Genomic DNA, 143043 nt, shown 5'->3' on the forward strand with positions numbered 1-143043 from the left:
GCTATAAGGGAGTCTTCTTTGTTTCCAACTAACACAATTTAGAATTTCAAAGCATCATTTAAGGCCAATTTGTTTGTTTAGGAGATGGTATGGAAGAAAACTCTCACAATTGATCACCTTATGAGGAGAGGATGATCTTTAGTAAATTGTTGTTGTCTTTGCAAGCAACAAGCTAAATCAGCATACAACATTTTAACCCATTGTGAGTGGGCTTGTAGCTTTTGATCTTGGTTTTCTCACTATATGGGATGGCTTGGGTGTTGTTATTGTCAGTCAAGGGGTTTGCAAACAGCTTTTGTTGCATATAGTTTGGAAATTAATCTCTTTTTATTTGTTTTGGAACACATGGAAGGAACAAAATCTTAGATTCTTTGTAGAATCTGAGAAGTTGATTATGATAGAAAAAAACAGGCTTTCATTAAAGCCTTGTTACTCTAGTCTAATGGAGAAGTAGGAAATGAAAAGCTCTCTTTTCTTCTTTAATTTTATTTATTTTATTTTGTAGATAGATTGGGAGTGGGTTAGCTTCTTTGGTGTGCTTTCTTCCTTTGGTGCATTTCTTGTATACATTGTATGTACTTGGTTTGGGCTTTTGGTTGGCACTTCTAATTTTATACTTCTTTTGTTTTGCCTGTCAAAAAGAATATTTCCAAAAGCTACAGAATAATCTCTAATGGAACGTTTTTCAGACATGAGTTTAGCAATTTCAGGTGGTGCTACAAACTAGTGATAAACAGGTACAGATAAAAGATTCAGAAAATTGATAAAGAGCCCCACCAAGTGAAAATGAAAATAAAATAAATAAGTAAAATGGGAAACACCATTTAGATGGTTCAAACATGTCTAAAGAGAAACAAGAAAGCTCATTGCAAAATGCCGGAAAGTCTAAGTTGATAGTATAGATGGTAAATAAAACCTGAAATCTGTTGGGTATTGTTAAAGACCTTAGTTAGACTGTTATTATAGTTAGAAATGGTCAACAAGTGTCATCCTGTGATTAGTCTACTTGAGTTTTCTGTTAGAAAGTCAGTCGGTCACCAATTATATAGACCTCTTGTAAGAACTGTTTATTCAGAACACCGTTGCAGAATTCATATCCGAATCCACTTTCTTTACTTCTTTAACATGGTATCAGAACCAAACTTACTGTCAATGGTGAGTCCTTCGATCTCTGCTATAATCAGGACTTCATCTTCTTTGTCAAGATCCGCTCCAATTTCATTTACTCACTCAATCTCCATAAAACTTAACCGAACAATTTTCAACAAGTGATTGCAGAGATCAAGGGTTACAAGTTGATGAAATCCTGTTTTTCTTTTTTTTTTGATAAGTAAGTTGATGAAATTCTTTCAATGTGTTGAAGTTGTTCCCTAGAGATTTCTTTCAACCACTAATGAAGCTACTGGTAAGATCAATCCAGATTCTCTTGATTAGGAACAACAAGATCAATTGTTAGTGTCTTGGTTATCATCATCCATGTCTGAAAGTACCTGTACTCTGATGGTTGGTTGTGAAACATCTTTTCAAATTTGGGCAAAATTAAAATTGTATTTCATGTCTAAAATAAAGCAATTCAAAACACAACTTCAAAATACCAAGAAGGGTTCATCAACTATCAATGAATATATTTTGAAGATTAAGAATCTTGTTGATAGTCTTGCTTCTGTTGCATGTCATTTCAATTTCTGATCATTGATGGTCTATCTTTGGAGTATGACACCTTTATCACTTCAGTTACTTCAAGGACTGATCCTTACATGGTAGATGGAATTGAATCTTTACTTCTTGCGCAAGAGGCACGAATCGAGAAAAACAATCAGTTCTTGGACTGTTACCCTAGTGCTAATTTTGCTGCATAAAATCCAAACAATAAGGATAAAAAGACATTTGCTTCTTTTAGCAATAGGCAATCAAATTTTCAGCAGATGCTTAGTCCAGGAACATTCAGGGGTTCTTCCAATTTTCATGCTAATCAAGGTGGTTTTAGAGGTCGTAGCTTTGGTGGTTCAGGTAGAGGTCGGGGAGAATAGTAAGTTTTTTTGAATGGTTGGGCACTTGTTGAGGTTTTCCCTTTGTTTTCTCCTGTTTGAGCCTTGGTGGTGAAGGGAGGTTAGTTTCTTGTATACCTTGGGTCGCTCTTTTGGCAACTCTTTTAATTTAATGTCGGTCTTTATTTATCAAAAAAATAAAGGTAGAGGTCAGGGAGGATGGCAATCTTGGAACTTTAATGAGCCCCAATGTCAATTATGTGGCAGAGTTGGACATGTTGTAATGCAGTGCTATTATAGGTTTTATCCATCATTTTAGGGTCAACTTTCTTTTCAAGGACCTAACACTGGTTTTTCATCCAACTGCACCAATAGCAGCTATGCTTGCCACTCCAGAATCTGTCTATGATTCAAATAGGTATCCTGACTCTAGGTAACAAATCATGTAACTCCAGATGTGAACAACTTGATGACAAAGTCTGAATTCACTGGACAAAATAGACTCTTCATGGACAATGGAACAGGTTTGCATATTCAATACATTGGACATTCTTCCTTTCTATCACAATTCCCAAATTTCTTTCTGTGAAAATTTTGCTGCATGTTCCTTCAATAACCCAAAATTTCTTAAGCATTTCTAAATTTGCCAAGGACAACAATGTATTCTTTGAATTCTATCCTAATTTATGTTTTGTTAACATTCAGGTCTCCAAGCAGGTTCTAATGGAAGGGAGGACTTAAGCTTGGTTTGTAAGCGTTTGATGATTCCCATGTCAAGATTCCTTCAAAGCAATCACAACCTCATTCCTCCGGAAGTCCTTTCAATTGTAAACAATGTTCAAGTAGCCAACTCATGTTCAGATTCCTGTAATTCTCTCACTTCCAGCCCTAATCCTTCTAATGTTGATCTTTGGCATAGCATATTAGGTCATCTATCTACTCAAGTTGTAAAATCTGTACTTTCATCTTGTAATATTCTTATTTCTAATTAAATGAACCCAAGCTTTTGTTCTGCTTGTTGTCTTGGCAAGATACATAAATTTCCATTTGACCTGTCTGAAACTCAATACACAGCACCCCTTCAGTTGATACACTCACACTTGTGGGGTCCTGCATCTACAGAGTCTTCTAGTGGATATCACAATTAGATCCATTTTATTGATGCCTTTTCTAGGTTCACCTGGGGTTTATCTTTTTTGAAACAAGTCAAACGCTTTTAAAACCTTGGTAAATTTCAAAACACAGGTTGAATTGCAACTCGGATTTAAGATAAAAGCTATTCAAACAAACCAGGGTGGAGCATATGGAGCCTTTTCTGAATTTCTTTAATCTCATGGTATTATTTAGAGAACTTCTTTCCCTCACACTCATGAACAAAATGAGGTACCAGAGAGAAAGCATAGACATATTGTTAAGAATGAACTTACCTTGTTCACGAAAGCTTCCATACCTTTCAATCATTGGAATGAGACTTTTTCCAACACTTGTGTTGGATAACAAGTCTCCCTTAGAGGTCATGTTTAAAACCCCTCCAGATTATTCTTTCCTTAGAATTTTTTGTTGTTCCTGCTTTCCTAATATTCGACCTTATAACAAGAATAAACTTCAGTTTTGTACAATTGAATGTACTTTCCTTGGCTATAGTTTTAACCACAAAGGTTATGAGTGTCTTGATCCAAATGGTAGAATTTTTATTTTTAAAAATGTTATTTTGATGAAATATCTTTTCCGTTTGCAAAAAGAATTCTGCTGCGTTGCTCTTGTTCTAAAACGAATACTTCAGTTGGGCCTTTAGCCACTCCACCTATTCTTTCCATTTCTCCAAATCGTTCAACCATGCAATCTTCTCCAAATCAAACAGCTTTAGGTCATTTTATCAATCTGTCTGGTTCCTCATTTTCAGATAAATCTAGTGCTTTATCAGTTCCTACTAATGTCCAAATTGTTGATATATTGCAAAATACCTTAGTTCCAAGTAGCCATTCTGAAAATTCAACTTTTGATGCAGTTACTACTGATATTTCTGTAGCTACTCAGTCTTTGCAGATCATCTCAGGAACACTCATGCTATGATTACAAGATCAAAAAGTGGAGTTTTTAAACCAAAGGTGTTAATGACTGCTGTGTAACCAAACAGTGTAGAAGAAGCTTTAGGTAATGACCATTGGAAAGCTGCTATGACTGAAGAGTATTTGACTTTTATGCGCAATAAACTTGGTCTTTAGTGTCACTACCAGCAGGAAGAAAGGCCATATGGAGTAAATGGATGTTTAAAGTGAAAGAAAAACTTGATGGTACATTTCAGAAGTATAAGGCCAAATTAGTTGCAAAGGGGTTTCACCAGGTGGTTGGCTTTCTTTCAAATGAAACATTTAGTCCAGTAATTAAGCCTATAACAATCAGAATTGCACTCAATATTGCTTTGAAAAAAGAATGGCTGGTTCACCAATTAGATGTTAATAATGCATTTTCAAATGGTGTTCTATAGGAAGAGGTTCTTATGGAACAACTAGTTTGCAATTTGCATAAGGTTCTATATGGCTCTAAAACAACCCCCATGTACTTGGTTTGACTGGTTGAATGATGCTCTATACTCTTTTGGCTTTCTATCTACTAAATCAAACTCGTCATTGTTTACTAGTCACACCCAAGCATTCTCATACATTCTTGTATATGTGGATGACATTCTGATTACAAGAAGTGATACTAAAGTTATTGCAAGCCTCAACCTATTTAAACAAGTTTACTTTGAAAGACTTAGGGATAGCCAACTATTTCTTGGGAACCCAAGCTTAGCTTACAAGTGAAGGCATTCATCTCTCATAGACCAAGTACACTAATTTGCTATGTAAAGCTAAAATGCAATATGACAAGCCTCTCTCAACCCTAATAACAAGTGGCTTGAGGCTCTGTGGCTTTGAGAGTAATCCAGTGGAAGACACTCGTCTCTATACATCCATTGTAGGAACTCTACAATATGTGGCCATCACTTGACCAAAGATTACTTATAGTGTCAATTGACTTTGTCAGTTCATGCAAAATCCTTTGCAGTCACATTAGAAATCAATAAAAATAATACTAAGATATTTGAGAGGAACACTCCACTTTGGCTTGCAATAAAAAGAAAGTCTACTCTTGACTTGATTGACTTTTGTGATGCTAACAGGACTTCGACTCTAGATGATAGAAGATTTACTTGAGGATATTGTGTGTACTTTGGCTCAAATTTGTTTGCTTGGTATTCAAAGAAACAACATTCTAGGTCTAGTACAAAAGCAAAATATAGAAGTTTGGAACATCTAGCTGCTAAGATCACTTGGATACAATCTCTACTTTCAGAACTCAAAATTGCTATTTCTAGGGCTCCAATGATTTGGTGTGACAATCTCAGCACAGTAATGCTTGCAGCAAATCGTGTCCTCCATGCTAGAACAAAGCACATCAAATTAGTTCTATATTTTGTTCAAGAAAAGGTCTTAAAGAAGCTCGTTGAAGTTTGTCATGTTCCTTCAATTGGCCAAACTGCTGATGTTCTTACAAAGCTATCTCTAGTACTCAATTCTTAACTTTGAGAAGCAAACTCTAAGAAGAAAATCTTTCTACCCTGAGTTTAGGGGAGAATGTCAAAGACCTTAGTTAGGCTATTATTATGGTTTGTCATTGTAGTTAGAAGTGCTTAACAAGTGTCATTTTGAGATTAGCTGACTTAAGTTTTTTATTAGAAAGTAAGTAGGTGTTTGGTAAACCAACTTAATAACTTAAAGTGATTTAATAACTTAATTTAAGACATTAAGTAAATTAAGCATATTTAATAAAATAACTTAATGATACGACTTAAAGTTAAAAACTGCTTTAAGTAATAAATAAAAATATGTAAGTCAACATCTTCGTTTTACCTTTTTATCCTCATTTGTCATAATTACTTTCACGATTTCTTTTGCTACTCCACAACCCTCATTGTTACTCAACCTCATTTGCCCTAGTTATAATTTATGAGGGTAAATATGTTAGTTTGTTGATTTAGAATAAATTTTAAATTAATTTTATTGAACAACCTTAATACTTAAAATAAGAATTAAGTAATAAATTTTAAGTCAAAAATTTAATAATATTTTTACTTAAAGTCAACTTAACTCGTTAAGTGATAAGTATTAAGTTTTACCAAACACTCCTTAAGTTAGTCATTGGTTTTGTATACCTCTTGTAAGAAACTGTTTATTCAGAATGCCATTGCAGAATTCAGATATGAATTCTCTTTCTCTACTTCTTTAACAGGTATAATTACGAACAAGCTTTGAATTTTCAATTTTTATCCAAATTTGAACTATAACAGGTTATGGAAATATTGAGTAAGATTATGTGAAACCGAAGTAAAAAATTAACAGCAGAAGCAATGATAATGACGATGTTGTTTCCACCTTGGGGGAAAGGAAACGAAGTACCTTTTGCAGAACTCAGATGCATTGCGTGCGCCGTTGTAGCAAACAAACCACATCAACAAAATCACCAAAATGTCTACCATGCATAAGAAATCCAAACAGCTGAATCTCCAAAACTTTCCCTCGATCATAAAAAATAAAAAAATAAAAAATGCAAATCTAGATCTTATGGTTCCAGAAAACCCTAGTTGGAACAAGCTCAAAATCCTTGAGCAATAATAGAAGAGAAGGATACTGAAGAGACAACGCTCCCACCAATCTAACATGTAAAGTCCAAAAGTGACATTGTAGAGATAGATCTTGCGCTGAACCCAATTCATTGACTCCGACCTGAGATTAGATTTGAAGAAAATGTAAAACCGAATAACTGATCGATTCAAAGACTGCAGATAAACTATAGAATGCTTTCACCTTTTAATTTCTGATTAAACAAAACTCCAACCGAGATTCTCGATTCCCTTCGATTTTCGGATCCGCTGACTGGTCGTTGATGAACTGCTTACTGTTGAATTGCGAAGTGTTTATATTTACTGGGCGTCTAGAAAAAGGAACAAAAAAACAGAAGTGGCTCTATATACATATACAGTTGTCGGGTCGAAATATTGCCACGTGTCCTGTTTGATCGTCACGTTTAAAGTGTGTCATACACGCGCTAGGACAACTCTTATAGGAAAGAAAGAAACGAGAAGTGCTGCTTCGTGGATGTTGTAACCCAAGTTCCACCGTGTCTCACGGCGCAGCATAAAAACGCAGGCGAGATGTGCTTCAACGGTGAAAGCTATCTTTGGCTCCTACAACTGACCTTCAAATCTTATCATCGTTGCATGTGGTTTAGAATTAGAAAGTACAAACAATTATCTTTTATCGTGGAAGTGGGAAAAACACTTTGGGTAGATAAAAATACACTTCCCATCAAAAAAAACTTTTTTATATTGTAAGATTATGTTACTTTGCGATAATAAGATAAGATATGTATATAGTATGATATCATATTTTATTAGATATAAAATAAATATTATTTTTAATATGATATGATATCTTTTGATATATCCTATCAACATGATCATTATATATTAAGGTAGCATATGCAATCAAATATGTTATGTTATATTATATTTATATTTAATTTATAAAATTAATTAAAAATAATAATATGAAATATATATTATTTTAAATATTTGAAATATAAATTATATCCTCTTCTAATATTTTATATTTTTAAAAAATAAATTTTTTATTATATTTAACAATATTCATGATTAAATATTTAAACTTTTTAAATAACATTTTTTTTATAATATTGTAGACCCATTTTGGGGCATGATTCATTTTTGTTTCCTGCAGATATTTTAGCCAATGTCACTACCCAGCGAGCCACGTGTCGCCTCCTTAGTGGCTACAAGAGAATCAGCCTTGCTTTTTGGGAGACAAATCAGATGATGACCGGTGTCAAGAAGATTCTGGAAAAAGCTGATTTCTGTTATGAGGAGCTGATGAGAGAGAGGATGTGGTAAAAAGTAGGGGCTACGGGATAGTTTAGTTTTGGGGTGATAGCAGGCTGCTTTTGGGCTGTGAGGGAGGAGGTCTAGGGAGAGAAGATATTTTGGGAGGATGTTGCTCTTAGTTTGAGGGAAAGCTGCTAGGGGGTGGGATCTTTCTGCTTGAGGGGAGCCAGAGGAGAAGACTACTGAGGAGCTTTCTTTGGGCAGGGGAAGGGCATTTCCTGGAGATCCACAGAAGAAGCAAGAAACAAAGGAGAGAGGCTGCAGCTTGCTGAGAACCAAATGACTTTTGATCGAAAGGATCGCTCAGGTTTAGCTATTTTTACACCTTAAGTTCTCCATTATTTCAGTCATTCGATGTTTCTTTCTATCATTTGGATGTTTATTTTGGCTGTCTAATGTGTTAAACCTGTTTCTCAGTTCCCGTTGGCTTAGTCTCTGCTTTCCCCTGTATGTGTTACATTATGATTATGCTATTTGTTTGTGTGTTAAAATCAGTCAAGAACCTCCCACCGGTTCTTAACTCTCAGTGTTTTTCATGGAAGAAAGCTATATTTAATAGTATTATTTCTTCTTGCACGTGCTCTGTTTCCTTCATTGTGTCTTTCGTCTCTGATATGTTTAGCATGAGTATCATGTTTGGGGTGGGTTGCCTGCATTGGGATGTCTTTGAAAGAGCTCAGTAGCAAAACCTCTGGGATTCATGTGACTTATTGCCCATTCCTTGGGTTGGAGTTCATCTAGCCAGCGAAGTGCCATGGCCATCACTCTACAGAAGTTTCCATGGCATCCTGTTTGAGAGCTTAGTTCAGTGTTTGAACTGAGGCTCTAACGTATTGGTTGAAATCGTGTTTGGGGGCTATTCGGGCAAAATCTCGAGTTCAATCGATTGGTGATTGCAGTCATGCGTTGCTTCATGCGTTACTCACCGGGAAATTTTGTGACAGTCCCAATACTTTCAGAACTTTGCACTTTCTGTGTGAGAGGTGCTATTAAATTGTCACCTGGTAGTGATAATCATGATTTGACAGATGAAAAAGATCCTAAGATTGTTTACCATGGGTACAACTCATCTATAGTGAGAAAAGCTTCGCTTTTCTCTCTCGTCTTCTGCTACTTCTCAACACCTCCAGGACCTGCTATTACTTTCATGACATTTCCAGAAGTGAATGAGATCCTCAAGGGTGCGGTTGTATATTCTGTATTATTCCTCAGGGCTTCCATCACTGCTGCTCTTCACTGGTTCGTAAGCCCGTACGCACACAAACTCTGATGGCAGCCAGGTTCAGACACATTTAGGGTGGAAATGATGTCATGGCTGGTAACATACCTTCTAAGTAGTACCCATTGAAGCAGCGTCCAACATTTGCTGATAAACTACAGAACCAAGCTAAGAGGTCCAGCATAACGGACAGTGGTCAGATGTGAGTAACCAAGTGGAACCCTCTGCATGGGAGTCATTACAAGCCATCAGGCCTTTGCAAGTTCCTCATTTAACAAATTGAATGAGTGCTCCATTACTTTTTATGCTTTAAAGTGGGTTGGTTGAGGAATTGAAAAATAAAAAATAAAGCAAGCAAAGCTGTCCTCAAACGACGCCGGCGGCGAAATGCCTCCGCCATCACTGGAACGCCAAGCAACCATTGAAGCTCCTTCACTTTCCCTCTCCTCTGATGGCCGACGAAAAACTTACTGATGCACCCACTCACAGTTGGTGGCCTCTGCAAAACCAAGATGTTGAGTCTCCTTCTCGTCTTTTTGCAGCGATATCATCACTCCTTGTCCATCTTGTGCTTGTGCTTGCCAGAATGATAACAACTGTGTCATAAGTGGTTCATCCGTTTACAAGTAAGGCAAATAACTGACAGAAAAATAATACTTCCCGGTTCTTTTAATCCTCTATACGCCAGTCACCTTAAGCTCTTGAATGTTACCACCAGCATTTGTGGTCATGATGGGTATCCATGCTTTGAATTGTCAACTGTCAATGCAGTGTTTTCGTCATTGGTGCAAACCGGACTGTGAGGCTTATCCATCCCAAAATACCATGCATGGGGATAACTAACCTGGTGAATCCCTAAAGGTCATTAGGCTAGATGGTCTTGGTCACTCGACTGTGAAGATTAGCAAGATCCAAGAAATAAGAAGCTCTGAATTTGCTTGGATCAGACAAATTAGTGGTCTCATCAGATAAACAGCAGATGAAGGCTCTTTCTAGATTACTCGACTTCATAATTGATACTGCATCAGGTGATCATCCATTTGATCCATTACTTGTCTTTGTTAAGGACTGTCGGAGTCCTAATTCTGGCGAGGTTCCCAAGAGGAGTTCCTTGGGCGCGGTATCATGGAATCTATAAATATCTGCATGTCAGTATCATCTGGCACATGAAAAGCTCCCAAGTCAGATTCCGTTGAAGGGGATTGTGAAGATATGCAGAATTGTAAGCAAAACAGAGGAGAAAACAGAGGAGCACTCAAACGTGTATTGAAGTTGAAATTCTCCTTACATTCAGATGAAATAAAAATGTACAGGTGAGGTCTATTTATACACTTGAAATGGATCAATAAAGTTGTTAAGTATTGACAACTGGCATAACTAATTTAACTGACATTAGTTAGATGAATTCTGTTTGGCTATTTGTGATTTTAACTCTAATTCATCTATCAGATTTTGGATATTCCAACACCCCCCCTCAAGATGAGAATGAATGTTTATCATTCCCATCTTGCTGATAAGATGATGAAAATTGAGACATCCGAGAGGTTTGGTCAATATATCCACCAGTTGATGCTTGGAAGGAATGTGGATTATTTTGATCAAACCCTCTTGCAATTTCTCTCTAACTAGATGGCAATCGAGCTGTATATGTTTTGTTCGTTCGTGGTGTACTGGGTTGGAAGCTATTTCTGAAGCAGGTTTGCTGTCAGTATACAGCAGTGCTGGTTGAGGATGCTTAACATTCAAATCAGCCAACAAATAAACCAACCATTGAAGCTCACAAGTTGTAGTGGCTAAAGCTCTGTATTCAGCTTCTGCCGAGGACCTACTTACAGTAGGTTGCTTCTTTGATTTCCAAGATATGAGAGAGTCTCCTATGAAAACTGTGAAACCAGTAACACTTCGCCTAGTGTCAATGCAGCCACCCCAATCACTATCAGAATATGCCTTTAAATGTAGATCAGATGAAGCCTTTAGGAATAAACCTTGACCTGGTGTTGCCTTAATGTATCGAAGAACTCTTTCTGCAGCTTGTAAATGTGTTGAATGAGGATTAGACATAAACTGGCTAAGAGCTTGTACTGCATATGCCAAGTCAGGTCTAGTGATTGTTAAGTAAAGAAGTCTGCCAATGAGTCTTCTATATGATGCAGGATCAGACAATAAAGGACTTGAATCATTGGCAGTAAGTTTTAAACTTGATTCCATAGGAAAACCAACTGGTTTAGAGCCAGAGAAACCACTATCTTTCAATACATCCAGAGCATACTTTCGTTGAGACAACACAATACCTTTTGCTGATCTGGCTACTTCAATGCCTAAAAAATATTTCAGTTCACCCAAATCTTTTATAGTAAAAGATTCATGGAGAAACTTCTTCACAGCATCTATTTCCTTGAGATCATTTGAAGCTATTATAACATCATCAACATAGATTAATAGAGCAATGAAACTAGTTGATGTTTGTCTGATAAAAAGGCTTGAATCTGCCTTTGCTTGACTGAAACCAAACTTGAGTAAAGATGAAGACAACTTTGAGTACCACTGCCTGGAAGCTTGTCTCAAACCATATAAACTCTTTTTGAGTTTACAAACCCGAGGGTCATTTGGTGTTGAAAAACCTAGTGGCAATTGCATGTAGACCTCCTCATTTAAGTCTCCATGTAAGAAGGCATTATTTACATCAAGTTGATGTAAATACCATTGTTTAGCTGCTGCAATAGCCAGAAGCACTCTAACTGTTGTCATCTTTGCAACAGGAAAGTATGTGTCAAAAAAATCAAGCCCCTCTTGTTGAGTGTAGCCCTTGGTTACAAGCCTGGCTTTGTACCTTTCTACACTTCCATCCGCCTTAAATTTCACTCGATATACCCACTTACAACCTATAGCAGTTTTGTTTGGAGGTAAAATTGCAAGATCCCAAGTTTTATTATGCTCAAGAGCTTTTATTTCATCAGTCATGGCAGTTTGCCAATGAGGAATTGAGACAGCCTGTTTGTAAGTTTTTGGTTCAAAAGTGGATGAAATAACAGAGATGAAGGCTTTGTGTTTGGAGGATAATCTGGAATTAGATAAAAAGGAGAATATGCAATAGGGCTTACCAGATGAGGAGCAGCTTGAAGGTGCTTGAGTTGCTGAATCAATCTTAGTCATATTACCACAATAGTAATTCTGCAAGTATTTAGGTAAATGGTTAGTTCTTTCAGACGTTCTAAGACTATTAGCATCATTGTTTGCATGAATTGTATTTTCAGGAATTGAAGATTCAATAACAGAGGTTGGATCAATAGAATTTGTAGAACCAGAAGTTATAGAAACTAAGTTGTTTGGTTTGCAGGATTTGGATTCATATATTTGGGGAAAATCTGGAAAAACAAAAGGTTTGTGAATTGTGTCTGGAATCGAGGGAAATGTAGATTCATGAAAAAGTACATTCCGAGAAACAAAAGTTTTGAGAGTTGTTAAGTCAAGAACTTTGTATCCTTTAATGTTTGGTGGATAACCAAGAAAAATACATTTTGTTGCTCTTGGATGGAATTTGCCTCGATTGTTTGTGATTGTACTAGCAAAGCATAAACAACCGAAGACTTTGAAGTAATTGTAGTTAGGTGGCTTTTGAAACAATAACTGATATGGTGTTTGATTATTTAGAATGTATGATGGAGTACGATTTATCAGATGTGTGGCTGTTAATACACAATCTGTCCAATAGGATAAGGGTAATTTTGACTGAAACATGAGAGATCTAGCTACATTCAATAGGTGTTGATGTTTTCTTTCAACCCTTCCATTTTGTTCAGGTGTTTCAACACATGATAATTGATGAATAATGCCATGTTCTTGATAGAAAGTAGGCATATTAAATTCTTGACCATTATCTGATCTAAGAGTTTGAATATTAGTGTTGAAATGAGTGTGAACATAAGCTAGAAAGTTGGTAAGTATAGCTCGAGTTTCTGTTTTGGTTTTCATTAAGAATAACCAAGTGAATCTTGTGAAATCATCAACAATAGTTAGAAAGAATCTGTAACCAGAATATGAAGGAATGGAAAAAAGCCCCCAAATGTCAGTGTGAACCAATTGAAAGGCTTTATTTGATTGACTATTTGATATAGGAAATGGTAGCTTTTTCTGTTTAGCTAATGGACAGATCTCACAAACTTTGTTATGAATAGCCTTTACAGAAGAATCAGAACTATTTATGAGTTGTATTTTTGCATTTGGAATATGGCCTAAACGAAAATGCCATAGATCAGAATTAACAGTACAAGACTCAACTAAAGAACTAGAAGGTAAACCAATTGAACTAGAAAGCATTTCTTTATTTGTTTGAGCAGATAATTGTTGAAGATGGTATAAACCAGATTGAACTTCAGCAAGCCCAATCATCCTCCATTTGCTAAGGTCCTGCAAGATACATTTGGATTGAAGAAAAAATAATCCAATTGAATTATCTTTAGTTAATCTTGATGCAGAAACAAGATTGACATTGAAAGATGGAACATAAAGAGCATTGTGTAAAGTAATATCAGGTGAGAATTTTACAGATCCAGTGAAGATAATTGGAACTGTTTGTCCATTTGGTAAATGAACTTTGGAAGATGTTTTAGGTAGAACAATCGAGTCAAATAGAAGGGGAGAACATATCATATGATCTGTTGCTCCTGTATCAAGAATCCAAGTAAACTGGTTCTTTGATGAAGAAACTGTATTGCAGAAAAAGGAATTACCTGAGGTGGATGCAACATTGACAGTTGCATTAGAATTTGTGTTTGAGCTGGAAAGGCTGTTTGCTAGAGTAAGCAGATTTTGGATTTGTTCTTGAGAAAAAATCATGTTGGAATTACTTGAATTTTGCTCCAAAACATTAGTATTATTTGCAGTGGGCAATCTTTGAAAATTTTTGGCTGCAGTTGGTGTAGAGTTGAATCTTTTTCCTCTTGGTCCTTTCCATCCAGGAGGATATCCAATTAGCTGAAAACATTTATCAACTAAGTGACCTGAATAACCACAATGAGAGCAGATTGCATCAGACTTTCCTTTCTGCTTTGTGAATTGAGTATTACTTGTTGAAACGATTCTTGATGATTGTTCAACAACCATTGCTTGTGAATCAATGGAAATGCCAACTGCATTAGTTAATGATCTTTGACTCTCTTCTTGTAAAAGTAGGGAGAAAACTCTGCTCATAGATGGTAAAGGAGATTGCAGTAGCAATTGACTTCTAATTGCTGAATAAGAATCGTGAAGCCCCACAAGAAATTTCATTACATAGTCTGATTGCTGTCTATCAGTCAAGTCCTTCAAGATATTACAAGAACAACGATTCAGGTTCCCACATCTGCAACTGGGAATAGGACGATAGCTAATGTATTCATCCCATAAAGCCTTGAATTCACTAAAATATTCAGTGATAGATTTTGAATTTTGAGAAATGGAACTTAAGGATTTTTCCAAGGAGAAAACCCTTGGTCCATCACTTCTGAGATATCTGATTTTCAGCTCCTCCCAGATATCAAAAGCATTTGTGAAATAGAGAAGACTACCACGGATTTCTTTGGCAATTGAATTCATTAGCCAAGACAAGACAAGATTATTGGCTCTTAGCCAAGCAACACGAAGATGAGGATCATTAGTGATCGGTTGAACCAGAGAACCATCAACAAATGCAATTTTATTTTTCACTGTTAGAGCAATTGACATAGATCGACTCCATGCAATATAATTCTCACCAGTGAATATCTCGGAAACCAGAAGTGCACCAGGATTATCAGATGGATGTAAGTAATAGCAGCTGGATGAATCATCTGAAAGATTCTATGCAGGTCCATTTGATGAATGAGAGTTAGCCATAGAAGCATGTTCTTCCTTAGTCATTGTGAAGTAACAATCAACCAGGAAAGATGAAGAAGAATCAAGAAAGATCAAGAAAGATGAAGAAAGATCAAGAACAACGGAAAATATGAAGCTCTGATACCATGTGAAGATATGCAGAATTATAAGCAAAACAGAGGAGAAAACAGAGGAGCACTCAAACGTGTATTGAAGCTGAAATTCTCCTTACATTCAGATGAAATAAAAATGTACAGGTGAGGTCTATTTATACACTTGAAATGGATCAATAAAGTTGTTAAGTATTGACAACTGGCATAACTAATTTAACTGACATTAGTTAGATGAATTCTATTTGGCTATTTGTGATTTTAACTCTAATTCATCTATCAGATTTTGGATATTCCAATAGGGACACTGCGCTTTGAGCTGTAGTTACAATGAAGAAGGCCATTAATCAAACTATTAGGGACCTTAAGAGTTAGGAGAATGATGTTCTCAGCAGTGCTGCATAATGAAGTTGGATGGTTTGATGAAAAGGAGAACAGTGTTGATACCTTGTCCATGCGGTTGGCAAATGATGCTACGTTTGTGCGAGCTGCATTTAGCAACCGATTCCCTACATTTATACAGGCCAGAGCAGCTGTTATTGTGGCTGCCCTTATAGGGATGTTGCTGGGATGGAGATTGGCTCTTGTTGCTTTGGCAACCCTACCTATTCTTGTTGTTTCTGTTATCGCCCAGAAACTGTGGTTTGCTGGATTCTCAAGGGGGTATACAGGAAATGCACAAGAAAACATCTTTGGTTCTCGATGATGCATGGAATGAATCACTTGGAAGTGGAACCGAGATCAGATTGCGTCTCGGTGAGGAAACGAATGGAAAAATATACCCTGTACTGATTGTAAAGCATGATGTGATGGACTGGACATGTACACGAGGATGGCTGAATCTTCCAGTTGATTTGTCCATGGAACATGAGATATACAAGTCAGCTAATACATTGAGGAGCTACTACCAGATTGGGGGCGAACTCATGGACTTCATAATTGCGCTTCATGATTCCAAAGCTGTGAAGACATTTTGTAGTCGCATGCATTTTTCTCTTGGTGCTGGTTGCAGTGCTACTGAAGGACCTGTAGGAAGAGTGTTGGAAGCATATCTCCAAGCTGGAGATAGAGGTTCTGGCATGTGTTATACATACAGTTGTAGCAAAGGTGCATTTGTTGGAGTGTCATTGGAAGGGAACGTTGTTGCAACATTATAGGGTTGGATCCCATTAAACAGTTCCTATTATACATGGCTACAGGACCAGAAATTGAGAGAGATATCTGGGTTCAAAAATGCCTACCCCGTGCAGTAGGCCAGATGGAAATTCGAGTTGATCTCATGGATGCTCACTTGTACACGTTCAAGAGGGCTGTTCCGCAAGAAGTTTTAGATGAAAATGGTGCATATCAAAGTTTACAGCAAAAACATGTGATTCATTTAAAGATGAGTTGTTGACAGAGCAGATGTAGTGGCACTCCAGACTGTGTTCTTACTTGGTTTTCCCTTATCACCTTTTCATTTGTACGTCAATGCATGGCTTACCTTTGAGGCACATGTCACCTCCTATTCTCCTCTTTGAATTTTTAAATAATTGCCCCAAATCCTATTTTGTAAATATCTTTCTCAAATTCTGATTTTCAAATAACTCTGATTTTTTCCATCTTTCATCCTCAGAATTTTTAAGATCACCCAAAGTCCCATTTTTAATAAAACTTTGTTGCCATCTTTCCTTCTGGCAAACAATTTCTACGTCTCATTTGTTTTAAAAACGTTTTAAAATAATCGTGATTTAAATTCCATAATTCCGAATAATGGAATTTATGGAATTAATTCATAAAAAAAAAAAAAACGGGCTTTGGTGAGGGCCCCACATATGTGATTTATTATTGATTGATTGATTGATTGATTGATTTAATTGTCATGCATGATTGATTTTATTCTGCTCTATGACATGCTCAATATTATTCTTAATTGTGCACTAACCTCACTTTTTGATAGTGTATTGTGGCTCGTCGCCCAGGTACGTATCAATTTTCACTCTGGTTAGTCTATATGCATTTTCTGACTTCCATATGTGCATGATCGCTCTGAGTATTCATTGATTTTCTTATTGATTGCCATGTCAGCTTCATTTTATTAGTAGAGACCTGACTTTAGGGACTTAGAGGGGTGCTACGGTCTTTACCGTACCTTCCCAATAAGTAACCTGACCTCCGAACCCAATCCGATTTTTCACAGACCACCTTTTCCAAAATAAGGAGTCACACTTAGGGTTTTTCTTTCTTATTTTGTTTACCCTTTAAAAATAAAACAAAAATAAATGGCGACTCTAAGTCATTTTCTTAATCAATAAAAATCATTTTTCAAATAAAAATCGAACTTGCCATCGAGTGGGAAACGCATTGAGCCGAAATGCAGGGTCCACAAATATGCTATCCAATATATAAAAAATAATTTATATATTATATATTAATATTAGCTTATAATTTTTTTAGCTTTTTTTAACCATAAGTTTAATTTATAATAAGAAAATTTATTTTTCAAAATGAGTATATTAAAAAATAAAAATAAATAAATTTATGCATATCTCATATTTCATATCTAACAAAGCGATTAACATGTTTCATGTAAGAGAAAAAAAAAATTACGGATAATATATCTCACCAATTGTCCTATCTTATGTTTTGTTGAATATAAAATATGATAAGTGATATAATAACTTATTTCATGTCATATCTAATCAATCAAATATAACTTTAAAAAGTTTAACATATCTATAAATCTATGTACATTATAAAGTATAAATATCAAGTCATTTAGGAACAATGCAACTTGAGTTAGCAACTAAACAGTCCCAACTTGTTTGGGGTTCAGTTGGTGTTCTTAGAGACAGTCAAAGAAGTGTTATTTAGTTGGATGAGCCATTTTGTGGGGAAAAAAATGAAAAGATTTAGAATTCCATTTCGTTGTGTATTTTTTGGATAGTATAAGGAAATGAATAGATTAGCTTTTAGGGGGGGTTCTTTAGCCATACAGAAACTCAAAAAAAAATTTATATGTAATTTGTGGAGTTGGGCTAAGGTGTATATTGTAGATGAGTCATCTTCGCTTTTAGGCTTTTTGGAGTGGCTAACGGCCACTTAAGGGCTAGTGAGGTTTTATTATTGTGCTTTTTTTTTTGTTCAGGTTATTATGTATACTTCCTGTATGCTTTGTGATTTTTTACCCCTTAATATATTATGTGCTTATTTATCAAAAAACTACTGTTGGTCATTTTTTATAGTACTGTTCACTGCACTATCCTTTAATTAAACCATGGGATAATAGCTCATAATTGTTTACTAGAGTTTGTTTGGTGAAGAAATTGAGTATCCGCTCTTTTCCATGCAAAGCTTTTTCGCCAAGGATTTAGAGGCTATAATTGATCATAAGAAAATTTAAAGGGAAAATCCGAGAAAAATAAAATAGAAAGGAAAGGTGAAAAGGAGAAAAAAATGATTCAAAGTCAATAAATTATTTTTATATACTTTTCAAACTCATTTCACTTATTTTATTTCATTATATAAAAATTAAATAATTTTAAATTATATAAAATTTTAATTTTATCTAATATTTTTTCATATTTTTCATAGTAAAACTAAATATGGAAAAACTATTTTCTTTAATATTTTATTTCTTAGTATTTTACAATAATCAAACAAAGCCAAAAGAAAACCCATAAGGCTCATTCTCCCCATGGACCATTTGATTTGGGATGTGTGCATGGGTACATTATTTGATTATTTTTCTTTGGAGTCTATGGTTGTATTTCTCCAATATTGTAGCAAGTGTTTGAGCCTCGAGTGTAAAAAACTAACAACAAAAGAGGAGGTAGATATCCAACTTTGGAGTGAGACTTGTTTGTTTTGTGTGCACAAATGATGTAAATTCCTTTCAAAGCCATTGCTCTTAAGACTTAAGTGGTGTTTTTTTTTCGCTAAATAGAAAAAGCGAAAATATTTAACTTTTTCTATTAAACTAAAAGTAATTCATTGACATCAACCAACACAATTAAAGTGAACTTATCATTTTAGTTATGTTGATTAATATCAACAATGTACTTTTAACTGAATAGAAAAAACAAAATATTTTAACTTTTTCTATTCAGCAAATAAAAAAAAACACCACCTTAGTCATGAATACTAGGTTGTTTCCACTACTAATAGTAAGGTATTGAATCAAGTAACAAATTTTTTTGTGTTTTTATTATGAATCCTTTGTTTTCACGATGATTTTTTGATATTTGTGTTTTTTCATTCATAAATCATTCAAACCTCGTTTTTAAAAATTTATCAAGTTTTTTAAAATTTTTATTTTTAATTAGATCAATGATCGGGTTATGTGGGTGTTCGAATTGATAGCCAAACTAATTTTAAAGGTTAAAAATAATTATATACAAAATGTTATGCATATACGTGATTTTAACATAATGTTTACATTTGTTTAGGTTGGTAGAAAACGAACAACAAATTATGCACATGGCTTTTTGAATGCACCAACCATATATGAAATCCAATTTTATCGGTTAAGTGATGAAAAATATTATTCAATTGATTTTAATTATTTTTGTACATATGAATTCCTGCCTCTGCGTCATTTACAATGATATCAGGGTAACATAATCAACTTACAAAAGGAATAAGCCTTACTTTAAGCCCATTGTTGTATATTATACCTTTTGCGATTTTATTTATTTATTAGTACAAATTGATAATCATTTAGGCAATATGAGGTAGAGAAATCTTTTAGTATAAGGTAAATAAACAACTACATATAGTACAAGTTACTCAATTGATCTGTCAAATGGGAGTGTTGTATTTAAATATATCATGAATATGCGTGTTTTGTCCAAGTTAAATGTTAAAATTTTATATATTTATTGACTAGTTATCGTTAATAATACATGATATATATTACCAAACGGATTCTAAATATTTATTCAGAAAATATTACAAGTGTTTTTTCAACACTATAAGAATACGTTTAAAAGTGATTTTATAAAGTGTTTCTAACATTTTTAACACTCGAATGATAATTTTTTTTAAATATTATAAATATTAAAAGTGCTTCATAAAATCATTGTCAAACGAACTCAAAGTAAATTTTCAGATTTTTAAAGTGTTTCATAAATTTTACAAAACATCTATTTTTATTTTATTTTATTTTTTGTATAAACATTTTTTTAAGTAAAAAACGATTCCAATCAAATAAACTCTTATGGTATTAATTTGTTTTAACGTTGATAACATATTTTGCTAGCTATTGTTTTGTTTTCCATACCAATTAATTAAAATGGATAGATATATATATATATATATATATATATATATGTATGTATATTGTCAAATGTCAAAAAACAGGCAAAATGCTTTGAAATTTTGGTCTATTATAATTTATATGTCTGTATAAGTATATTTGAAATCAATTGTAAATAAACATGTTTACATTGTAATTTTTTTTTAAAAATTAATATTTTTTAAAAAATTGTGTATAATTTTTAAAATGGACTAAAACTCTTTTATGTTTTAACAAAGTATATATTTTTATATTTAAAAATTTTAGAAATCCATATATGGTTTATTTTGAACATCAAGTTAATTATGAGAATAGAATATTCAATTTTAAAAATAGCTCAAAAACATGTTTTTATAAAACTATTTTTATTAAATCAATCAAACATGTGTTTATTGTTTGGAGGATGAAATGTTTTCAAACTAATTTTCCCTTGAATATAACATAATCCTACTTTGAAGAATTGTTCCAAAAAACTGTTTTCTTATAAATATTTTTAGAAATTTATTGAAAAAGGCCTAATTGCATATTTGGGAATATTTTGAAAACCATTTATAAGAAAACCTTTTTTTTTTTAATTTTTTTTTAGATAAAATTATATTTAAACATTCAAGTATATATATAAAAAAAAGTTTAGGTCATGTTTGGTAATTGTTTTTTAAAATAGTTATAAAAAATAGTATTAAATTATCATATGATGTTTTGTAAAATAAAATGGAAATTTGAAATGTTTTTAATCTATTTTTAATATTTTTAAATGTATTTAAAAGATATTTTTTATGTGTGCAGTTTTATTTTTAATCATTAATGTTTGTATAATTAATATTTAAAATAATTTTCAAAAAACAAGTATAAACAACTTAAAAGATGTTATTTAAAAATATAATATTTTATATTATTTAAGAGTTGAAAACATAAAATAGTTTATGATTGTCAAATATGTTTTTCAATTTTTTTTTGTTCTAAAAAATAAAAAACTATTTTTTTAAATCGTTTTCAAACATATTCTTAATAACTTGTTGTGTAAAAATTACTACATAAAAATTTAAAAGTATTATGCATATTTTGAGTTCTTACTTAAAACATTCAAGGGAAATGGAAAAAAAAGAAAACAAAAAAATGGTTAAAATTTATTTCAAAAGTAACCATTATTTTAAAACAAATCCTTTTGTATGCTTTTTTCGGCTATTTCGGGACTATGGGACTAAAAGTGTGTTTAAAAGTGATTTTAGAAAGTGTGTTTAATATTTTTTAAATTTTGAATAATAAAAATTTGTAAGTATTATAAATATTAAAAGTGGTTCGGTAAAGAGTCACGAAGACAAAAGTGCGTGACCTATAACCTATGTGGCTATATATTATCTTCCGATTTCAGAAATTCTAATTTCCAGTTCTTTCAGGTTCTCCGCTTCAACCCTCCCATACCTGTGTCACTCTCTAACCAAACAGACTCGCCGGCCGGAAAGACGTCAAGCATGGACCTAGACGACCTAGATGGTCCGAACCGGGCTCCTGTGAGGCGGCCCTCCCGTTTCGCACCCAAATCCTCCAAACCTAAGCTCATCCCAAAACCAGAACCATCATCTCAACCTGAACCATCCAAGCTCGATGATGTAACTCTTATCAATAAGAAGGAAGAAGACTCTCAACCTCCGCTGGTCAAGAAAGCTGACGAGCCCTTCGCTTCATCTACTCAAAACGGCGTTATCGAGATGGAGGTGGAAGCCAAAGCGGAAGTGGAGGACGCCATGGAGGAAGACGACCGCGATGAAGATCCAGTGGTCCGTGAAATTGATGTCTTCTTCACTCCGCCTCCCACTGATGACAACACTAAGGTGTGTGTTCTTTAATTGCATTTTTCCTTTGAGCTCTGTTTGGTTGCTGAGAAAGTGTTGCAACATCAGGGCTGCAGGAAAATAAATTCCGCTCTTAGATGTGGAACTAGGAGTATCATGAGTATAATTACTATGCTTTCTCTGGACCCAAATGAAGGGTTATGTGTTTTATTTTTATTATTATTTTTGTCTTAAAACCGTTTATGCTTTTCCAGATATATGTTCTGCAGTATCCTCTAAGACCGTACTGGCGTCCGTACGAATTGGGCGAAAGATGTGATGAGGTGTGCACTGCACATTTATTACAGAGTTGTTCTTCTTCGTGAAGAGAAACAAACCTGTTTAAATCTATTCTTTTCGTTTTGCAGGTTAGGGTGAAACCTGCTAGCGCAGAAGTAGAAGTGGATTTGTCTATTGATGTCGATTCCAAAAATTATGATCCTGATGCTCCTAATGCGCAGAGGATGAAGAAGCAGGTTATTTTTTTTTTTATAAGATTTGAGATTTTCCATTTCAGTATATGATCAATTTATCTAAATTAATACACGTCTCTCATGGTTAATCCCAATCTACTGTTGAGAACAGTTATGCAGTAGAGAAGAATGGACTTTCTACAAAAGTTTTCACATTGACATGAGTTGAAAAATATTAAGAAAACATTGAAAATGCCATATAAATTTGTAAAAAAATTAAAGCAACAAGAATGTATACATGAATACTCGACAAATCCTTATTGTTGTGGTTGTGTGCCATTTGCAGAATTGGCCTTGGACACAGTTGGATTGCCTGCTGCTTGTGATGAATTAGATCTTGATAAGTTTGTTGGGAATTAATAGGTTGCATCATTTGGACGCTGGTAGGTTACAGCATGGTTTGGGAGGGTCTATTTCACAAAGTAAACAAGATACTCACTGATCAAACCAGCTATGGTTTCTTTTATGGAGTAGGATTTGAGACAACATTAGATGAGGTTGAGGTTTTGGGAAAATTGTAAGATTTATAGATTGGGCTCAAGTTAGTTGGGGAGCAACCAAGGGCCCTAGGTTAGGGCAAGTCTTGTTTCACCAAGTAAACAAGTTATAATTTCATAAATAGAATAAGATTTGAGGTAACCTGCCAAGGTGGCCCAAATGCTCAGGACGAATACTGGGAAGTGTGGTCCCAATAAGTGGCACATGGTCCTGAGTTTGAATCTTGCCACTGATGATACGCTGAATTTACTTGGTATTAGTTGTTGTGGGGCGGTCAACGCCTCAAGGTTTGAGTCCCCATGGAGAGTCCTAAGAGCTTGACCATGAAAGTTTTATCGGTTATAAAAAAAAAAAAGGAAAAAAGAAAAGAAAAAAAAAAAGAACAGGATTTGAGGTAATCTTACTCAGGTTGAGATTTTGGGAAAATGGAATGATTTAGAGGATGAGAACAAGTGAGATGTGGGCAGCTCCTTGGGATAGAGCATGTTCGATCCCACTAAGCTTTGTATTCACTAGATAAAATTGGGAAGGATCAGGTACTTTCAGCTCCATGTATCAGCTATACTTTCAATCATGTCCTTTACTATGGCTTTGAACCATTCTTGTGCCTCTTGTAGCTGTTAAATGTGAGCAAGCTTTGGCTTTATTGGCTGTATTAGATCAAGTGACCAGATCTCTAGTATAGGGTGTAGTCTACCCTCTTTATAGTATAACTAGCACTTGAAGTGACAATTTTTCTCTAGTGTGTTATGTGTTCGAAGAGTAGTGAATCAAGTGACCATCTTTTTCTTCACTATCCCATTGCACTACAATTGTCGCATAGATTGTTTAGCCCAACCAATCTCAAGTGGATTCCTCCTAGAGCCATAGCAGAGATGTTGTGAATCTCCTTTAAAATCTTTGGCAGCCAGCCTAGAGCGAAGATTCTTTGGCAGGTGGTTGTTTTATCCTTTATATGATTCATTTGGTTATAGAGGAATGCTAGGATATCTGAGGATAGATGGAGATATGTGGATGTTGTATGGGATCAATTTTATTTTTCTCTTCCTTGTGGATCATTGAGCCTTTTGCATATATTCCTTTACATATCTCATTGCTGGAGTAGAAGACGTGCTTGTTGCTCCAACGGGTTGGAGAGGAAAGGAATGAGGGATTGGTTACCCATTCTAGTGGGTTTAGTTAGGTTAACTGATTGTAATTCCTTGTTGTCCAAAATACAAATCCTAAATTACATAGCAACTTTGACCAAGAAAAACAAAAAAAAGAGTCACTATGGCTTTTGTAGTATTCTGGGTATCGTCCTCAAAGATTGACTTATAAAAGTTGTCAAACTAGGTCTAAATGATTTTTTTTCCCCTAATTTCTTAAACTGAGAATGTGTAAAATTGATTTGAATAAAATTGGATTTACTAAAATAAACCTAATTAAATTGCAAGAGAATTATTTATTTCTAATTCAAATGATTCAAGATTGAGGGTTCCGCAATCCAACTTTGGGTATAGGGCTTACAGCAAAATAAGGGTATCAATTTTAGTTAGGCTTAGGGTATTCAGAATATGAGGTCAAATGAGATCAACCCGAGTTCCAAAACTTAGGATTGCATCCATATCCTAACTTTTAATATTTTATTCCATTACTGAAATACTAAATAGATGAATGGATAGGAAATCTGGGTTAAGGTCTAGGATTTAGGCTTTTACCATTTTGTGTAGATTTGTTTTAAGGTAGATAACAATAGTAAAACCTCATATAATTAAGGATCAAGAATTACCAAGAATCCCTAGTATCAAGGAATGAGCTATTGTACTATCCCCTAATTCAAACTAACATTAGAAGATATCTCTGTTTTCATTTATTATGCCTCAACTTTTTATTCATTCATTCATTTTAAATTCAATTTTACCCATTGTTTTCCCTTGGCTTTAACCCTAGGTTTTCATGTTTCACACCCTAAAAGGGCTTTTTAGCGTCTCAGATTTAATTCACACAATTCATAAAAGAAGAATAAAAAACCATTGTTGAATAAAAGAAATTGGAAATAATTGATTAAATTAATAAAATAGAAAAAACAAACCAATAGTCTTCAATATATTCTTCTCTCCCCACAAAACCCAAGAAGCTTTCAAAATACCTAAATATTGAGTTTTTATAGTTTCCATAAAAAACCTAACACATGACATACCTCTATTGGCCACTTATTTCCCAAAATAATTACTTAAAAATAAAAAAAAAAATAAAAAAATCTTGATTTCTAGTCATTTGGAGCCCATTTAGGGTGGATGGAGTGCCCAAGACACAATTCCTGAGGTGGAGGAGGTGAAACCCTAAAGTGGTAGTGTGTGATTTTGAAATTGGGGTAATTTCGAAATCATAAGTTGAATTTTCAAAATAATTTTGAAATGGTTCATCAACTTTGCCCAATTGTCTTCAAATGGCCATAATTTTTTTGTTTCAACTTCGATTTGTGTGCACCGTTTGAAGTGTTGGACTTTTGACTTCCTAAGCTTCAAAATGATATATAGCTTGCCCAAAATTGATTTAGGAAGTGCTCTAGATTTAACCTCAAAGTCAGAGTATGTGCTATTGCCAGGTTTTGAGTTCCAAATTTCTATGTGAACTTGATTGCATTTGCTTCAACCCTCCTCCATTCTGGTTGCTTGCGCTCTATCTCAATCTATAATATCTGTTGCTAGTATTTCATGCCTATGGCTTGCTCATTACGCCCTTGTTTGGACTCTTCATAGTTCACAAGTCCCAAGTCTCTCAATTATGCATGTTTAACCCTTTCTACTTCCTTAATTGATAATGACTTTTGCACTTATCATTTTTTTTATCCCTTAAACCTATAGTTAGGTTCAAAATAGAAGTTATATCCATAGCTAGAGTCTTAGCATGAATGTAAGTTAAGCTGGATGGTTTGAGCTTTTGATGTTGCGTGAATTATATTATGTATGTGCCATCGGAGCATATATTTTGGCTCCGATCATTAACCTTTGACAGTTGTTCCTTAGGTAATCTTAGATAGTTGGGGTACAGGAGGAGCTACTATAGATCATTCATGTACAGTGTTGAGAGCTTACTCAAAGCATGTAAAAGCGAGATTGGTTATTGAGGTAGAGATATTAACATTATTGGAGGGTTGCAGCATGCCAAGGCTTTAGGTTTATCCAATCAATTAGTGGTGTGAGACTTCACTACTGTACTATCCTAGCTGTTGAAAAGGGAAAGAGGGTCATGGAAGCTTGACAATTGGGTGTGCAAAATTATTGACATTGCGTGTGGTTGGGGATGCTCCTTTTCTTGAATTCCTCGTTCATCTAATCAAGTAGCTAACTGGTTAGCCAAACCAGAAGCAACACACTTGACCTTTTTTGTTGGAGATTTTCTTCCCCTTGAGTGTATAATGTCTTTCTATTTGCATTACAGGGGTATTACCCCTTGAGAGGAGGGGCTATTTTTGTTGTGGTGTTGGATGCTTGGTTACTTTTTAGCTAACTTTTGTACATCTTTGAAGGCTTGCTTATCCTTTTTGTATTCATCATTTATTGAATGAAGATGTTTTTGTTCCTACCTTTAAAAAAAAAAAGGTGATAGTGTTCTCTCCTATGCTGCTCTAAAGATCAGTTTGTTCTTTCGTACAGCTCCTTTTTTGTTCTTGTTTTTATGCTTTGTACTTGTTTTTCCTTAGGTTTGTATTTCCTTACAGAAACTTATATTTGTAAATGTTGGATGTCTTTGTGGTCCTGTTTGCCATTATTAGCTCATATTGGCCAATGATTATGTGGTGATGATGCATGACATCGTTTTTCTTGGTTTCTATGTAGACTTTGTCGACTTCATGGAAACCACCTCAAACAACTGGCTATGTCGTAGGAGTTTTGATGGGGAATAAGGTATGCTCCTTGTTTACATATATCTTAGATCTGTTTTTTTAAGGCTTAATCTACTATTGTTTTGATCTTGAATATGGTTGAGATTGGTTGAATTGTTCCTAAGGCATGAGATCTGTTAAAGGCAGTAAAAATTTTGAGTTGGTTGAAATTATTAGAATTGTTAAAGGTGGTTTTTTATGCTTTGAGGCCAGTCAGAAAGATAATTGTCTCCAATTATGATTTGACTTTATTGTTAAGGTGCTTTTAGGGCAATTGATGTGCCTGGATAAGAACTTGCCAGTTCTTTTGTACCCTTGGGTCTGTTAAAACTATATAAACTTTTATTGGGGCCAAATTTTATGCAAGGCATCATTTTAGTAAGACGAGCTAATAAGATTTCTGACTGGATGATGGATTAATCTTCCAGCTCCTTAGTTGATGGGATGATATAGATATATAGTTGCAAACGTGCTGGCAGTGTGTTTTGAAAAAGGAAGTACATGGGCCATGGGAATGCAAGCAAGTCTCCACAAAAGTTGGTTTTGTGGTTTAAAATATGAATAGTGGGATTGATTAAGAGTTAGCATGATCAATTTAAGTAAACTAGATTGATGACTACAAATTCATGTCCTACAAAATTACATGGGCAGTATTTATTTTATTTTTGGTCAGAATACATGGCCAGTACTTTGATTAACTGCAAAACTATCCTTTTAATATTTTGCCATCTCCTTTGTAATTTGGAAGCTTAGTGCTGTCAAAAAAAATGCTTTATCATGACATTCTGGTTTTGTTATGCAAAATTGTCATTATCAGTTTGGTCTCCTTGTTTTCAAAACGCAATTACGGATTCCATGAGAAAGCAAGGGTTGACAAAAGTTTGTTATTCTGTTTAAAGTATGAATAGGAGTGTTAAGAGTTAGCATGATCACTTTGAGGAGACTAGATTGATTACCACAAATTAGCGTCCTAAGAAATTCCTATCCATTTTCTTAGCATTGTAACTTTTGTTGCAATCTTATTGATATAGAAATTGACTTTCTCGAACGATTTATGTTTTCACTAACTTCAGTGCTCTTGTCTCCTGTTGCCGTAGATTTAAGTGCTTGGTCTTTATTCTCCTTAGGTTTATTCTCAATAATTTTTTTTTCTTGGCCTTGTCTAGTTCCTGAAATCCAATTTTGTTCCTTTTAGCCAAATTTGTTTGGAAATCAAAAGCCCCTTCAAAGGTCAAGGCCTTTGCTTGGTTAGTGGTGCACGAGAAGGCAAACACCAATGATAGGCTACAGTTGAGAAGACCCCACAAATCTCTTAATTCTCATTGGTGCATTTTATGCAAGGGAAGTGAAGAATCGATTGACTATCTTTTTCTTCATTGCCCATTAACATTAGGGCTTTGGCATGAGCTCTTTAGTCTAGCCAAGATGGATTGGGTTCTGCCCATGAGTATTGGTGGTATGATGATAATCTCATAGGATTGGGGACTTCCATTAAAGGCGAGACTCTTTAGTAAATTGTTTGTCTCACTATACTTTGGATTGTGTAGAAATCAAGAAATGCTAGGATTTTAGAGGAAAAGTGGAGAACGGAAGGAATGTTGTGAGATCTACTTCACTTCTATTCTTCCCTGTGGACCTCTTCTATTATTGCTTTTAGAGGAGTTCCACTTCATGTTATTCAATATAGTTGACTTTTGGTTTGTAATTCAAAAAGGGTGAATAACATTGAGTGGAGTTGATTCCGGTTTTTGAGATATTTTGTGTATACCTATGTGTATAGTTCTCCTTGTAGAGTGGAGGTGTCTAGTCTTACTTTGATAAGATTTTGTATTTTGTGGGAAGAACCTCTCATCCTTGTCTTGAACTTTTATTATCATCAATATATCTTTTGTTTCTGATAAATTTTTTTTTCCCCACCCTCTTCCTAATTTAGAAGCTTAGTGTTGTTAGGTCAAGAAACTTTGTTATGTCATTATTTTTATATTTTTTTTAAATTAAAAAAATATATTGTTTTCTTCCCTAGCTTTTCAAAGTAGACTTACGTGTCATGTGCTCAACTCCCCTGTGGTCCAATACCTGGACTTCATGTAGGACTTCTATTAAAGGGAAATATATGGGATGTGGTGCATTTAACTTGTGCTTCATGTTGGCATCATTTTCCTCTGGCTTGTCACCAGTTCTCTGGCCAGAGTTTTGAAATCAACAATATGAATCAAACATGAAGGCTATGCATGTTTTTGACTTTACTTGACACCATAGGGCACTTGTTTGAGATATCTTCGACAGGGATAAGCCGAGCTTTGAACCTTGGGGCTGAAATCCAGTTCTTGCGACCAGCAATGTTTTTGATTTGCCTAATTATGATTATTGTGTGCAGGCATCTCTATTTTGGTGAATGGTAGTTAATGCCTTTGATGTTGTCTAGCTTACTTTAAATCAAGGTTTAAAATGTTGTGATCAATCGAGGATATATTGCCGAAATATCGTGTATCAGAGGCAACTGACACGATAACCTCCTTCGAAATCTCGAGTGTCCAATATTTCCTTATTTTCACCTTTTTTTCGCCGATTTTTCGGCCTTATATAAATATTTTGCTGATTATCACCGATTTTTGGGCAATTTTTATGCCACGTCACTAATGTGTATATATGTATATATAATATGTATGTATGCATGTATATATAGAATTTTGCATGGCATGTGTGTCAATTCATCATCTATAACCTGGATTACTTGATCTGATCATAGAACCAAGATTACTAGTTGCTAAATGCAAGACACAAGAGTTTGTTGATTTTGTAAGTGTATTATGACAACTTTTGTATTATACTGTTGCTTTATAAAATTTTAGTTTGTTTGATGTTTAGGGTTAGGAAGTCCTTTTGGTGTCCTTTGTACCCTTGTGTACATTGGTGTGCCCCTTTTGTTTAGGTTCTTTTAATGAGGTACTTGTTTGCCTATCATTAGAAGAAAAAAGGATATCTAAAGTTATGAAGCTTTATTTTTATTTTTATTTTTTTTCTTTTCCCCCCACCTCTTGCAGCTACACCTGAATCCTATTCATGCAGTGGTGCAGCTCCGGCCATCAATGGAATATCTGAGTTCTGGTGGTGCAAAAAGAAAGAACAATGTTACAGGCGACACAAACAGTGCAGTTAAGCTAGAGGTTTCTAACGAAGAAGAATCTGTTGGGTCATTGAAGAAACAGGTAAATTGTTTTATGAATCTATGATCTATCATGCTACTAGACTCAGCAATTTATTGTGCAGAAGTCTGGAGTATATGGGCTGACTATGTGCATTGATGGGGCACCAACATATCCAGGTTTAGAACAATTTGTTATCTGACATTGTGATCTGATAATTCTGAATTGGCTTCATCTAATTTTCAATTTTTTCTTAAAATCAATAAACAAGTATATTGGGGCAAAGAATAGAATAAGTGCAAAGAAGGTCTAGGAGTCCTTTCTGGAACACCCATAGACAAAAGGATTAGAGATAAACAAGGGAAAGGCTACAGACTACAAAAAGAATAAGACCTATCTCAAGTAGGGTAGAATTTCTAACTTAGCCCATCAAGGTGTCCAATTGGTTAAAGCAAATGCCAGGATGTGTGGTGCCCTGCTAGGACTCCTTGAAGTTTAACTAGATTTTATATTAGTCCACTTTATCTCTCCCTTTATGTTTTTGTAATGTGTATTTACTTTGAAATAGAGTTAAAACTCTATATACCAATCCTTCCTGTGCAGAACAAGATAATGGGAATTTTGGATGAGCAAAACACAGATGCTGCAGAGGTATGGCATTTCATTATGCAATGATGCCATTGATATTCAATGAATTGCCTATTTTTCCAGAATGAGGGCTATCTTGTCACTAATGGTTAATTGTTGATGCATTTGAAGGCATTCTAAATTAGATGTATAATCTAAGAAAAAGTAACTGAAGATGGTTGCCTTTTCAGTTAGCCAAAGTTAAATGTGGTTCTTAACTTCTTATGATCATCATCATTGTTATCAGCATAAAATTCTTAGTATTACTATTGTTTGTTATTGGTTTGTTGTTCTTATTATTATGTATTATTTTTTTCCCTTTTTAATTAGAAACAAAAGATGTATTAATTAAAGTGAAAAAAACATGAGAAGGATGAGAAATCCTCCCCATGATATACAAACCTGATCAAAGGACCCAATGAAACCTCCGCTTTACAAGGAGGACTATACAAAAGGAACCAAAAACCTATATAAGTATAACATCTCTTGCAGCTCATCTAGGGACCTCACCATGTAGGCCCAACCCTAGGGTGTACATACCGAAACCTATGCAATTATTATGTGGTATTTTGTCCATAGAGCGCTATTGAAGCTAACATGTGAGAGTTTTGTGAAGGGAGCAATTCTTTATATTAAAAGGATGAAGTACAAAGATTATACATCGACAAACCTAGAAATCTTCTAAGCAAGATAACACTAAACTACACCTTATATGTATTATATGTAATCAATACATGTCTCTAACATCTTGCACTTGCATGTTTAGGAGTATATGCTATTTTTTCATCAATTTTGAAATCCATCTAGGTTGGGATCATCAACAGTAGCTAAAGGAGGCCTATAGGACCCATGGAAGTCGAAAATAGTCTATTATGATATTCCAAGATGGCACATTGTTGGAATTTCTGAAGAATATTTTGAGAGGATTAGTAGGAAAGGGGCTCATGGTGAGGTATAGGGGAAAAAGAGGTCTTAAAGAAGAACTTTTAACTGTTGTCCAGCAGGGGAGAGGAGCATCCCTCAGATTGTCTCTTCAATAAGTTGATGGCTTTCAGTAGCTTTGTGGGGATGGCAATGGTGGGATTTGAAAAGAAGATTATTTCCCTTTCAGTAGCCCTTTTTGTCAAAGAATCTAAGACCCGAAGGTTAGCAGTAATTGAGTTCAATAAGCGGGCTTCATTGGAAGAAACTATGTGGAGGCAAAAGCCAAGAGAAATAAACACCAAATTCTTCCATAATATGACCAAAGTGCAGAGAAGAATAAACTTTTTGTCCAAAGTTAGAGTGAATGGGGATTTTTGAGGATGCAAATGTAAAAGAATGAGTTTCTAAGGGCTTCCAAAATCTTTGATCAGAAGTGGGTGATTAGAAACCCAACATTAGTGGGATGACTTTTGAAGCGTTGGGAAGTGAGGATGCTAGAGTCTTGGAGTTTCCTTTGTACAGGGAGGAAGTATTAGCCACCTTGTCTGGTTTGTGCGAGGACAAAGCTCCAAGGTTAGATGGTTTCACTATGGTAGTTTAACAAATGAGTTTGGATTTTGCAGAATCATAGGTGATAGGTTTCTTTAAGGAACAATTCAATTATGATTTTTTTGAGAGAAGCTTAAGTGCCATTTTCTTGGTTTTAGTCTTAAAGAAAGGAAGAGTGGAGGATGTGAAAGATTTTTGACCTTATTAACTTAGTTGGGGGGCTGTACAAGCTCTTGGCTAAGGTTCGAGCTAATAAGCTAAAAAAGGTGGTGGGGTAAGTGGTTTTTGTTTACTAACATGCATTTGTGGAGGGTGGGCAAATTTTAGACATAGTTCTTATTGCAAATGAAGCCTTAGATTTGAGGCTGAAGAACACTAATAGCGGGGTTATTTGCTAGCTAGACAATGAAAAGGTTATGATCATGTAAATTTGGAATTCTTGTTAATAGTGTTAGATAAAATAGGCTTTGGTGATAAGTGGGTCAAATGGATCAAATGGTGCATATTTATGGTGAAATTCTCTATCCTTGTCAATGGGGTACTGTTTAACTTTCCCTAGAGCTCTAGGGGATTGAGGTACCTCTCTTTTTCCCTATCTCTTCATTTTAGAAATGAAGGTTGAGTCAGATTTTGAAGAAGACTAGAGAGGGGGGCTTCATTTTAGGCTTCAAAGTGGGAAGAAGAGGCGGTGAAGGAATGAAAGTGTCTGATTTGTTGTTTGCTAATGGCATCCTAATTTTATGTAATGCTAATCAAGAGCATTTGAGGCAATTTTTGGCCTTGAAATATATACGGATAAGAGTGAACTAATTCTAGTAAGGGGAGTTGCAAATGTGGAAGGTCTAGCACTGGTGTTAGGTTGCAAATGTGGAACTAATAGTTACATTTTTTATGTCAAATCTTTCCACACTTTCTTAGCTCAAGGAAGAAGTCAAACTTTCTTGAAATATGTAGTTTGGACGTATGAGTGCCAATGAAAGTGGGTTTTTTGCTTTGGAAGCTATTTGGGGAAAGATCGACTTAGGAGGGGATGGATTATTCCAAATAGATTATGTGGGCTGCTTTTGTATACTCCCTGTATACCTAAAGGGCACTAGTTTGGTGTCTCCTCTTTCTGTTTAATATATTTCTCTTTGCTTATAAAAAAAAAAATTATTCCAAACATGTGTAAAAGTGAGAAAGAGTCAGATGATCACTTGGTACTTCACCATTTTAAAGTGAGAATCTTAGGACAACTGATTTTTTCTCTATTCGAAGTGTCCTAGGTGATGCATTCCTCTATAAGAGGAGCTCTTTTGAGTTGGCATGGCTCTTAGTGGGGAGGAAGTAGAAGAAAGCCTAGAGGGCTACTCCTTTGTGTTTGTTTTAGACTTTATGAAAGGAAATGAATAAGAGATCATTTGAAGATGCAAAATCATTGGTTCAAGCAATTAAGGCCTTGTTTGGTAACTGTTTTTTAAAATAGTTCTGAAAAATAGTTTTTAAGAAGAGTTTTTGAAAACTGTTTTCTGATGTTTTATAGAACAAAAGTTTGTTTGGGAATTTAAAATGTTTTTAACCCGTTTTTAATATTTTTAAATATGTTTTAAAAATAATTTTTATGTCCACAACTTTATTTTTAATCATTATATATGTTTGTATAATTATTTTTTAAAACAACTCTTAAAAAACAAGTGAAAACAACTAAAAGATTTTCTATGAAAACACCTTATTTTCTGTTTTCTGAGAACAAAAAACAAAAAACAGTTTCTGGTTGCCAAGAGTGTTTTCTGGTTTTTTTTTGTTCTAGAAAACAGAAAACTGTTCTTGAAAACAGTTCTCAAACAGGGCTTAAATCTTGTTGTGTATCTCTTTGGATTGAGTTAGAGTGTACATAGATGATTTTCCGATGAGTATTCTAGGCTTTGTAGAGTGGTTGAGTACTAATTAGTGAAAGAAAGGTTTTTTGTTGTCTGCCTTCCTTTTTGCTTTCCTAATGCTATCTGTATGCAGTGTTTTAAAAATTGGATAGGACTGGTCTAATTGTCAATTGACGGTCTTTTTGATCTAGTTGATTGCACTGAACCATCTTAGTATTGGACTGACCATGAACTGTGTGAACCGATAGTTAGACCTCTAGACTGGATGAGCTGGCATCGACCATGTACTGTTTTTGCCCAAAATTACATTGGGCTTCAACCTACTTGGCCCAATTTCATTAGCCATCCTTCAACCCAACTTAGTTGCTAGTCATTATTATTATTTTTTTTATCAAACTTAGTTGCTAGTCATTATGGTCACATGGTATTTCTATACCACAATTATTTCATCACCTACCGACGTGGGATTGATTAAAGAAGAAAAGTAATATGCAATATGTGCTGTTGGTGGGATTTGAGCCTTGGATGTCCATTATGCAAAAAGGTCCCTTGACCACTAGGCTATACAATACTTCTATAATTATGTTATACAACAAAATATATAAAAATATGTTTTGTTTTCAAATTTTTATCATATAAAACCATTAAATAAATACAAATATTTACATTTATATTTATTTTTATAATAATTATTAAATGATAAATACGAGATAGACATAAATAAAATTAAATAGTATAATTTTTTTTTCATCTTTAAATATATCTTTAAAATTAAATATTATATTCGTTCTATTTAATAAAATTTAAAATATTAAGATATTTATATTTATTTTTATGATTTAATTTGATACATCATGTATATATATATATATAAAACATTATTAAAAATTTTGAACTATATGTTTTTAATTTTTTACAATTATTTTTAATTTTATACAATATATAAATTATTTATTTATGACATCACCGGTTTGACTACGATTGAACCATCGGTCCGACCATTGAATTGTGAATCAATAACTTTTTCAGTTCAACGACCCGTCCAGTTCTAAAAACATTGTCTATATGCATTATGTGTACTCTAGCGCGGTTGCCTATTTCAAGCGCTTTTAATATATTCTCATGGTTTGCTAGTCAAAAAAAGAAATTGTAGGAGACTTCCATCAAATCCCTCTAGAAGTTGTGTATGGTCCTATTGGAGATGGTTCAGTGCTCCTTGTTAGATTTCATAGATGGTCTAATTAAATGGTAGGTTATTTTTATATAATTTTCTTATTTCATTCTCCTGGTGGTTCCTTTGTCATGCTTCTTGTGTACATTGGGTATGCCCCCCATTTTTTGGTTGGTGCTGTTTTACACATCTTTATATGCCTATCCAACAGAAGAAGAGGGGGAGTAAAAAGTTGAAGAGAATTATGGTACAGAATGGTTGTTGCAGTGTTGATTGTGAGGTCATGCCATATACAAGATAGGATTAAGGACAGCTGTTATTTTTAGACATTGATAACATAACAATATAACATAGTTCCTGACATGGATTTCATTTTTCCAGTCCCTTTTTATGTTGCATAATTGCATTGTTCATAGATGATGCCTAATATGTGCTTAAATAACTTTCATTTTCTATATTGCTATTTAACAAAAATGATCCTTAGATATTCATAGAATAGGAGAAGCAGGTGATCTTCTGGATGTTTATCATCGGTGACTGATATGTTGCATTCTTTTTGTGGAATCTTCCCTCCCTCTATCTAGTATGCTTTCTTTCTTCATTGGCATGTTATGGTCTGTCACTGTGGGATATTGTTGCAACTTCCCACCTTGTCCTTTGGTGCTTTTAGATTTTGTGTTACATTGCTTGCAAACTATGGATTCATTGAGATGTTTTCCTTTTTTTTTTTTCTTCCCCCTTCTTTCCCCCCACTCTATCTCACAGAGTTGGGTTCCACTCAAGTACCATAGCTCGGAGAGTGATTTCTCAGCAAGATATCTACAAAAAATGGTGGCAGAAGACAACTCTCCTATCCAGTTTTTAATGAGCCCGTATGCCTTTTACTTATTTATCAATGCATTTTTTTTTTGTTCTTGTGTTGTTTTCAATCAAAGGGGTTAAATGTTGTCTGAATATGTTAATTATTTAATATTTTTAATAATTATAATTATTATTATCTTTTTGTTTTTAATGTGAAGGTATGAATATGTCAACTCCTTGTGTCCCCCCGGAGTGTCTAATGATGATAACAGATCAAAAGGTCTTTCAAGAAGGTATTCTTATCCTGTTGCTTCTGGTTGCATGAATCTGTGATAATTTATGAACCTTACATTTATAGTGGGGGGTTAGCAATGCCTTGAGCTTTGTTAAAATTATATTTAAAAAAATTTGGTTCTAATTCTATGTGCACTCTGTTGTTCTTCATTCCTGTTTTTATTCTCTGTACTTGCAAATATGCTTGACATTCTTTTTTTTTTTTATAGATAATCACAAATATATTAAAGGGCAAAGGCCACAAAGCATATAGGGAGTATACAAATCAGCCTAAAACAAGAACACAAAAAACAAGCACCCTTACCCACCCTTAAGTGGCCGCTAGCAACTCTAAAAAGCCTAAGAGCGAAGAGGACTCCTCTTCAATATACACCCTAGCCCAACTCCACAAGGTACATACAAAAGAATTTTTGAGTTTCTGTATATCTAACACACCTCCCCTAAAAGCTAATCTATTCCTCTTCTTTCATACCGTCCAAAAAATACACAACGGGATGGAATTCCAAATCTTTTTCCTCTTTTTCCCCACAAAAGAGCCCCTCCAACTGAATAACGCCTCTTTAACTAACTCTGGGAACACCCACTGAACCCCAACAAGGGCAAGGACGATCTCCCATAGGGCCCTTACCACTATACAATGTAAAAGAATGTGATTTACATTTTCCTCTTCACAACCACACAAAAAACAGCGGTTAGGGAGCTGCCATCCCCTTTTTTGAAGCCTATCCAAGATGAGAATCTTCCCCCACGCGGCTTCCCAAGCAAAAAAGGCCGCTTTGGTTGGGACCTTGTCCACCCAAACACATTTAGTCCGAAAGGCGCATGCATTGGTAACAGCCAGCACATTGTAGGCAACCTTAACCCCATATTTGCCATGACCCCCACCTTTCCATAGCACAACGTCCTCCTCTGAAGATATCCTGAAGTCCTTGAGCATATTAAGCAATCCTCTAATCAAGTCCAACTCCCAATCATTAAAATCTCTATGAAATCTAAGATTCCAACCTCCTTGACCAATGCTTGGGTCCCACATCTCATTAACCGTTGCATTCCTGTGAACCGCCAACTCAAAAAGCTAAGGGAAAGATTGGGATAGCGCCGCGTTGCCACACCACTGGTCAGTCCAGAATTTAACTCTAGCCCCCTTCCCCACCTTAAACTTTATATTATCCCAGCACCACTTTGCTTCCTTCAAAATCTCCTTCCAAACCCCCACTCCATAAGTTCCACGGGCTTCTTTAGTTCTCCACCCAAAATCTTCCTGACCATATTTCACCCCAATCACCATCTTCCAGAGATTATCCTTTTTAACGGCAAATCTCCATAACCATTTACCCAACAACGCTTTGTTCAAGGGATCAATCTTCCGAATGCCAAGGCCACCCTTCTCCTTTTGAGTGCACACCACCTCCCAATTAATTAAGTGGACTTTCCTCTCCAAGCTTCCCCCTCCCCAAAGAAAGTCTCTTTGTAATTTTTCGAGTCTATTTGCAACACTCTTAGGCATTCGAAAGAGGGACATATTGTAAATAGGCAAGCTGGCCAGAGTGCTCTTGATTAAGGTGATACGCCCACCCTTCGATATATATTGTCTTTTCCACTAGGCTAATCTTCTCCTCATTCTCTCTTCCACCCCATCCCATATAGAGATAGCTTTGTGGTGGGCTCCAAGGGGCAGCCCCAAGTAAACAGTGGGCAGCAACCCCACTTTGCACCCAAGCTCCATAGCCATTTCCTCAATTTCTTCCACCTCACCAACCGGAATTAAGACGCTTTTATGTAGATTAATTCTGAGACCGGAAGACGCCTCAAACCAAGCCAAAATCCAGCTTAGAGCGGATAGTTGCTCTTTCCTAGCTTCACAAAAGATGATTGTATCATCAGCAAAAAGAAGATGTGAAACTATCATCTCCTCTTCCCCTCTCCCCCAAATTCTGCATCCTGACAAGAAGCCCCCATCAACCGCCCTTCTTATCAGATTGCTAAGCACTTCCATGCCCAACACAAAGAGATACGGGGAGAGAGGATCTCCTTGCCTTAGCCCCTTGGAATTCGAGAAGAAGCCAGCCGGCACCCCATTGATCATGACTGAAAATTTGGCGGTTGAGATGCACCACCAAATCCACTCCATCCACCGTGACCCAAAGCCCATTTGAAACAGAACTTTCATGAGAAATTTCCAATTAATGCTGTCATAGGCTTTTTCAATGTCCAATTTACAGATCAACCCTTTCTCGTTCCTTTTGTGTCAGAAATCAATCACCTCATTGGCAATAAGTGACGCATCCAAAATCTGTTTGCCCCTCACAAAGGCATTTTGATCCCCAGAAACCACCTTGTCTAACACCTTCTTCAGCCTATTCGTCAACACCTTAGCCAAAAGCTTGTACAAACTCCCTAACAAATTGATTGGCCGGAAATCTCCCAGGTCTTCAACCCCTCCTTTCTTAGGGATAAGGACTAAGAAAGTGGAATTGAGGCTTTTGGCAAAAGATCTCTAGTCATAGAATTCTCTAAATAGGTCCATAATCTCCTCCTTCACAAGCTCCCAGCTTGATTGCCAAAAAGCAACTGTGAAGCCATCTGGGCCTGGAGCTTTATCACCATTCATATCCATTAGGGCAGCGTAAATTTCCTCTTCAGTAAACGGCATCTCCAAGACTTCAGCTTCACGGGAATTGAGGCGATTAAGGTGCAGCCCCTCAATATCCGCTCTCCAGCCTGGTTCTTCTGATAGTAAATGCTGAAAAGCATTCACTATCCCCTCCCTCACCTCCTGGTCCTCAGTCATCCATACTCCATTAATTTTAATTCTATCCAGAGAATTATTTATTCGGTGAGCATTTGCCATCCTATGGAAAAAGCCAGTGTTCCTATCCCCTTCCTTAAGCCACAATTCCCTTGACAATTGTCTCCAGTGGGTCTCTTCCATTAAGACCCATTTTTTAAAGGAGTCCTTGGCTTCTTTTTTCAGCTCAGTTTCTCCTTCAGACAGGCAGACTCCTCTCACTTTCCACCCTGTCCCAAAACTCCACTTGTTGAAGGATTGAGTTCTTATTGGCTTCCAGCCTACCAAACACCTCCCTGTTCCACACTTTAATTTTTTGCTTTAGCTCCTTCATTTTAGTGGCTAACCTGACACTGGCCCTCCCTCTCACCTCAACCCCCTCCCACCAACCCCGAAGAAGGTCCGTAAAACCATCAGCTTTAAGCCACATATTTTCAAACCTAAACGGGGAAGGACCCCTCCTTAACCCACCCCCCATCAACAAGATAGGAAAATGATCCGAGGTAGGTCTGGGCAGCCTACTTTGCACGACCTCATTGAAATGATCAAGCCAACTCTAGGTCACCAGGAACCTATCCAATCTGGCCCAAGCCTGATTATTCCTCCCCCCACTCCATGTAAGCACACCCCCTTGCAATGGAAAGTCAATGAGCTCTAACTCATCAACAACCTGAGCAAACCTTCTCATTGCACTCGTTAGCCTTCCCTAATTACTTCTTTCCCTTAGGGAAAGGATGACATTGAAGTCACCCCCTAGACACCAAGGATCATCCCAAATGCCTCTAATTGCTCCTATCTCCTCCCACATCCACTCCCTTTCCTCTCTAGAGAAAGGCCCATACACACCACTAAACATCCAAACTAGCCCATCTTCCACGTTCCTCAGCCTACAAGAGATTGAGAAATTTCCCACTTCCATTTCAATCATTTCCAAGGTCCTCTTATCCCAGCGGATCAATAACCCTCCCGCAGAACCATGGGCATCCAGGGTACCCCAATCAAGAAATCTACCAAAACCTAAGCTTCTCACCAACCCCTCTGTCATTGCTTGAATTTTGGTCTCCTGGAGACAGAACAAATCCACCCTTTGACTCCTGATCATGGCCTTAATCACCTTTCTTTTTGAACTGTCGTTAGCTCCCCGAACATTCCAACTCAAGAGTCTTAGCTTTATTTAACCACCATGATCTGACACCCTCTTACTTGCATTCCACACTTCTGTTTCTTCCCCCCCTCGTAGTTAATTGAGCATTTTAGTCTTTTCAATTCCCTTTCGAACTTAGATTTTTCTAGAAGGTTTTTGTTGTGGACTCTTTCCCTTCTCTTTCGGATTTTAACCAAAAAATCCAAAATTTCTCTCTAGACCTTCTGTCGAAAACCCCAAAAACTTACTAAATTTGGCCAACTCACTCTCCTCCCATCCCTTTCCTCCTCGTGGCATAGATTGAACTAAACACAACTCCTTTCCACAGTTGTCCTTGCAGCCATTAATAACCTCCGTCAATTCCCAGCGCCTTACATTCTCCTCTTCTAGGGGTCCCGGGGTGAGAAGCATGCATAAGGGGCTTTCCCTCAGGTGAGTCACCCTGTCATCCCTAGAAAGGTCGCAATACTCCCCCAATGGAGTCCAACCAAAAAAAAAAGAAGGAGAAGGTGAGGACCTAGACGCCAACAAACCACTAGGGTTAGGAGCACACTCGTACCTCAACGCTTCCTCAATTAGGGCGTGGTCGGTCCTTGACCTCTCCACGGAATAGAGCTCCTCCTCAATTTGCTTTCGTCGACCATCTTTTTCCCAGAAAGGAAAGCTTTCAGCGTCTGGATCCCTCAGATGATTTGGACCAGCCCACACTATAGGCAGGGCCACCCTAAAGCAGCCCACCAAAGATTGGGGTGGGCCTCGGCAGTCGTCCCTCCCAGCCGGCCCAGGCGCCCCAATGGTCTCCAAGGCCTTTAGCCTCCTAGAGCCCTCTAAAGACGAAGGCCCAAAAGGATACGGCCCAGCCTTAGGAGATGAGACTGGATCAAGCCCAACGGCCCAGAGCCCAAATCGGAGCTTTGAAAAGCCCAAGTAGGGCCAAGCATAATGGGCTCCCCTTGCAGGCCTTCCTGGTCCCCCACTAACGACCCAACTGGGCCTCGAGACCAAGCCCAAAGGAGCCCCGGCCCACCTGTCTGCCCCCTCGTCCCATCAGCAGACTGCAGGTGGGTCTCGATCTTTGCGTCGTCCACCTCTTCCAGCACGCGCTTGCCCGCGCGTGCAAAGACGTCACCCTCAACCTTTCCTTATACTCTGTTGTTCTTCCCCCTCCTCTCTGCCAGCAGCACTCTCGTTGCCAGCCTTACCTCCCACCACAGGGTTAGCGAATAACACACCCCTTCGACCCCAATTTCTATCATGCCAGGGATCTCCTCGCCGGTTAGCTTCACTAGGATCCTTGCCCACTGCAGCTCCTCTAGCCTCTCCGTCTGAGAATCAATCGCTAAAAATCCCCCACACTTCTCCCCTACCTTTCTAAGGGTGTCCCGATCCCATAAAGAGATGGGTAACCCCACGATTCTCACCCAAGCCTCATTCTTCTTCTCTCCTTCCAACAGACACCCCGTCCTAGGGCTCCATTTCTCCAGTCGCAGAAATGTCTTCCCTACCAAAATTCCTCCCAGATTTAGAGCTTATTTGGCTTCAGCTACTATCTCAAACTCCAGCAGCACCTTTCTCCTTTCCAACTTAGCCAAACCTAAGTTGCCCTTCAACCCCCAAGATCGTGCCATTTGGTCCCCCCAACTTCACAGGTCATCCCCCTTCACTGGCTTTGGATCCCACGAGCCAACAAGGCAATGATCCAACCTCTTTAAGTTTCGGCTAAGGTCCTTGTGGCTTACTTCCACCCTAGCCACTGACCTGCCATTGCGATTTTGCAACTTCACCACTTCCGCAAAACTTTTCCCCAAACTAGGCACCAACGGCATCGCCTCGTCCTTCTGACTCTCCTTCCTCTCCATAGCAACACCCAAAGCCCTAAGTGTCTCCACCATAGCAACCCAGCCCCCTTTCCCTCATTTTCCTTTGGGGATAAAGATGTTGAACCTTTTCTTCTCCAGATCCTCGACACCCAGACGGATGAAGCATCCCCCCTTATTTTCATCCCGCAACAGTGAGTATCTCCCTCTTTCCCTCCAATTTCTTACCCATTTGCCTGTTCGTGTGTCCTTAATGCACAGAGCCAAACCTTCCACAAAAAGCCCTAGACTATCCGGACCCATCTTAATCCACGAAGACACCCCTCTTTTCCTTTCCACAATAATGACTTGCATTTTCCCCTTCTTCTCTTCTGCCTCGATCTCGAAGGTCTTCGACTCCACCTTGAAGTTGCTCTTCCACCGGCTGTTCCAAGGCTCCAAGCCGCCAATATTTTTTGCACCATCGCTCGCACACAGAACCGCTCGCTCTCCTCCCTCGTTCTCACTCTCTCTCTCTCTTGACATTCTTATTGATGAATACTGATCAAGGTCTAGGGATTTTTGGGTTTGAATTGTATATCACTTTTTTGGTAGGTATAAATAGAAATTATATAAAAGGACATAAAAAATAGACAATCCATGAACACACGTGGTATACAAGGTACATCCAAGCATAGTTCAAAAAACAATAGGAAGAAGAAGAATATGGATCTGCAAAACCTCCTGCTATATCTCTCTCAAATCTTGAATGAGCCCAAAGGAGGATCTTCTGCTATTTGATCTACTTCTTCTGACCAAACAGATAAACATATAAGCAAAATCTCTTTTCTTTCCAAACTGAATCTTTAATCCCCTTGGATGGCCTTCTATAAAAGCCCTCCCAGTTACACCATGCTAAGCATGAAGGAACTGTCATTATAACCCTCTTTGAAGGTTATCTCATCCTTCTTTGTACTATACATTTATGTTCTTTAAAATGAACTGTTTGTTCCCAATTAAAAAAAGCATAAAGGTTTGACTTATAGAACCTAAGCACCTATCTAGGGCCAAATAGGATATTCCAAAGCCCATAGTTTCCAGGCCATTGGACAGCATAAAAGGATGTGATCAGTTTTCTCTTATTCCTTTTACATATCACCACCATTTGGGGTGATCACCCCCACCTTGACCAACTTGTCTATGGTCAAAATCCATCTCTAAACTGATGTTGACATGAATAACATTGCCACTTTTTGGTCAGCCAAAGTGCCTCAATTTATTATTATTATTATTATTTTTTTTTTGAAAAATCATTCTTACCCCAGTATTCATATCTCTATAAAAAAGATTTAACAGAAATCTTGTTATCTGAGGACAACTTTCCATTGACTGATCATGCCTGTTTTGACTAATCTCCTTCTTATGCAACTGTTCTATGGAAGAAAGATCATCCTCTTCTTCTTTGCTTCTCCATGATGAAGTTTGTGTTCCAAAATGAGTACTTAAATCATTGTTTATTTCTGATTAAGAAAAGTATAAAGGAGCTACATGACAAACTTCCCATGCCTCCTAGAAGGAGGCCTGATTACACCAAATAGAATGAAGATCAAAGCCCATAGGTCTCTAGCCATTGAAAGACAACAAAGGATGTGAGCTGCTCCTCTTGTGCCTCTTACACATCACCATCAGTTAGGAGTCATCTCCCCCATCTTCACCAGCTGGTCTGTGATTAAAATCTTTCTTTGAACTGCTGCTGAGATGAAGAATGCTGTCACTTTTTTGGAAGGAAAAGTGCCCCAAATTCCTCTTCTGGAAAATCCTTCTCACCCCATTAGCCATATCTTGATAAAAAGGCATTTAACAGAGACCGTAGTGTCCGAGGACATCTTTCCCTTGAATTTCATCATCCCTGTTTTGACTAATTTCCTTTCTTAGACAAGGATTTGGAAACTTCACTTCCAATGATCTCTTTCCCTGCACCACTCACCTTGCAAATCGTATCAATTGTTAAGCATGTTCATTTGTCCCTGCTTCTTGTCTAATTGGATTTTGTACAAGCCTTTTCAAAAGTACTATGAATGCATGTTTTGTGTTCATAATTTAATTGATATCAACTAGGGATGAACAAACTGGCAAAATTGCTGAAATTATGACTGATATTTCAGATATCGGCATCACTGGAAAAAAAAATTGGAGGAAAGTTGGGCCAGTGGTGTATCGCCGATTTTTGGCCAAAAAATTGCTGAAATCATTGACATATTGAGAATAATCTAAAAAGGATGTATTGAAAGGAAATTTTAATTAAAATAAAGAATGATTGCAAATATGAGCAAAAGGAGTTTAAAAATAATATTATATTAGTCTTGAAATTTTAAAATTAATCATTTTTTTGGGAAAAAAGTATCTTGTGGATGTGAATTTAGGTTTCAATATTTATCTTAATCTAAAATTTGATTTTTTAAAGAATATTTGGAATAATCTAAAAAATGGATCTAGAAAAATTCATATATTTTTATTTAAAAATCCCACTTTATATTTTTATCTAAATTTAAATGATAGTTTTTATTCTTTTGAAGCAATGTCAAAAGGTATATATATGAAAATTTAAAGGTAAAAACTTGGTAACAAGAATGATTTTTACAATTTTAGTGTTAAATTTTGATTAAAAAGAATAAAAGATCTAATTATATGAAAAATAAGAATTTCACTTGAATAAAACACATTCTTTTAGAAGAACTGATCATAAAAATGATTATCTTACTTTAGGCGCTTTTTAATGCATTTCTTGCTTACCTATAAAAGAAATGATTATCTTACTTTGATTTAATTGTTTAATTTGTTCATTTTAAATATTAGTATCATATTTTATATAATCTAATTTAATTGTAATATAAGTTGATTATTAGGAATTATGAATTTATGAGTTGTACTTGTGCATATTTTTTATGTTTAATTAGTTTAATACTTCAATTTAATTATTAGTTTGTTATATAATTTAATTAGTTTATTACCTGTGTACTATCAGTTTTTTAATCATTTCTTAGTGTTTTTTTTTTCCAGCATTTCCTTGAGTTTCGATTAATTTCCCTCTCACTGAATTTTTCTTCCAAAACTTCTGTCCAATATTTTTGATATTTTTGTAAAATCGAAGCATCTGTATGCCGTGGATTTTCGATATTTTCATCCTTGATATCAATAAGATGATTTGTTTAATAGAATGAGATTTCACCCTATACAGAAAATCTTGAATGAAGTCCAAACTCTGGACCTAGAACAAGAAAATGCTTAGTTAATGCCAAATAAACTTTCATGAAAACCTTTTTACCTACCTTTTGATGTTTAATTTACTGCACTGACAGTGGAAAATATCAATTTTTTTTTTTATATTGTTTCAAATTTAAATGCATCTACTTTTTCTCAAACTACAGTAGACTTAAGTATATGGAGAAATCTATAACTAGCATGGGAATTGGAATTAGTGCTCTTGATATTAGAATCTTTATAACATAAATAATGTAATTACTGTTGCAAAATAAGTTGGTTTGGATTCTTGTGGTAATTGTTATGCTAATACATGCTTATTTTAAGGGAGCAAAGAGAATGCAGACAAATTTTATTATTTAGCCCAAATATTCTGCTTTTGAAGTTGGCCACCCTATTTTCACTCACATTTATTACTTGTCAGCACTATTATGGTAGCTTATATTATTTTGTTCAGTTGTCTAGTAAATGGCATTATTAAAATTGTATCAATTGGTCTTGGTTGTGAACAATTTCCATATCTCTGGTACACTAAATGATACTCAATTCAACATTGATGCACATATTTATGTATCTTGTGTTTGTTTGTATTGCTTGATCTGCTCATTTCTTTGTCAAGAGAATATTAACATTAGTACTCCATGTACCTGTTTGGTATTGGATTTCAAAGTAACAAGTGGATACTGTTTCAGGTTCTTACTTTCAATGCCTCTGGAAGAACGTTTTAAGACATTGCTTTGTGAGGTTTGTTGCTACTTCAGTTGACATATACACATTTTGCAATTATTCTGTATTTGCAGTTGATACTCTGGTGTGTGTGTGTTCCTCCTTTTCTTTTTCCATTTTTCTTTCAGTTTTGGGGGGAGGTATGTTGTTAAGTACTTCGAGTAGGTTAATTACATAGTTGAATGAATTGAACTGTTTTTTTTTTTTTTTTTAATTTTTAATTTTATTTATTTTATTATTACAGGACATGCAGACTCATATAAGATAATTTATACTTATTGTAACATTTCCTTTTAGCTCATTTTGCTTTAAGGTTTCTCTGTCAAGACCAATTCTTCTGTGAGTTCTTGTTGCACGGTGAAAAAATGGAGAGACAGTTTGATGGAATCAATCCAACTGATAGATAAGAAACTCATGAGAAGATACTTTGCAAACATCTCCTGGTTCTTTTTTCTCTCTTTTTTTTTTTTTTGTGTGTGTGTGTGTGTTTTTCTTTAACGTTTGTGCTAAGATTAATTATGATAGAGTAAGCATTTAACTGGGAGTTGCGCAATTGAAGTGTTGGAAGTCATCTCCTAGAGTAAGCATTTATTTGTGATTCAGTTGTGAATCCCTACAGGGGGTATCTATCGGAAAAACCATTTCTGTCATCTTTTTGAGGATGTGTGGCCCACAATCCCATGCTGATTAGAGTTGTGGGGATAGCCAATATTACCTTTATGACCTTGTTGGCTTATCTGCTCTAGTGGATAGACTGCGACTATTCAACTAAAGTATGCTTTATTTTTTTGGCACCAATTGGTTTTAGGTGAGATAATTAAATTAGGGACAATCGAGTTGTATTAGAGCCATGGCTACAAGTTTTAGTACAATGCTGTGGAGCAAGGAGAAGGGATTGTTAGGGTCAGGGATCCACAATCCAATGCTGGTGGGAATGCCTCTGTCAGCATTAAATTTGAAAACTCATAAGGCCCTAGTGAACTGACCATCACTACTCTATTAGATTTTACTTATTTCTGCCCGAAACCTATTTATGTAGTGAGATATGGGACCATCTATCTTGAATTTTAAGTTGTCTTACTTGCCTGACATCACGTTATGGTATTTTGCATTTCCCATGATTGGGTGGAATGGGATCCTTATGATATATACTGGTTTGCATAGTACACTGATGTCTATCCCTTCTCTCTGCTGGTACCATGTATAAAGTTCCACTCAGCATAGGCATGGAGTCCACATCTGGATGTATCTGAAGCCTCAGTCTATCTGAATACCTTTGAGCTAAGTCTGGTTTGTGTGTCTCTGTTTTTAACCACCTATATTCATGGTTAACCTTCTATCATTTTAGCTTTCCTCACGAATATGAAGGATGCATTTGGCTCACCATTTGTGAGGCTTAAACAAGCTTTTTGACAGTAAAATCTCTTTCATCCCGTGTTTGGTTACCCTTGAGGAGTCCTTTAGGTTAAAGATATTCGGACCTAAAAGCTCTTCAAGTAAAAATTACACTAAAAAGTATGAGGGAAACTACTATTTGTTTAATTCTTTCTCCATATAAATTTTATATTATGATGAAATTATTTATTTATTTTTTGTCTCAAAATTATCCACAATAAAAATCCTTGAATATAGTAACTAAACACTGATAAATATCTTAAGAAAGACTTTATTAGAACATATAGCTGCCCCAACTGGGGCCAAAAACGAGTCAAATTTGTATTTCTGTTCAACTATTATTGTTTGCATTTTTTCTTTTTATTTGCAGCCATAATAACATACTATATTATCCCCAAATAGGAAAACCGGGTGAGAAATATTGTTTGATATGGTCCAGGGGGCTGAGTCATACCACCCCCCAAAACCCACCACCTGCTGCCGGGTACTCCTCTTTTTAGGGTATACTGAAGTGGGGGTACATAGTACCACTTTACCAGTCCAACATCCTAGGGATGAAGGGGTGGGAAGTATATTTTGTTGTCCCCATTGCAGTGGGAACCTTAAATTGTCTTTTTTTTCCTTTCCTTTTTTTTTTTTTTTTTTTTGATTGTGCACCTCCTTTTTTGTTTCTTTAGGGGATAGTTTAAGCAATTCTCAAAAATAATTTTTATTTATTTGTAATTCCAGAAATTTTCTTTGCAGGGGCCTCCAGTTCATCGATTCAGTGCTCTTAAGCACTTCGCTCCTGATAACTCTGTTGAAGATGTTCTAGGAGTCCTTACGAAACATGCTCATTTAGTGCAAGGACTGTGGGTTCCAAAGAGTTCATTGTTATTTCCTGGAGGTCAAGGTGTTGCACCATTAGCTAGAGATTACATTCTTCTTTTATTTAGCAAGGGTCCTTTAATCAACTATTCTCAAGTAGACGTTCCAGGATCTCTTAATAAAGCTCTGAAGGGCTTTCTGAGTATATTAGCTGTCGAAAGACCTTCCTTTAGGGATTGGAAGTTTAAAGAGCCTACAGATGTGTCATTTATGAAACTGCATCCAGACATTGTTAGGGAGCAAAGACGAGTTTGGGAAAGTCTGGAAAAACAGATAACTGATATTATTCATGGAGGTGGAAGGAGAGGTCCTGTCACAAAGAATTCTGGGAAGCCTAGCATTGCAAATAAAACTGGAACATCAACAAAATCTGATGGAGCAACAAGAGCTACAAATGGAACCCCTGTCAGGAGAACAGCCATGTCAGCCGAAACTCGAGAAGCTCTACCAAAAGCTCTGGAAGAAGTTTTTAGATTGCACAAGGTTTGCAGGTGAGGTTGTTGATTCATTTCATCTTTATAGGATTTTTCGTTCGCTAATATTTTAATTCTTCAGTCTTTTGGCCATTTCATGCCATATAAGTTATACTGATGATGTTCTGTTATAGTTATGTTGAACCTTTGAATTACTGACAACTGATTATAGCAAAATTGTCCACCAGTATGTATTTTATTCTGTGCATTACATTTAAAATTGGGGTTTTGTGGTTCTGTTGATCAAGGGTTTCCTTGTTTATATTGTAGCAACGATGGTAGTGGTGGTCTTGATAGAGGTTTTAGTGTTTGTCAACACCGGTAATGCTTGTCAAGTCATCATCCCAAGAAGGGTTTGTCAGAGAATGGAAAAGATTTGGCGGAGGATATTCCTGTTGGAAGGTTGTTCTTTGGAAAGAAGCCTCACCTATTGGAATGCAGTTTGCATGGATACGAAACAAGGAGGTATGGGCATTAGAAGTCTTTCAATTCTCAACAAGGCTTTGTTGGGCTTTGGTGGGTCTATGAAGAGGGAAGGGAAGGGTATGGGAGTTGGGCTTTGGAAAACAATTAAGAAAGATGGGAAGTGTTTCAAGCTAGAACCGGCCTTGTAGGTGATGGTAGAGAGTGAGGTTTTGGCATGATTTGTGGTGCAGTGTAATTGTTCTTTGGGAATCTTTTCGAGCATTGTTTTTCATTTCAAGGTCAAAAGATACTTGGGTAGCTGGTTTTTGGTAGGCTGTAGCACATGGTAGGTTTCGGAATCCATGTTTCTCAAGGAACCTCCTTCACTGGGAGTTGGTTATTGTGGAGGCAAACTGTGGTAGCGACTAGAGGTTGCGAGGATAGGCCGGTGTTGAAAGATTCAAAGAATTGGAAATTTCTTTGTAAAATCCTTTTTTAGCTCTTTGGAATCTACTTCAAGAGTTTGTCCCAGCAAAAGAACATGGAGCTCGAGGCCCCCATAAAAGTGTGTTTTTATGCTTGGGAGGCAGTCCAGGAGAGGATCTTAATGTTGGATTAATGAATAGAAAAGGAAGGCCTTTGGCTAACTGGTGTTGTTTATGTAGAAGCAACGAGTAACCAATCAACCATATCCTCCTTCATCGTGGTATAGCAGGAAACTTATGGTCTCTGGTTTTTGCACTTTTTGGAGTCACATGGGTGCTGCCAAGGGGTGGCATAGAATTTTTGTGGTGATAAAAATGTAAAGTTTGGTGAATGTTGCCTCTTTGTTTGTTTCGATAATTTGGTACGAGTGAAACAGTAGGATCCTCGAGGGGTGTGTGAACTTTCAAAGATCCTTTTGTCCATTCTCTGTTTTCATGATCAAAGGGATGTTTGAAAGTTGATTGTTCCCCTCTTTTTCACTTTATTGGTTGTATAGGATCCCATGAACACTTTATTTTTCTTTTTAGCCTTTTGGCATCATTTGTATACTTCTAGTGTGCTAGGGGTGCACCTGCTAGCCCCCTCATCGTTTTGATTGGCGCTTCTTTATATATGTATTCTTTACTTGCCCAAAAGAAAGGTTGGGATGATGATGACGGCATTGCAATCTTGGCAACAGTGGGTGGGTGGAAGGTGATAGGTGTCTTAATGGTTTGGGTGGTATAGGTGGCAGCTGATAGTGAGGTTTCAAATGTCACAGCTCCTGGTGATGGTGGTGTCTGTTGATGGCATCAGGATCGATTTGGTTTATTGAGTCACATATTAAATTCACCATAATGCTGGTCAAATAAAGGAACCTAAATTGGAGTAGATTAAGATTAGAAAAGAACTCTGACCTGGCTTCACATTACCTGCTTATATAATGACATGGAGTACTAGCACTTCTGTTTTAGCCCTTTATCCTAATATTGCATTTTTAGACATTTGAAACATCAATATGCAGTTGACCCTTAGCAATCGATATCTCTAATATTGAATAATTTTCATGGAATCAACTCGGCTCTTGAGTGAGTAACTATATCTTGGGATGATGAATTTTTACCATAAAAAATATAGGCAAAAATGCTTATATTCTTAGGAGGTCTCATGCAGGTCCCCTTGCCTCAAACTTCTACAGGTCAGGAAGAAATTTGTGGGAGTGTGTCATTAACAAGAATTGTCACTCTCATGAAAGATATACAAAAGTGGATCCATTGTCTCTATTTGGGTCTAAATCCCATCTTTTCTAAGACCGAAAGAAGGAATTCCAGCTTACATGATCATAAGCCTTTTCTATATCCAATTTGCAAGCTAAGCCTGGATTGGAACTATGCTTCCTCGAGTCAATAGCCTCATTTGCAATCAAAGCAACATCCATAATCTATCTACCCCTAAAAAGGCATTATGACTGTTTGAAAATAAAAAGAGTGATTTGAAAATAAAAGCTTGAAGGGTATGGTTGAACCTATTTTTGTTATATGGATCTTCACATAATTGGGCACTTAATTTTGTTCTATTAAATGGTGAGTATCAGAATAAATTAAGTTTGAAAAGGAAAAAACAAGAATAAGAGTCAAGATTTTTTCAAGGAAATGCAATCTAAGTGATTTCTTTGGCAAAGTATCCTTTTATTCTTTTAAAGGAATTCAACTGTAAGGCTTGGACAGCTTATCGTGGTCCTATGTTAAATCTTCCTCTGTTTAGTTTGAAAATAATGGATAGGCCTATCACCTAAGTAGGACCTTCTCCTGTTTAGCAGAAAATAATGGATGTGTAGACCCTCACAATTCTCTAGAAGAGATCAAAAACATATTGCATGAAGTTTTATGGAGCTTGAGCATTTGGAGCTCTGGGGCCTATAAAAAGTTATTGACAATTTGTAGCTTCAATATGATAAATGGCGTTTTCATCTCTTCTTCTGTTACAGGTGGCCATGTCTAATGGAATGGAATATTTCTTTTCCTCTTTTATGGAATATGTTTGATGAGTCTTTTCAGATTGAAAAATCTTTTAGGGTGTTTTGGTATCTATTTTCCTAACAGTCTCTGCTCTTGTTGTCATTAAATTACCATCAATGACATCTGTGATTGATTTGCACCTGTGTATGATGTTGATGTTGAGAAATTCTAGTTACACACACAAGCATTCAGCTGTTGCAAATTACTGAAAGATTCTTTCACAATCAAAATTTGGTGATTGATATTAGAATTATGTCATCTCTTTTGCTAGCTTCCAACTGATTTGCCAAGCTTTGCGGGATTTAGCGGTTTCAAAGTCTACTAGCCCAAAGGTGGATCCTAGGACATTTGTGGCTGCAGCATACGGTGCTGATGCTCCTCAAGAGGAGTTGCATGCAATTATAAGTAAATATGCAACAACTGTACATGGTGTTTATGTTTGGAAGACTTCTGAACATTCAGAACACAATCCATTAAGGTTCACAATTTTTTTTTTTTTTTTCAGAAAAAGGTTGTGCTTATGTCTAAAATAGAGTTGTGTAATGTTTTCTTCTACAGGAAAGTTGTTATTGATGTTTTGAGTCTTTTGACTGTTACCCTGTCAGGAAAGTTGTCGTTGATCTTTTTTGTGGAAAAGAACCTAATGCTAAGCTTAAGAGGGCTGATATCATGGAAGCTGCCAAGATTGCGCTTAAAAAAGAGATCACCACCCATGAATATAACAAGGTCAGCAAGAAATCTGGTTCATAAATTATCTGGATTTTTTCATAACATAAGAAAGTTCAGTGTAAAGTTATGTTTGAATTTCATTTATCTGGAAGTAATTATTTTGTAGCTGACCATATTTTGATGGACTTGTGAAATACTTTGACTCATGCATACACATTTCGCAGAAAGAGATCTTGATTTTTGTGAAAGGGTCTTGGAAAATACCTGAACATCTAGCATTGTAGGTGTAGCATCCAGAAACTCCATCTTGTAACGTTCAATTGTCATTTTTTGATGTATTTTAGAATTTGTATTCTCTTTTAATAAAGATCTCTGGAAGTGAAAATGTCACTATGTAACATGGTCATGCTGTACATTGAATTAATTTTTTTATGCAAATTAATTCATGTTTCATTTAACTAGATTGATATGTAATCACATGTGTGTGAGATTATTACAAAAGTAATAAGCGATTTAACTGTTACTTATCAAAAAAAAAAAAAGCAATTTAACTGTCATCCATGCATAATATCAGTGCCAGCTGCCATCAGCATTGGATTATGAAGAAATTTTGGATAGTTGCACTATATTGGTGTTCTAGTGTACACCATATCATTTGGTATTGATTGACATCTAGCAAGATTTGGCTAGATTAGAATTTGATATTATAATGTTTGTTTTATCAGATTTATCCTTTTTTGTTATGAAATATTTTTGTTAGATTAATTCCTTCAGTGGGTATATTCAATTTAATATTTTTTTTGAACTTTTTTATATATGTCCAATCTATAATCCATCCACATCTTGGGTATTATCAAGATAAGCTGATAAATTCCTTCATATCTTCATTCAGAAGTATCGCTCTAGCCTATTTAAATATCAGTTGGTTTAGTTCCTTGAACTTAATAATTACTTTCTGGAATTCTCTCATGGAAGCATGCCTTGATAGACTCATATAGGACTTTATTATTTGACCTCCGGATCCCTCAATGTCTAGCAGAAGTTGACTTGCATGAATAGTCCCACAGTACATGTACCACGTGTATAACAAGGAACAATGGAATGTTTGTGTTCATTTTAAATAAGCAGAAAGAAATGTTTATGCCTTTTTTATTATTGTTTGTATCTGATTATCATCTGATATCAAGGAAAAATCTTGCTGTTTGATGCTTCAATTGAATGCATGCTGTTTCTCTTTGATTTTGCAGGTTGTAAGTGAATTATGTGAATCCAGGGGCTCTCTGTGGGTTTTGAAAAGCGGTGATGGAAAGCCAAAATGATTCTCTTGTGCAGTTTTCTATATTGATTACAATTATTGTTGTAAGGTATGCTAAGGAATCCAGTCTCCACAGAATATTGATTGACAAATAAAAAATTCAAGTGTCTGGTGAATACACGTTTCTTTGGTCAAACAAGCTAGCTTGAGACTACTATATTTATCCCATGAACATCTTGTTATGAATAATGATGGATGGTGATATTGCTACTTACTTTCTACCTCTACCAGGCTTTTGAAGCATGCACGCACAGGGGATGCATGCACTCCATGATTAAGACTTGGAATGATCACAACTCCATGCCGACTGGGAAAAAGTGTATAGTATGAAGAGGAATCGGAAGTTGCAGGTGAAGGTGATATTTTTCTTCAAGTCTTAAACAGAAAAAACAAAAAAGAAAACAAAAAAAAAACGTGTATGTAAAAAACATAATCATGTTATTCGTGGAGATGAAAGAAAATCCCGCAACTTTTTCGGATGTGGGGTTGTCAAAATTATGGGGGAGCAAAACTGTTGACATGGAAGTCATTTTCAAGGGTTAGGTTGAAGGAGGAATTGCGTATTGCACCTAGTCATGCTTTCATTCTTGTAGAATATTAACCATTTGATGCTCTGATATTCATTGCAGCAAGTGTTGCTGGCATCTGTGTTACTCATGATTTTGTGATTCATTTTGCAGTTCTCGGCAGCTCTTTTTCAACTGGGGCAGTTTTGTGGAGACTGGTTAGTAAAGTAGGAGATATCGCTGGTAACATTGTGTGTTTTTCTTAGCATTAGGCTTCCCTCAGAGATTGGCAATTGCGAGAATTCGCCTTGACAGTGATAACATCATTACTTATGTTGACGATGTTGTTGTTTTTTTCCGTTATTTTCCTTAATAGTCGTTACTCTTAAATCAGAAATCCAAATGCCAATAATCATTTCCTTGGCCGTCGGTGCTTTTAGCTCGGCGCTATATTTGGAACACAAAGTTCATTTATAGGTGGAGTGGGAGTCACGGCATGTTCAGTTTGTTCTAGTGACGACTTTGATTGACCCATGCTTCCAATGACTACGTAGACTCTAATGCTGAATCTTAACCTATTATATGCTTTTTGTTCCAAAAATATTACAAAATGTAATTTCTATTTTCAATTCATCCGAATGGAAGACTCTCTGCCTTCTTGCTTACGTTGAGACCTCCATTGCTTTTTTGCCAAGATGGCATCTCTTGTACCACAAAGATAGATGTTTATAACTTCGGTGACAATACTTCTAGTCCATAGTGTTTTTATTAACAACGATTTGATTAAAAATGTTTTATTAAAAGTCCGTTGGCAGTATATATTTTTTTTTAAAAAAAAATCAGATGCAAAATTTAAAAAATGTTTTTAAAAATTTAAGAAACATTTATAGTGTTTTTTTGGATAAATAAGTGATTTTTAAAAAAAAAACTATTTTATTAAAATCACTTCAAAATGAAATATTGCCCATTTCATAAAACATTTAGGTTTTGTTTGGTTTTTAAAAAAATACTAAGAAAAGAAAAAAAATTTAAAAGGAAAATAATTTTTTTATGTTTAGTTGTGGTATGAAAAAAGAAAATTAAATATAATTAAAATTTTATGTATATTTAAATTATTTAATTTTTAAATCAATGAATTAAAATAAATAAAATGGGTTTGAAGTAACAAATAAAAATAATTTATCGATTTTTTTTTCTTTCTACTTTTTTCTTTGTATTTTTTTTTTTTTACGTTTTTCGAGAATTAAAGATAGTCTCAGTGTTTGATTGGAATTTTGGATATTCCATTGACACTTCCACACGGAATTTGACCCCCTTTCTTGATATCCAATATATGTTGTTCACCCTTCTCACTTAAATGGTTAAGTGAAATTACAATAATTTTGATAGATTTTTAAAAATATTATTTGATTTAGTTTTTGAATAAAAATTAATAATTTTAATATCCAAACGAATGATTTATGCTTTCACAAAAAAGTCATTTATCTAAAAGAAATTGTTTGTTCCTACTAGCATATGATCACATTTTCTTTTGGCAATGATTTCAAGTCAGAGCATGATTGAAAATTTATCTATTTTCTCTATTTTTTTTGTAAGAAATTAATGAATTATAGAACAAATAATTATAAATGTTGCCATAAATTAGTACAATAAATAATGCATACTAATTATATGATTGTTTTTTTCCCATTTTATATATGCTTTTTATTTTTTTTAATTTAAAGTGGTGTTTTTTTTTAATCAAAGAATCTTTCATAACTAAGTTCTTAAGACTGATCCAAATTTTTGGATGTTAATTATCTCACAACAATTGACAACTAAGGTATAATTTAGAGTAAGATTTGAACCTAGAACCATTTGTTACTACTTATTAAATCGGGTATTTTATTGACCAATATTTATATATTAATTTTTGTTTTAATTTTCATTATTTTACTCGATCCTATTTTGATTCCATTATTGGCATTTTAGATTTTATTATTTTGTAATTTTATATGTGATTTTGTTATTTTATAATTATTTGTAAAATGATTTCATTTTTTATTATTTATTTTCTAATTTCACATAGCGCTTATGGTAGGTTTTTCCAATGAAAAATAAAATAATAAATAACAATTTATTTCCGACACGATCTCTCAGAACAGTAGTATATAAGAACTCCAAACCCTTCTCGAGCCCTAGACATCGCACAGCTTCTCCACTTAATCTCGTTAGGGGAGTGAAAGTGAAACCAACGATGCCGGACTACGAAGGCAGATACGAAGGTAACGGTAATGGAGAGGATCTCGACAATTATGGTTCCTCTCCTCAACCACGGGGTAGTAGCCATGGCGGTCCCGATGACTATAGCGATTCTAAATCTCAGGTTTGTTCCAATCTTCCGTTTTTTTTTTTTTTTTTTCTTTTTCGGTTTTATGTTTATGATCTTCGCAAGGAGAACACTTGATTTCGTTGAGAGAGCAGGCTTCGCCTGTGATTTTAGGGTTTCGGATGAATCGAGCGATTTTGATAAATAATTCAGTATATTTTTTGCGGTTTCTGGTTAGGGTGTGTTTTGTATGCGATTTTAGGGTTTTAGTTGAGAACATGTATGTTTTTGTTGCGTGCGGAATTATGTCTGGATTATAGTTTAGGGTTTGTGTTTGGTTTTGGTTTAGGTTTAGTTGTTTAGGTGGGTTTTTTGTGCTTTCATAGAGGGGTGGGTTCTTTTGTAAGGGAGTGAGTCGTTTTTTCTGTACTGTAACTATTTGAGTCGCTTCTTTAGCGTCTCTTTTTCAATACATATATCACTTACTGATCAAAAAAAAAAAAGGTTTAGTTGTTTAGGTATTAGTAGCTATTATCGGTTTTTTCTCTGTGAGAGAACATTAGTTATTTTTTTAATTTCTTTTGTGTTAAGTTTAGACTTATTGCAGGTGACTGAAAGTGAATCCAAAAAGCTTAGATGTTGATGGAGATCTTTGTGATTCTTTAGTTATATCTTTTTAGTATGTTGTCATAAGCCCCTCTTGGTTGTTTAGATGGGTGCCTATGATTGTTTTAATGATTTCTTCTGTCTTTCAAAGCTAGAAGGCACTATGCTTTATCTTTTAAGACTATGCATGCTGTTAAAGATTCCATTTTTCAATGCATATGAGGTTCTGTCTTTCTTTTCTGATTGTGCTATACCTCTGGGTTGCGCACAGTATCGATTTTATTGTGCTATTTGATCCTTTGAACCCATGCATATAAGTGACATTTGTGATCTAATAATATGAATTTTATTCTACTATTTGTTCCTTTGAACCCATGCATATACGTGACATTTGTGATCTAATGATAAGAAAAGGTTCTTATGCAAGTTTTAAAATCATTTTTTTTCCTGAATCCCTTGAAGATGTGATTTTGGTTAATTCATGTTGCATAAGTTAATACTTGAGAGACTAGCAGTTAAATATTGGTAAAGTTTATAATATAATAAGCGATAAGGGATCCGGGCCTTTTAGAATGAAATAATAAGAGACCCACAATGTTCTGTACACAATCAGTGGGGAGGTTTCATGCAAGTCCTTTCAATTCTCTCTCTTTTCTGAATCAATTGTATATTGTGTGAAGATGTACACTTGGTGAATGCATGTTACATGTTAAAAACATTCGAGTGTTGTAGATAGATATCTGAAAGGAGTTTTTTGGGTATATCAATTGAATGTTGTAGAAGTTTATAAAATAATGCATGATAAGTATCTATGATTATGAATGAAATTGCTTGATAAATCGTGATAGTAAACATTGAAAAATACATAACATGTGTATCTTCTATACCGAAAGTTGCTATATTGTCTATCTTATGCAGCATGGTTCTCGTGAGTATCAAAGGGAGTCTTCCAAAAGCAGGGAAAGGGAAAGAGAGAAAGGGCGTGACAAGGATCGTGAGAGAGACAGGGATAGGGAAAGGGACAAGGAGAGGGACAGGGACAGGGACAGGGACAAGGAGAGGGACAGGGACAGAAGAGACCGCTATAGGGATCGGAGTGACAGAAGGGAACGAACCAGAGATAGAGATGATGATGATTTCCACCGCAGCCGAGATTATGATAGGTACCAAAAGTAAAGCAATGTATTTATGTCTGTATATGTTTTATTTTCATTTTATTTATTCATTCATCTAGCCATATCTGGCATTTAATTTGTCAAGGAATTGACAAAACATTTTTCTTACCATCTCATTGAATTTAATTTGCTGCCAAATAGCCTCATTAGAACTGTTCATACTGTGACTGAGTGACCTTTCTAATTGATATGTTATGACTAAAGCTAATATTTGATCTGTATTACTTGGCCTGACTGCACTGCTTATTATTCATAATCTGCATTTAATCTCACCAGTCACCGAGTCTTTTTTATTTTGTTTTATTTTGGAACATTCTCGTACTTTTCCCCTTTTGAGGTGTTAACAATTTATTGATTTGATGTTAACTACAGGCGAAGGGATTTTGACAGGGATAGAGATGACAGGCATAAGCGCAGGTCTCGTTCTCGTTCCAAGGGTAGATCCGAACAGAGATCAAGGTCAAGATCTGCCTCGCTGTCAAAGAGGTAGGCTCTACAGGATGTTTGTACACTGATCTTTTGTGGGGCTTGCCTTTTTGGAAATTTGCTTTGCTTTCCATCTTGATGGAAATTAAAGTAGTTTGTTGTGATCCTGGTTATTAAATATTTGCTGGAATGTTTTTATTTATAATTCTATTTTCTGCAGTGGATTGTGTGAAGCCTTTAACAGCAATGGCTTTTTGTTTTGTATTTGGGAACTTGTATTCATCATTTGTTTCTGATAACGTCTTTTTAACTTCCACATTTTGGTTGTGTAAGACAACCAATTTCCTTAGAAATTTAAGTTTATAAGATCTTAATTCACAATGTATATCATGTACTCTAACACCCTTCGTCATAAGCTTACACATAGGCTTAATAAATTAGGAAAATAAAGTAGTCTTTTTTGGGCTTAATAAATTGAGGAAATGAACACATGGTGAGGTTAAAATGCATAGCCACGCTCTAATATCATGTTAGATAATTAATTTTCCTAAAAGTTTAAGCTTGCAGGGTTTGTGTCCATAATGTATATTATATACTCTAACAAGTTGGAATCTTAGGATCATCATTTTATTCATTTGAATTTTCTAGTAGCCTAAAATTCACAAGTACCATTAAGCTTTGTACTGATGGGTTCTTGCTTTCTTGTGATGCAATTGAGGTTTTATGCTATACCATCTATACATGGATGGAAACATTGAATAGTGAGGGTAAAAAGAAAAAAGAATTATGAGAAATGATTTTTCCCTAATTTCCCCTAGATATTTTGTTTTTCATTGCAGTCATGGAATGCCATGGCAGTCTGGCAACATCCAAATTTGGTTATATAGGAAGTACACTACATAATCATTACTCCAGTGAAAGTGGATATACAACATCAACTGTTATCTGGCAATGTGAAAATGAAAGATATTTCTGCTACCTTCATGCTTTACAGAATCTGTTAGTTTATATGCATGTGTTTTTGTGTTTACATATGCGTGCATTCTTTGTTTTTCTCGATTCTGTGAAGCAGGGTTATTTGGTTTCTGCATTGCCCAACACAATCACACACACACACACACACATGTACATTTTAGTTAATTGTGGCTCCTCTAGATGGTTTTCTGCAGTCATGCTAAGTTGGTGATATATATTTGCAGCAAAAGGGTCAGTGGTTTTGACATGGCGCCCCCTGCTTCTGCAATGTTAGCCGGTGCTGCTGCTGCTGCAGGTGCATGTCCTATCCATACATGATTAGTTTGTTATATTTTTTTAACTGCTATCTTTTTTTGTTTGATCTAGTGGAAAGTTCGTATCAAATTGCATGGTGTCTTTTTGGTAAGCTGGATCAAATTGCATGGTGTCATTATGTTTCTTTTAAATTGTTTACTTGGTGAAATAATTCTGAAACTGAGAAATGTTTTTGGTTTTGTTCTTGTGTTTGGTGTTTGTTTGTTTGTTTCTATGTCTTATCTTTTGTTGTAAGAAGGCAATGTTGGGCTACTTGCCCCACTGTGCTGACAATGGGTGTGAGCCGACTTCTGTAGCTTTTATATACAAGGAGGAATCAATGCACCAGTTTGATGGGTCTTGTTCGTCTTCAACCGGCATCTATTGCCTGTTTTGGTAGTCTTACAAATATTTCCTCCAGTACTTGAATATGTAGTATTCTTTTCATCCTTTTTGATACCTTCTATTGCAAGAACCTAGGATTTGATAATACCATTGAGTTCTCATAAAAAAAAAATTGAATAATATGTGTCTGGTACTTATTATTTGGGTAGAGTAAGAAATGATTTGTGCTTATGTTCTGAGGTGTGTAATTTGTTTAGACTTCACAGGTCAGATTCCCGGTACCACTCCAACCATTCCTGGAATGTTCCCGAACATGTTTCCATTAGCCTCTGGACAGGTACATATTCCTCCCTAAGGTTTGGAAAATTCATGCAATTACTTGTATTCGCTTTAATATTTTTTTTTTCGAATTATTTGTTGCACGTGACAGTTTGGAGCTCTTCCTGTTATGCCAGTTCAGGCTATGACTCAGCAGGTTTGCATGATCAAGCATTCCTTGCAGTTTTTCCTCTTAAGTTTACTTTCCTCTTTTTGATTATGTCATAACATCTTTCATGGTTTGTTCTGTGGTGTTAGGCTACTAGACATGCTCGGCGGGTATATGTTGGTGGACTTTCTCCCACAGCCAATGAACAGGTTTTCTCCTCCATCTAGTTTAAACGATGTTATTGTTTCTGTCTTGATGTTGGCTTTAGTTTGTTGGTATGTTTCTATTCATCATTGCTACTATGGACAATAGACTACACACTGGCCTAAATGATAATTGAATTGTTTTTTCCTTATTACAGAAGAAAGTCTCAATCACCCCATCCTTTTTGTGTATTGTAGATGCTAGTAATTGTTACATCTATATTTTCGGCCTGCAGAGTTGAGCTAGCATAACCTTAGAGTTGCCATCTTTTCATTCAACTAATTAGATCTTTGAGATGTTATTTCAGAACTGAATGTAGTTAAAGCCTTGTCTATTAATATAATTATAGATAATTACTAGTTTCTTGGTATCTCAGTAGTTTGAGGTGCATCAGTAAGCTAATGGTGACATTATAGGAGTTCATGTTATTTGAAAAATCTTAATAGATACGAATCATGGTTGGATGTTTTTATTTTTGAATTCTTGTATTTTATCTTGCATCGTTGTGCCATACAAAATTGATCTCTGGACTTGTGGTGTCTTATTATTCTAGATTTGAAATTTATTTGTCATATACTTTTGTTCTCAATTGTCATTTAATATGATCTGAGTTTTCAATGCATCTGATCTTTCATTTTCTGCTGCAGTCTGTTGCAACCTTTTTCAGCCAGGTTATGTCTGCAATTGGAGGAAACACTGCTGGACCAGGTTTGTTGAAAATATCGCTATTTGTGAATGTTTAGTAGATGACTGTGTATGACCATTTTCCTCGAATTTTGTTATGTCCAGGGGATGCTGTGGTTAATGTTTATATAAATCATGAAAAGAAGTTTGCCTTTGTGGAGATGAGATCTGTTGAGGAAGCCAGTAATGCAATGGCTTTGGATGGTATCATTTTTGAGGTATATTGTCCTTTTTTTAGGGGGTTGAAATTAGCCAGTCCATTAGAGTCTGCTTGTTCTTCTTAGAATTAATTGGTGAAAAGTTTTGTTTCTCCTCTCAAAAAGGGTTATTGATGTTCACATTCTGGTTCAAAATTCATGTTTATTTTTTTATTTTTAACTTTTATTGTTTTTATTATTTTATTATTTTTTGGTTAAGTGAGAAATGATCCTCAGACTCGGCTCTAGGATCTGGAATTCACTGACATCATACTAAATTTGTGGCATGGCACTGACATAGGTGAAGTATTCTTCTTTGTATGCAGGGTGCTCCAGTCAAGGTGAGGAGACCTAGTGATTATAACCCTTCTCTTGCTGCAACACTTGGTCCAAGTCAGCCCAATCCCAATTTAAACCTTGCTGCTGTGGGCCTAACACCAGGTTCTGCTGGGGGTCTTGAGGGTCCTGACCGCATTTTTGTTGGTGGGCTCCCCTACTACTTCACAGAAGCACAGATCAGGGAGTTGCTAGAGTCTTTTGGTCCTCTTCGGGGTTTTGATCTTGTGAAAGACAGGGAAACTGGAAACTCCAAGGGCTATGCATTTTGTGTTTACCAAGATCTTTCTGTTACTGACATAGCTTGTGCTGCATTGAATGGAATTAAAATGGGTGATAAGACTCTCACTGTTAGGCGTGCAAACCAGGGTGCTTCCCAACCTAAACCCGAGCAAGAGAATGTATTGTTGCATGCACAGCAGCAGATTGCTTTACAGGTGGAAAGAAACTTCATGTTATCATCTCTATTTATTGGGAGATGTTGCAAATTTGCTGTCAATCTTAAAATTAAAATATTATGCAGTAATATTAATTTTGCATTTTATTTCAATGGTATTCTTGTTGCATATTATGATCAATAACAGCAAGTTGTGATGCTGCAATATTTTTTCTAAATGGGCTGTACCTATCAAACTATAAAGTAGAACCTTTTTTGGTGGTTGTGATGCAAAATCAAGCCTTAGCATATATTTCTTCAGATACTGTCCGAGTTAATTATGACATGGTGTTTTTTCTTCTGCAGAGGCTAATGTTCCAGCCTGGGGCACTTGCCACCAAAGTTGTATGCTTAACTCAAGTGGTTAATGCGGATGAGCTACAAGATGATGAGGCTTACGAAGACATTGTTGAAGACATGCGCATAGAGGGAGGAAAATTTGGTAATGATTTGGGTTATCAATTGGTTGACATCCTGATTTTTCTCTTCTTTTCACGGTTTTTCCTGCCAATCTTCTTGCATGTGTATTGATTTTCTTTGTCTTCTATCTGTCTGTTTTACAGCCTTTTGTAGTCCCACATTCTGCTATAGAGAATCAGGCCTAACATACAGACAGAAGACTCCATAACCTTCTATCTATGTTCACCTGAGATTAATTTTTTGTTTACCCTGTGATTTTCTTACGGATTCCAAATTCCACTCATGATTTTGCAGGTAATTTAGTGAATGTTGCCATACCTCGCCCAAAACCAAATGGTGAACCAACACCTGGGTTAGGAAAGGTCAGAGTGAAGTTTCCTGCCTCTTTTACTTGGAACTGTTTTCAATGCTTTAAATGACCCCTTAAAAGAGTTACAAAAATTCTGAGAGTGATTTTCCTGTTACAGGTTTTCTTGGAGTATGCCGACATTGATGGTGCTACAAAAGCCCGGACTGGATTGAATGGAAGAAAATTTGATGGAAACCAAGTTGTGGCCGTCTTCTATCCAGAGAACAAGTTTTCCCAAGGGGAATATGATGGCTAGTTTGTCTGTATCTTCTGGCTTTCAACATCAGAATTCACTGGGCATGATGTTTTCCGATGTATCACTATGGTCTTTGGCCTAGATTGGGTTATAAAAGTTCATGTTCTAAATGACAGCTTACAATGGGTCTCTGGATTACCCTATTTTTAACTTTGCAGATAGTAGACAAGTAGTTCTTTTACCCCTCCCCCTTTCTTTTTTTATTTCTATTTCTATTTCTTTGTTTTGACTGGTGTTCGGAAGTATAAAATTGTTGCTGTTGAACCTGAGTAGTTGAAACGTTGTTTGGCTTGTGTTTTAGATTAGTTGTCATTATTGTCAGGGTGAGGGGCCTGAACTGAATATCGCGAGGATGGGGAGCCTGAAAGATTTTAGAGCAAATACGAAAGGAAGCTCTTAGCCCTTTCCAAAATCACTCAAAATCAGATTTTTATTTGTCATTATTTAATAATTATGTTGATTAATTTGATTTAATTCATATATGACTCCCTGATTGAGCTGTAAATATAACAATTTGAAAGATTAATCATGATGAATGAAGCAAGATCTAACTATTATTAATGGGTGTATGGGCTATTTAATAATTAAGTCGTGGTTAAGTTTATGTTTTTAATTTGATTATTATTTATATCATATTTGGATCGACTTATCTAAGTAAAATGTTTGCATTTACATGGATGCAAAGATTTGCTTTGAAAACAAACAAGCCCTTAAAATTATTTTGGAATTGAAAGTTAATATATTCTTTAGGACTTTGCACTTTCTGAAACATTAGAAGAATAAGTGGGTTTTGATAGTAATATCAGAAAAATAAAATGAAAAGAAATTAGGGCGTGTGTGAGTAACTATTAATTAACTTCCCCAGCCACCTCCAAAACCCTAATATCTTCACACCCCGCTCCTACCCTCGTTCATATATCAGTTCCCTTTACATTTATCCCTACCACCCAAACCCCAGAACCCTAAAAATGTCATGTTCTCTTGCCCGCCACCTCCGCCACGTCCGTCACCTCTCAACTGCCGCCGCCGCCGCCGCCTCCACCGCTGCTGCCTCTGCCTCTTCCTCGTCCATATCCGTTTCCAGAGCTAAATCGATACTCCGATCAGAATTTGATCCAGACAGAGCCTTAGAAATCTACTCCTCCGTTTCCAAACACTACACCTCCCCACTCGCCTCTCGCTACGCCCAAGACCTCACCGTTAAACGCCTTGCCAAGTCTCGCCGCTTCGCCGATATCGAGACCCTGATCGAGTCCCACAAGAATGATCCCAAAATCACCCAAGAACCTTACCTTTCCACCTTGATTCGATCCTATGGTATAGCCGGCATGTTCCAACATGCCCTCAGAACGTTTAATCAAATGGAAGAGCTTGGCACTCCTCGATCATCCATTTCCTTCAACGCCCTTTTGTCCGCCTGTAATCAATCCAAGTTGTTCGATCAAGTACCCAAATTCTTCGAAGAAATTCCCAGAAGGTACGGTGTTTTGCCAGATAAGATTTCTTATGGTATATTGGTGAAATCATACTGTGAATCGGGTTTGTCTGACAAAGCAATTTCGATGTTGAAAGAAATGGAAGAGAAGGGTGTTGAGATTACAGCAGTTACGTTCACGACGATATTGGATGCTTTGTACAAGCAGGGGCAGAGTGATAGAGCTGAGAAAGTTTGGCATGAAATGGCGAAAAAGGGGTGTTTGGATGTTGGGGCCTATAATGTGAAGATTATGTTTGCCCATGGCGGAGACCCCGAAAATGTGAAGGCGTTGATCGATGAGATGAGCAATGCTGGGTTGAAACCGGACACCATCAGTTACAATTATTTGATGACCAGTTATTGCAAGAGCGGGATGGTGGATGAGGCAAAGAAGGTTTATGCAGAGTTAGAGGAAACTGGGTGTCATCCCAATGCAGCCACATTTAGGACTTTGATTTATTATTTATGTCGAAGTGGAGACTTTGAAACGGGGTATAAGGTTTTTAAGCAGAGTGCTTTTAGGCGTAAGATACCAGATTTTGGTACATTGAGGCATTTGGTGGAAGGATTGGTGCAGAAAAAGAAAACCAAGGAGGCCAAAGGATTGATCAGAACGGTGAAAAAGAATTTTCCTGCAAATTTCTTGAATGTGTGGAGGAAGCTGGAGGAGGATCTTGGTTTAGCTGGCGTAGATTCTTCTCCGGCTGCTGATGATGTCCAAGAGGCTACTTCATAGATCAGTTAAAGTCCTTGTTCACCACTTCATCTGCGTTTGCAATTGATTCAATTGGTCAAATTGTGAGTAGATGTTGGTTGTGTAGGCCAAGTTTGGAGCAACGGGTGAAGCTATTTTAAACTTAATAGAGGTGTAAAAGCTTTGTTTTTAGCTTTATGCTTGGTGTAGTGTTAGTCCTCTCCTGGCCCTCCACAATTTAAAGGCTATTTTAAACTTCATGCAGTTGTTTTTATGCTCATTATCTACTATTTCTTTATGGGTTAATAATGTTGGCTTTGTGGAGGCCAAAAGGGGTTTTAAAGATTTTGACTTTAATTCAATGTGTTTACTGATGGGGTTCATTTTCTTCCCTCCTGTTCTCTTGTTCCTATTGTTTCTAGGTTTTTTTTTTGGTTTCTATCTTCTCATGTTGAGGGTGATGGGGAAATTGCAGGGAGGGTCAAGGGAAGAAGATGGGTCTTTTGAAAATCCGTTTCATATGGTCTCATTTGGATTTTTGTGCAGTTTAGGGTTAGCCAAAGGATCTTGTGTTTATTGTGGGGGTAAATTTCTGTCACGTTTTCTACAATAACATAAGACCAACCTAATGGATCTTTTTAGCAGGTCTGGAAAGACAAATACAAGTACTCCGCATCCCTTCTGCTTGATCCCAGCATGGGGAGGTGCAGCTTAATTCCCCGGAAGTGTAAATTGGGTTAGACTTGGAGCTATTTTTTTGGCGACCCAACTGCCCAAGCTATTATCTCACTCTTAGGTTCTTAAATGGTTTCCCTCTTGGCCTCCTAGTTTAGGGCCTTCAGTGCCCAATTTCCCCGTATTCTGCTCTTGACGGCCGTGATGCAGTGACAAGATTTGCAAACATGACACGAACTTAATATGCGTTTTATGATTTAAGTTGAGTATAAATGAGTTTAAATGTCGACTTGCATATCCCATTTAATAAATAGGTAATTTTTAAGTTAATATGAATAATATAAATCGAATTGATCTATCTGATAATCTCATTATTAATTTAATTATATTTTAAAATTATTTAGTTTATATTTGATTTATTTTAAATTTGGTTTTAAATAAACGAATTAATTAAGTCATGAACATATTTGGTTGAGACATTAAATATATAAACATGTATAAGTCTTAAATCTTTTTTATTATTAAAATGGATTAGATGAATTATACAAGATATTATTTATTTAATAATTAGGTAATATTTGAGTTTATATTTTTTATATAATTATTATTCGTATTAGGTTTGGATTGAGTTATATAATAGAATAATTGAACTTTTAACATGACACAAATACAACCCATCAACATAAAATGCCACCAGTGGATGCACCCGTAAAAAACAGGGTGGTGAAAATGATTCTTCTTCCACCGATATGGTATTCGATTCAATTTTAATTAAAATCCATGGTAATTTGTGGCCTGGAAATTATTGGAAATGGTTAGTTCTTGAATGGCTATCACACTCCACACCATGTTATTAAATGCCAAATAATAAAATAAACACTATTCTTTGTCAATTATATGTAGTAGGTTATATAAAAAAAAACCAGGAAAATTACAACATTTGTGTAGGGAGTTTCACACCAAATTGGTCATTTTGACAATTAAAATATAAATTTTTTATTTTTCAAAATAGTTTTTTGATTACTTTACTTTATTTAAAAAAAATTGTTTGAAATTGTATTTTAAAATTACAAATATAAAAATAATATTTTAAAATTACTGTACATATATTTTGTGGTGAAAGGACCATTTTGACCCAAAATTCGTTATTTTGAGTAATAGTTTGAAAATATGACTTGATAATATATTACGTTGGGAAGAGAGGAGGCATAAGGTAGGGCAGAGGCGAGTAGCGTAGGATTTTAGTTTTAAAGAAGGGGTAGAACAGTCGAAAGAAGAAATAGAGAGGAAAGAGAAACGATGACGACTCGAATCGCTCCGGGCGTCGGAGCCAACTTGCTAGGCCAACACTCCGCCGAGAGGAACCAGGATGCCACTGCTTACGTCGGCAATCTCGATCCTCAGGTTCTCTCGTTTCCTTGTTTCTTTTCTCCATTGCTTTCCGCTTTATCTCTTATTTATTTTTATTTTAATTTGTTTTAGTGCTTCTGCAATAAAGCTAGGGCTTCCATATTCCAACTGTCAAAATCAACCAAACTTTTTACACACTGCAAGTTCAGTTTTCAGTTTATTTGGGGGCTCTCCTCCTCCCACGCTTTTCTAGATTCATCGCCTGATGAAAATTTAGTCGGTATCCCACTCATTACTAACTCAATGTTTTCATAGAAATGGAAGTTCTTCTTTTTCAGGGTTTTCGGACACGTGACTATTGTAAACTTGACAATCTTGTTAACGAATTCTTGTCTGGTTTTATTCTTTTCAATTAATTGAAGCTTAGTGTCGATGCCCAACATCAAAATCCACTTGCAGTCTTAACTAAAATAGGTGGAGAAAAAAAAAATTAAAATTCAGATGGAATGTGTTCATCAGGATCTTGACACACCTTTAATTCATATTGCTCCTTGGAGCGCTGCTCTCACTACCCTCATTTACAAAGAAGACTGAAAAGATCCGGACCCTAATTAAAAGGTTACAAATAAAATTGTATGCAATCGATAAATGGGGGGTGTGGTCATGAACCTTTTCCTCAACAATGCTGACACTAAACTGGGAGCTCCCAAAGAAATTTAGAAATTGGGTTGAGAGTCATTCCTGCTGCTTCATGAGTCAGTATTGCAACCATTATATATAGCCTAAGGATATGTTTGGTTCCAAAAAAATTGAGGAAAAATGCAGGGAAAAGAAAAATGTGGGGGAAAAAAATGAAAAAAAATGAAAGAAAATAAAAAATAAATTTAAAATCAATAAATTATTTTTTATGCTAGTTCAAACTCATTTTACTTATTTGAATTCTTCGAAGGATTAAATAATTTGAAAATGTATGGTTGTTTAATTAATTTTCATTATATTTGATTTTCTTTCGTACTTTCATAATAAAACCTAATATGAAAAAATCATTTTTCCTTAAGGTTATGTTTGGTTCCCGGAAAATACTAAGGAAAGAAAAAAAAATACAAAGGAAAATGATTTTTTCATGTTTGGTTGTCCTATGAAAAATGTAAAAGAAAATCAAATATAATTAAAATTTTATGTATGTTTAAATTATTTAATCTTTATATCGATGAGTTAAAATAAGTAAAATGAGTTTGAAGTAACAAATAAAAATAATTTATTGACTTTTTAATCTATTTTTTATTTTTCTTCACTTTTTGTTTCCTTCTACTTTTCCTTTGGATTTTCTTCCCCTTGCATTTTCCCTCAGATTTTTCGGGAACCAAACATGGCCTAACAGTTTTTTTTTCTTTCCTTTATACTTTCTTGGGACCAAACATAGAGTAAGTGATTATCTTTAACCAAAATCACTCCCAAATAGGCTCTACATATTGTTGCCAGGATGTATAGGTGCCTCATAAAAATGATGCAATGCTGAAAATTTTCAAACTAACTTTACACTGGATTATTTGTGTCATGGAGAAAGTTGGCTCAGACTATGCTTTTCCAGATAGGCTGGTGCACAAATGCGACTCCTTAGACTTGAAATGAGAAGTTCCTAGAATGGCCCTTGAAGGTATATTTTTGTGTGCTATGATTAGCACACAAATTCTTATAGAAGAGGTTGAAGTGGTTCAGACTCTTGAAAACCTTGAAATTGTAACATATTATTCTGGAAATTGTTGTTATTTAGATTTTAAATCATCATTCACTTATCTGTTCATGTGATGAAGATATTTCTAGTCAAACCTTCTGTTGTATATAACCAACTTTTTACATAATATATCATTCCTCTCTAATCATTAGATTGTTGGTCCAATATCCAGCAGTCAGTTTGTTGATCGTGTATATTTCATTTTTTTCTGTGCCATATGTTCCCTCTTATTTGTACCAGAATTTGTGTAATATCCATGTTACATAGAGCACTAGATCAGAATCATATAACATTTTTTTTCCCTCTTTTTTGCGGTTGGGGTGGGAGGAGGGATGGGGAGAGAAAAGAGACCTGGACCCTCTTCATTTTTTCACATGCTCATTCTGCTCTATTTTCTTGCAGGTAACCGAGGAGTTACTGTGGGAGTTGTTTGTTCAAGCGGGCCCTGTTGGTAAGTTCCAAACTTTTATTATCACAAAGGCGCTGATCAATGAATATTTGCGATTCAAGTGAACTATAAAATAAAGTACATCCGTTTATCAGCATGGTTGGAACACTTGGCTATTGACTGTTTTGGTGCACATTTTTGTGACATTCATAGAGTTAATAGTTTTGCCATTGTAATTCCTTTTTCTCATGATTTATGTGTTATGAGTTATCGAATCATAGAAAACCCATCCTAAGATTGTGATAACTTCCACTAGTTTCTTTTCACATCAGAACATTTTATTCCATGCATAACATATATTTCTCCTTTTATTTATCTTTCTTGTGTCACTTCCCTCAATTATCATGTTAGTTACTCTTTTTACTAGATTCCTTTGTTGAAAAATTTTAACCATTTTATGCATATTAGCTATTTGTGCATGTGTATGTGTACACGTCTCCCAACTTATAGGTTCTTTATTTAATTATTTTTTTTTAGTTTTTCATTGTATTTGTAAGTTTAAAAACCACTAACTATAGGTTTGGACGTGACATTTCATATTTGATGTCTAAAATTACATAGATCAAAGTGTTTTCAAATGCTTCCTTCTTGATGTGCAATTCATTGAGATCAGATTATTTGTAAATACCTCAAACATTAGATGCTGAAAACAAAATGATGATTCTTTTGATTAAAGAAAGGAAAGAGAGTGTTTGATGTCCCACATTGTCTGGGAGGAGAGGTTCTTGACATTCATAAGGGGTATACCACTGATATGGATAGATGTACTTTATAGCAATGAGGGTAGCCTTGAAGTTTGTGGGCTCAAAGTGGACAATATCCACCTGATGTCTGTGGTCATGAGAGGTGGTATCATAGCCAATCATTAATTAAAAAGTGTATGGAGTCAACTGCATCTTGTGAGCTGTGGGCCAGCAAGGATGTCAAGGTTGTATGAAAGGGTGAGTTATGACATCCCATATCATTAAGGAGGAGAGGTTCCTAGCTTTTGTTAAGGGGTGATGCCTCTAAACTAGTTAGCATTTTAAAGTTGTAAGGACTTCCATGAAGGTGGTAGACCCAAAGCAGACAATATTTAGATCGTTGAAGCAAAATGATAACCCTTTTGATTAAAGAAAGGGAAGAGAAAGAGAACTCTTAACATGCCCTTTTACAGTATGGTAATGAAAGAAATAAGGTTTGGACTTTATTGGTATGTAGTATAACTTCTATGGATTAACATTCTTAATGAGAACTAGATGTAGGATTTATGGTAGTGCTATAGTGGTTTTACTTGATTATTTTGAACATTTCTTTTACATTTTTTACAAATTATTTCTGACAGTGCAAATTGCAAAATTATAATTTTCTATAAACTTTGTTTATGTATCCTTTTTTTCCCTTCTGTTTCAGTTAATGTATATGTTCCCAAAGATAGAGTGACAAATCTGCACCAAGGATATGGATTTGTAGAATTTCGAAGTGAAGAGGATGCTGATTATGTAAGTGTTGCTTTTACATTGTACCAGTTTCCATGCTCCTGTTAATTGCTTAACTGCCTGTTCAAATCATATTTTTAATCTGTACCTGTTCACTTCCTTAAAGTTTTATATTTTTTATTTATAGGTCTTTCTTTCTTTCTTTTTTTTTTTCCCCTAATGCAGGCAATTAAGGTTCTGAATATGATTAAACTTTATGGGAAGCCAATACGTGTAAATAAGGTGTGACATTTATTTTCACTAGCTATCTCATTTGCCTTATTTCTTATGTTCTTTTTCAGACTATGAGTTATGAAGTGTAGTTATATTTGTTTGGAGCGTCCATAAATTCTTATAAAATATGTGTTTGTATGATCTTTTTCCCCTTTTTTATTGGTTCCAGGCATCTCAAGATAAAAAGAGCTTGGATGTTGGAGCAAACCTTTTTGTTGGAAACCTTGATCCTGTAAGTAGTTCAATTCCTTATTTTTATTTATTTTTATTGGGAAGTTGTATTGTATCAAAACCTTTGTGGGTGTGAAGGACTCATGGACAGTTGTTGTATCACTAGTTTCAATTTTAAAGTTGACCCTGGATGTTCTTTGCAGGATGTGGATGAGAAACTTCTGTATGATACTTTCAGTGCATTTGGAGTCATTGTCACAAATCCCAAGGTGACGCCTCTTTTGATTTTCCCTTTTTTGAGAATATATACACATATATTTTCTGTTATATGGAACCAGAATTGGAATCTCTCCCCATCCCCACCCTAACCTCTTGCCTCTTGAGCCAAGCCTCAGGGGTCCCCTTCCATTGACTTTTCTTTTGTTAAGATATCTGAAAGTCCAGAAATCAAATAAATAATCTTCGTGCAAGAAATTCTTAAATGCATGTTGTAGGTTTAAAACCATTGTTATTCAGCTTATTAGCTTATGGTGTATGTTAGCATAGACAATTACACCAAGGATCTGTATTTGTTCATAAATGCTCCTCACAGATGAGAAATATCTGGAGATAACTTGATTTCTTTTTCTTTGGCCACTGTTTGTCACTGTCATCTATAATGATAGTAATTGATAAATCAACAATGTCAGTGACATGGCAATTTTATGGGTAAGGATCAAAAGAGGGTGGCCCCTCTTTGCTTGTTTGCTACATATGGAAGAATGCAATAGGAGAATCCTGGATGGCTTGGAGCAAATAAATTAGCAATGAAGGACTGTGTTTCCTCAGATCTCTATTTGCTTGGGTTAGGGGTTTTGTAGCTCATGTTGTGTAGCTTTATGCATGTCATCCAAATTCGTCTGTGGTTGAGCCAGAAAGGAATAACTGTTGCTCATGGTGTGGCTTCACCAGTGTTCTGTTCAAATTTCTATTTGATTTATCTAGCCAGTAGGGAGTAATTGTCACTCATGATGTGACTTCAGAAGTGTGCCATGCAAGCTTCTATATGGTTCATCTAGCCAGAAAGGAATTACCAGAATCAATGAGTTTATAAATGGTTGGTAAGAATCCACTAGGGAGATGGTGCATCTTTCATTCCATGTCAGTTGCCTTTGCTCATATAAGCATTTCTCTGCCTCTTATCTATCTAAATTGGAGGATAATTGCTCCCTGCTCTCCTTAGGTTTCTGCTTGCAATCTGCTTCCTTGTGACTCCATAAAAAGTTACTTGTGATGCTGGTCCCATGGCTATCCTAGGTGAACTTGGTGACCATAGGTATGGGGAATCATGAAAATAATAACACTTCCCTTTAAAGCTTTTCACTATGATAAGGCTAATAGGGTGGAATTTCCATGTAGTGAGTTTGAGGGCAGTGACAAAATTGGGAATCCTTGACAGAGGCAATGGACATTTCCAGAGTAATGTGTTTGGACTTATGATCTACGAATCTAGATGTTGGACTTATTAGATAAGAATTGCAGTTAGATTTTGGACAAAATTTATGTGCTGTATTAGTCTTTCTATATGCTGCAGATTCTTTGTTGGTCTTGTTTTGATCATTTCCTGGAGTAATTAAAGCCTCTTTTGTATACAGTGTACTCTCTGCTCTGAGTTTCCTAAAATTTGTTTGTATTAAGGAAAAAAATTGACATACTTGAAGATTTTGTTGTTGGATCCTTCTCTCATGCATCTTGCAATTCTCTTTTGTTTCTCCTTTTTTTTTCCTTAGTTTGTTATATTATAATACATTGTCATGCATGTTACTGCTTTTAGGAAATAGCACACACAACACATGTGCAGGAATTATTGTTGAGAAGAGTTAAGAAATGTGTGGAGTTGAATGTGAAGTTTGTAAAAGTGTGCATGTAATATTGTTGAGAGAAACTAAGAAATGTGCGGGAGTTGAGTAATAAAGGTTGTAAGAGTTGTGTGGAAGAGATTCTCATCTTTTTATTTGGATTTAGAAAATCTCAGTGGATAGAACGTTTATTTAGATTTCTCTTAATTAATATTAAATTACATGAGAATGATATCTTTCATATGTCAATTAGGGAAAATGGATTTCAGAGGCAGGAGGAGAGACTAAATAGGACAAACACTTTCTCTGTGATACAGATTTGAAACTGCTAACCTTTTGATGGCCATGACTTTTGCAATATGGATCTCTTGTATCCTAGAGTTTTATACCCCGCTTTAGAAGGTGGCTCCTTCATTATCCATGTAGATGAGATAGTACAACAGTTGTTTTGTGCTTCATACTGGGATGCATTAGGAGCTCAGGACTCGATAGGATGGAGAGATTATGGGGTGTCTATGAATGCTCCATTGGATAATTCTTCCATTGTGTATTTATAGTGAGTTGTGGGTCAGATACTGTCCAAACTTGTGTTTGCTGCATATCTGGGCTAAAGATAAAATCAAAGTGCTTGTGTAAATTGTCACTTGGGTTGACTTGAATTTGAAAATCTTTATATATAAACCATTTAAGAAGTTAAATTTGATTTTGTTTGACAGTAAAAAATCCTGAAACTACTTAAATGCATTCTTTCATGACCATATTTTCTATACCATTTAGCATGGTCACATTAACATTCAATTGATCATATGGTTCGGAACGTTTATATGCCTTAATTTTGATTCCAGAGGATTGGGATGTAACTGTGTAAATAACCCATTTAATGGTGGGCTCTGGTCTCATCCTTGCACATCTCATGCATCACAAAAATTGTGGGCTTAATGAAATGTATTAAAAATGCACAGGGACAATTTCATTTGTGTTCTGTGCTGACTAAAATGATGATGCTTCTTTGCAATTGAATATGACGTTTGGCACTTCTCCTTGTCAGATAATGAGAGATCCTGATACAGGAAATTCTCGTGGTTTTGGTTTCGTTAGCTATGACTCTTTTGAGGCATCTGATGCAGCTATTGAGGTATATATCTCTTGATGATATTTTCATATCATTTAGGTGGTTTTAACTTTCTGCTTAAGCTATGAGAAACACAATTCAGTATTTGGATTAATGATTGGCTTTCTAATTCAGTCCTGTTGTATTATGATAAAGGTTTAAACAATCTACACTCAACTTGTATTTAGAAGCTAGATAACAAGTCAGCTTAGGTATTGTTTTCACACACAAATTTTCCTTTTTAATAGACAAATAAAGATGATATAATAGGCATCTAACAAAAGGGTGCACAGTCCACAAGTGCACAGGATCTGCTACCCCAAGACCAAGAGAACAAAAAGTTAATGCAGGCTCTTTTCAGAGTCTTTCCAGGTTTTGAGAAACCCTTAAAACATCTTCATTTTTGGTCTCTCCAATTATGCTGAGACAAATGAAGAAGAATCTCCTTTCAGCTCTCTCCAAGAAACTTTCCATGCCAGGCCCAAAGCAACCACATTATTGTTCTTTTCAAAAACCTATTGATCCCCATGGCATTTTGTGATTCTTCTTCTTCTTCATGATTTTGATAGTCCAGGTTTGTAATTACATTAGACAAGATTTCAGAAAGCCTCTTAAATTATTTGTACTCTTTTTATCTCAGTAATCTTCTTCTCCTTGAGGGGTTTGTAGTCCAGGTGGTTTCGTAGTCCTGGTGTTAATTGCATTGTTCAAGATTTCAGAAAGCCTCTTAAATTAGTTTTGCTCTTTTTTTCACATTATGGCATCAAGTCACTCACCCATATGACTTGATCCATCTTTTATTCTGATTGAATTGGAGTTAGATTTAGGTGTTGATGACCTTCCATATTTGCAGGCAATGAATGGTCAGTATCTCTGCAACCGGCAGATAACTGTGTCCTATGCATACAAGAAAGACACTAAAGGGGAGCGGCATGGTACCCCAGCAGGTAAGGTTTTCTCCATCATCAAGCTGCTACTTTCTTTCATTGAAGAAAAATGTGAAGGGTTTTGTTAATAAAAAGTAGACAGGAGAGGCCGCCTCAAAGGTGATGCTCACTGAAAAGAGAAAGAAATGGCATACAAACCCAAACTAGACAGACGACTCTAATCAAGTAGGATAATAGTGCCTTTGCAGTTTTTTGAGTGCAAGCTATCCCTGTGGTTGAGAAATCCGTTACCTGGTTAGCTGCTCTCTGAACCCTAGAAATCTGGCTTTTCTGATACCAAGGGTCTGACCATTGAAAAAATGATATTATTAAAAAAAAAAACAAAAAAACCAGAAGAAGTCACTGAAAAGGAGCAGAAATATGGAACCCAATGAAAATTCAAAACCGCCAATTTCTCCAACTTAGTTAGAATACAATAGTACTGCCACACATCCTTCAAAAACTGCCATCCCCTGACCAGAGTTGACATCTGCCCCTGCTGCTTTTAGTTATTATTATTTTTTGAGTCAAATATTTTAGAGAACATTTGCTTATTTGCTGCTCGACCATGCAGAAAGGGTTTTGGCTGCAAGCAATCCAAGTGCTCCAAAGAGCAGGCCCCACACCTTGTTTGCGAGTGGACCTCCTACACTTCCCAATGTTCCTCAGGCCAATGGTAACATGGGTGCTCCAATGCCGCCACGTCCCTTTGCAAATGGTGTTGTTCCTCCGGTCCCAATTCCCGCAATGCGCCCCCCACCCCCACAAAGTGGAGCCTTCCCACCCATGCAGCTAGCTGGACCACCATCTTGGCAAGGGCAGCCTCAGCAACCGGGTCAACCAATGCAACCACCTATGATGCCTCCGCCCCCACTTCAGCAGTTCAGGCCGCCTCCCCCGAGCATGCCACCACCCCCTCAACAGGTAATGCAAGCTCTCTCAAGACCTCCTCCACCACCAGCATTAATGGGGGGCCCTCCCCCTGTTTGGCGGCCACCCCCACCCCCTCAGCAACTGGCTGGGAGGCCCCCTACTATGCTTCAGATGTCAATGCCGCCACCTCCACCACCTCCTGCAGCAGGTTGAAGAGAAGTTGAAAACCCGATAAATGTTGCAAAAGTAGTTATTTTGTCAAATGCTTCTATCTAAGACTATGTCTTACCTACTTAGGATTATATAGAAATCGCGGTAGGGACAATCTTTGATCCCTAGTATTGACAACCATCTAAAGGTGATGGGAGAGGAAAATCTGTGATTTTGATAAAACTGGAGATGATTCAGTAAAAGGAAGTCATGAGAATGTTCTGTTACTGCGGCCCAACCAGTAGCTTTAATTACCTGAGTTTTGAATTTTGGATTTCATACCACGTGTGGTCCATTCCATCAGTGTGGTGTGAGGGTTTGAGAAGGGCTTTCTTTATTCTGATTAAATCTCATTTCCTTGTATGGAACTTGGAAGGTCTATGTGTTCGTTTCATTCATCCATTTATGCCCTAATTGTTTATTTTCATATTTGACACATTGAGAATGGTTCTAACTATTGTTTTTAAATTCTTATTTTTGGAAAGTGTTTCTAAAAACATCGCCAAAAGTTGTTTTTAAAAACAAATAATTGAATGGCTAAAATGTGAGAATCAGGTAATTGGAGACTTCATTCATGAAAGAAGTCAAGGCATCTATAGTGTGGGATTCAAGGGCTTGACTACGTTGTTTCATGATTTTGCACTGAGCCACTGAAATCAAGCATTTTCAATTTCCTTTCAAGACTCATCAACAGGAAAGAGCGGGTGTATTGTTTTAGAAATTATCGATCCATCTCGGGCGGGTCCAAAAATTTTGGGCTAAAGTCTACCCAGCCTGCATATAAGATCAGCCCGAACCCAATCTCCATCTCTTTTGGATGGGCTTGGGTTAATTTTTCAAACCCAAAACTGAAAGTTTTGTCTTGGTTGTGAAGTCAAGCTAGATAGATATTTTTAGATTGCCTTACATAGTATTTTTATTCCAAGTGTTTTTTAATATATATATTTTTTTTCGAAGCGTTTTTGAGTTAATCACTATCATGTATTTATACAAAAGGTATTATAAATTATTTTTTAAACTTTTTAAAAATATTTTTTAAATTTTATTAAATACTTATTTTTTTTCAAAAACCTTTTTTTTTATATTAGAAGTACTTTTTAAAAGCAATGTCCAAATATACTCTAAATGTGCGCCTAAATACACTTAATATTTAAAAATAAAATAAAAATTTTATATAGAATTAGAACATATTGTATAAAAAAATGTCTTATATATTTAAAAATCACTTTAAAAAAATTTAAAATTTCAGGTAATAAATTTTTTTAATATTCAATATTTTTTTTTAAATGTAAGATCATTACTTTTCCAACCTAAGCCTTTTAAGAATTCATGAATCTTAAAAAAAAAATGTTTTAAAAATAAAAAATAGAAAACAGAAAATATATCTAAATGGACACTATGGTTGCCATTGATTTAAAAAACGTTTTTTAGTTGTCACTTTTTAATAATAGTTTTCACTATGTTTTTCCCCGAAAATACGTTGGTTAGAGCAAGGAAAGATGTTTTAGAAAAATGAAAATTGAAAAACTTACTACCAATTGGTTTTTACATGAAAAATAACTTATAAGGTCGGTTTAAGTGTAATGTATCACTTGAATGAAAATATTTAAGCGTAATCTATCACTTAAGATCTGTCAAATATGGAATATCATTTAAAGAGTTTAGAGTGAGACATCTTCTAAGGAAAATTGTAATACCCATTGAATTGGGTTAATCACTTGAAGACTTGTGTTAAAAACCTTATTAGTGAAATTCTCACTCCATTTGAGCATAGAGAGAGTGTATGTAGGTGAGGTTGTGTTTTTCTATTTTAATGAGAACCATTTTATTTTCACCTCATGAGTACCTTGACTTTTGTTTTTTCGGAAAAAAAAACAAAAGAAAATTCAAGAAAAATGATAAAATTGAGAAATAAATTTTTTTTGGAAAAGTTTTTGGGCTAACATAATAAAATAAATTGTATGGTGACACTTAGTAATTTTATTCATCCAATCCAAATTATGTGGTTCATTTATTATTATTGGTTTTACAGACATTCATCTTATATATATATTTATACTTTTCTGCTATTACTTGGTATTTACACCATATGTTAATTAATGGATTTATCGTTAAAATAACCTCAATTTTTTTTAGAGGGATGATAAGGTTTATTCTCATGTCTTTTAAATAGATGACTTGATTCTAAATTATTTATAATATGTAAACTTACTTTATTCCTATATGAGCATTTTTCATGGTTTTTATTTTTTAATTTTAAAAATAAATAAAATAATTAATGAATTTAAAAAAATTTCATCAAATTCGAGTCTCAACATTGAATGGAAACTTAAGTAAATACATGCAGGTCCACAATATACAACATATATTTTTATCCTTGAAAACTAGATCCATGGATCATAAATGTATTGGTGACACCACTTGCATGGCTTCATTCTAATATTGAATCGGAAATGCATGCAATGTTCCAATATGTTTGACCGGGCCATGCACTTTTCAAGCATAAGACAATCAAATGAAAATTATGAATAAATATTTTGTAAATAAATAATCAAAATCAACGAGTCACTCAAAGTCAAAGTTAACAAACGTTAGATGAATATGTCGTTAGTTGATTCAATAAATACGTTAAAAATTAAACAGCCGTCAACTTGAAGACACTCAAAACGTTGTCCTTCGCTGCAAGCCCTTTCTTGTTGCCGTACGACGTATAAAACGACCACGTTTTATTTGTTGTCTACATAGGCAGAAACGGAGAAAACTATAACACTGAATGCTGAGGCAAAACTGGAAAGGGCAGGTGTTTGGTGGCCTAGAGAGGAAGACTACGACCCCCATTTGACGGCACGTTGGGAACCGAGAAAAATATCAAACGATGTCGTTTTCAGGGTATGATATTTTGTATCAGAGAAGAGAACAAACATGAACTTAGTAGACATATTTTAAAATTGTAAGTCTTTTTTTAGTTTAAAATAGATAATATTTATATAATTAAGAATAGATTTGATGGATGTCTCTCTTCTACTAAATTGTCCTCAAACGAATAACTTTTGATCTTATTTTTGTCAAATGCAAGGATTTGCCTCTGGGTCTGACTATAAATTTTCAATTTCAATTTGGATTTTGGTCAAATCGGGGCCCAACCAAGGAGCTAGCCTCGTGGCCTAACTGATTTTGGGTGCCCAACACTTCACCACACATTAATGCCTTGCCTAGTATTTTATAGCCTTAGCAAATTTTAGAGGCTGTGCAGCTTCAACAATTCATCATATTATTCTTAAATTACATGTAAATTGAGCAAAAACTGTTTGGTCTTTTCAAGGGGGCTTAAAATATCACTGATAAAATCTATGCTCATTCAGAAAAAACAAAACATATTCATACCACACGGTGCTGTTGACATGATAAGTTTGTCACTTAAAAAATCTAGCTGCCAATATAGAACCATATCTATTCTAGACATTGCATGGATTTTAGTTACACTCTGTTTCTTGTTTGACTGTCATTTGGTGGGTTTGGCAGTCTAATCTTCTTGCCCATTATTGGATGTTTCTGCATACATGCTTTGGCCACCAAAAGAAAAGATTTGGGAGGAAACCATTATCACAGCATTGCCAATCACCACCAATAGCCTACCCAATCGGTGATGGGTGTGTCGAGGGAACTTGATCACATTTATGGTATCAACCATCTTCTTGTGTCTTTTTTTTTTGTCATGGGTACACTACAATCCTTCACATGAAAATAACGTACTTCTACATAGTTGGCAGTGTCATGAAAATGGAAAAGGGAAAGGATTCTACATCCTCTGCACAGACTCTAAGAAATAACAGCACAATGGGAATTGGTTTAACATACACAGCTTCTAGTTTCATACAAATTTGACTTTATCACAAGTGTTGTTGGTTATGTGTCTATTGGAACTGTAATTCTTTGGTTCTTCTCCTTGCTCTTTTCGGGTCTTTCGTCAACCCTTAATAGTTAAGAGACTGATCATGAAAATGTTGCCCCAGTAATTAGAGCATAATTGATATGAAATGGAAACATACTTTTTCGGACTAAAGAAAAACTCGTACCAAAGTTATAATGCATCTGTTGATAGGGTATAGAATATTATTTGATAATTGATCAGAGACGACAGGGGAGAAAATTGTATGTGCTAGGAGGGGCTATTGAGGATTGATTTGTTCAGAGGTTAAAAGCACAAGACCAATATGAAAAATACCAAACATGATGGGAGTGGGGACTATGAAAAAGAGGCGTTTGTGTGTTATTTATCAGAAGATATTTATAAGAGGAGGAATTAATGGCTCCATTCCTGTCTCAGAAGCCAGCATCAAGGTATTCTATTTTCAGTTCATCTTCTTTCTGGCACTAAATGGTGCAAACAAATTTAGAACTATAAGTCTACATTAAGAAATGAGTGTCCAAAGATGCATTTTCAATTTATGGAGACCAAAACAAGAGTCCAAAAGTTGGCAAAGACGTGGCAGATACTTATAGGAGGTGGGCAGAAAAAAAAAAAAGATAGTTCTCTAAGGATGAGATGGTTTATCTTTTTTGAAAAATCCTTGGAATTTTGGAATCCATCTCTTGTGCTTATAAATCTATGTTTTCCCTGAAAACATAAGCCTTACACCGTTGTCCTCTCAGGAACTCCCACAGTCCTACTCTTTTTCAAATTTCCTAAATTTCCTCCAAAAGATCTTTGCGACTTTTTCTTCATATTAATGAACACTTTTCACCTCTTTTATGTCCAGTCTTGTCTAAGTTCGTGATGAGCGTATCTTCCTCAGTGTGGTTGCCCTACAAGTTCTTATTTACCTTCTTATACTTGAGCTTCTGGTTTTGTCCTCAGTCAACACTTCAATTGTCTGTTTCTACCCTGTTTTTATTTTTCTGCACATACTCTTTCTTACCTCACTTGAATGAACTGAACCGATCCCCACAAAATCAAATTCCAAATTATTCTCAATGGGATGAAGCCATGATGAGCAAAGAATTAAAGCAAGTTTTGATCCCTGGTCCACTGATCATTGGTGCTGGGCCTTCAGGTCTTGCTGTAGCTGCATGCCTTAAAAAAAGAGGAGTACCCTCGTTGATCCTGGAGAAGGAGAACTGTATGGCCTCCTTATGGAATCTGAAGACATACGACCGTCTAAGACTCCACCTCCCAAAGAAGTTCTGTGAACTTCCTTACATGAAATTTCCTTCAGAATTTCCAGCTTACCCGACAAAGCAGCAGTTTATAAGTTACTTAGAGGATTATGCTAAAAGCTTCTCAATTGAGCCCATGTTTGGACAGGAGGTTCGATGGACTAAGTATGATAGAAGCATGAGACTGTGGCAGGTAGAAGCCAAAGAATCCAAGTTTCTGTGCCGGTGGCTCATTGTGGCTACTGGTGAGAATGCGGAACCAGTGGTACCAGAGATTGCGGGCATCTCGAATTTTGGAGGAAGATTGCTGCACACTAGCATATACAAGAATGGAGCTGATTTCAAAGGAAGTAAGGTTTTGGTTGTGGGCTGTGGCAACTCTGGCATGGAAGTTAGTTTGGATCTATGTAATAGTGGTGCTCAAGTTTCTTTAGTAGTGAGAGATAAGGTACCACCTCTTGTTTCATCTTTTTTTTTTTTTTCTTGTCTTTTCCTTTCCTTTTCCCCTCCATGTTCTGCTTTCTTGTCTGTGTTCATAACCACATGAAGTTCCTCTTCCTATGAATATCAAACCAAACACAAACCCCAAAGCCACAAAAAAAAAAGGGAGTTATGTATTCCTCTTTTATTTTATTTTTGCCAAGTTCCTAGTTTCAGCTTCACAACAAAACTTTTCCAGCTCCACTGTAGGTGCTTACATAATCTGGCTTCATAAAACCAACTTTTTTTTTTTCTTCATGTCAGAATTGTAAAAGAAGTTTCCCAGTGAGAGATTTTTAATATGCTGGTAAATTCTGGTTCATAAATCAGTAATAGTTCCCTGATTCGTATTCTACTTCTATCATCTTGCAGTTGCATGTTTTGCCCAGAGAAATATTTGGAATCTCCACCTTTGCTCTGTCCATGTGGCTGCTAAAATGGTTTCCAGTAAGCTTAGTTGATGGGTTGATCCTCCTATGTTCACGGATGATCCTTGGAGACACAGGCCAAATTGGGATCAAAAGACCAGAATTCGGTCCCCTTCACCTGAAGAATGCTACAGGAAAGACCCCAGTATTGGATGTCGGTGCTGTAGCTAAAATCAGGTCTAGTGAGGTGAAGGTTAGTGTCAGCTTTTGTGCCTTACATCACATTCAATAATAGTTGCTACAGAAACAAAAGGAAAAAATAATAATACTGTTAATCAGACTGAAACATATAAAAACTTAAACAAATATAAGCATTTAGGTTTACAATAGTTCAGATGTGCCTAAACAGAAGCCATGTTGGCTCCATGATTAGTAAGAGAGCATTTTATCAAAGTTCTTAATTGCTGAAAATTTGTCCATATTTTTAGTCTACTGTCGATAAAATTAGCGAGTACGTGCCTAACAATTTGCTAAAATTGGCAGGTGGTTTGTGGCATTCGAAGATTCACAGCTAAAGGTGTAGAATTTGTGAATGGAGAAGTACAGGAGTTCGACTCAGTAATCCTAGCGACAGGTTATAGAAGCAACGTAGCCTCATGGCTCAAGGTAAAATGAAGACCCTTTACAATGACTTGGAAAATTATATATAGTGTGCCATTTTACAGATTTGTGAAGCTCTATTAAATTTTAAATTTTCTTACAAAAGGAGGGCAACTTCTTCAGTCAGAAAGACGGTTATCCCAAAAATCCATTCCCAAACAATTGGAAAGGCGAGGATGGCGCATATAGCGTTGGCTTCACCAGGCGAGGCTTGTATGGGGCTTCAATTGATGCTCAGAGAGTAGCAGAAGATATTGCAAGGCAATGGAAATCCCAAATGAAGCATTTGCATCTTGACTTATAGGCCAATTTGTACAAGTAGTTATGAAGAGAAGAGAATAACAGTTAGGCATTTGATTCCTGATCAGTTTACTTTCAGTAGTGTAATGTACTAATTAAACCTGTTCTAAAGGATGAGAAACTGATACACTTAGGAGATAGTAGCTAAAAGGGCTTTGATCATTAGTTTGTTTTCTGCAGGAAGAGCTACTGCAGTCAGAGTGTTAGGCTCACTAGCTCTCTTGTATTTCTTTCCCCTAGTGACATGGAGTGTGGTAATTTAGTCAAAACCTATATACACAGTTGTTCATGCTACATCATATGTTGCATCATTTCTTATGTTGAATTTGCATGGATGGATAATGTTAGGTTCATTTTTTTCTTGTTTGCGGGAAAAAAGGCAAAAAATAAAAACGGGTCGATCTCAATTAAGGCTACTGTCCAATGTTGCCAATAGTCGTCCCCTACATGTACTACCCTACGTGGCCTAAAACCATGACTGTTCATCAACCAAAGTCCAAACACTCCTTTTTCTGCCAGAAGTTCCATTCTTCAGCAGCCAAGAAGATGGTTCTGAGAATCACACTTTGCTTTTGGCACTTGATCTTGAACAAGTGGCAATAAACTGGTATTTCCATATGGGCAGGTAGCTAAGAACAGTCAAATGACCTCAAAATGATCCCAGCCTCATGCTCTAGAGTCTAGACTTGCACTTGGGGGGATGAGCCTTTTTTTCAATGTTGCACACCCCTTTCATTATTGAACAACAAATGACAAGAACATCTAAATTGGAAGTCCAAGTGCCAAAAGAACTTTCCAGAGTCAGAAAAATAAGGCTGCCCAACAAAAAAACACGAGTGCCGTAGCTCCATTTTGGACTTCCTGTCCATTTTTATCTAAATCGCTTTACTAACAAAAAAATTTGTCTCTGTATACCCCAGAACATTTAAAAGCTGAAAACCAAAGGCATCAAACCATACCATACCATCTGATGATCCAAACAGGTACTTCATCGCTTATAAAGGCCATATCATATATGCCACATTGTTCCATCCGATGCTCTTTAAATCACACCAAGAAAAACCGTCCGAGCTTGCGCTATCAGCAGTTGAGTCTAGTTGTTTCCAATCATCAATCCAGAACCCACTAGCAAGTAGGATGGTCCCCGCCCACTGTAACCATGCGATCTAACGAAACACTGAAAAGATCTTCAGTTCGTGCCAAGCTCCATGGCCCAGTTATGAGTTCTCCAAATAATTGCCTAAGGACCACAGATTTCCTAAAAGGCTTTCTGGGAGGCGTTAGTGCATTGCCTTTTTTTCACTTTTTAGTACCATGTCACATTCCATACGTTCTGCATTTGTTAACTACTGGATAGATGTTATCTACAAACAGAAACTGAAAGAAACCGGAATCAAAATTCTCTTTAATCAGTTCCATTTAGGAATTAAGTAATTCAGATGTCATAGGGTGGTGACCATGTCTAAGGATCATCCAATCAAACAAGCCACACTCAGCAATCAGTTCAAAGGAGAAGGATTAAATCCCCAAGGAAGGACTGAAGTATCAATTCCTCACCCTTTCGGCAAAAGTTGGTGATTCACATGATCTTTGATCCCAAGCCACATTGCCCACATGCCTTTCCCTGTCAAATGAAGCCAAATCCTGCAGAATCAAACGAATATTTGGTTCTAAGTACAAGGCCATTGGCGACATATAGTAGAAACAAGCAGGTGAAGCTTTGCAGATATTACAAGCGTGATCTGTAATGGAAAGAAAACATCAAATTCACCGCCATAGATTTAGGCACCATGCTTTCGTATTTACATATATTCACCAGAGTAAATCCCAAGAATTAATCTCATCTTTGTTAACTAGAAATTGGAGGAAGAAGTGAATTGATTTCAGATCAGTCACAGTGTAGAGACGGGGACATCTATCTGACGAGGACGTCCATCAGCAGTGCACTTAGGTGAGTGTAGCTAATAAGCCAAAAACAGCACCCACTTATAGAAATGCCAGAACCTAAGAGTCTGACACTGTCATATCGACATGTTCTAATCACAAAAATGGATATCATTAACTCTAGCTTCTTCCTGGCTTCCAAGTCAAAGACGCCACTGAATCATTGCTCCTTGGAGTCAATTTCAGGACCAGCTGATGCCAGTAGTTTTCAGCAAAAATATAAATCGTGTTTCATAAGAAAATATTCCCAGCAAATAATCTTAACAATATTATATGTAGTCTTGAGAAGAAAAAAAAAATCCCTCTAGTATAGAGGACCGCGTTTCCAAGTTCAACACGAAATCATAACGGGTCTCCAGTGATATCGTCTCAATTCGGATTTCACAGTTGAACAAGGCAGTAGCATTCAGTTAGCATCAACTAGCAATTCTCCAGATGACTGCAGAGTATTCATTAATACCAGATATACTAAGGTGAGGGTTGTTATGCAATATGTATATACATATATAAACTGGGTAATTTTGAATCTGTTAATGCTGTGCTAAGAGTGTGTATCTTGTGTGATCACAAGCCAGCAACTGGGCCGTCTTACCTTTCAGTCAGAAACAGAGGAAAGTGATTATCAGGGGAAGGTCTTCTAAAATCATTTAGGATTATACCAATCTAGTGACTGTTCAGTGTTTCAAGAGTTATTGGACTTTCCTCCCCTTGATACAAAGTTTGAGCAAGAAAAATAATTTCAGTTTTTAGCAATGCGTCTCTACAACTGAAGAGGACTAATTTGATGAACAATTTGGAAAATTTTCAACATGTTTGTTGGTTAGGTCTTTCAACTTGTACCATTCCCTTTCTTAGCCAGGGACTTTTATCTGTTACGCACCACTTAACATTCCCACTCTTCATTTCTGGAGTACAAATGTGCTCTTGCCTATGCCTATGGTGCATGCAGAACATAGAAAGCACAGAAAAAGACTCAAGAAGAAACAGTATTAATGACCACATTAAGTTCACTTTTAAACCCAATTTTGGTTTCTTCATGCATGCAAATCCTACATTCATAGATTCATCGATTGATACATGCATTTTCTAACTCACATTCATCAAATATTTTGGCTTCTTCATCTATGTAAAATACTACATACATATATAGATTAATGGATTTTCATAGATTGATGCATTTTTCTAGTATGGTTGCATACATTAATTAAATTCATCCTAAAAGAACTCAAAATTCATGAAAGTTATGTTCCCATCTAAAAATCAATTACCGTTCCATGAAAGTAGATTAAGATGTCTACTCCAACATGATGACCTTAGCTTTGGTATCAACTTTTAAATTGAGTTTTGATCATCTTATCTGAAAATTAAATGGTATCCAATGATTTGAATCTTTTATGACATTAAACATCACTATCATTTAGATGACTCATTTTGAAGTTGAAAAGCGATATTAGTGCATTCCAATACAAAGAACTTAATTTTCGCTTATCGATGAGATAATTTATAAAGAAGTATATATAAAAGATTCGTAATCCCTCTCTCCACTCATTATTTTCTTATTATCTCTTATCCATCATTAAGAACCGCTTAAAAGTAAAAGTAGGAGCATAAAGATTAAAGACTTCAAAATTATTATTTTCATATTTCTACTATTAAAATTTTAGCATTATTGATCAATGCATGCACTATTTCATTCATATTTTTAATTGTTTTTTGATACTTAAATCAATAAAATATTAGTGCATATGTTGTTAGAACCATGGTTAAGAATTTGTAATCTTTCTCTTCCTTGGTCTTGATCATAATTTCTATTTCAGTTATGATAAGATTATTTGTACCTATCACAATGTTATTTTCACAACATCAAAGCCATGAATAGATGAATTTGCACCTAGAGTACTTGTCCTCTATCAGTAATCAGAGGCACAGTCTAATCTTATTGTGTAATCGTTTCAGGCTTTGGAAGGGCATAGAGTCTCACCGTTCCCAACCCTTCAACTTGCACCGTTTTGGCCTCCTTTTACGTCAAAACGGGCCACCCTGTTTTGACCTTTATGTGTTAAAATGCACCGAATTTTAATTTCACCCTTTTGACTTGTCTGCACTACAACGCACCGTTTTATTTAGAACGTGAAGAGGCATGGGGGGGCTTCAGGCTTGGTAGGTGGTGTGTCACTGTGTCTCCTTCTCTCAGTCTGTACCTGGGCCCAGATCCCGAAGACCAAAAGGGTGATCCGATGGTGGAGGAGGGGCGGGGGTGCTGGGGTTCCAGAAACGTGACTGAGCCATAAGATGCAACAGTGGGCGTCGGCATGGTAAAAGAGCCCAGATATGTAGGATTCGTAAGATCTCATCTCATGTCTTTTTGGAATGAGTGCGAGCATTTTCAGTCAGTTTCTTAAGGTTGGTGAAGAATCTCTGATACCGTGTGAGTGCGACACTCACTGAATTTTCCCATTTACAGTAAAATAATTTCCCATTCTTTCTCTCGGGCCATGGGCGAACTTGGGACAATGGCGTGCCATTTACGAAAGATACCAGATGCTGCTACTACTGCTTACTACTACTACCTACTACCATTATCAATCTTATTCCTCAGTCACACCCAAGTTAACACAGAGATGCCGCTTTTAGGTGATGGATGTTTGCACACCCCTTGAGCGCCATGAGGCTGTCTCCTCATTTCAGCATCTTGTAGTTACACCAAACGTCACCCTTTGGTAAGTAAAGTTTGACAGAGGATCATACACAATGATGGTTACCAACAATGTGGACCCGACTTGACCCGATATAATAATCACTGCGCAAAGCCCACCACCATCCCATTTCCTCTCCATCTTCCACCGTCATTGCCATCCCATGGTTGGTCAATGATGTGGGGTCCCGACATTCTCGAGGCAATCCACGTGTCTCTCTGTCCTGCCAGTCAAATTCTCAACAAAGTGTAAAACCATCATTTCTATGGTTCCACCCGCGTAACATTTGGCTCAAACTGGGTGCATTGGGTGGTCTCAGATACCCTAGCCTAGATGTAAATGAATCTGTACATTTTTTTCTCCACATGATCGATAGAGCATATTTAGAACTCCAATGAATGACAGTAATTTTTGTACATGGTGATCAGCCATGCGACATTGACTTCTTACGCAGCATGCGACTGCAAAACAAAGTAAAATGGCAGAGATGGCGCTTTGGGAGAAGAAAATCTTACTGTGCAATAGCCACAGAAGGATTATGCTCCCAAGCAAACAAATTAGTAGGACACAGTAAAAGACACTACTGATAGGCGGAAGTGAACGTATTGAAGTTTTATACTATTTGTTCTTGCTTAAAGAGAACTGCATGCTTGTCCAATCTGAACTGGAGTCATTAATTCATAACAAGACAAAAGAGAAAAAAACACATGAAGTGGATCCAGCCTTTGGGATTGTAGTTTTGATTTCATATTGAAATAAAGGCTTGTGGTTAATTGTGACAGGTTGATATTGATATGAAAATTGAGGCTGCGTGCTGTCCCATGAATGCTCTGAGTTCATATATTGGCCAACCCTATGAAGTATGGTCACACAACATGTTGCAGATATGTGTGGTGATTGAATGGATTCCTCTTTTACATGCGTGAGAAAGCAATGCTGCATGAGAATGAGAGGTCACCATAACTCTCTCTCAAAGGAGTTCATTACATGATTTTACGAAGTTCATTTTTCTGTGATCTTCTTTGAAGTTGACTCCTAAACTAGCGACTCATACTCGGTTTTTTTCATAATTCCTGGATAAAATTCATAGAGAGAAGTGACAGAATGACCAGAAGATCATTGTGAACCTAGTAATCTCCATATCAAATCCTACAGCTTTTACGAAGAAAACAAAAAATAAAAGATTAAAAACAGGTGATCTTATTTATTTTTCATTTTCCATGTTCTTCAGAGAGCTTTAGACGCCCGTTTGTGGGTCGGGGGTTTACAGAACAGAACATCCCAAATCTCTGTGAAAGCCTCGACGATGACTCCATGGTGGTGGCGCGAGTTCAGGGACAGAAAACAGTGGAGGAGCTGCTCCAAGTCCTTCTCTTCGAACATCTGTTTCTCCAGTATCATCTCCATCATTGACCTCTTGAAATCTTCGTAGGGGTCCTCCGATTTCTTCACCACTGCAAAACTCTCCCTAACCTTTCCGTCCACAGTACAGGGTATCAGCCTCTGGAACATTGACAACCTCGCCGGCGACTCACTTTCTGGAGACGACAGCCCACTTGTCTTCGCGTTTCTTGGTGACCCGCCTCCCTTATCGCTCTTCGAAACGCAGCGTTTAACCTTCTTAACCTTCTTCGCGTTCTTCTTTTTCTTACGCCTCACTCCATTCATGGGCATCTCGCGTATTGTCTCCAAATGAGGATTGAACTCCGACGATGAATCAGTGGAGAAGCTTCTTGAAGAAGAAACTAGGGTTTCTGTTTCCTCACCGTCATTCTCCTGACCACAGTCACTGCTAAACAACCCACTGTCAGCTGAAGAAGTACTCATGCGAACTCTAAACGCTGCTTTCTTCTTTTTACTCCTCCGTTTCTTCTTCTCCGCCGTGGGAGGTGGCGGTGGAGGCAACACATCATCGTCCGACTCCCCGGAAACAGATGAGTTATATATTTTCTGGCGAGGGTTGTCGTCGTAGACCTTGGCAACCACGTGCCACTTGTCTTCCTTCTTCCACTTGAACTCCGGCGATTCGCTGTCATCGTCATCGGAGAAGCATTGCCTGGAGGACCTCGACCCCAAACCACACCCGACGGATATGATCGCAGAAGACACGTGGCGCTTGAGGGAGTTGCGATGGGGTTTGGGCGGAGGCGGGGTCGCCGGTAAGTCGAGGTGGATGACTTCAGGGTTAGCCGGAGAGAGGCGGAAGAACACAGGAACAGGATTTTCAGGAAGACTGGACGGATCCTTGGAGCGACAGGATTGGAAAGATGGGATGACTCGCGAAATCCGAAGCTTGAAACGTCTCGCCATTACCCCTCCCTCTCTCTCTCTCTCTCTCTCTCTCTCTCTCTCTCTCTCTCTCTCTCTCTCTCAAGCCAGGCGTCAAAACATGAACTGTTTGTCTCAGAAAACCGTGGCTTTATACAGTGAGGAGTGCCTTCAAATTAATGCCTTTTTGCCGAGCAGAATAATGAAAGTTGACAACAATTTCTTCCCTTCTCCCAAACCACCTCACCCCCCTAAAAAATCATAAAAATAAACCCACATTGTGTGTCGAGTCCGGCCTCATTCCTTGATCTGATTATGATTAAGACTAATGGCAACTGCAAGCAAGGCCGATACCATTTCCATTATAAGTAAATAGCGTGATGCCATTTCTTAGACCAATGCCCTCCACCGGCCGTACGTGAAAAAAAATATATAGGACACCACCTGCCTAGATTGTCTCTTGCAGCTGTATAATTGATGGTAAGTTGGTAACATTATTAGCCCCCCAGCTGGACACTTCCACCCCCAATTCAAAAACCCCCTTACGCTATAGACAAATAAAAATGATTGGAATATTTTAATTTCGTCATTTCCTTTGTTTTCATATTGTATGAATAACATCAATAATTGAAGGGGAAAAATGTATGGAGACAAGCAGGTTAATGCAGTGGGGGATGGAGGCGTACGAAGATGAGGAAAAGGCTTGATTCTCCCATTGAAATAATTTTGGAGGGAAGCTAAATCCTCAAAATTTGGGGAGTCTTTAGAAATTTGGATCATAGATGATCCACCCGTACAGTTGAGGGATTCTTTGACAGATTGGATACACTCAGGTACTGAAATGAAGACTACACGTGGAGCTTCATCCATTGTAATTCAAGTTTTTTTTTTCAGCTTTATTCATTTTCACATTCTTTTTCTTGGCCAAGTCAATAAAGACACGACAAATTTCGTATCTCATGGTTGGATTCCACGTTTTCGGGTCACGCGTCCCCGCTCCGCGCTTATTTGGAAATTATTTCCTTTGCTTTATTTTTGTTTTTAGATTAAATTTATCATTTAATTCTGAACATCCATTTGGCACCACACTAAATCAAACCTTTTACATTTTAAAATATTTTAATTTGCAATTAATTGTCCTATGAAATTCTTCAACATTGAGATATAAACATTTTTTATAGCTAGTTGAAGGATTAGAATAAAATAATCATATTTTTTTTTATGAAAAGAGATTGCGAAACAAAATACTTATAAATTCGATTGAAATATAAATCACAATAATTTTGAAAACGAAATTTTATATATAGGAAATTTGATCAACAAATAATCGACTCTACATTACAAATATCTTTCTTTTTTAATTAAAAATTAACAATCATAAATATTTAAACCTTGAGACAATTTCGAAATATCCTCTATTTGACAGAATTTAAAACATTATTATTTTTATTATAACAATTTATTATCCACATTCAATTTTTAGGTTTGTTCGTGATATCCCACATGGAAAAAAAAGTTATAATGTTATATAAGTATAGACTCCTGTTATAAACATGCAGATACGTTTTAAAGTTGTTAGGACTCCTTTAAACCCAAAATGAACAATGATCGGTGTGATTTAAGTTACAAACTTATTATTCTTGACAGCTAACACGTCTATTTACCTTTTATCACAAACCTATTAGAAGAGATTATGTTATTAAGAAATAAAAAGAGCGCAATAAAAGAAGGGTAGCTTTATTGTAAGGAGAAAAGGCTTTTAGACGTGTAGACCCGGAGAAAAGAGGGTGAAATATGCAAAGAAGCTATGTATGAAAGCGCATGGTGGGGATCCAAGGAAACAAAATCATCTTTGCATGCGACTGTCTTCTCTTTTTTCACACTCCTTTAAGGACATGCTCATTCACATTACTAAAGCTTCTCCTTCTTTTTATATTTTCCTTTTTCTTTTCACTGTCTCTGCTTCCTGTAAAATTCAGATTGCCCTCCTTCCCCTGCCTACTACTCCCAACTCCCAACGCCTCCTTTTGAGTTTTTCCAAAATTTGAATTCAAATTGGGCTTTAATGGGCTCACCACCTGTACCTTCATGTACCAAGTCTGATAAGGAATATGCTGTGGGCCGGTCATATGGTACTGGCCTAGAAATGACCTTCTAAGCCCAAGGTCTAGATCTTTTTAACAACATTTATATAAAGAGATAATGCCTACTTTTGTGGTCATGCATACGCTAAATATTAGTTTAATAATATAATCAAGTTGGCAGGAGAAGTGGATCCACCTTGACGTGTCAAGCTTTTCTTGCTTGGATAAATACACGTCCCATCAAACATATGTAGGTCGAAATTGTAATATTTGGTAGGATATTGGAATTGATTTAGTATCACGCCTAACATATTATGATAGATGGGGGTTTTTATAATTGTAAGGTAGATTTATAAAATATGGTTGGAAAATAAAATATTTCCTAAACTACCCTACTTTGGACCCACTGATACGAATAAAATTTATATTTAAACAATTTCTATATATTTTATTTGAAAAAAAAATTAAAAAGCAAAATAGTTTCTAAAACAAACAATTGTTTTTTTTTTTAAAAATGTTTTCTCTAAGCGTTTTCTTGCTTTTAATCATATTTTTAATTTAAAAAATAAATATTCGATCGAGAGGAGGTGAATATGTGTTTTTACTCTTATAGCTCAAAATTTGAAAACTTTTAATGTAATTAATGTCAATGAGATAATAGAAAATATTAAAAACAATCCAACATGACATGAATTTTTTATATATAGAAAACTCCACACTTGCAATAAAAAAAAATCCACAGAATTAAAGCCTTCGAATCAACAATTCATTACTTAAGAAAATATTATATAAAATTACCTCACAAATGTTACTTTAGAAGTATGAAAACCTTCTTTCAGAGCTTTGGAAAGGAAGTAGAAAACAAACTAGGGTTTTCTTAATGGTTGCATTGAACTTAAAAACGATATATGTAGGCCAATGACTTAAAGGATCAATTATGAAGCAAACCCCAAAAATAAAATCTTAATTTTCCAAGACAGACTCTCAAATTTGGCAGATCCAAACTTAAAACCATGGAGCGCTTGCCAACATTCTAGGGCTTGTGTATTTTTAAAAACTTTTTTTTTATATAGTTTTAAACACACAATTCAATCCATATGTTTTCAATTTTAATTTGCATTTTTTTGAACTTTTCTAAATTTACTTGTGATGTCCCGATTAATCAACTATCAACCTTGAGTCTTCAACCGAGAATAAGTCACGATTTAAAAATGTTCTATACCAAAACAAATGGCTCAATACACCAACATAACTAATAATATAATTATAATAAATAAATGTGTGACGGTATTTTATTTAATTGACAATTTTATTATTTTCTTACTAATTAAATGCAACTTAATTCATTAGTCTTATTTATTTCAAGACAAGTTTGAACTCCATCAAATTTGGATTCAAAGTTGTAAAATTTAAGGTAAGTATGTATTTATAATTTGTATACATTTGGAAATGACTAATATAAGAAATTAAGATGAGAATGTTTTCTATTTTCTAATTTGATTTTAAATTATATTTATCTCTAAAAAAAATGTGAATAATTTTTTAGTAAGATTTAAAACTATAATTATCTTGGTATTTGATTCTAAAAGAATCTTTAGAATATTTTTAAATTGGGGAAGTCTTTCTAATTATAAAAAGAGTTTTATAAATATAAATAAAAATATTTTATTTAAAAGGTGTGGGAATTTTTATGAACCCGTAGATAGTAATTTATCAAAAGTTTGATCCTACAATTCTATTAACCTTAAGGGGTAAAACTATGTACTTTTTTCACATTTAGTGAATTATTTAGTGATCAAGTACACCTAATAAGTTGATAGGTGGATGAAAATTTTGTTTTCTCTAAATAAATTAAAATATACAATAAAAATATTAGTTCCATATCTCAAAACTAGAAATAAAACTTCTTTCAATATGTATTATAAAATTAATTAATTTCATATTAAATTTAATATATATAAAAATAATTATTATAATTATATTATTATAAATAATAATATTTTTAAAAGTATAAATTATATTTAACATATGACATTAAAAAATAAAATTTTATATCAAATTAGACATTGATTAAAAAATTATTTTACTTTTTCAAACTTTATATAGTACTTTCTTACCCATTCACTTTCTTTCTACTTCTTAATATTTTTTTTAAGTAATAATTTTTAATTGAACTACAATTATTTTCAATCAATTTAGAATCCTGAGGATAAATAAAATTTTAATTTTCTTATAAGTAATCATCTTCATTTTTTCTTAAACAAAATTATATGGCATTTAACTTATTTCAAAAATAATGTTTAAAAACTTCAAAAACTTAAAATGTTTTAAATAAATTATTATTTTTATTTTATTTAAGTTTTTTAAAAATAAATCTATTATCAATTTATTGTCTCATATATTAAATAAAGTTTAAAAATTTTGAATAATTTTCTTTAGTTTTAATTTTTAAAATTAATTTTATTAGATAAACTTTAAAATTAAAAATATTATTTTTTAATTTAAAATTTAACCATAAAATAATAAAATAGAGAAAAATAAATATATTTATTATTTTATAATTAATTGATATAAAATTAAGTTTTATATCAATTCACCTCCTTAATTCACCATTCAAAGGGATAAGCAATTACACGTACGTCTCATTAAATATATCAAAACATATCTAAGTCCAAATCATAATATTTGGTCGGATATTGTTAGGGGATTGATTTAGTATTTACCAAACAAACAAACGAGACCCTACACGTAACATACATATTGTGATTGATCCTGTTCTTTCAAAAAGATATTGGAACAAAACTCTATATGGTAACAGCTAGCCAGCATGTTCCAAATTTCCAAACCAACCCCTAAAATAAAGCTTAAAACCTTAGAAGGCCTTCTTTGGAGAAAACCATGCAATTTCAGAGAGTTACTCTGGCACTATAAAATTTAGTGCAAATTGGAGAAAATTTTGAAGAATAAAAGGTTGAGTAAATTACTTTTTAATAAAATAAGGTGGAAAAAATTATAATTTTTTAATAATGTAGTTTAAAAAATTTTAAAAATAAATTTTTAAACAAGAGTTTAAAAAAAAAAATCAAAAAAATTAAACGTAGTAGAACAAGAATTATTATGAATGAATAAAACGGACTCAGATGGGTGAATTGGCATGATAAGGGAAGGGGGGATCACTGAATTTTTGTGAAGGAGATGCTTTTATCATGTTATTGTTGAAAAGAAAAACCTAATTCCTCTATTTGATGTCGATTCATCCACACTTCCATTCTTTGTAGAGGAAGGCTAACTGTTTGTTGGCTGGGAGCTATATGAGCGGTAACATCCACGTATGGGCTCCATGAGAAAGGGCTGGAATAAAAACTTTGTTGTACCTCACTCGCGTCTTTAATGGGGTTTGCTTTATTTGTTCGGGGGAATCTTTTAACTTTTTAATGGGATAAGAATGAAAATTATTTTGAATAAATGAGACGAGATTCAGATGGGATGACCCATCCAGTCCCACTTTCTCTTAGTCAACAACCAACCTTTAAAAAAAAATAAAAAACATATTATGGTGTTTTGACTTGAAAGGTTGAACATTATGCAAATGTTTGGACTTATTATGCCCCATATCATAAGATTACTTATATTTCTCCTTAATGGTAGTTTGCTTATTTTATTAAGAAAAAAATTTATTATTTAAATAAATGAAATTGAGTATATGCCATGGAAGCGATGATATTAAGTATAATTTTATTAATAAAAAAATATATTGAGAAAAATGATTTTTTTTTTATATTTATTTTATCACAAGAAACTTAAAAGAAATTCAAATATAATTAAAATTAGTATAAAACTTATATATTTTAAAATTATTTATTTTATATATTAAAAAAATAATAATTCAAAAATGTATATAAAAATAATTTATACACTTTTATTTCTTGTAGAGGAAGACTAACCACTTGCTACGGCTCCATGAGAAGTGGGATGAAATAAAAACCTTGTTGTACCTCACTCCCGTCTTCAATGGGGTTTGCTCTTTTTTTTGGGAAGTCTTTTAGTTTTTTTTAATGGGATACGAATGAAAATTATTCTGAATAAATGAGACGTGATTCGGATGGGATGACTCATCCAGTCCCACTTTCTCTCAACTCTTCTTTTAGTCAACAACCAACCTTCAACAAAAAAAAAAAAAAAAACACATACTATGATGTTTTGACTTGAAAGGTTGAACATTATGCAAATGTTTGGACTTATTATGCCCCATATCATAAGATTACTTATATTTTTCCTTAATGGTAATTTTCTTATTTTATTAGGAAAAAAGTTTATTTTTTAAATAAATGAAATTGAGTATATGCCATGGAAGCGATGATATTAAGTATAATTTTATTAATAAAAAAAATATATTAAGAAAAATAATTTTTTATATATTTATTTTATCACAAGAAACTTAAAAGAAATTCAAATATAATTAAAATTAGTATAAAACTTATATATTTTAAAATTATTTATATATATACACTTTTATTTCTTGTAGAGGAAGACTAAGCGGTGTTTGTTTTTTTGTCTTTTTGCTAAAAACCATTTAGTTTTAGAATTTAGGTTGTTTGTTTTTTTACTTTTTCATGACCTATTATAAACTTTTTACTAAATAGAAAAAACCAAAATATGTGGTTTTTTCTAAATAGAAAAAATAACACAATGGTTTTTTTTACTTTTTAATACTTAATAAAAATAAAATACTACAAAAACAAACAACATAATATTTAATACTATTAAGTATTAAGGTTCTATTTAGAATTAAGTAAAAAAACAAACACCACCTAACTGTTTGCTGGGTGGGAGCTATATGAGCGGTAATGTCCACGTATGGCTCCATGAGAAGTGGGATGAAATAAAAACCTTGTTGTACCTCACTCCCGTCTTCAATGGGGTTTGCTTTTTTTTGGGGAGTCTTTTAAATTTTTTTTTTTATGGGATAAGAATGAAAATTATTTTGAATAAGTGAGACGGGATTTGGATGGGATGACCCATCCAGTCCCACTTTCTCTCAACTCTTCTTTTAGTCAACAACCAACCTTCAAAAAAAAAAAAAAAAAACACATACTATGGTGTTTTGACTTGAAAGGTTGAACATTATGCAAATGTTTGGACTTATTATGCCCCATATCTTATATTTCTCCTTAACGGTAGTTTACTTATTTTATTAGGAAAAAAGTTTATTATTTAAATAAATGAAATTGAGTATATGCCATGGAAGCGATGATATTAAGTATAATTTTATTAATAAAAAATATATATTAAGAAAAATGATTTTTTTATATTTATTTTATCACAAGAAACTTAAAAGAAATTCAAATATAATTAAAATTAGTATAAAACTTGTACATTTTAAAATGATTTAATTTATATATTAAAAATAAAAAAATAATTCAAAAATGTATATAAAAATAATTTATACACTTCCATTTTCTTGTAGAGGAAGACTAACTGCTTGCTGGGTGGGAGCTATATGAGCGGTAACGTCCACATACGGCTCCATGAGAAGTGGGATAGAATAAAAACCTTATTGTACCTCACTTCCATCTTCAATGGGGTTTGCTCTATTTTTTTGGGGAGTTTTTTTAATTTTTTTTTATGGGATAAGAATGAGAATTATTTTGAATAAATAAAATGTTCAGATGAGATGACCGAAATGCCCCACTTTCTCTCAAACTCTTCTTTTAGTCAACAACCAACCTTCAAAAAAAAAAAAAAAAAAACACATACTATGATGATTTAACTTGAAATGTTGAACATTATGCAAATGTTTGGACTTATTATGCCCCATATCATGTTTGGACTTATTATGCCCCATATCATAAGATTACTTATATTTCTCTTAATGTTAGTTTACTTATTTTTATCAGGAAACATTCTTATTTTGAAAAATTTATTATTTAAATAGATGAAATTGAGTATATGCCATGGAAGCGATAAAAAATTATATATATATATATATATATATATATATATATATATATATATATTAAGAAAAATGATTTTTTTTTATATTTGTTTTATCACAAGAAACTTAAAAAAAATTCAAATGTAATTAAAATTAGTATAAAACTTGTATATTTTAAAATTATTTAATTTATATATTAAAAAATAAAAAATAATTCAAAAATGTATATAAAAAATAATTTATACACTTCCATTCCTTGTAGAGGAAGGTTAACTGCTTGCTGGGTGGTAGCTATATGAGCGGTAACTTCCACATACGGCTCCATGAGAAGAGGGGTGGAATAAAAACCTAGGGTAAGAATAAAAACCTTGTTGTACCTCACTCCCATCTTCAATAGGGTCTGCTCTATTTTTTTGGTGGAGTCTTTTAATTTTTTTTAATGGAATAAGAATAAGAATTATTTTAAATAAATGAGACGGAATTCATATGGATGACCCAAATTGCCCCACTTTCTTTCAAACTCTTCTTTTAGTCAACAACTAACCTTCCAAAAAAAAAAACACATACTATGGTGTTTTGAAAAAAATATATATATTAAGAAAAATGATTTTTTTTTATATTTGTTTTATCACGAGAAACTTAAAAGAAATTCAAATATAATTAAAATTAGTATAAAACTTGAACATTTTAAAATTATTTAATTTATATATTAAAAAAATAAAAAAATAATTCAAAAATATATATATAAATAATATATTAACTTTTTTTTTTCCTTTCTTTTTAGGTATTTTCCTTCAAGTATTATAACAACCAAACATAGGGTTTCTTTTTATTTTTCTTTTCTTATAAGTTATATCTTTTAAAGGGTGTGTCAAACTGGCTCTTAACAAGATTGTAAAATAAAAAATATTATAGGAATATCTCAATTTTGAGAAAATAATGGTGAAGTTTTAAATGGTATAAAAATGTTTTTTATGGTAAGCATTTTCTTCCTAAAAAAGAATTTAACCCAACAAAATCATATCAAGATCATATAAATTAAGAAGTAATTATTTAGAAATAATCCGATTTTATAATTTCTATAATTATAAAAGAATAATGATTTTTTTTCCCAATTCAATTCACTTTCTTCCTACCGAACACAACTACAGCATACTAAGTAAGAAATATTAATCCAATTAATTAAGAGGTTGTCAATTCAGAATCCATATGAGATTGGATTCTGCCTCTTAAGTCTTAAGTCTTAAGTAGGGTTTAGGTCTGATTGAAAAGAAAGAAAAAACAGTGTGGAACGGTTGACTCTCTGGGATAACCAAGAAAAGGCCAAGTACAGGTAGGATCGTTTCTCAGTCTTATCCTAAATAAGTAAATAAGAGGATAAGAAAATTGACGTATCCATTTAGATCATGGATTCATGATCCCTAAGTTTATGGAAAGTGGGCGACAATCCCTTTAATTTCTCCATATTTTTTTCTTTTTATTTCTTTGGTTATACACTTGATATGTATATATATATATATATTCCAATTTTTTCTTAGGTGAATTGAATTAAGTATTAAGGGGTCAAGAATAGCTCCTTTATTGTTGGTTAGTGGGGGGCGTGGCAACTGTGAAGCCGTTCATGCGTCAACTGAGTACTGGCTTTGTACCGGATGGTCTTGATCGATCCAATAATAATACTATATATAGGTGACGAGGAGGCACGATACAGCTTCACAAACACAGAGACAGAGTAGAAGGAATGGATTCAAAGGAGGAGGGGAAGAATCAAACAGGGATCAACAAGTATGCCTGCGCTTGTGCCGCAGTTGCTTCTATGATCTCCATTATATTTGGTTATGGTACGTCTGTCTTTTCTTTCTTTCCATGCAGATGCACAGAGCGTCTCGCCGGCATGCTTTTCTTTCTGAGATTGCTTTTATAGGGTTTAGAATGTTTTTTCTTCTGTTTTTTTTTTTTTTTTTTGGTTTTTTTTTAATTCCACTGCATGTGAGAATATGTATGATTGTATGGTATGAGTAGTGATTTGTTCTTCTGGGTTTGAATTGAAATATCAGTAAGTTTTGGTTTGTATTCTTCAGACACTGGTGTTATGAGTGGAGCCATGCTATTCATAAAAGAAGATCTCAAAGTCAATGATACCCAAGTGTCAGTCCTGGCGGGAATCCTAAACGTGTGCGCGCTGGTGGGTTCCCTTGCTGCGGGAAGAACATCAGATTTCTTAGGCCGTCGATACACAATTGTCCTAGCCTCCATCATCTTCTTGGTTGGTTCAGTTCTGATGGGCTATGCTCCTAATTACGCAGTTCTATTGACTGGAAGATGCACTGCTGGGATCGGCGTGGGCTATGCGCTCATGATTGCACCTGTTTACTCCGCCGAGATTTCATCTCCTAAGTCTAGGGGCTTTTTGACCTCTCTCCCAGAGCTTGGCATCAGTACAGGAATATTATCCGGCTACCTCGCAAACTACTTTATGGCTGAATTGCCTCTAAAACTAGGCTGGAGGTTGATGCTCGGTATTGCGGCAGTCCCATCACTTGGCTTGGCTATTGGTATTCTTAAGATGCCTGAGTCCCCTCGGTGGTTAGTGATGCAAGGCCGACTCGGAGACGCCGAGAAAATCTTGTTGCGAGTATCTAATACTAGAGAAGAAGCTGAAACTCGGTACCGGGACATAAAGATTGCTGCAGGAATTGACGAAGACTGCAACGAGGATGTTGTCAAGCCTCCAAGTAACACTCACGGTGGAGGGGTGTGGAAAGAGCTATTACTAAGGCCCACCCCTGCCGTCCGTTGGATGTTACTGGCCACGATTGGAATCCATTTCTTTGAGCACGCCACTGGAATAGAAGCTGTCATGTTATTCAGTCCAAGAATCCTGAAGAAAGCTGGAGTCACCAGTAAGGACAAGCTATTGCTTGCCACTGTTGGGGTGGGGATCACAAAGCTGACATTTATGGCACTGTCCACACTCTTAATTGACAGAGTAGGGAGGAGGCCTCTCCTGCTAACAAGCACAACGGGTATGATTGTAGCCCTAACTGGATTAGGGTTTGGTTTAACCATGGTGGAGCACGCTAAAGAGAGGCTCTTTTGGGCACTTAACCTTAGTTTAGTTGCTACCTACACCTTTGTGGCTTTCTTCAACATTGGGGTTGCGCCTGTCACTTGGGTCTATCCGGCAGAGATATTTCCTCTCAAGTTAAGGGCACAAGGAGCTAGTATTGGGGTGGCAGTGAATCGGGGCACCAATGCTGCTATTTCAATAAGCTTCATTCCCATCTACAAGGCCATGACCATAGGTGGCGCTTTCTTCATGTTTGCTGGCATATCCGTAGTGGCTTGGATCTTCTTCTATTTCCTCTTGCCTGAGACCAAGGGGAAGCCCTTGGAAGAAATGGAGATGCTCTTTACCAGGGGGGGTAGATCTAAATCTAAAAATGCAGGTATTGAAGCTCAGCCAGTAGGATGATTATCTCTGCAGTTGAGGCTTAGATTTCCAACTCCACTATTCTCGTTTTATACTGGTTTATTGCTGTTCAGCACTGTACGTAGTTCGCATGTTTATGATATATGTTTTTATTTGTGGTCGTGTCAAGTGTCCCAAGTCAACTGTCAATTTTTCCGTTCTAATGTACGTACCTCAGAAACACGTGGTACACACCAACAATGGAACAAAATATCATGAGCTTCTTTTATATATCTAAAACCTGTGGAGGCTCTCACTTGTTTGAAGTTGAAACCTGAAACCAAGTGGGGTTCAAATTTGGATCTTTCTAGCCACTCCATTTGACCCCCAAAAATTTAAGCATATGCGGCTTCACTGCAACTCCATCAATGGTTTGGTTAGTCCCTTTTGGGTCTGGAACTGCCTTAAGACTCCGGTGGAGGCTATAAGCTTGAGCTATGCTATAGGTGGCTACAGACAAAAGAGACTAGCTGTGTGTTTAATTCACCTATTTTATTCCCTGTTAGATGTCTAACATGGTGAGTATAAAAAGAATATGAGAAACAGAAAATAGTAGTATTAATTAACAGAAAAATGATGGATGCCTTCGACAGCTTTGGAGATGGCAATAAAGAGGCCCGTCTTGGGGAATTGGGTTTGATCTCGACCTTGGCTAATAATAGGATAGATATAAATAAATGAGATCGGGATTGGATAAGAGTGACTCCAAACCACTTCATTTATTATCGTTTTAGATATAATAGATATAAATAAATAAGATCGGGTTTGGATAAGAGTGACTCAAATCCATTTCATTTGTTTGCAAAATAATTGACTATTAATAAATATAAATAAATAAGATTGGGTTTGGATAAGGGTGACTCAAATCCATTCTATTTGTTTGCAAAATAATTGACTATTAATAGATATAAATAAATAAGTTCGGGTTTGGATAAGAGTGACTCAAATCTATTTCATTTGTTTGCAAAATAATTGACTATTCAAATCTTAATTATGTTTTCTTCTCATTTGTTGACTGTACTACTTTACTTGATTCCATTGGAAATTGACTTAAATTTACATCCAAAATTTAAGCAAACAGAATATTATATCCTCCACCTTCGGATTTCACAATTTGAAAAATTAAATTTTGTCTCCAATACATAATAATTATCATATCTTACATTATAATAGTGCATTACTCATATTTTATTTATTTTTATATAATTAATAATTTTATTAATAAAAAATATGAATTATAAAATGTCTTTTACTATTTTACATTATAATAGTGTTGAATCTTAAATTAATTTTAAAGGTTTGAAGGTTTTCTATTTTATAATTATTTTTATATAAGCAGATGGAAACTCGCATTTTCTAAATTTATTATAATTTTTTTTTCATTCTCTTTCTTAATGATTTTGTAATCCTTTAATAAAAAGTTTTATTTCGATTCCTTTTATTATATTCTTATTTTAATTGTAAATAATTTCATTCCCTTTCATAACTAAATTTAATAAAGTAGTCATTGGCATCCACTATATATGCAATACTTTTGTCATTCTTTATCACCTATATACAGATATAAGCAAAAAAAAAAAAAAAAAAAAAATTAACAACGGTTTTTTGAAACGTAATCTAAAGGCAACTTAGAGGATTCCTAAATCATGCCCAGGATTTCCAATTGGGAAATGCTGGCCACATACTCTCTAGTTTAAATAAGTTGAAAGAGATTTAATTATGTTTGGCAAACGTTTTTAAAATCGGTTTTAAAAAATAGTTTTTGAAAATTATTTTATAATGTTTTGTAAAATAAAAGTTTGGTTGATAATTTGAAAATTTTAAAATTTGTTTAACACCTTTAAATATATTTTCAAAATAATTTTTATATTCGGAGTTTTATTTTTAATCATTTTACATATTTATATAATTATTTTTTAAAATAATCAATAAAAACAATAAAAAATGTTATCTAAAAATACTCTAATTTTTATTATTTAAAAATAGAAAACATAAAAAAATAGTTATTAAAGATATATATATATATATATATATATATATATATATATATATATATATATATATATTTTTTTTTTTTTGTTTTCGAAAATAGTCGTGGAATAGACCCTAAATGTATGATTTGTTTTATTGTCAAAATATTACTTCTTCTCATTTATGACTTTCAAACATTTTTTTAATACAGTTGAAGGAAAATGCATGCCTTTTAAAAATGCTAGTAGAGGAGAAAGGGGATTTTTTTTTTCCTATTTTTATTGTTTTTATAAAAAAAAGCATATTTGAAAAAAAAATGATAGTTTTAATAATTTTAGATTTAATTGATTTTTTTTTTTTCAAAATCTATGATAATTATGAAATACCAATCCAAAATTATATTTTTGTTAAAGACAATTTCAAAATTATTGAAGTAATATCTTTTAAAAAAAGATAAATTTCTATTTAATTCATCATAAATTGTAGTAAATTTAGAAATTTAATTTTAGTCCTCATATCTTAAAGATATTTTTTTCCAAAATACATGATAGATTTGAAAACAATTTTTTAATCTTGTTATTTTTAAAAACCAATTTCGAAGAGGCACATTTATTAGTGTGAGAAGTAATAACTATGAACCACTTGGTTTATTTTGTCAGCAAATGGGGTTAGGAGCAAAATGGATTGGGCCCCTTGAATAGAAGTAACAAAGATGAACAGTAATCGTGCCCACACGACAGCTAAAAGCAAGGAGAGCCTTAGGTCAATTGACTCCATGCCCGTCTCATTTTCATTCCCCTTTGCCAATTCTACAGATTTCTGAGCATAGAGGAAGGTGGTGGGCCTTTCTTTTCTGCCCTTTCTCCCTCAACATCACTTCCATTTTCACAGACCTCCGTGCTTTTCTGTCTCTTTTCTTTTCTTTTTTTCTCATATGAGGAAACTCTGTCCAAATTTTGATCGAGATGATGGCTTGGAGACCGTCCTTGAGGTCCCAATCCCAGAAGAAATGTTCAATAGCATGGGCAGCAACCTTGCTCTTCGCTGTCACAACATGCTCACCTGGATGAAGGCTCAAACTGCAGAGAAATGGTCGTCGCCCATCATCGCCGGACGTTTTAATGAGTTATCCTTTCTTCTCTACATTGTTGGATCCCCTCTTATTCCTCTTCAGGTCAGATTGGACAACTCCGTCCACCGTCCCATCAGAGATAGTTCCATTGTAAGAACTAAGAACCTTCCCTTTCAGATTCATCTCCATACTTGTTTTGTCATATCGTACGTCATGATTCATGAGTTTGCCATTGACCCACCTGGAGACACGCCGCTGGAACTCCTGCATGGTTGATCTCTTCAATGTCATGCATATTTTGAGGCATGTAATTCGGGTCTTGGTGCAAGTATGATCAGCAGCTTATTTTGGAACCATAATATTGAATCTTGCAATTTAATTAATCATCTCAAGTCATTGTCCTCCATTTTTTAGAACCATTTGAGGAATATTGTTCCTTCTTTCCAGGAAGCTTCCACAGCCAAGTATATTGTACAACAGTATATAGCAGCAACAGGAGGGCAACCAGCGCTGAGCTCAGTGAACAGCATGTGTGCAATCGGACAGGTGAGGATCAGTGCATCAGAGTTTTACCAAAGCGACCTACACGTGAAGGTGGGTACTACTGAAGAGATCGGAGGATTTGTGCTTTGGCAAAAGAATCCGGATATGTGGTGGTTAGAGCTCGTTGTGTCAGGTTGCAAGGTGATATCTGGTAGCAATGGCAAGCTTTCATGGAGGCAGTGCTCAAACCAGCAATCACCCATCTCCAAGGGTGCCCCCAGACCCTTGCGTCGTTTTCTACAGGTATGTTATTACAATTTGCTTCACTTTTCCTATCTTCCCAGTGGGTTCTATCTAATATATTTGGGAAAATAAATACTTTATATTACGTTTGAAAGCCTTTTCGACAAGAGTTTTTAAAATATAATTTGAAAATTGTTTTTTTGGAATTTGAAATATTTTTAATATTTTTTTGTGCATTTAAAAATATGTTTTCAAAATATTTTTTATTTGTATTATTTTATTTTTAATTATTATCTAAATGTATATAATTATTTTTAAAAGTGAAAACAATTTAATATTACTTTAGGTCTTATTTGATAATTATATTTTAAAAGAATTTTCTTTTTTTGAAACAAAATATAACTTCGTTTGACAAAAAAAAACAAAAAAAGAAAATAAAGTGTTTTTATTGAATTTTTTAATTGTTATTTTGTTATTCTCATCTATTTTTTTAGGATTGTTTTAAAAAAAATTATATAAATATAAAGAATAATTAAAAATATTATTAAACAGATTTAGAATTGTTTTTACAAATGCTTCCTAAATAGAAATTTATTTTTTATTTTAAGAACAATTTTTTTTTATTATCCAATATAAATTTTTGTTTTATAAAAGAAAAAAACTATCTTAAAAATTAGTTACCAAATAAATTGAGATGTTATTTATTTTTATTTATTGATTTAATTTTAAACAAAACTTAAAACCAAATCATGATTAATAATATTAAATATTAAATTATTTTTTTAACATTTTATTTATATTAAGTACTAAGAAGTAAAAAAAACCAATAGATTATTTTTGTCTTCCAAAAAAAAAAAATCGGTTTTTCTATTTATTCAAAAAATATTAAAAAATAGTAATAAGTTAACAAAAAAATAAAATAATAATTAAAATTTAAAACAAGTCATTTTCAACAATAAAAAAAAAAAAAAAAAAAAAAAAAAAAACTACATCTTACATTGCTCTTGAAAGATAGTTGCCGAAATGTACTTAATATTTTTCTTATCGTCCAAAAAAACCTATATATCAAATATAATATTTTTTATAAAATAAAAAATATATATTATCTAATGAGTGACGTGGATTAACGAGATTCCCACTACCTTCTCTACTATCGAACGAAACCACAGTTAAGAGAACCGGTTTGGCAGATCAACGTTAAAAAAACCCTGTTAAGCTCGACTCAGGTACTAGGAAAAGGAGTATGTTATACATTTTAACAACCTCCAAATTTCAAGAAAGGACCCGCAGTGGATCAACTTTTTATGCAATTTTCTCTAGTGTTCAATCGAATTTTGTGGTTGTGGGCAGGGGTTGGATCCGAGGTCCACAGCCAACCTATTTATTGACGCGGTCTGCATCGGGGAGAAAATAATAAACAACGAGGACTGTTTCATACTGAAGCTGGAGACGAGCAGGGCAGTACGGGAGGCACAAAGCAGCCCAAAGTTTGAAATCATCCACCACACAATCTGGGGGTATTTCAGCCAGAGGTCGGGCCTCCTCATGCAGTTTGAGGACTCGAGGCTGCTGAGGATGAACACGGAGGGGGACGACGGCGTGTTCTGGGAGACAAGCTCGGAATCAGTGATAGAGGACTACAGATACGTGGATGGAGTGAACATAGCCCACAGTGGTAAGACAGTGGTGACGGTGTTCAGATATGGATCACATTCCGCCAGTCACAAGAGGGAGATGGAAGAAACGTGGAGGATTGAAGAGGTGGATTTCAATATATGGGGTTTGTCCAATGATTTTTTTCTGCCTCCCCCCTGACCTGACCTGCATGCGGAAGGAACAAAGCCATAGCTAGTTGAGACTCGAGATGAGAACATATATCACACACCATAGATTTTTAATATAATTTAACGAGCCACCAGCCACCTTTATATGATACATTGTGTGAGTATAAAGAAACCGTGTATATACAAGCAGATTTCCAAGTTTTTTCAATTCTTTGTTGACCGTTGCCCATCGAATCAATATCTAATCGAATCACCTCGGGTTTTGCGTGGGGTGTCGGTGGAAATCTAATTCTACTTTTAAGGCATTGTCGGCAGCTTCATTCAGAGGTATATTACAGTCTTACATGAGTCGGTGCCCCTCATGCTATACGTATAAATTTCTGATTTTGGTTTTATTATAAAATAAAATAAAATTAAAATTAGTTAGGAAGGTATATATCTTAAATTATTTAAATTTTATATACGAAATAATTAAAATTAAATGGCATTTTTTTAATTAAATAATAATAAAATTATTTTAATTTTTTATATTCAATCAAAAAATAAACCCGACAATACACTTATGAATTTAATGGGATAGGTAATTTAAACGTGCAATTTGAAACATGGCTGGCCCTATAAATGTACTCACCTACCCCACTTACTCATAGTGCCATGACATGTGGCTAGTAATACATATAGAAGAAAGAAAACCCATCAAAGATAAAAAGCTAACAAATATTCTTTTACCATTCCTGAACATGCGGGAAAATATGACGTTAAGAGGAGTATCAGAGTATGTAAAGTCAAACTGTCCGATTGAAATTAAAGTGAGGGTATTTTTGTTCAACGGATTAACGGTATTTAATCATAATTTTGAGACAAATGAACCCATAACTAAACAGGTAGCCGAGATTAGTACTAAAATTAAAATTTAAAGAAAAGGGAGGCACACTTGGTGTATGCGTGGAAGGTGACGTAGCCGCTAGTCATGTCCACCAGCTACAGAAGCTTCTTCGTCATCACAGCGGTAGATCTCAAAATCAACCGCCAAAGCGAAATAAAACGACGTCGCTTTGGGACGATTGACTTCTCATTTCTCCTAAGATTCCCTTGACTAAATGGTATAATAGTATAGCAAATTGACGGTGAGAGATTAATAAATAAAGTAATGTACAGGGATCGTGGAATGAAGACTATTTAGTACGGTGGATCGCAAACTATAGAATTGTTTTCCAACTTCGGGAAACTGGTAAATCCAAATGCTGTCCCTCTCTTATTTTCCTTCCAAATCTGGGGTTCTCTCATTCTTGTGAGAGAGAAGCTTGGGATTCAGTGTTTGATCAAACTGAAATTCGAATCCGAATCGGGAAAATCTGTGTGATCGAGGCGACGTAGCAATGAAGGATGATGATTCTCTTCCGACAACCGCGCCGACCACAAATGCGAAGAAAGATAGCTCAGATGCGAGTGTTTTTGGGAGGGGTCGGTACAAGTTCTGGGCGTTGGCAGCGATTCTGCTCCTCGCTTTCTGGTCTATGTTCACGGGCACCGTTACTCTCCGGTGGTCCGCCGGCAACCTCAACCATATTTCCGACGACCTCGACTCCCACATCCACGACGATCTCGATGTTCTGGTCTGTTTCTTTCGCTTTCTTTCTGTTTGTACACCTGAGTTTTGGCATTGGATCTTGGTGCAAATGTGAGGGACAGTGAGGGGTTTTGTGATCGGTGGATTTTTGTGGAAACAGGAAATGGAGGAGAGGGAGAAGGTGGTGAAGCACATGTGGGATGTGTACACCAACAGCCGGCGGAGCAGATTGCCGAGATTCTGGCAGGAGGCATTCGAGGCTGCATACGAGGACTTGACAAATGACGACCCTGGTGTTCGAGAGGATGCCATATCCGAGATCGTTAGGATGTCTGTGAGGAACATCGATCTCGATCCGCCTCTTATCCAATCAACGGTTCGTACTCCTTCTATGTCTACTTCCTGAAAGATATAGTCTCAAAAAATGCTAGAAAGGTGAAAGATTGTGAATGTTGCATTAGGGTCTTCTTTCTTTTTCTCTCAATTTTTTTTTGGGAACCTAACAGAGGATTGGAGCTTTGAATTTCGAAATTGCGCTCTTTTTTCATGTTTCTTCCACGTTGATGTTTGATGTTTGATGTTTGTGCCGTGCTGTATATGTATATACGTGATTACGTGTATATAAAGCAAGAGAATATTACAAACAAGAGGGCAAAATATCAAGTCAAAGGACACGGGAAATATAAACAGATGCCTAAAAGCGCTTCCAATAAAAAATTAAATAAAGGGACCACAAAAAACAGCACCCTTCACTGTGAATCTAATCGACAACAAACTCTGCATGGAGGACCCGAACTTAAAAACAACGTGAACCAAGCCCATATATTACAAAGGAAAGAGTCTTTTAGTCGTTGAATAGAATGCTTCCCATTTTAAAAAAATCTACTGTTTCTTTCCTCTTATAGGGCCTAAGATAAGCTTAGGGGAGCAATCTACCATATCTTTTTAAGTTTTTTTTTTCCCACAAAAGAACCATGCCATCCTAATCTCTCAGAAGCACCCAAAACATGCCAAAAGGGAAAACAATAGATTTCATTATATCTTTGTTTTGACACAATGGATAAGAATGTGCTCGGTGAACTCTTCCTCCAACTGACAAAGGAAATATTTGTTTTCCAAAGACCACCCTCTACTCTTTAAATAATCCAAAGTTAAAACCTTTGCCCAAGTAGCCTCTGAAGCAAAAAAGCCCAACTTTGGTGGCACCCAAGAGTTCCGAATCACATTTTCCGGAAACAACACTGAGTTTCTTGACTCTAAAACCGAGCAAAGGGCTTTAACAGTTATCTTCCCATTTTTTGACCCCGTCCAAATCACTTTATCTTCCTCTTCCCTGCACATACTTCTCTTTTGCAAACTCAAAAGAAAGCACTCTACCATGTCCATCTCCCAATCATTTAGGAGCCTAGAGAAATGAGGGGCCCAACACGCTTCCCATTTATTATTTGTATCATAAATCACAAAATACCTATTAGCTGAATTTGAACTGGTTCCTAGTTTCTTTTAACTGACATGATGATTATGAAATCTATAGTAGAAGTATGATGATTTGGTTTAAAAATGAAAAATAACTAATGAGTATATTGTCCAATTGGGGGAGTTGAATGGGAAGTGTTTTTGGCCTCACATAGTAGCATCCTTATGGGGAAAGAGAAGCTCTGTAACTGGACCTCAGTGACAACTTCCAAATTATAAATTTACAGCGACCTGTCTTACATTACTGTGGAAGCAGCCAAAAATCAAAAGTGCTCATGATATTTTTTGATAAACAAATAGAATGAATATGAGGTTACAAATGCCTAAAAAGAAAAGAGGGTCACACCCAAATACGCTAGAAGTACACTGACCAAAGGCAAATCAAAACAGCCCTAAAGAAACTACAAAAAACTGAACCCCTCACTTTCAATGATATTGAAATCTTCTGGTTTTGGAATTGGAATCATTAGGTTAAGGGGTTTCTGCCTGCAAAAGAAATCAAAACTTGATTTACTTATTTATGTTTTAACAAGAATTCTAGTAGGATCATTATTTCTATTTTACATAATGTGATTTGTAGCTAATTTCATCTTTTCCTGAAACTGTTCTTAGGTTTAGGTACTATTTACCTTGATTAAAAGTTATAATATTATTTTCTTTGACATTAATTTATTCTGCTCATGTCATGTTCAATATCCTATAGATTTCCTAGTCCATTTGAATGCCTTTATACTAGATTTCCCCTGTTAATTATTATTGTTTGTTTCTTCTTGGGCTCTTTCTATGTCACTTATTGGAAAATCAGAATCTTTATCCTGTTTACATGAGAATTTTAATAAGGTTTTTGAAAGTTCTTTTTTTTTTATTTTATCCGTAAATGAAAATAGTATTGAAAAGTTCCAAAAAGGATGCACCAAAGTACACATGATATATACAATGACTGCCAAAAAGCACCAAAAAAGGAAGAGAAAACAAAAAACTACTCTTTCCCTCAAATCGATGCCAACCAATCAATGAAATTAACCATGGACATTGATCTTTTACCTATAAACGGTTTGGTCTAGGTTAACAAGTTACACAAAAACAAGAATTTCAGCCTTTGGACAAAGAGCTCCACATTCTCAAAACATCTTTTATTTCTCTCTTTCCAAAATGTCTAGAAAAAGCATAAAGGTGCTGCCCTCCAAACTTTTTTAGAAAGTTCTTAATTTAGCTATGTTGTTTAAGATGAACCCAATGTTTCAATTTTTATTTTGTTACAAAAAGCATTTGCCAATGGTGATTTTTTTTACATTTCAAGTTGTCATAGAAATAGTATCTACTAAGATAATTTTACATTTGAATTTTATTTTATTTTATTTTTATAGACAACAAGAACATGCATTAAAAAGCGCTAAAAAGGAGGGGGGGCGCTCTACGTATGTAGGCTATATACACAGAAAAAAGCCAAATCATACCTTATACAAAGATGGTCTACACTAACAAACAAAACAAAGCTAACCACAAAAAAGAGTATCAAGGAAATTCAATATAGAGGGGAAATCCAACTCCAAAGAGTCCCTGGACCACTCAAAAAGTGTCTGACTAAAGAAATCCTTTAAACTTTGGTTGAAAAACTCTTCATCTTTGAAAGTCCTTCGATTGCGCTCTTCCCAAATACACCAAAATAAGCAAATGAGGGCCAAACGGCAAACTGCTTTATTCTTCTTTTGAAGCCCCTTAACCTTCCATTGTAGGAGGGGATTTCTCACTGAATTTGGAAATACCCAAGCCACTCCAAAAATGGCTAACATAAAGGTTCATAGCTCTCTTATCTTGGCACAACGAATCAAAATGTGATCGGTTGATTCTTCACTATCTTTACAAAGATTACATTTATTGACCATTTGTCATCCTCTCTTCATTAAAGTATCTACAGTTAAGATATTCTCTGAAAACAACTTTCTAAGCAAAAAAGCAAGTTCTTAGAGGAGCATGGGATCCCCAAACTTCCTTGCTAGGAAAAACTACATTGTTCTCCATCCTTATAGAACAATAATAAGACTTGACAAGAAAGGTTCCCCTTCTATCTTCTTTCCAATATAAAGTGTCCTCACCTTTTTGCACTTTTAACAGACATAGAAAACCCAAAAAGTGGGTCACCTCCTCTACCTTCCAATCTTGGAAAGGTCTTCTAAAAAGAACCTCCCAACACTCCTCTTCATCCCCATTTCTTTTCCATAATTCCGCATTGTAGCATTTTTATGAGAAGCTATTCTAAAAAACGTAGGGTAAACATCTTTTAGCTTGAAATCCTCCACCCAAATGTCCCACCAAAAACTTGTATGTATACCATTTCCTACACAGATAGAAGTTCTGACATTGAACTCTTCCCACCCTTTTCTAATGTCCTTCCAAAGGCTCATCCCAAAGGAGTCTCTCCACACTCTAGTAGTCCAACCCCCTTCCAACTCCCCAAATTTTCCATAGAGGATCTTCCTCCACAAGCTCTCATGCTCAATAGAGAACCTCCAAAGCCATTTGCCTAACAAAGCTTGATTGAGACTATTCAGTCTTCTTAGCCCCAAACCTTTACAATTTTTAGCCTTACACACATCTGACCATTTTACCAAGTGGATCTTTCTCCTATCTCCCAAATCTCCCCACAAAAAGTTTGTTTGATTTCTCTCTAATCTAATTTTCACTTTTCTAGGAATTATAAAGAGAGACATAAAATAGATAGGGAGATTTGAAAGAGTGTTCTTTAAAAGACATAATCTAGTCTAATTTTACATTTGAATATGTTGATGAGTCTTAACTAACTATGAATTACACCTATAGAACATGTGAGTAAGTATTTTTACATGTTTGAGATGGTTCTCAAAGCTGGGTTATCACCTCTCCTATTTTTTCTTATTTTTCGCTTTCAATATTTTCAACAAATAATCAAAACCTCATGCAAGAATGTATGCACTAACACTCTCCCAACAATTTAAGCAATGTAATTCACATGCAAATGAATTAACAATCTCTAATCAAGATTTATATAAACATTCAACAACACCAATCGCATATCCAAATACCTATTAATTTCATAGCCAAAAAGAGATTATATCAAAACTCTCTTAAGCTTAAATGATCAAATTCAATCCATATTCTAAACCAATAAGCTCATTCCAATAGTGTAAATTTCACTAGCAAAGGTTGGCAAATAGAAATAACCAAAAGAAGAAATAAAGTGAAAGAGACAATGATATTGGGATTTAACATGGAAGATCTCTGAGTAGAAGAATTTACCAATCAAAAAGAATTTTATCTAGCTCAAGTCCACCAATCCACTCATTGAGTTACTTGACTAGCTCCTTCCAACTTTAGCTATACACCTTTTTCTTTGGGAATACACTTGGAGTTGACACCAAGCTCAATCTGAGCCACTTCTTGAAGTCCAATCAAGAAGAAAATGAGTTTTATCCCAATACAAAGGCAACAATGAGAGATGGGATGGATGAACCAAATGAATCATTCCATATTTTATGAGAAAATCCAATGAAAGACTGTTTTATAGCTCAAAAACAAGATGCATTTTCTTGGGAAACAAACATTCACAATTTAGAAAAAAAAAAAGGGAGCACAATAGGAGGGTGTATGACAGCTACTATGCTTCCCTTAAACCCTTGAAAGGAAATTCAGGTTTAAATAGTGAGGGTTGAGTTTGATCAAATGGCCGAGATTCAACCAGAAAGTTTTAAAAAAGGTTTTTATGTAGACCGATCAAATTTTGATTTGGACAGATGGATATGTACATTACACTGCCCTCTTATATGAAGATGGATGAATCATTATTAACGATGGATCAATCACGAAATAGAATGCAAAAAGACTGAGCCAAAAAGATTGCCACCGATTAACTTTCTCTGATCTTCTATTGCAAAAATTAAGACAATTATGATTTGAAGACATGGTTGATTCATTTATGTCCATCCACAACCTCAAACTGCTTACCTTTGCCTTTACACACTTTCAAACTACCTTGATATTCAATAGGCAAGTAGTCCAAGGGAGGATTTTGAAAGCTGGGAGTAAAATAGGAATTTTGACCTGGAACTGCCAATCTACCTAAAGCATTCATAGATGCTTTCTCAAGTTACTAGTGTAAGTTTTAATCATTATTTTTAAAATTTGTTTCACCTACATCCTTGTTTATTTTTAATTTTATAAGACTATTCATGGTTTGGATTAATTCCCCTTTCCCCATGTTTGCTTCAATTTGTAAGTTTTGTCTACTGTTCTATTTTTCTCATTTGTAATGAAATTTTGGCTATTTCTAAATTTCTGTTATTTATAAACATATTAATGTATTATTATGTTGTTTTTTCCTTTTGTTTTTTGGTCTGTAGAATTGATCTATTTCCTAATTCTGTTTTTTTTTTTTTGATAAGTCTATTACCTAATTCTGTTTTGATGTCCTGGGATCCTACTTAGAGTTGTGGAGGTAATAACTATCAAAAAAAAAAAAGAAGAAGAAGAAGAAGAGTTGTGGTAGTAACAACCTTACATATGTGAAGGGTGGGAAAATCTAGATGTATCATTTGAGTATTTGGCTTGTTCTAGGTTTTCATATCCATGTCTGTAGTTGTCTAAAACTGATGATGCATTTGATATATGCATAAAACACACATGACATATACAAAGAAATGCCAAAAGGCAAAAAGAAGAGAAACAAAAACAACATCCTCTCCCTAGCGAGAACCAAACCAATCTACAAAATCTACTGTAGACATTGACATCCCATCTATGAACCTCTTAAACCACATCAAGGGAGTACAAAGAGACTGAGATTTGAGGTTAGCTCTACACTTTCAAATGATCTCTGATATCACTCCTTCCAATTAGTCCAAATAATAATAATAATAATAATACAGAAAGGAGCAGCCTTCCAAGCCTTCTTTTGCTTTTTTCCCCACAAAAATTTCATGCCAATCTAAAAGAGCCTCATGAACTGATGAAGGCAGCACTCAGATTTTATGATGAAGCTGCACATAAATTTATAAACTCTTGCATTTCATGTGTGTGTGTGTAATATATATGTGTGTGTGTGTGTGTATTATATTGAAATTGGTAGTATATAGTTGCCTCTTTTATCCTTAGTATCTCTCCTGAGATTGGTTATATATTGTTCTTTACTTTGATTTGCAATGAGTGTATGTTTCATATATGCATAATATATACATACATTTTTTAATCTATATCCCAATGTTTAGAAAACCTTATGATTCCAATAAAGAGCCCACGATAAGAATAGAAGGAATAATATAATTTAGGAATTGACAATGATGTTTTTCTATTTGGGTCTGATCGATGTTATATTTCACAGGACTAGGATAGGGGTTTGTAGTATTTGAACAGGACTTGGTTTCTTTATATCCATTGTTTCCATTGGCCAAACAAAAGATATGGGTTGAGGAATCAGGTTGCTGATTCATTTGTCATTTCTTTGATGTTAAGTGAATCCATTCTGCCAAAGGAACTGAGGACTGGTTTTTGATAGAAAGGACCAAGTCACTGAAATATCACTTAGGTCAATACATTCTTGTCATACATGAATGCTGTATTCAGTCCTCTCACAGAGTAGCATCTGGGGCAGCTATTATCTTGAGTTAGGTTCTTATGGGTGCTATTTCTGCTTGATTGTATTCTTTCTGTTGACATGCTACATATGTCTTGGCAAGGAATACTAATCTTCAGGATACCTTTCTGATTTGGGTCTCGGGTGTCACCAGTATCATTGTAAGCTTGAATGTGGTAAGCTGATTTCAACTAAAGCTACCCATGGCTGTCTTGGTCGATGCCATCCTGCCTAGGAATAAGAGTTTCTCAGCTGTGGGGGTATTGGAGATTTCCAATCTTCTTCACTTCAGGGAGAGGCTAGTCTCAGAAGCCATTTTTTAAGTTATTGTCTACATTTTCTCCATGTCTGATTTATTTTTTAGTGGATTTTTATATTCTTGGTTTAGATATGCCTGCAAAATCTGTCCTGTTCATGACTGGAAATCTCCATTTCAAGCCTCAACTTTTTCTTTCTTTTGCTCATTCTTTCTTTCTCTCTCTCTCTCTCTCTCTCTCTCTCTCTCTCTCTCTATATATATATATATATATAAGAAAGAAAGAATGAGCAAGACCAGTTAGAAGTTTGTTCCAGAGACTTGTTCTCTTAGCATACTCCCTCTCATTTTGGCTAGCAAGACCAGCTTTATGTTGATTATATTTTCAGGCCCTAGTCCTCCATCCTGCTTGAGGGCATTAACTATACTTATATCAATTAGGGGAGCTGTTTGATATTAATTCAGGAATTCTGCAAAGGAGTTTTTATAAATGGTTGCCAGTCCACTTGTGTAAGTAATCTGTCTAAGATGCCACTTGCCAGTGCTATTGGGATATTGACTCTTACATTTGCCGACAGTGAATTTCCAATATGTGTTAAGATATCTTCACCAAAATACTTGGTAGCACCATCACTAATGCTGACAAAGCTTTCAGGCTTATTGTCACTACCAACAGTCCAAATTTGTATTGCCATTTTGGCACAAGGAGATAGTGTTGACTATCAGAGGTGATGCAGATCCTCTGGAAGCACAAATCCAGGGATTTCCCTGTTGGTAAATTACATCAGATAAAAATCTCGCTCCAGTTCAAGATGTCAATCTTGCATTTTGCTCATCATTCTCTTTTCTGTATTTCAGATGAATTATATGTCTTATGGATTCACCCAGCAATGTAATAATTAGAGTGTTTGGCCACTGCAAGTGTGTATTTTCTTGGTTACCTCATGCAATTGTAATCTGAGGCCAATGACTGTAGTCCAACCATTCATCTGATTGCATCTCCTCCTATTCCAAATCCCTGTCCTTGTCCATGCTTGCCCTAGAGGATATCTCCTGTATATTGGAGTTCCAGGGTCATTTGTTTTTAAACAGCACAGGGGGGTTTTTGGGCGTTTTTAAACACATTGGTCTGGGCTTCCTTTATTTATTTATATTTCTCTTTTTGCTCATTGTCTGATTGGGTGGTGATCCCTCCTTCCACCTGTGATCACCTTTGGTGAGAAATTTATCTGCTCTAGAATTCCATGAGCCAACATCTAATTTTTCCATTAATTTTCAGTGCTCTTCCTCTCTCAAAGTACATCTAGTGGAATGTTTACTTGAGAAATTTGCCTTCTTTTGTGGGGAAAATCCTATTAGCCATGAAAAGGTTGGAAGAATATTCCAGTCACTATGGTTGCATCTATTTGTAGCCAAGCTCTGTTACCTGTTAAAAAGAGAGCATTTTCCCTTTGTTATGAGTAATAAGCAGTAGGTACTTGTCCTCTTGTTTGTTCTATTTGTTAATTTTGATATAGATTTCAATGTTCAATTTTTTAAGTAGGTTCATTGCTAATTCCTGCCTATTCCCTTGCCGTGATTAGTCACATTGGACATTTTCACGCTAGTTTTTGTTTTATCTGTTTTTTATTGTTTGTGAGCTGTCTGTTCATTCATTACACTTTTTGTATTGTAGAAAGTAGAAACTTATGAATGATGGTCAAACAGACTCTTTGAAAATCTAAAACACTATTGTAGTAACTAATATATAATGATTTTATGGAATGAAGTAGTGACAAATTTAACGTCTGGGCTAGTCACTGCACCCTCAAATGTTTGCCATTTATGTGGGCTGTATAGCTCCTGACATAGTAATCATCACACTTTCTTGGTAGCCTTTCAATTCTTCAATCTCATGTTCTCTCTATCCTCCGAGAAGAATTTCATAGATTGAATGCTTGCAATAATTGCTTTCTTAAATGGTATGAATCAGATCTTGATGGTGGGATCTGTCAAGAGTTTTTCATTTGGTCTTTGTGGTGGGAAGTAGTGGTTGGGTAGAAGAGTGGTGAATTATTATGACTGTATAGTTATCTGGAGCATGCTTGTTGGAAATTTGCTGGGTCAATTGTGGGACCATTAACAAGGACTTCTAAAACTCATCTGTAAGTATGAAATTCCAGCCCTTTATGGGTTGTGTACCAAGTGCTTACAATTAAAGTGGTGAATAAAAAAAACTGCTATTTCCAGTTGGTTGGTAAGAGTTAATTCTAAATTTTTGAAAGAATTGGTTTAGGTTCTGGAATTTAGTAGTGAGTAGGAATAGGGGAGGAACTCTGTTCCTGTGCTTGATATATTGGAAATGAACATTGATCAAAATCCTAATAAAGTTTTATTCTATCTATTTTTGTCAGGTTTCACAAGAACTAGGTAAGAGTTTGAAGCAATCAACAAAAGACATGGTGGCAGTAACCTCATCAGGGAATAATAGTCAATAATGTGAGAATGTTGAGGATCCAAGGCTGCAAGTCTCCATTCTTCTATGTTTACTTGATCCCATTAAAATCACTCGTGCTGCCCAAAGTTTGTGACAGGAAGTGGCAAGAAAAAATTATACTTGGTGCTTCGTGTCCCCATATCTGAGACAAACTGTGTGCCTAATTAGGTTCTCATTCTTCCAATTTTTGCTGTCAGAAATTTGAGATGTGGGTGACAAATTGATGCGGCCTTTTGAGAAAATGAGAATAGTTCAATTGAGCAAGTTTTGATAAATATTTTGCTTTATAAGAATCTGAGCGATAGTTCCCTGAAACTTATTGTGGAGTTCCTCACTCGATATTAAAGAGATGCATAAGCATATATCATAACATCGTTTTGCAAGTAAAAAAATAGAGCTCAGTTCTATGCTCCGTTTCTCTAATGAATCTTTTTTATTAGTATTATTATTTGTATATCCATTTTACCCAGCAGGGAAAGCCACGTTTTGATTCTTGAAATAAACTAGGAAATCGGTGCGCCTCTCTGGTGATGATATATTCAATTTTAGACCAGTGATTGGTCCCAAAATTTGCACCATCTTTGAAAGCCTTTGGTAGAGAATCATTCACTTCCTATTTGGATATTACCTGTGTCTCGAATCCAAAGCCTTTTGGCATGTAAGCTGAGCAAGGCTTGTGGAGTGGAATCAGAGACTTGACTCATAAATTACATTTGCTCATATTGTATGGACCACTGAAAAGAGGGAATTGGCTTGGGGACGGCTGCATTACCTTGTCTAGAAACTGTTCTTCAACGGACTAGCAACTCCTATGTTCATAGAATGCGGTGGACTATTCAGATCAAATCCCAGCTACAGGCCTTTTTCTGCTAAAAAATCCTCTGATGAAAGATTATTCATATATAACTTATCTCACCAATTTAAAAATTAGCCTTTTATATAATTTTGTGAGTTTATTTTCACTCATTCTGAGATTTGTGAAAAAGAACGAAAAAAAAGGGGGAAAATTTTGAGAGAAAAAAAAAGAAAAGAAAGAAAAATACTGTTTACAACACTTGTCTTGATGGGGGAAGAGCCGCAATTGGGATTACACATCGTGAGTCCGGTTTCCACAGAAGTCAGTGGTGAGTAAACAGAGCAGAAGGAGGATGAGGTGCCCGTACTGCACGGCGGCGCAGGGGCGGTGCGGCACCACGGGGTCAGGGCGATTGGTGACGGAGTGCACCTCCTGTGGACGAGTCATGGAAGAGCGCCAATCCCAAATCCACCACTTATTCCACCTTCGAGCCCAAGATACCCCTCTCTGCCTCGTCACTTCCGACCTCCCACCACCTCCTCCTCAGCAAGCCCAGACCGCCCAGGAACAAGAAGATGATCCTTTCGAGTCCACCGGCTTCATCTCCGCCTTCTCCACCTGGTCCCTCGACCCATGCCCAATCTTCGCCCGCTCGTGCCTTTCCTTCTCAGGCCACCTTGCTGAACTCGAGCGTGTTCTCGAATCATCATCATCGTCATCATCGTCATCTTCTTCTTCTGCTGCTGCGGCAGCGTCGTCTTCGTCTCTGGCCTCCTCTGGACCTGCGGTTGTGGTCGATAATCTTAGGGCTTATCTGCAGATCATAGACGTGGCCTCCATTTTGGGGTTGGACTATGATATAGCGGACCACGCATTTGAGCTATTCAGGGACTGTTCTTCGGCTACCTGTTTGAGGAATCGCAGTGTGGAGGCTCTTGCCACTGCTGCTCTTGTTCAGGCCATTAGGGAGGCCCAGGAGCCCAGAACTCTTCAGGTCTGTCTCTTTTTTCATTTCGTTTTATTATTATTATTATTATTTTTGGGTGCTTATCAAGCAATCTAAGACTGGATAAGTTAGGGTTTTGATTTTGTGTTGCTATTTTTCTTGTTGAATTCATCATAATGCTTTAAATTTCTTTGTTTCCTTAATTTATTTTACTTTGATTTCTGTGATATGGAGTTGCTGCATTGGCAAGGTATATGATCATTTATTGATCAGATATAACAGCTGTTCTGTTTTATTCAAAACAATGCACATTTGTGTGACTGTTGAATCTTAAAAATATTTCTTTGCAACACAATTTGTAAACTTAGAGTGTGAAGGTTAGATGGATATAGCTAGTGCACATACCATTGAGTTGTAGATTCAATGTTTTTGAGTTTGAGAACTCAAGGTTTGGTTAAAGGGCTCCTGCTATTTTTTGGAAGAATTCCTGGTGAAACTATTGGAGGGTAGCTGGCTGTGAGAGGGGGAGGTGAAACCAATGCGCTTGAATGTCCTGTGTTACTATTAGTTTTCTTCACTAAGTGTCTTCACCAATATTATCAGTCTATCTCTCCCAAGGCACCTTATCAAATGCTGATATACATATGCCTGAGGAAGGAACCAACTGACCAGTCTTATAGATTTGGGATATGGATCGAAAATGAATAAAAATTACCTACCTTAGTCCCAAGGAGAGATGCACGCAATGAAACTAGGAGTCTAGGACTGTAAGCCATGACATCTGGTTTCTGCTGTTAATAAGGGCTACTTCCTCGTATGCCCAATCCTTTTTTATTGTTCAACCTTCATTAAACATTGAAGATGTCATTTTACATGCCTTGTTAAACATTCTCTTATATATGTGAAGTTCTTCAAGTTTGGTTCTTACTTTTTTTCTTTTGATAAAAGATAGTTTTTCCTTCTCAAAGAAAGTACAATTTTGACAAATAAAAAATTCATGATGTTTCACACTCCCAAATTTATCAATCTGTTGCCAAATTGAGATTCTCTAACTAAATATTGATCTCTAAATTGTTTAGTGTAGAAACATTGTATTTTCAATGATATGATGCCATCCTTGAAACCTTTCTCACTTTGGAAGAAGTTGACACTCGTCAAGTTCAGTAAGGCTGGGACAGTCATAATCATCAGTGCACTCCTCTATTAATATACTTTTCTTCGTTTCTGATCAAAACAAAAAATAATCACCAGTGCACTATCAAGGCCTCCTCACAAGTAGGAGTGCCAATGGGTCATGTCATGTCATGTCATGTTGAGGTAAAAAATGTTGAAAATTTACTAAACATGAACTCAATCTGTTTATTATATGGATAACATGGCATGAAACTGGTTGGGTTAATTCTGTATGAATTGACACAGATAACTAGTTAACACGATTTGAACCCGTTAAAATGGTTCTAATTTATTAAACTCATTTAACCTATTTGAGATTTTAAATGTATAAAAATATTATCTTCTAAGTTTACTTTTTAAATTTTTAACTAATTTAATTATTTAATTATTAATTATTTTTTATAAGCAAGCTGGAAAATATTATAAATATAAAAAAGAGGCTATATGCCAAGGTACACAAGGCGTATGTGATGTGTATCGAAAAGCTTTGTCAGAAAGAGAGAAAATGCAAAAACTACTCCTTCCCTTAGTTAAGTTCGATCCAATCTATAAAATTAGTTAAGGGCATTTATCTTTCTTTTATGTACATGCTAATCTATAACACTCGACTTCTAAGAAAAGAACACTTTAGCCAATGATTTAAAAACTAGATTGAACTAGCTGATCAGATCGGTTGAATAGTTGCTTAGTCATGTCTCGAAATTGGTTCACTTTTTGAACTATTTTTAGTATTGAATCGATCTTTAACTATCGTATTGGAGAATTGGTTGATCAAACTAGTAGTTTGACCACCTTTTTTTTTTTTTTTTTTTTTGTGTGTGTGGAAACAAATGCTTGAGCAATAGCTTACCATTTAGCAAAACTTCTCTTTTGCCATATTAGTAGTTTTTAATAGAGACACGCACACACACACACACACACACACACACATATTATAAAATATACAGCTAAGGGAATATGAATAAAAATAAATAATAAAATTTTATATCACTCTTCGATATATTATATGAAAATAAATAATAAAATTTTATTTCACTCTTTGATATATTATATGTGATATCTCTTCTTAAAGATTAAATATTATAATTTTTCTATTTAATAAAATAAAAAATATTAATATGTTTACATTTCATCCATTTCATGACTTAATATGGCAATATTAAAATAAAAGGATGAAATAGTTTAAGTTTTTTAATTATATATATATAATTTTAACTTCTTATAATTAATTTTAATTTTCATAAATATAAATTATATATTTATGATATCATGTCAACATCACGATTAGATTATGTTTCAACCACTGATCTTGATAACTTTTTTGATTCAATAACTGATTTAGTTTTGAAAACATTAAACATTAACTTTAGTAATTGAATCAAACGTTCCTCACTTTCGAACACTCATCAATTCTTTTTCCAAATTGTTCAAAAGATGCATAGAGAAGTGGTTCTCCAAACTTTCTTGAATTTTCTTTCTACAAATGAGTCATGTCAACTTGAAGGAGTCCTCTTAATTGTAGAAGGAAGGACTCAAACCATGTTGAACAAAGAGAATAACAACTACCATAGTACCCTTACTTTGGCACAATGTAGGAGGATGTGATCAATTGATTCCTTTTTTTTTTTGCAAAGGAAACATTTGTTCGCCAATGACCACCCTCTCTTTTCAAGCTTATTCAAAGTCAACACATTTCCCTAGTTAGCTTCTTATGCCAAAAAAAAGAAAAAAAAAGAAAAAAAAAAATCGTTTTAGATGGGACCCAAAATTCTAAATAATGGTCATCAAGAAAGGTATTGCATGCCTTGACTCCAAAATGGAATAGAAATTTGACAGATAAGACTCCTTGAGTCTATTTGGACCACTTCATCCTTATCTTCCTCTTTAGGAGCCTTCCTTGCAACCTTGAGAAAAAAACCTCTACGTTATCTAATTGCCAATCATTCAAGCATTTAGTGAAGCAAGGATTTGAGTGGCCCCCTCACCTAGACCATCCTAAATGTTTGCCACCCAAACTTTTTTTGATGATGCTATGGCAAAGAAGGATGGGAAAGGCATATTATAGGGTTTGTCTCTACATCACATATTCGTCCAAAACTTCACCCTCTTCCTATTTCCCAACTCAGAGAATACTTTACGACCAATTCCCATTTGTTTATGATGTTCTTATACCCATCCCTCACTTCACAAAAACTCTAACCCCCTCTTCCTCGTTGTACTTTCTAAATGACCTTTTTTCTAAAAAGTTCCTTCTTTGAAGCATCTCTAACACTATTTTCGTAGGAAAGACTTATTGTGTAAAGAATGACATCCAAGGATATTCCACTAAGTCCCATTCATTTATGATGTTCCTATACTCGTCCCTCACTTCACAAGAACTGTAACCCTCTCTTCCTCGGTACTTTCCTTGAACGACCTTGTTCTAAGAAGTTTCTTCTTTAAAAGATATCTCCAACACTATTTTCCTAGGAGAGACCTATTAAGCAAAGAAAGACATCTAATTTGCGGGCATTCCTTTCTTTTCTCCCTGTAAACAATCGACCATTTCACTAAACGTATCTTTTTCTCCAAAGCCTTACTCCCTAAAGGAAGTCTCTTTGAATTTTGTCCAACCTTTTTTTTTTTGTAAGTGATGAATTTTGTCAAGCCTTAACTTGATCTTCTTGGGTATGCTAAATAAGGACATAATATGTAGACACAATTGGACTAGGTACTTTTTATCAAGTAAGCCACCCCCTTTTTAAAATATATTCCCTTTTCCACGTTGGTAATCTTTCTCCCTCCCACATTGTCCCAAATTGACTTTTCTTTAAAAGGAGCCTGTAAGGGATTTTTTTTTTTTTTTGATAGGTATGCAAATTATATCCAAAAACAAAAAAAAAAAAAATCCCTTACAAGATCCTTTTAAAGAAAAGTCAAATTGGGACAATGTGGGAGAGAGCCCATAAGGGAAATCCCAAGTGATGGTTGGAAGCTCCCCTACCTTGCATCCTAGTTTTAGGGCCAAATCCTCCAAATTAGCCACCCTATCTATTGGGACCAATTCATCTTTCTCTTGATTTATTTTTAGCCTCGAGATATCTTCAAATCACATAAGCAACCAACTTAAATGAATCATTTTACTTTACATGGCCTCACAAAAGGTTAGGATGTTGGTGGCAAACAACAAATGAGACGCCTACACCCCCTCATAATTTCAATACATTTATAACATAGAGAATAAATTGAAATTTTAATTTTATACTTGTTTATAATTTTATTTAATATTTTAACTATAAATATTTTTAATCTTTGTAATAAAATATATAATATTCTACTTTAGTTATTTATTATTTTTTTAATTATATGATATTCAAAATTAAAAAGTAGTTTTAATTTTTTTATATGAGTTTAAGGGGTCAAACGTTAGGTCATTTTGACACAATTAAGTAAATAGGTTAGATGGATTGAGTACTCAAACTAAAACATGACCCTGTTTATCAAATAGGTTGCACGAGTTGACATGATTATTATACCAACACAATTATGACTAACCCAAACTTGGTAAAATTGGTGTCATTTTTGAGTCATGTTGTCGGTTTATGTCAAAATTGTCATCCCTACTCTTAAGTTTATTGTTCAATCCCCCAACTTCACAAGCATGACTTCTGTGAATGAGATTGATGTATATTCACAATCCCATTTAAGAATTACATGCATTTGTAGAGTTCTCATATGCTATGTTGGTGAACATCAGTCTTAATATTGTCTAGATGTAAAAAGTATGGATTATTTCAGTCATAAAACCTTGGTGTAGAAAAACATGTATTGATGCATAAATGGATGCCTTAGTTTTTTTAGTTTTCTGACTAGTAACCAGGGCAACAAATGTGAAATATGCATGTGCTTATATTATATCGTTCCTACATCATATGCAGACTTTTGTTTGTAGTAGTTTTATCAATTAGTTTTGGCTCTTATAAGAATTGGGTTCCATAGGCTGCATTACTTTCAGTTTCATTGCCTTAGAGAGTATTCAGTGACGAGCAGGCTTATTTTGAATTGCACTATCCTTTGTTCTCTGTATTAAGGTCGAATGCCCAACTCCATATGCAGGTGTTGCCTTCTGATAGGATTGCCTTTCTAACAATGGTTCTTGAAGTGGTTTTCACAATTCTTGTTGTAGCTTACTTCCAGAGGGTTTCTAACCTTACATCTTCTCTAATGTAACAGGAAATCTCAATTGCAGCCAATGTACCCCAGAAGGAGATAGGGAAGTACATCAAGATACTGGGAGAAGCTCTACAACTAAGCCAGCCCATTAATAGTAATTCCATATCAGTCCATATGCCAAGATTTTGTACGCTTCTACAGCTCAACAAATCTGCTCAGGTACCATTTGGATGAAGACTTATTAGAATTAAGTGGCTTGAGAAGTTAAAACTCTTGCTTTTACAAAAGCCTGGATTTGATGTGGAAACTAGAACATAAACAGGAGTTGACATGGGATATCCAACCCAAAAATATGAGAATTTTTTGAGAAATTTTGTAGGAATGTATTGGCTTGTGCTAGGATAATGCAGAGGTAATAAAAAAGCTATGAAATTTTACTTAATGCTCTGTTCTCTAGCTGATGTAGAAAATAAATGAAAATTTAAGGCTTTATTTGGAAAGTGTTTTTGAAAATGGTTCTAAAAAATAGTTTTTGAGAACAGATTTTAAAAACTGTTTTATGATATTTTGTAAAATAAAAATTTGTTTGGAAACTTGAGATATTTTTAACCTGTTTTCAATGTTTTTAAATATGTTTTAAAAATAATTTTTATATATTGTGTTTTAAACAAGTGAAAACAATTAAAAGACGTTTTCTAAAAATATCTTATTTTCTATTTTAAGAAAAAATTTGTTTTTTATTTTCTAGTTTCCTCGCGTGTTTTTCTGTTTTTTTTGTTTTGAATGACAAAAAACTATTTAAAAAAATATTTACCAAACACAGTCTAAATTTCTCAACCACATTGTCAAATTGTTGTGAGATTTCAAACTTCAAATTTCTGCCCTCCACTTCAGCAATAGAATGAAGCATATTGATTAGTAAATCTTGAAAATCTGCTATCTAGATGTTAAGAAAACCTTAGTGTTTTCTAACTCAGTACATATCTGAAGAATTTCTTGATGGCTTTGGAGGCATTTCTAGGATTTTTTTAAAAATATATCTGGTGAGGTTCTATGAAAGCGGAAAGCCTTAGAAACAGATCCCCTGGAATGTGTTTTGCTGTTTGAAAATGTTTCCAATGGCAAGTCGATGACTTAAAATATGGGGATGAGGCCCTGTTTGGATTGGCTTCAGAAAAGCCAAATGCTCTTTAATTAGTTCAATAAGAGCTTTTGTACCTGTTTAGGTGATTTCCCTAAAAGAATTCCTATTAGGGAAGTCAGGAAAATGTTGTTTTTTTTCTAAGAACTCTATTTTGGCTTCCCTTGTGACTAAAGCTAAAAACAAAATGCTATCCCAAACCTACCTTGAATTTATGTTGTATGGCATTGAAGTTGAGGTGGAAAGAAAAACTGACTGCCTACTTGGTCATCTCAAATTTTCATGCTTGTAGTAATTCCTCTGTGCTTTTATTCCCTTTCTTTTTTCTCTCTTCTTTTTAATCAAATTTGACTAAATTTTACTCTAATCTACCTTTCTAGGAACTGGCGACACACATTGGAGAAGTTGTGATCAACAAATGCTTCTGTACTCGAAGGAACCCCATTAGCATTTCTGCAGCAGCTATATACTTGGCCTGCCAACTAGAAGACAAGCGCAAGACCCAGGCCGAGATTTGTAAGGTGACGGGTCTAACTGAGGTCACTCTTCGAAAAGTTTACAAGGAGCTATTAGAGAATTGGGACGATCTTCTCCCTTCCAATTATACTCCAGCTGTCCCTCCAGAGAAAGCATTTCCCACAACTGCAATTACCTCTGGCCGTTCTTCAGCACCTAGAGTTGATCTTATAGAAATTGTTTCTTGTCTGGACAGGGATAAGCAGCCCGAAAGCAAACCAAGTAAACCGAACGAGACCTTGGAAACTTCCCACCAGGCCAGAGGCAAAGAGGATACTGAATGTAAAGGGAACTGTCAAGGAGCCCATACACTTGGTTTGAACCGGCCAACAACTTTCTGGCAGCTCCCAAACCCATTTGGGGGTTCTGGTTTTAGGACATCAGGGGAGAAGAATCAAATTGTGAGTGGAGGAATGGACTTGAACGAGGGTGGGGCTAATCCTCAAGAGTTGGAGCAGAAGTTAGACAATGGCGCAAAGGCTGCAACTGTTTCTGTGAGGGCTGAGCAGTTTCCTGGTGCCCCGCCTTCAAGTGGGAGTTCCATAACGTGGCCATTTCGGCAACCACCTTCATCAGGATCTTCTTCTTCATATGCTCAACTTATGCAATCATTGAAGGTAGCATCAGGTTTTCCAGAGCTTAAAGGATCTGGAAGGAAAGGTGGTGGGCAATGTGAGGATCCCTAGGGCATCAAGAGAATGTATTCTGATTTTCTAATGTATATAATTGTAAAACATCTTAAAAGGATGGTTTTTCATTTTTGCATCTTTGACTCTCGTTAAACGCCGGATCCCCCTCTACCATTCATTTTGTAAGTTGCATGCACGGTCATGATTCAGGTTCTTTTGCGAATCTTTTCTAAAACAATGTTTGAGAGTGATTCTTGAAGCTAATTTATTTCTAAGAATAAAATTTCATTTGTGAGCTTAGATATTAAAAAATATTCCCTAAGTTTATTTTTCATGAATATATTGTATATTTATATAAATTTTATATATGATGTAAATATTAATAAATGTTCTCCTCTCCTGCATCAATAAATATGAGAATCATACGATTTGTACTACTTTTTAAAAACATATCTTCAAGCGTTTGATAATATTTTGAAAATTTAGAAAAAATGTTTTTTTAAAAAACATTTTTAGGTGGTTTTTTTTTTTTAAAAAAAAAAAATCACTTCAAAAAATTTCAAATATTTCTAAAATATCCTTTTTCATTATCCTTTATTTCACTTTCATACTCCGCTTTATTTTCACTTTTCTCATCTTTTTCATAAAAATATATTTTAGAGTTTTTCTAATAATATAAATATTTATATATATTTTTTTAAATAAAAGTTTTTGATCTTATTATAACTTTTTCTTTTTATAATAAATATTATTTTTAATAATTTATTATTATTAAAAATATATTATCAAAAATACTATTAGAATTATTTTTTCAAATTATCATAAAAACGTTTCTTAAAGAAAGTTATAGAAAGAAAACACTTTCAACTAAAATACTAAAATAATATCAAATAGATTCTAAAAATGCATTAAACAATACTTTTACTTGAATTGTTTTTAATAAAAATATTTTTAAAATAATCACTTATTACATATTTCTCTAAAAAAATATTACTAGGGATTTTCAAAACTAATTGTTTTTTAAGATTCTTAAAATTTTATCAAACATCTAATTTTTTTTCAAAAATATTTTTTAGGTTAAAAACATTCCCCATAATACTTTTTCTAAAAATCATTTCAATTCGCCTTAATATAAAAGTGATTTGTGATTTGAAAGTAAATAAATATTAAGGTTTTTAGATGGTTGTTTAAAAAAATGGAAAAAATTAAGAAATAAATAGGGTTATAGAGCAGCCAATGAGATGAGGGTAGGCAGGGCCTAGGTCAAAAGCTTTGAGCTGATCTGTTTCATAGTGGCATTTTCGTTATTTTTATCAACTCCAGATGCTTTTCTCTAACTGTCTCGATATTTACATCGAAGGTGACGTGTCGGAATGAAGAAGGCGAGATCCCCTCCCAATCCTTCAATCTACATCATTCTCGAAAACAAACACACCATGCTCCAATCTCCACCGCTCACTTCGCCACGTCACCGATCCGACTCTTTCCAATCCGACGGTCCCAATCCTTCCAAAATACACCAACCCAAGCACACTTAACCGGATGGTTAAGTTAACCCCCAACCCTCAGCCGCGACCCGACTCCAATCACTCTCGGCTCGGCTAGCTCGTGATTTGGGAAAATTGAGAGAGAGAAAGAATAAAAGAGAAGGGGATGGAGAGGAAGAGGCGAGAGGGTAAGAGAGAGGGAAAATTAGGGTTTTAAGCGTTCACAAGCTAAGAATTAGAGTTAGGTTTCGATCTCTCAATATAGGGTGAGGCTTAGGGGTTGGGTTTGGTTTTCCATGAAAGGTTTTCTTGGTTCCTGCGTTGCAGAGACTCTATAGAGAGCTTTCTTCTATGTTCTCTATGCTCTGAATCCGTTTGTATGCATAAGTATTATCTTTTTAGCTATATTCATTGTGTATGACATATAGGGTTTCGTATTTGATGGACGAGATCTGGGAACGGGCCGTAGAAACTGCGCTGAACGGCCAAACAGATCACGCTTCGGTTCGAACCCTAACCCTAGACGGCGCAGTGAAGTGCGTCCACGGTCGACTTCCTCCTCCCAGTCTACTAGAGAAGTTCCAGAACCTCCAGCATCTATCGATCGCAAACATTGGTGTTTCGTCTCTCGAACAGTTTCCGCGTCTCAGAAGCCTTGAGAAACTCATCCTATCCGATAATCGAATAGCCGGAGGCCTTGAATTCCTGGTCGAAGCAGGTCTTGAATCGTTGCGAGACCTTGACCTTTCCAACAATAGAATTCAATTTATTGAAGATCTTGCGCCACTTGCACAGCTCAAGCTCGTTTCCCTTGATCTATATGAGTGTCCAGTTACGCGTGGTAAGGATTATCGATCTAGGGTTTTTGGATTAATAAAATCTCTGAAGTATTTAGATAAGATGGACGCAGAGGAGAATGAGCGGCCAGAGTCCGATGATGAGGAGGATGAGGAAGATGACGAGGAAGATGATCCTGGGAGTGGCGAAATTGACGGTGATGATAGGCCATATAGAATGAACAACGGGCATAGCGTGGAAGGGATAGTCGATGTTGATGAGGATGAAGAGAGTGATGCGGATGAGGAGGAGACAGAGACGGCGAGAGGGGTTAATGGATCAAGTAGGTCTTCTCACCATCAGTCAAACGGTTTTCGGGTTGCTGCAGTGAATGGAGAGGAGGAAGATGAGGATGAGGGCGATGATGAAGAGGACAATGATTCAGGGGAGGAGATTGATGAAGAGGATGGTGAGGATGAAGATGTGATTGAGGTTCATGAGATTGAGGACAGTGATGATGAAGAAGACGGTGTAGAAGATGAAGATGATGAGGATGAGGATGATGATGATGAGGATGAAGAAGAGGAAGTGGATAACGAAGAGGGGGGTTTTACAGAGCCGAGGAGTACAGGGCGGGTGATGAGCGCGGAAGGGGAGATTGATGCCCATGAACAGGGGGAGGAGGACGCAGAGGAGGATGATAATGGAGAAACTGGGGAGGAAGAGCAGGGTGTTGAAGAAGTTGGAGAGTTTGAAGACGAAGAAGAGTGTGAGGAAGAGGTGAGAATTCCTTTTTCTTTCAAGCGCGATATGGTTTGATTTTCTGTTCATTTTGGTAAATATGCCTTGGGTTATACTTTGAATGCTCTTGTGCAGAAAAATTGAATGTTTTGATAGTTTATTAGCCCATATAAAACTGTTACAGACTGGTCATCTTCGTTTCCTTCATCTGGTGGAGCAATAAGTTAACTGCATTTGTTTGACTACTTTCTTGTTTCTAGTTAGTATTTTATGCCAGTGATAATTACTAAGCTGTTTTATCTGCATCTTCATTTAATTATTATAAATTGTGCTGTGTTCTGTGTTAAATTATACTTTTTGTAAATCTTTTTCCATTTTATTTTTAATTTAGTTGTCGTTTTTTTTAAATGATTGTGAGGGATTTTTTTTCATTTATTCCTGTCAAGGTTAGTAATCTTTGGGGCTAGATGTTCTTTTTGATATTGTTGTTTGGTGCAGGCTGTCAATTGTGCAAGGACTTGCATTGTTGCTCTAAGATAAACTCCTGGTTAATTTTTTTGAGCAGAATGTCTCTTCTTAATTTTTGGCCTGGCGGAGGGGGCAGAAGTCAAATTCTTAATCATCTTTCTAGCCAGGCTCTGTTAGTAGAATATCACTAATTTATGCCTATAATAGGATGCTGAGGGACAAGTTTTTTGGGCATGGCAATATTACCAAGTTGACTAACTAATTACACTTACTAATGAGCCTTTTTTTTCTTCTCTCAAGTTAGTTGTAATTGGTACTCTGTTCTGCTAACAGACATATTAGATAAAATTGTGAACATTCGATATGCTCTAGGTTATGATGAGAAGACAGGATGGTGTGTGCAGTGAATTTATCAGATTAATGGCCTGCTTAAATTCTTTGTGTGGGTGGGTGGGTGTGTTTAATAAATCTGTTGCTTTACTGTTGGTACATAGTTTCCCAAAGGAGAGTTACCTTGGTTTTTTTGTACTCTGATTTGTGAACTATGGTTTTTATTTAGAATGTTTGTTATTCTAGACATGTTGTGTTTGTTGTAGTGTAGCGTCTTGGACAGTAATTATCCAACTAAAGATAATAATAAAATTTCCTCCTTGAATTTGACATTGTGAAGTTGTTCCCATTGCCATTTATTGGGTCATTTTGATTTTTTTTTTGTTAAATTCAGTTCAAGATTAGATTTGTGATTTGATGGTATATTTTCATTGTTAATTTGACGTTTGCATGATTATTTCTCATGTTCTCTATATTTTTGTTGTATTTTACCATCCATTTCTTTGTTATTAAATTTGATTTTTAGTCCTATTACTAAAGGATGCATTCTATTTATCTGGTTGATATAATGTAATTGTTGATTATATCATGTGATTCTTTTTTCAATTGTGATATTAATATTACTGTGTTTTGTCCTAATGGCAGGAAGAAGATTATGCTTCAGGTTACTTGGTTCAACCTGTGGGCCAGGCTGAAGAGGATGCTGGAGGCAGTGAAATGGAGCCTGGAAACGAGGAAGATGATGCTGAAGAGGAGGAAGAAGTTGAAGATGACATTCAGCTGCTGCATCCCTCATCTCCGAGCCTCAAGAGGAAAAGAGATGAACAAGCCAACAATGATGATGGTGAAGGGGCTGATGAGGATGAGGATGACGTTGTTGATTACACCAAGTCATCAAAGAAGAAGCACTGTTAGCATTTAGCTAATCTCCTGCCCCTTGGTGAATTGTGATTATACATGGAGATGGGGGAACTTGAGGATAGTTTTAGATTGGTTGGTATGGCTACGCCTTAGTTCAGTATTTTAGGAAAGGAGGGTGTTATTCAAAAGGAAGTTAGCATGTTGTCCCCGTCAGCCCTTTCCTACATAGCCGTTACTTTGTTATTCAAATGGTAGTTATGAGCCAGTACAACCTCCTTTCCCTCCCTTTCGAGGGGCCAGTTTATAAAGGGGACTTAGATGGAGGGAGAAAAAAAACTCATATATGTTTGTTTTTTCTTCCTTTGTTTGTTCAAGCGGTTTTCCTTTTTTTTAAATGGCTTGTAAAAAACGCTTGTAGATAGTTTTATTGCATCTTTTCAATTCAATCAAGTGGGATTCAAGTATTTGACTCGCTCAGTCTACTTCACGTGTAATGTGATCTTGCCCCTTCACTCATGGTTGCAGGTGATTGTGTATGTATTCATATCATGTGGCTGCTGAGGCTGATGATGGTGAAGGGATCAGGTACGGTTGTTCCTGGTCCTAATCTGGTTAGACTGGATTTGCTCATGATTGGTCGTGTGTGGCCCAGGTATTATGCTATACTAATACTATTCCAGCTGTTTATCTTATTAGGGAGGGACGATGTGCCTCTTATGACTTTAATCACGCGGTTGGCAACTTAGATAATCGGGCTTTTCTTTGGCTTCTCGGCTAGTTACTTTACTCAAGCCATGGGCATTGTGCCAAAGCGACGTTAATAAACAGAAATAAAATGAAATAAACCCTTAAAATTCTGCAATAACACCTTTTAAAACGTGGAAACATTGATTTTGGTCATCCAAACGTGTTCGTGTTTTTATTTTGAAAATATTCAAATAGAATATTTTCAAAGATTAATTCTATTTTTAAAATGGAAATGTTCATTCTTGATCGTCAAGGAACATTTAAATATTTTCATATGCAGAAACCTTGTGTAGGTTAAGTCAGGGTTTAAGCTTCATGTTGAATAGGACCAAGGGGCTAAAGCTTGACCCGATTCCCGAACCCTTTTCCTTTATTTTATATATATATATATATATATATATATAATTTTTTGGTGTTAGGGTATGGTAGCCCAAAGTGAGAATTGCGGTGGGTGGCTTGTCTAGGAATGAGCTACTCGAGCGTCAGAAGCTGCCTTTACTGGTTGAAGCTTAGGTTAGGGGCTATGCACAGGTTTCACTTACTCGCACCTAGTTGTCTTATGGATGGGCGCGTTTGCAGGATGTCATTTTTACCTGGTCAACCGTCGTGGGGACCAGCCTTCTCCTGACGTGTCCGAATAAAAAGGTGTTTGTTTTCTACTTTTAGTGCTTTACACCCCTGGCTTGCCAGCAATTTTAATTTAAAGATTGGCTTCTCTTTCTCTAGGAGAGTGTTACAGGCATTTTTGCTCTGTTTCACGGCTGGCAGCTAGCAACAATTAAATGGAAAATTTTAATTTATAAAAATTTCAATATTTGGAGGTTATATTCAGGGCTGCAATTTGGGTGGGTTGATGGCTAAATCCTAATTTAAAAACAATTAATCCAAGTTAATCCAACATCATTTCTCTAACATCGGATTAAGTTCGAATTGGTCAAGGTAAGCTTGGATTGAACTCAGATTGATTGGATTATATTTAAGTTAATTAGGCTAATGGGTTGATGTATTGTATAATTTAAAATTTATTTATAATTTTTAAAAGAATTTACATACTTAAATTTTAAATAATAAATAAGACAAAATTTTAAGGTAACAATAAAAAAAATTAAAAAAAAATTTACATATATTTCTATAATAATGAAAAATATATAATATATTATAATGTTATATTTTTAAAAAATTAAAAAGAAAATAAATATTATTATATAAGATAATATATAATATAAATATTATAAAAATATTAAATCAAATTTATGTTAAGCATAGGTTGCCTAAAAGTTGGTACGAGTCCAACTCAAACTAAGTTCGGATTAGAAGTTTAAACAAAGTATTGAAAATGATTGAATACTAGATTGAATGGGAGAAGTTGCAGATTTAGTTATAACCTAAAAAAAATAAAAATATAATTAAAACTTTTTCAATATTTTTTTAAAAGAGAAAGGTTATGGAATATTAGTGAAAGAAACAAGAAAATGGGTATTGATTTTAAAAGAGAATGAGTAATGAGTGGCCTAGATTTCTGGAGGGTGACGAACAAGGGCCCTAGGATTTTGCTTTTTCATTTTGTCTAGGATGGATAAGGTGCGCCTAGTGGAGAAGACCCTGGACTTGGATCTCACAAACTCTCCTTCCCCACCCTTTTCTCTCCAAGAGGAACCTGCCAAATTAGTCTCCTACTGTTAGAAACCTTAAAGATGTTGCTGTTGTATCCGGCATCCGCCTCCCTACCATCACTGCAACTGCTGGCCAATAGTTCAAGCATCAAATGTAGAAGTGGATTGCATATGCCACTGAAGGTAATGGGTATGGCAAAGGAAAGCAGCAACAGCGGTGATGGCATCACAGAGAAGGTAGCCATAGTGGGTGGCCTGGTATCTACCCCCGTCATTGCCTGGTCTCTCTACACTCTGAAGACAACAGGCTGTGGCCTGCCCCCTGGACCAGGAGGCTCAATAGGCGCACTTGAAGGTGTGAGCTACCTCATTGTCGTGGGAATTGTGGCTTGGTCCTCGTACACTAAATACAAAACTGGCTCCGGTCTCCCTAACGGACCTTTTGGCTTGTTGGGTGCTGTTGAAGGCCTTTCATATTTATCATTGCTCGCCATTTTGGTGGTGTTCGGGGTGCAGTTTTTTGAGCAGGGTTCCATCCCTGGACCCCTCCCCAGTGACCAGTGCTTTGGCTAAAGCCCTGTGTATTGTCATCCTTGTTCTGCCTCAAGATAATGTACTACAGGCCAGTACATTTCCTATCGGCTGTGTGTGGTCATGCTTCACCCGGGCTGTCGGTTGAAGAAAATTGCCCTGATTGAATGTTGATCCACACTTTTTCTTTCTCCACTGTTGGTCTCCTGTTTATAGTTAAATCTTTTTCTCCAATAAATTGGGCTTTGGAACAGTTTTGCTTACTTAGTTCTCACTGGTTTTAGGCATCTCAATTGGGACCAAAGTCACTTGATTTTATTTTCCCGAAATAAACTATCTTTGAGTTTGATCTACCCATTGGTCTGAAACTATTCCAATTCATAATAGCACAAAGGCTGATTCGCCCATGAGATGAAAACAAGATCAGTACCAAATACTAAGAGCAACCTGATGAACTGGCAATGGAAGTAAAAAATACACGAAACACATAATGATTTATGTGATTTGACTTCAAGCCTACATCCATATCAAAATAAAGAAAAACTTTCACTATTGTTTGACGAACTCTCACATCTCAAAGTCTTGGTTACCCTCAAACAAGGAATCTTTAAGTTAAAATCTTTTCCCAATAACCATAAAAACCCTTTATTGTTGCAACATGTTGTTCTTTTAAGAGCTTTATTCTAACACTTTGAACCTCACATCCTCGGCTCTTGATTTGACTTTAAGCCTACATCCATATCAAAATAAAGAAAAACTTTCACTATTGTTTGAAGAACTCTCACATCTCAAAGTCTTGGTTACTCTCAAACAAGGAATCTTTAAGTTAAAATCTTTTCCCAATAACCATAAAAACCCTTTTATTATTGCAACATGTTCTTTTAAGAGCTTTATTCTAACACTTTGAACCTCACATCCTCGGCTCTTGGAATTCTTTCCTTTCTTTCGAAAACTCATTTGCAAACAATAACCTTTTGTACCTTAGGCATCTTAACTAGTTTCCCAATATGGTTTTGTTGAAGTGATTCAATCTCCTCATTCATAATAACAATTCATTGTATAGACTCTTTATTAGTAATGGCCTCATGATAACTGTGAGGTTTCTTACTTCTAATGCTTTTGACACATGAAGTATATAAGCAACCAAATCTATATAAGCATACCTTTAAGGTGGTTTAATCTCCTTTCTTGTTTTATTTTTTATTAAACTGTTTAATTGCTCATATGGTATTTTTTTTATCATCAAAATCTTTTCTATGGTTCCAAACGCTTTGTGCTCAAACTCCACCTTTTTTCTCACTCCAAGATTATTTTCTATATCAAATTGCTTCTTCTTATGACTTAATATTGGAGACTCATCAAAGGCACATCCATACTAATAAGAAATTTGGAGGATTTGAATGTAGACTCCATAACCTATACCCTTTTATACTATTTGTATGCCATAAAAATATGCATTTCTATGCCCTTAGTTCCAACTTACCTTCATTTATATGAGTATAAAGTAAGACAACAAAAAATTCTAAAAAATTTACATAATTAGTCAAAGAACTAGAATCTATCTCTTTAGGATTCTTATAATTAATGGAAACTAAAAGAAATCTATTTGAAAAGATAACAAGCTAAATTAACCGCTTTACCCTAAAAATTCTTTTAATAATCTTGTATCTAGAAGAGTTTTGTTCATTTGTTTAATAACACCATTCTGTTGTGGATTATGTCTAATTGAGCAATGTGTCACAAGATGCTTTAAATGAGCCTCCCCATGGGTTTATATAGAGCCCATGAAGCTTTTAGAGACTTCTACACTTAGCCATTGGTGGAAAGAGTGTGGAAGGTTCTAAAGATTCCTAGAGATGTCCACACATCTTTACACTATAGTGGAAGGCATGAGAAGAGTCCAAGGCTTTCTAGAGAATTTTAGAGATCTCTTTGTGAAACCAAGGTTTGGTTAATATCGGTTTTGATGATAACAAAACAAGGTTTATAATTAATGATTACATTTCATACATTTTTCATCTATAAAAAGGTTCTAATCTTCATTGTTTCATGAGGTTAACCTTCCTAAACCTTTTTTGAATATATTTGAGTCTTGGGAGAGTGTTTTTGAGTGCACCATTATTTTAAAACTTGTATATCTTTAGTGCACCATTCAATCCTAGTTTTCTTGTATCATTTGAGCCTTAAAGTTTTGTACTAGGATTTTGTGAGATCCTTTATTCATTTGTAAATCTTTGAGATGAGGAATCTAAGTGTGAGATATCACTTAGGGATTCTCAAGTGTGGGGTATCACTTGAGGGGTTATTCAAGAGTGAGATATCTCTTAAGGTTTGTAAAGGGTGCTTAGAGCCAAAAGTCCAAGATGGTGGATTGGAGCCATAATCCAATCGTATTGCTTGAAGCCTTGGTTTGGAAGCCTTAAATTAGTGGAACCTCAAGCTTGAGATGGAAGCTAGATGAGAGTGGATGTAGGTCAGGTTGCGTCGAACCACTATAAAAATATTGTGTTTGCATTATCTCTTCCCTACTCTTTTACTTTATATGCAATTATTTTTATATTGTTTTATTATATATTTGCATATAATTATCTTTTGCATTCATACAATTTAAATTTGCAAAAAGAGACCATCACCCTATTCACCCATTCTCTAATGCAATTACCATAAGTTGGATTAGCCTAATTTTTCTAACAATTGGTATCAGAGCTAGGCCTCTTATTTAACACTTAATCGTTTAAGAAATAATGACTAATTCTTTAAGCTCATCTCACATTGAAAGTTTTTCAACCACCCGATCTTCATTCTTTACGAGAACCAATTATTCCTATTGGAAAGGAAAAATGTCTTGGTTTTTAAAATCTATTAATTTTGATCTATGAGATGTCATTGAAATGGTCCCCACATTTATTCAAAATTAGAAAATGAAGTGATGGTTCCAAAACCTAAGCAAGAATGGGATGAACTTGATAAAAAAATAAAAATAAAAATAAAAAGTTCAATTAAATGCCAAAGTTGTTTATATCTTACATAGTGTTATTGATATAAATGAATTTAATCGTGTTTGGCAATGTAAGTCGGTTAAAGAAATTTGGAGACTATTAGTAATCACTCATGAGGGAACCAACTAAGTTAAAGAGTTTAGAATCAACATCCTTGTGCATGATTATGAATTATTTTATATGAAGGATTTTGAATCTATTGTAGAAATGTTTTTTAGGTTCCTGGTGATTGTGAATGAACTTGAAGCCTTGGGAAAAACCTACACCGAAGTAGAGAAAGTCGTGAATATCTTAAGGTCTCTACCAAAGAAATGGGAAACAAAAGTAACAACTATTCAAGAAGCAAAGGATCTCACCAAACTCTCACTTGAAAAACTCATTGGGTCACTCATGACTTATGAGATAAATTTGAACAATCATAAAAAAATTGAAGAAAATAAGAAAGTATAGCTTTTATGGCTTCAAAAAATGATGATGAAGAGGAAGATAGTGAAAGTGAAAGTGATGAAGACTCCATAGAAGAAGAATGTACAAATGAGGATGCCAACATGTGCTTCATGGCTTTGGAGGATCATGAAGATGAGGTAAATTCCAACTCTAACTATAGTGAGTTTCAAGATATACTTCAAGAATTATATTTTGATCTTGAAAAACTTAGGTTCAAAAATGTCTTTCTTAAGAAAAAAATTTATTGTCTTTAAAATGAGCTCAATGAGCTTAAGGAAAAATTTGAAAATATTGAGAAGACAAAAATCTCTTTTGAAAAGGAAAATGAGGAGTTGAAAAAGAAAAATGAATGATTAACATCCTCTCTACAAAAATTCTCAAATGATCAAAAGACTTTTGATATGATTTTGACAAGTCAAAAGTGCATTTTTGATAAATAAAAAAAAACGGACTAGGCTATAAGTCTTTCAAAAATGAAAAATATTTTAAAAATTATTTTGTAAAGGAAGCCTCTAGTTTTTCACCTTCAATTATTTGCAATCTTTGTGGAAGAGGAGGTCACATTAGTGATATTTGTCCCTTAAGAAAATCCCTTCATGTTCTTCAAAACTCTAAATTATTTTTTATTCCAAATGGAAGAAAGTCCCAAAAAGATATGGGTACCAAAGGTTACTTAATTTGTTTTGTAGGGATCCATGGAAGAAGGAGAATATGTTTACTTTGGAAAGAATGCATTGATAATATTGGTAATGGTATCCCTTTTAAAGTTTAATTTGCAATATCATTTTATCATTTTACCAACACTTGGTATAATTTTTGTTAATAATATAACATTTGGTATCACATTGATAAAATTGGTATATTTGTTAAACCAAGGTTTGGATCAAAAAGAAGATTTTATTTAATATATACCTGGGTAAAATTGAATGATCATATGCTTGTATGCTCTAATAAAGTTATTCAATCATGTTATATATATTTTTTAAATGCATATGTTCTCTCATACATCTTTTCCAAATCATGTTTTAAATTGGGAATGCTCTAAGGTTGAGAAATCTTGTATTTTGGAAAATGTTCTCAAACGAAAAATGGGGGAGATTCATTTTCATGAGAAATTATATAATGCTTATTGTTTATTTTTAACTTTTGATATCATGTGATTCCCCTTATATGCTTTATTGAGACTTTTTGTTGATGACAAAAAAATGGAGAAGTGTTAGTAGGTTGCTAACTTGAAAAGCATATCCATATTGATGCAATGTGTTTTATTGATCATAATTGCTTGTATCATATTTAATAATAATATCTTGTCAATTGCTAAATTGCTTTTTATGCTATTTATGTTTGATTATAATATTTTGAGCACCCTTAATATACTCCTTGAAGTTTCTAAACTTAAATATTTTCTAAATTCAAGGGAGCATATATTAAAGGGGAACTTTTTAGCAACTTTGGTTTTGTCATCACCAAAAAAAGGAAGATTGTGAAACCAAGGTTTGGTTAATTTCAGTTTTAATAATAACAAAACAAGGTTTAGAAGTAATAATTATATTTCAAGTGTGTTTAGTCAAGACGATTTCCAAAGTGACAATCACAAAGACAAATCAAGTAAAAAAGAAATCAATAAGAAGAATAAGACCTCAAAGAGAAGTGTTTTTTAAGACCTAAACTTCATAATATCTCTTTGTAAGGTTGTTGGTGCACTAAGATTTTCATGCATTACATTCTCTACTCATGCACCAAAATCATTCAAGAGTTTTTTTCTTTTTAAATCCTTTAAAATTAGATGATTTCATGTTTTCAACTAAAACCTTGCGTCAAATGTTTTTCAAAATTGTTTAGAAGGTTTTAAGTTGAAAAGGCTGGTTGTTAAGCCAAAAATGGCTCAATCGGTTGAACCGAATGAAGAACTGATTGACCCCCAACTCAACCGATCAAGGGGTGCAAAAAAATCTTCTCTCTCTTCTAGAATGGTTGTTCAACCGATCAAGGTTGAACCTCAATTGGTTGACCCCCACCTCAACCGGCCAAGGTCCAATTAAGGGGTAGTCGATATCCAATGGTCACCTGTCAAGCATTAAATGCTAACGGCTAGTTTGACATTTTTCATCTATAAAAAGACTTCAATTTTCATTGTTTCATGAGCTTAACCTTCCTAAACTTTTCTTGAATATATTTGAGTCTTGGGAAAGTGTTTTTGAGTGTACCATTGTTCTAAAACTTGCATATATTTAATGCATCATTCAATCCTAGTTTTCTTGTATCATTTGAGCCTTAAAGTTTTATACTAGAATTTTGTGAGATCCTTTATTCATTTGCAAATTTTTAAGAGAAAGAATCAAAGTGTGAGATATCACTTGGGGATTCTCAAGTGTAGGGTATCACTTGAGGGGTTATTCAAGAGTAAGGTATCTCTTGAGGTTTGTAAAGGGTGTTTGGAGCCAAAAGTCCAAGATGGTGGATTGGAACCATAATCCAATTATATTGCTTGAAGGTTTGGTTTGGAAACCTTAAATTAGTGGAATCTCAAGCTTGGAATGGAAACTAGAAGATCGTGGATGTAGGTCGGGTTGTGTCGAATCACTGTAAAAATATTGTGTTTACATTATCTCTTTTCTACTCTTTTACTTTATATGCAATTATTTTTATATTGTTTTATTATATATTTACATATAATCATCCCTTACATTCATACAATTTAAATTTGCAAAAAGAGACCATCACCTTATTCACTCATTCTCTAGGGTGATTACCATAGGTTGGATTAGCCTAATTTTTCTAACACTCTTATATATCCTTATACATAGGCTTGTACATGGAATTGTGTAGGGTGTTTTACAATATTCATGAATTGTATGGAACCCTCCAAGGCTTCAGAGAGTTTCATTGGTGCCTATAAATAGGTGAGAACCTCATTTGGCCAAGACACCAAGCAAGTGAGTTTTAAAACACTTGTAAAGATTCCTTTGAGCAATAAAAGCTTTCATTCTTCAAGAGTTGCCTACTACGCTTTTTAAAGCTTCTAAGTCATGAGCATCTTAGCCTAGCAAGCTAAGCATCGGGAGTAAGGCTAATTTAGCAAGATCAAGGGTTTTGACTTGTCTAAGTGTCGCACAAGCTTAAGAAAAGACTAAGTTTGTGATAGTTGGTATTAGAGTGCGACTACGAAGCGAGCACAATAAAAAAAGCATGTCGGGCTCCAACATGGACGAGACTAATGAGCAAACCAATAAAAGGGAGACCAAGCCTACTGCATGGGGCAGATGCAGGAAGGATAAATCTTGTGATACCTTAGCCAACATGGAGGCAAGGCTAGCCATGGCAAACACCCAAGAAGTGATGGATTTGATCGAGCAAGGCATGGAGAAAGGCTTAGAAGATCTAAGGAAGCAAATCCAAGACTTCGTGAAGGGGTTCTAGGCTCACAAGGTCAGTCAATATCACACAAGGAGTTCATGTCCTTCCAAGACAAGGGCATGAGCATGTTTGCTAGCATGGAGTCAAGGAATGA

At 35.2% G+C, this 143043-nt stretch overlaps 11 protein-coding genes and 1 long non-coding RNA gene across 24 annotated transcripts; 11 read left to right on the forward strand and 1 right to left on the reverse strand.

Annotated features, from left to right (window-relative positions):
• The first annotated feature begins 7985 nt into the window (after positions 1 to 7985).
• Positions 7986 to 54906, forward strand: LOC100247859 (uncharacterized). Of its 10 annotated transcripts, none has more exons than XR_009465537.1 (16): positions 7987 to 8239; positions 21766 to 22200; positions 22416 to 22484; positions 22569 to 22676; positions 26996 to 27064; positions 30087 to 30251; positions 30792 to 30839; positions 36084 to 36190; positions 36338 to 36412; positions 46095 to 46146; positions 48253 to 48881; positions 52023 to 52229; positions 52357 to 52477; positions 53668 to 53784; positions 53967 to 54091; positions 54416 to 54906. XR_009465537.1 is itself a non-coding variant. In XM_059736400.1 (14 exons), the coding sequence occupies exons 2-14, from the start codon at positions 21841 to 21843 to the stop codon at positions 53737 to 53739; spliced, it is 2082 nt and encodes a 693-aa protein (XP_059592383.1). In that variant the 5' UTR covers positions 7986 to 8239; positions 21766 to 21840; the 3' UTR covers positions 53740 to 54052. The 10 variants fall into 10 exon arrangements, 3 of the variants coding, with proteins under 3 accessions (XP_059592383.1, XP_059592385.1, XP_059592384.1); XR_009465538.1 differs by having other exon boundaries at positions 53967 to 54085; XR_009465539.1 differs by having other exon boundaries at positions 7989 to 8239; positions 48268 to 48881.
• Positions 54907 to 56349: 1443 nt separating this feature from the next.
• On the forward strand, positions 56350 to 63948 carry LOC100241076 (splicing factor U2af large subunit B). Of its 3 annotated transcripts, none has more exons than XR_002029930.2 (13): positions 56350 to 56606; positions 58074 to 58318; positions 58703 to 58816; positions 59956 to 60026; positions 60628 to 60707; positions 60801 to 60845; positions 60947 to 61006; positions 61649 to 61709; positions 61791 to 61903; positions 62209 to 62655; positions 62961 to 63096; positions 63218 to 63436; positions 63542 to 63607. XR_002029930.2 is itself a non-coding variant. In XM_002271427.5 (13 exons), exons 1-13 carry the CDS (start codon positions 56478 to 56480, stop codon positions 63677 to 63679), a joined length of 1707 nt encoding a protein of 568 aa, XP_002271463.2. In that variant the 5' UTR covers positions 56350 to 56477; the 3' UTR covers positions 63680 to 63948. The 3 variants fall into 3 exon arrangements, 2 of the variants coding, with proteins under 2 accessions (XP_002271463.2, XP_010649165.1); XM_002271427.5 differs by having other exon boundaries at positions 63369 to 63436; positions 63542 to 63948; XM_010650863.3 differs by having other exon boundaries at positions 60637 to 60707; positions 63369 to 63436; positions 63542 to 63948.
• Positions 63949 to 64455: 507 nt separating this feature from the next.
• Positions 64456 to 66241, forward strand: LOC100246188 (small ribosomal subunit protein mL103 (rPPR7)). The gene has a single exon (XM_002271390.5). It carries the CDS (start codon positions 64648 to 64650, stop codon positions 65890 to 65892), a length of 1245 nt encoding a protein of 414 aa, XP_002271426.1. The 5' UTR covers positions 64456 to 64647; the 3' UTR covers positions 65893 to 66241.
• Positions 66242 to 67710: 1469 nt separating this feature from the next.
• On the forward strand, positions 67711 to 77305 carry LOC100251324 (uncharacterized). The gene is made up of 9 exons (XM_002271255.5): positions 67711 to 67929; positions 70013 to 70061; positions 71451 to 71539; positions 71702 to 71758; positions 71919 to 71981; positions 72124 to 72189; positions 74807 to 74893; positions 75723 to 75816; positions 76370 to 77305. Exons 1-9 carry the CDS (start codon positions 67825 to 67827, stop codon positions 76879 to 76881), a joined length of 1122 nt encoding a protein of 373 aa, XP_002271291.1. The 5' UTR covers positions 67711 to 67824; the 3' UTR covers positions 76882 to 77305.
• A 4107-nt stretch (positions 77306 to 81412) lies between these two features.
• Positions 81413 to 84137, forward strand: LOC100252977 (indole-3-pyruvate monooxygenase YUCCA6). The gene is made up of 4 exons (XM_002267965.4): positions 81413 to 82483; positions 82888 to 83136; positions 83427 to 83549; positions 83650 to 84137. Exons 1-4 carry the CDS (start codon positions 81656 to 81658, stop codon positions 83845 to 83847), a joined length of 1398 nt encoding a protein of 465 aa, XP_002268001.2. The 5' UTR covers positions 81413 to 81655; the 3' UTR covers positions 83848 to 84137.
• A 1939-nt stretch (positions 84138 to 86076) lies between these two features.
• On the forward strand, positions 86077 to 88899 carry LOC132253594 (uncharacterized). The gene is made up of 2 exons (XR_009465458.1): positions 86077 to 86260; positions 87744 to 88899. It is a non-coding gene; the product is annotated as an uncharacterized LOC132253594 (long non-coding RNA).
• Positions 88900 to 89541: 642 nt separating this feature from the next.
• LOC100263246 (ovate family protein) lies at positions 89542 to 90793 on the reverse strand. The gene has a single exon (NM_001293065.1). It carries the CDS (start codon positions 90791 to 90793, stop codon positions 89711 to 89713), a length of 1083 nt encoding a protein of 360 aa, NP_001279994.1. The 3' UTR covers positions 89542 to 89710.
• A 9526-nt stretch (positions 90794 to 100319) lies between these two features.
• On the forward strand, positions 100320 to 119601 carry LOC100256475 (probable polyol transporter 6). 2 transcript variants are annotated; one of them, XM_010650860.3, is made up of 6 exons: positions 100392 to 100611; positions 100852 to 101344; positions 108570 to 108574; positions 109173 to 109411; positions 109526 to 109741; positions 119096 to 119601. In XM_010650860.3, exons 1-6 carry the CDS (start codon positions 100512 to 100514, stop codon positions 119177 to 119179), a joined length of 1137 nt encoding a protein of 378 aa, XP_010649162.1. In that variant the 5' UTR covers positions 100392 to 100511; the 3' UTR covers positions 119180 to 119601. The 2 variants fall into 2 exon arrangements, with proteins under 2 accessions (XP_002267872.1, XP_010649162.1); XM_002267836.5 differs by lacking the exons at positions 108570 to 108574; positions 109173 to 109411; positions 109526 to 109741; positions 119096 to 119601 and having other exon boundaries at positions 100320 to 100611; positions 100852 to 102474.
• Positions 104994 to 108093, forward strand: LOC104879139 (uncharacterized). The gene is made up of 3 exons (XM_010650861.3): positions 104994 to 105435; positions 105733 to 106071; positions 107362 to 108093. The coding sequence occupies exons 1-3, from the start codon at positions 105148 to 105150 to the stop codon at positions 107824 to 107826; spliced, it is 1092 nt and encodes a 363-aa protein (XP_010649163.1). The 5' UTR covers positions 104994 to 105147; the 3' UTR covers positions 107827 to 108093.
• Positions 119602 to 119716: 115 nt separating the features above from the next.
• Positions 119717 to 128814, forward strand: LOC100256546 (plant-specific TFIIB-related protein 1). The gene is made up of 3 exons (XM_002267692.5): positions 119717 to 120968; positions 126306 to 126464; positions 127767 to 128814. The coding sequence occupies exons 1-3, from the start codon at positions 120327 to 120329 to the stop codon at positions 128586 to 128588; spliced, it is 1623 nt and encodes a 540-aa protein (XP_002267728.1). The 5' UTR covers positions 119717 to 120326; the 3' UTR covers positions 128589 to 128814.
• A 1177-nt stretch (positions 128815 to 129991) lies between these two features.
• Positions 129992 to 133659, forward strand: LOC100261569 (acidic leucine-rich nuclear phosphoprotein 32-related protein). Its single transcript, XM_002270675.5, has 2 exons — positions 129992 to 131575; positions 132980 to 133659. The coding sequence occupies exons 1-2, from the start codon at positions 130436 to 130438 to the stop codon at positions 133247 to 133249; spliced, it is 1410 nt and encodes a 469-aa protein (XP_002270711.1). The 5' UTR covers positions 129992 to 130435; the 3' UTR covers positions 133250 to 133659.
• Positions 133660 to 135468: 1809 nt separating this feature from the next.
• LOC100261644 (uncharacterized) lies at positions 135469 to 136339 on the forward strand. Its single transcript, XM_002270598.4, has one exon. The coding sequence runs from the start codon at positions 135637 to 135639 to the stop codon at positions 136126 to 136128; it is 492 nt and encodes a 163-aa protein (XP_002270634.1). The 5' UTR covers positions 135469 to 135636; the 3' UTR covers positions 136129 to 136339.
• Positions 136340 to 143043: the final 6704 nt, after the last annotated feature.

Source organism: Vitis vinifera, chromosome 4 (genome assembly GCF_030704535.1).
Source record: "Vitis vinifera cultivar Pinot Noir 40024 chromosome 4, ASM3070453v1".
Lineage (NCBI taxonomy): Eukaryota > Viridiplantae > Streptophyta > Magnoliopsida > Vitales > Vitaceae > Vitis > Vitis vinifera.

Excerpts from the sequence above, each read along its gene's own strand:
- LOC100247859 (XM_059736400.1), top strand. The coding sequence starts at position 21,841 with ATGGACCTAGACGACCTAGATGGTCCGAACCGGGCTCCTGTGAGGCGG. Across the intron at positions 22,201-22,415 it reads CCACTGATGACAACACTAAG|ATATATGTTCTGCAGTATCC; the intron begins GTGTGTGTTCTT and ends ATGCTTTTCCAG. Across the intron at positions 36,413-46,094 it reads TCAAAAGGTCTTTCAAGAAG|GTTCTTACTTTCAATGCCTC; the intron begins GTATTCTTATCC and ends ATACTGTTTCAG.
- LOC100241076 (XM_002271427.5), top strand. The coding sequence starts at position 56,478 with ATGCCGGACTACGAAGGCAGATACGAAGGTAACGGTAATGGAGAGGAT. Across the intron at positions 58,319-58,702 it reads CGCAGCCGAGATTATGATAG|GCGAAGGGATTTTGACAGGG; the intron begins GTACCAAAAGTA and ends TGTTAACTACAG. Across the intron at positions 63,437-63,541 it reads CAACACCTGGGTTAGGAAAG|GTTTTCTTGGAGTATGCCGA; the intron begins GTCAGAGTGAAG and ends TTCCTGTTACAG.
- LOC100246188 (XM_002271390.5), top strand. The coding sequence starts at position 64,648 with ATGTCATGTTCTCTTGCCCGCCACCTCCGCCACGTCCGTCACCTCTCA.
- LOC100251324 (XM_002271255.5), top strand. The coding sequence starts at position 67,825 with ATGACGACTCGAATCGCTCCGGGCGTCGGAGCCAACTTGCTAGGCCAA. Across the intron at positions 71,540-71,701 it reads GTGAAGAGGATGCTGATTAT|GCAATTAAGGTTCTGAATAT; the intron begins GTAAGTGTTGCT and ends CCCCTAATGCAG. Across the intron at positions 71,982-72,123 it reads TTGTTGGAAACCTTGATCCT|GATGTGGATGAGAAACTTCT; the intron begins GTAAGTAGTTCA and ends TGTTCTTTGCAG.
- LOC100252977 (XM_002267965.4), top strand. The coding sequence starts at position 81,656 with ATGAGCGTATCTTCCTCAGTGTGGTTGCCCTACAAGTTCTTATTTACC. Across the intron at positions 82,484-82,887 it reads CTTTAGTAGTGAGAGATAAG|TTGCATGTTTTGCCCAGAGA; the intron begins GTACCACCTCTT and ends ATCATCTTGCAG. Across the intron at positions 83,550-83,649 it reads ACGTAGCCTCATGGCTCAAG|GAGGGCAACTTCTTCAGTCA; the intron begins GTAAAATGAAGA and ends TTCTTACAAAAG.
- LOC100263246 (NM_001293065.1), bottom strand. The coding sequence starts at position 90,793 with ATGGCGAGACGTTTCAAGCTTCGGATTTCGCGAGTCATCCCATCTTTC.
- LOC100256475 (XM_002267836.5), top strand. The coding sequence starts at position 100,512 with ATGGATTCAAAGGAGGAGGGGAAGAATCAAACAGGGATCAACAAGTAT. Across the intron at positions 100,612-100,851 it reads CTCCATTATATTTGGTTATG|ACACTGGTGTTATGAGTGGA; the intron begins GTACGTCTGTCT and ends TGTATTCTTCAG.
- LOC104879139 (XM_010650861.3), top strand. The coding sequence starts at position 105,148 with ATGAGGAAACTCTGTCCAAATTTTGATCGAGATGATGGCTTGGAGACC. Across the intron at positions 105,436-105,732 it reads CCATCAGAGATAGTTCCATT|GAAGCTTCCACAGCCAAGTA; the intron begins GTAAGAACTAAG and ends CCTTCTTTCCAG. Across the intron at positions 106,072-107,361 it reads CCTTGCGTCGTTTTCTACAG|GGGTTGGATCCGAGGTCCAC; the intron begins GTATGTTATTAC and ends GGTTGTGGGCAG.
- LOC100256546 (XM_002267692.5), top strand. The coding sequence starts at position 120,327 with ATGAGGTGCCCGTACTGCACGGCGGCGCAGGGGCGGTGCGGCACCACG. Across the intron at positions 120,969-126,305 it reads AGGAGCCCAGAACTCTTCAG|GAAATCTCAATTGCAGCCAA; the intron begins GTCTGTCTCTTT and ends CTAATGTAACAG. Across the intron at positions 126,465-127,766 it reads AGCTCAACAAATCTGCTCAG|GAACTGGCGACACACATTGG; the intron begins GTACCATTTGGA and ends CTACCTTTCTAG.
- LOC100261569 (XM_002270675.5), top strand. The coding sequence starts at position 130,436 with ATGACATATAGGGTTTCGTATTTGATGGACGAGATCTGGGAACGGGCC. Across the intron at positions 131,576-132,979 it reads AAGAAGAGTGTGAGGAAGAG|GAAGAAGATTATGCTTCAGG; the intron begins GTGAGAATTCCT and ends TCCTAATGGCAG.
- LOC100261644 (XM_002270598.4), top strand. The coding sequence starts at position 135,637 with ATGTTGCTGTTGTATCCGGCATCCGCCTCCCTACCATCACTGCAACTG.